Source organism: Caloenas nicobarica, chromosome 4 (genome assembly GCF_036013445.1).
Source record: "Caloenas nicobarica isolate bCalNic1 chromosome 4, bCalNic1.hap1, whole genome shotgun sequence".
Classification (NCBI taxonomy): Eukaryota; Metazoa; Chordata; class Aves; order Columbiformes; family Columbidae; genus Caloenas; species Caloenas nicobarica.
In genome coordinates this window covers 53,497,447-53,641,625 of record NC_088248.1, presented here as the reverse complement: position 1 = coordinate 53,641,625, position 144,179 = coordinate 53,497,447, and the positions used below count along the sequence as shown (strand labels likewise).

At 38.7% G+C, this 144,179-nt stretch overlaps 2 protein-coding genes and 1 long non-coding RNA gene across 4 annotated transcripts; 2 read left to right on the top strand and 1 right to left on the bottom strand.

The window, feature by feature from the left end:
* The first annotated feature begins 44,305 nt into the window (after window positions 1–44,305).
* Window positions 44,306–83,564, top strand: GRXCR1 (glutaredoxin and cysteine rich domain containing 1). The gene is made up of 5 exons (XM_065634601.1): window positions 44,306–44,701; window positions 47,275–47,277; window positions 72,652–72,891; window positions 80,317–80,382; window positions 83,385–83,564. Exons 1-5 carry the CDS (start codon window positions 44,306–44,308, stop codon window positions 83,562–83,564), a joined length of 885 nt encoding a protein of 294 aa, XP_065490673.1.
* On the bottom strand, window positions 58,017–71,005 carry LOC135988554 (uncharacterized). 2 transcript variants are annotated; one of them, XR_010606168.1, is made up of 4 exons: window positions 70,950–71,005; window positions 70,643–70,788; window positions 66,649–66,706; window positions 58,017–61,916 (listed from the first exon to the last, which is right to left on the bottom strand). It is a non-coding gene; the product is annotated as an uncharacterized LOC135988554 (long non-coding RNA). The 2 variants fall into 2 exon arrangements; XR_010606167.1 differs by lacking the exon at window positions 66,649–66,706.
* Window positions 83,565–113,756: 30,192 nt separating the features above from the next.
* Window positions 113,757–114,667, top strand: LOC135988477 (large ribosomal subunit protein uL29m-like). The gene has a single exon (XM_065634471.1). The coding sequence runs from the start codon at window positions 113,759–113,761 to the stop codon at window positions 114,509–114,511; it is 753 nt and encodes a 250-aa protein (XP_065490543.1). The 5' UTR covers window positions 113,757–113,758; the 3' UTR covers window positions 114,512–114,667.
* Window positions 114,668–144,179: the final 29,512 nt, after the last annotated feature.

Genomic DNA, 144,179 nt, shown 5'->3' with positions numbered 1-144,179 from the left:
AAGAAGCTAGTCATAAACATGTTTTGTTTTTAGTGTGTTGTTTTTTTTTTTTCCTAATTCAGACTTTAAAGCAAACTCTAATGTGATTTGGAGTGGTTTACTTTCAAAAAGTTGTGAGGAGCAGAAATTCTCCTCAGATTGCATCCTAAAGAATTGGGCTTCAGCCTCAGGCACAGGCATCCAGGCACAGCCCAGAAGCAAAGATGCACAATGAGAATTTTGCAAAACCAGCATCCCTAAGCACTGGGAGTTGTGAGTTTTCTGATGGACAAAATATAAGAGTACTGTGATGTGTTTAGTAAAAGCCTTATACACTTTTAACAGTGGCTAGGATGAGGGCATTACATTCTAATGTTACAGAAATATTAGCAAAAGTGACAAACAGAGCCTTTCCATGGTGTACTTTGAAGGTAAGGTAAATGTTGAAGGAGTTTTTATTTCCTGTTTAACCTTTTTTTTTTTCTTTTTTTTTCCCTTTTTTTAAAATATATATATACCAAAAAAGGAGGGGAAGAGGAAAACAAAAAGCTGTGATTCATTATGTTATTCATTTTCAGTAGCTGCACAGAAAAAATCATGTCACTGACTTTCAAGGAAAATCTATGATGTAGGCCAGATATTAGTATGGATATCACTAGTTCAGTACTGACAAAGATTATTTATCAAATTATATAGAAGGAAGTTTTGAATTTGTAGAACGTGGACCGCATTCAAAGAGTCTGCACCACCTCTTCTATTTCCAGTCTCAAGTGAATGATTTTCCTCCTATTTACAATGGAGATCATCTCCTTGATAAACACAAGGTATAATTAGGTGTGATAACATTAGAAAAGAATGTGTGTGTTTTTTTAAACTTAAAAAAAAGGAAGAAATTATGCTCTGTACTACCTCACACATATGCTTATTTAACTCCTTCTCTCTTTTCCTCTGCTGTGTCCTCCTATGCTTAACAGCTAAAATTAAAAGAAATTAATACCTGACTAACGAGCTCTCTGCAGCTTGGAAATCTCTGTTGTAAGGACGTACATGAAGAAAATGATCTTTTGACATTGCCTGTTAATAATTGTATAGACTATGCTTAGGAAAAAATTAATGACTGTTTGTGAAAGATTAACTTAGGTAGCTTCATTAAGTCATTATTTACATGCTGCTCACTTAGATTTCAGCAGGGCTGCCTACCATATTTGTCATTGACATGGCTAATTCAAAGGAGAGCGTTGTGTGTTGCATTACATGGTAAACCACTTCTCTGCTCCTGCTAAGCCCTCCATGACGCTCTTCAGAGCAGCACCTTGCTGCTGCTGTGCATCGCTTCAGAGGAGACCATGTTTCCCTGTGGGTTTTTAGCACCTGGAAAACACTCATGTGCATCATGCGAAGAAGGAAACATTACGCTGCTTTCTACAAAAAATACCTTTCCCGATTCACTTCTCTATTCCTTTCCAAGAGGTTTTTAGGTCAGATATTGCTATTTGAAACTGAAACCACTCTCTGACCCGTGACTCAAGCAAATGAACTGTTTGCAGGGAATCTGCTGGAAATTGCAGTGGAGGAAGAAATCTTCCTATAAAACTACAAAACAACTGCAGTCCCAGAATAACAATGAGCTCTGGGAAGCCTTTCTTAGTAACCAGAATTAATTGACTTCCTACACTAGTTTATGGCAAAACCTGTGTATGCTGTGTGCCGTCTTGTACCCAAAAGATGCTATCTGTATCATAAAAAAGAGTCCTTCCTTGGCCAGGGACAGGGATGGCTAAGCTTCACCCCAAAATAATAAAGGAAGGCAGAGGTTTTTAAATAGCTATATTCCATTCATTAAGTACCCATCATAAGGAAAGGTCTGCAGAATCCTAACAGCAGCTTATCGTGGCTCTGTGGTTTCTGATGGGAAAACAAATATATCACGTAAAGGGAATAAAGTGCTTTTCTCTGGTTATCATTCCACTCCAGGCTTTTGTGTCGCAGATTGTCTGGCAGACTCTCACAATTGTTTCCTCCTGCAGCTTCTGGAAATGATCTTCTCTGCACTAAAGAGAAATATGCCCACAGCAGAGATGGGTTTTGTTTGCGGTATTCCTTTGTATTTTTCCATTTTACCATTAACTGATTTTTAGCTCTCAATCTGTTTCATATGTATGAACATCATTTCTGTCAAGACTTGTACAGTGCTCCAGGTAATTGTTGATATGCCCTGAAATCTGTGTCTTATTAATGTATTCATATTGTTGTCAAATCTTTGATAAGCAGACTAGATCTGAGTCACCCTATGGACGGTGCATTTCAATATTGCAAATCTGGCTGCACACGAGGAGTGCATAGAGCAGGTGCTAAAGAGGTGGATCTGATGAAAAGGTACATACACAGCTGATGCTAATACTCCCTAAATGGACTTTCCTGTTTGATTTGTTGGAATTCATCTGTTCAGGATCTCATGAAATCTACTATTTGGGCTGTGTTGTGGAAGAAAAATATCTGAGATGACTGCTTTTGACTTTGAGTCTGATCATTTATCTAATGAAAGGGAACCGCAGGCATTTGGCATATGAGCGAGCTGGCTAATCTGTGCCCAGAGAGCGCTTTTCGCCCTCCCCCAGTCCTCCTCCTTGGTGGCTGAAGCAGCAGCAGCTCCTTCTCCCGAGGCTGCTCTCCCAGTGCCCGGGGCCAGCTGGCTCCTTCCTCTTGCCCAGCTACTGTGCCACCCTGGAGGCACACCGAGTGCCCACCTGCTCGAGGCCGGAGGGTTGGAATCTAGCCTGTGAATTGCAGGAAATTTGACTAGGATTCAAATAGATGCCACTAAAAACAATCCCTTTTTTTTTTTCCCCCCTACCCAATGTGACTGCAAAGCACATTTCCTTATTTCCTTGAGAGCTGGGGAAGTGCACATTGAGCCTGACATCCGATGAAGCAGTTAGTCTCTGCCTGACATCCTTTATTTGATGAAAGACATCAGAGGTGGAAGGTAGCATTGGTGACTGTTTTCCTCACAACACCTGAAATGCCTGAGAATGAACAGGTTCAGAAATGAGCATTTCTGCCTCTCTGTCGCTTCCAACCCCACCACGGAACATGGTTTTTTTTTCAGTTACTTTCTTCAGGGATTTCAGTTGCTTGCTGTGTATGCAGCATTATGTCTGTGCTTGTGATTCATGACATTGCTTACGGGTGTTTAGAGTCTGGAAGCCTCCTGTAAAACGATTTGTAAATACATTCTCTGTGTGAGAGGAGGAGGAAAAGAGGACTCTAGTACTTTACTGTCTGCTGCACTGATCAAGCATGAAGGGAGGAAGTATTAAACATGTGCCCAGGGAAATCTGTTCTCTATTGAAAGAGCTTAAAATGGAGGTATAAAATTAAGACAACAGTAAATTATGTAGATATATACATTTAACAGTAACATTACCAACTGTTTGGTTTTAAATTATAGATACAAACCAAATTCCCCCCTTACTTTTGAGAGAGCGCAAGAGCTGGAGGGACCGAGGATTCCTTAATGTTAGGAGGATTGCTCAGGCTCTTTCCCTCAGTGCTTCTGCCTGTTCTAGACCATCACTCCATGTTTCTCTCTGCTCCAAGCATGTAAGCAGAATTTGACAACTAAATGCTGTGGTAAATGAAATGGAGCAGTCCCATGTGAGGTGTGGCGGGAAATTGAGAGTCAGTTCTTAATCTAGTTTTATATAACTTTGATGTCACTGACTTTGCAACTCACCTCTATGTTTTTCCTACACATTTCCTAGATTTAACCCCTCCATGAACTGAGGAAACCAATGCTGCCATAGAAAAATCATGTTGGCTGTAACATGGCAGGGTCAGGTCAACAGTCTTGAACATTTTAGTTCCAATACACAAATCTCTTGACTATCACTGGCTGAGCTAACAGCTTGTCACTCTGTTTGCAGAGCAGCCGAATGATGAGAACAAGATGAGCTTCTGGTAGCAGTGAAAGGATGGGGAATCTGATGATCTCTGGCTCCATCAGGTTCTGAAACAGAGAGTGCTGCCTGGTGCAAGCCCAAGGCTGTGCTCCTCTCTTCCCCTTAGCCCTTTTCCTCTCTCAGATGCAGATTCTTTCTGTTTCACCCAATACTCTCTCCTTCTCTGCTTTGAGACACCAGCTTCTCTCAAAATGGTTAGAACCAACCTCTTTTTCTAGCTGGCAGTAATCTCCCTGAAACCAAAATGGAATTCTGAACCTGGCTTTACTCAAGCGTCTCTACTCCACTGCAGCTTTCAGCATCCAGGTGTTTTTTTTTTTCCATAGTCACACAGATCAAGTCATTTGATCAGCTGTAGCACCTTGAAAGTACTGGGAAAAACAATGGCAAGCAGATTCCTGTTTAGTTAACTGAGCTGTTTCAGTAATGTGGAAAAAGCAGTGCATTCCCCTCCTCCATCCGCTCTGCTCTCTGACACTGCAGAGCATTTTTTTTCCTGCAGCGCTTCCAATAAAACTCAGCCTGAGGTAGGACAACCTGGCATAGAAAATTTTAGTCCAAATAGTTAGGCAGGGATATAAACAACCAAAATAGAATCTTTCAATGGAAACTGTCAGGCAACTGGTGGTGTTACCAGCTTTATATACCCAGCCTTCCTGTGCATGCTGTGTTCACTGGGACCAGCTCAGAGGAAAGGAAGGCTTGAACAAGAGGGTTTGAGTCTTTCTCCATAAGTTGCCTGGAGCTGCTCACATGTTTTCCATTTTATCAGCATCTGTGCCAGAATGTAGCATAATGAATGCATGACTATTATTAAGCAATTAGCCAGGTGACATTTTTGGATTTTATATTGCCCTCTAGTAAATGTGTAACACTTATATAGTGATTAAATATTCTGCTGGGTCTGAGACCATCAGTAATTATGTGCCATTTTAAAGAGAGCCAAAGGAGCAATATAAAATGTTTAAATGAAAAAGGAAGCAGAGAAAAAAAAGACGAGTCTTAAGAAGACAAGAAAAAAATCATATTCATGATCTGCACTAGCTGATACTTAGAAGACACTGATGCAACATAATGCACTTAAAATTACAGCTGCTTCAATATCTGGTAGGAAAAAAAAAATATCCTTTTAGCTCAAACCAGGAAGAAAACTCTAATGCATTTACTGAAATAAAAATTCTTCTGAATGTCTTATATAAGTCTTTCAGAGGTTAATCACATAAACAGCTCTTTGTCATGTCCAAGCCTTAAGAAAAAGTAGCCTTCTGTACAGACCAAGTGGCAAATAGCCTCTCTCACCTTCTAGTCAAACACAATTTGTAATCTACTCTGTCCTACCAGCTCAGCCTTTCTCCCTTCTTAGAGAGGAACTTTATCTTAAAACACCACTTTTCCTCCCCTAAAATGCTCACAGATAGGAAAATGATACTTGTTTGCTGACTTGAGACTGAAGCAGAGCTGCCACTTGCCCCACATCAGCTGTTTGAGTCCTTTCCACGTTAGACTAAGTAGACTAAGTGTGCTACTAATAGTAATAATAGTAGCTGTAACAGTGCATTGATCCAAGAGTGAGTGCTTTTCACTATTCCCTTTTTGAAAGTGGTGGAGAGAGATGGAAGCCAGTTCCATCACAAAATCCACATGCAATTTGAAACAATAACACCACCACCACCAAAAAGAAATATAGCTGGTCTTGTTTTCTACCACCTCCTCCACTGACTCATCTCTGTTTGTCTGGTGGGTTGCATGTTCATAAGAACACCCTGCAAAATGATTGGGACTATCTAGAGGTGATCTAGGAGTCCAGGATCTTTTTCCAGTCACATAAGGCTGGCTGTCCCAAAAACAGCGCTCAGAGAGGCCAGGTGGCAACAGGAACCTCAGGAACTTAACAGTTCTGTGCAACAGCTGGACTGATACTGGAGTCCTAATGGGAGAATAAGAGCAAGGCTTCAGTGCCTGGTGGACACCATAGGAGATGTTCCTTTTTCTGGGATGTGTGGCCTGTGATGGCTCTATCATGCACATCTGTACAAAGGGAGTGAAAAGTCCCAAACCAATTTTAGCTGATACAGAACAGCCTTAGCTGAAAGTCTCAGATAAACTTCAAAGTGGAGTTCTTTTAAGCTTGACTGCAGGAGACTCTGTGTAATTGATCAGTACAACAGAATGAATCCCGAGAACATTTCGACATGGAGACAATATTTAGCCGGAAATCTAATGTTATTTTTTCAGTACTGCTGGTCAGAGGAAGATTGGCATTTGTCTTTTTGTTCTTCCTATTTGTGTCCCTTCCCACCTATGAACTACTTAAAGTAATTTTTCAAGCCACACCAACCCAGACTCCTGGAAACTAACCCTTGATGCATGATGTAATTTGAATGATGGATTCCTGTATCTCCTTCTAGAGTAAGGCACCTTAGCTGTTCCTCCTTCAAATATTTTACAACCAGTAGTAACAATAAAAGAAAGAGAGCAAAGACCTTGAAAACTATTCATGTTTTTCTTATTGCTATGGAAACTATTTTTTTTTCGCACATCAGTACATGCTATTACATTTTATTATGAAACTCTGGTAAGGCTTATCTTCTTAAAATGAAGAGCTTTATGTAACTTATGTAACCTCTCTTGAATTTTTGCAGAAGTGGTAAGTCTAGACTATGAAGTAATGCTTTACAGTACAATTTTAGCGTGAGATATTTTGCATACCAGCCTCTATGGTCACAATAACATGGGCTTCTCTGCCTGCCTGAGAGAAGCTTGCGAGGGGGAGGGTTCTTTGAAGGCATGACAAAAACAGCTACAAGTGGTGTCTCCAGGCAAGCACTGAAGGTACGAGAAAGAAATCTGAAAGACATTTCACCATATTCAGTGAAGACAATGCTACAAGTATCTCCTTAGATGCAGACATCCCTCTGGAGATCCTGTTATGTGCTGTTAATCTCACTTCTGCAATCTACTATATAGACTTTTATGCTGTGCTGGGGAGATCTCTGTTTCCTAAGACTCTTTGCCTCTGCTTTTCTCAATATCCATACCCAGACCAGTTGTGGAAAAAAAACACCTTTTTCTTAGAGGATTAAGTAGGCATTATGTCCTGTCATATACTCTATGAACAGTCAGATATTTTGGAAAAGCTGAAAATTAATTATTCTGTGCCTTTTCCGTGGTGTAAGAGTTTGTCAAAGTCCTATACAGAACATCATTGTGACAAATGCCATGTGAGGCAGCTCTGACTGTGTCTAGTGCCATCCTACAAGCTGGGCGCTGGTCAAGCCCAGGTGTATCGGGCATTGGAGAAAAGGAGTTAGTAGTGGGTGGGCTGCAGGGTGGCCTCTGAGGAGAGACTGGGGCTGCCCCATTCTGGGCACAGCTGGTTCCAACCAACAGCCCCACCACTGCAGTGCACAGCTGAGCCTGCCACCCAAGCTGGTGGTGCCTTGTTGAAAACATATTTAAGAAATGTCTTATTTTCTGTCAGAGCAGAAAAATACAGACTGAATGATGTGGCCTCCTTTTTCACTGCACAATAATCAGGAGAAGAGACACATGTGACCACCTCTATTAACCACAGCGCCTTCCAGGAGAGCTTAGGAATGTGCGTTGAGGACTTTCCTTGGGTGCCCAAGCCCGACTACTGGCTGGATGTTCAGCTGAATCCTGCTCCCTCCCCTGCCCAGGAGGAGTTTCCAACCTCACACTCAGCACTTCCCAGGAGCCTGAGAGCTGAGGGAGCAGCTGAAGAGGTCACTCCAGCCCTACCTCCCCCTGAGTCAGCTAGGTTCTCCCAGGATTTCTGTCATTTAGCCTTCTCTGTAAATGGCAAAGAGCAAGGGAAGGTTCAGGACCAGACCAAATGTTCTTGGCAAATTAGCTCTTCCTGCTGCTGTCGATCCAGCTCTCTCTTGGGGCTCATAAACTAGGAACTACTGTTGCAGGCTGGCTGCTGAGAAAGAACTATTTCTCACTTCTGGCTCTAGATTCATCTAATCTCTCTGCTGCTAGTGCCAGTCCTGCTGAGTCAGCTTGCTTGTCTGCTGGACCAGCGTCTGTACCTCCGGACTCCTGCATTATCAGTTTATCAATTTTCCAGCACCTTTGAGCACATAGTAAAGAGTGGGGTCAAAATTAGAGACAATGCCTTTATATTGCCTATCTGGAGGTCTTTTGAAAGGCTGTATACGTGAGAAAAAACCAACCAACCAACCAAAATACCCAAAACAATCCACAACAAAACAGCACAGCACTGCTTCCTGGACTTCATGCAGAAACTGCCATGCAATCCATCTCCTGTCAACTGATGCAGGTGCAAGCCAGCAGCTGGGTTTTTTTTTGCTCAGACAGTCAATATACATGCTGGAGTGGTGTTTACTGATCGTGTCATCTTTCACTGAAGTCCTTTTTTACAGGCCCGTTTGGATCCATACAGAAGCGTGCAGCAAGTTGCACTCCTTTTCCTGCCATGGAAAACCTGAGGTTCCCAAAACCTTCTCCTCCACAAGGCTCAGCCTGCTCACAGAAGAGATGCTTTCTTGACCTGTCTCTGTTGCCCCCACTTCTGTCTATCATGGGAGAAAACCATCTTGGAAACTAGCTACCTGCAATCCTGCTTGGGAGTGGGCTGTCTGTGGGTTTTTAGATACTTGGAAGAAGCCATGACTATGTGTGTCTGTCACCTGGAGTAATGTGGGTGCTGGGACCATGATTCTGGCTTGGAAACAGCATTAGAAGAGAGAAATGATAGGGTAGATTTGCCTATGTTCAGACAATCATAGAAGTGAACACCTAAGATAGTTCATATTTGGGGTGGAATTGCCAAATGCTGGCCAGTTCTGAGGTAAGGTGGGAGAGGGATATAGTGCTATGGAGGGGTAAGCGTGGTCAGGAGAACTACTGGGGAGGGCTCAATCCAGGCCAGTATTCATCACCATCAGGCTGAAATGTTAGAGGAGAAGCTTAATGGAAATTACACAAACAGTAAGGGTTTTAAGGAGTTGCCTATTTGATGTAAATTTCTGTTTAAATTTCTCTCTTTTTGTTTAATGGGGACAAGAACAAATCATTAAAACCCCTGAATAATTTCTAATAATACTTGGTGGCTAATTTTAACATATTAAAAATCTGTGGTGCTATTGAAGTAGAAAGCTTTGAACACTAACCATTTTGCTTTGTCAAAATATTGTAATTTCACTGTCTTTGATTTAAATGTAGTTCCTTAAATCTCAGCTACACATTAGAAGAAGTGAGTCATGAATTTAAATGGCACAGATTAAAGTCTAACCAAAAATATTCATCATTTTCACAGGAGATATGGATCTTCTCTGTCCTTTATATTGTAGCTATATGTAACACAACGTGTCTGTTACTGTCAATAGGGTATGTTCACATGAAAAGGAAGAGATTCTAGTAAAAATACTGTGTTTCATGTACCTACAGACCATGTTCTTTTAAAAATATCTGTGATTTTAGCTTCCATGTTTCCTCCTCTCATTTCTAGAAGGGAGAGACTTTGCATTCTTTGCCCAGTACACATAGCCTGGCCACTTGTGAAAATGCATTAAAATAAAACATATTAGGTACATAGTAGGTAGGAGCACGGAAGCAAACAAAAGTGTTTTGTTTTGTTTTGTTTTGTTTTTCTAAGTGGGAAAATGCTGAAGTTGCAAACTCTAACTCTAAACCTAAATAACTGAAAAGACATACTTATCTGGGCACACACAGTTCCTACAAATCTTCCTCTTCTGTCTCTGTACTATAAGGAGCTCTTTTTACAGACCTTCCATGGACTTCAAATTCATCAAGATCCCTGCTACCTGTGTAGCTATGTGCTCCACAGTTTTGTTCAATAATGGCAACAGTTTACAATATATGTAAATATATGTATGTTACTGGTGTACATATGTAAATGTGTGTGTGCATATATCTATATATATCTATATATATATGTATCTATGTCTTATGTTCCAGAATCCTGCCTGACGATTTCAGGAGTACACTGCCAGGATACTGGCTACTGGAAAGAGAGATTGGGGAGTGTTGTAGGGGTCCTTCCCAGCGGTTTCATACTTGCCTTTTCTCTTACATCAGCGGTGTCAAACTCATTTTCACCAGAGGCCACATCAGCTGACATAATTTATACAGTACTAAAATTACATTTGGCCCTTTGAAGGCAACTGCAAGGCCGATGTGGCCCCTGATGAAAATGAGTTTGACACCCCTGTCTTACATGGTGCAGCATGTTTCCTCCTAGGAGCTGCTCTCCAGGCCCTGCGTGTGCCCTGGGGGCGCTGAGGTGCAATAAGTGGGGTTTCAGTTACACCAGGCTATTAAGTAGACCTTGCAACACAGAAGGAAGTTGCTTGCATATTCATTCCTATACTTCCTATTTTTAAATGCTAGTTGCAGAAATGCTTATGTATAGTTCATTCTCCTTCTTCTTTCCTGATGTCCGCTTTTGCATTCGTTGTCATAGTGCTTGTAGATACAAGATTTAATGTTGAGCTCCGGCCCATTGCTTCTGCATTTCACATAGTGAATCATAAGCTTTATTTCTTTAAATAAACAGGGATTATCTCTCTTGATTTTCTGGGACTTGTTGTCTCTTTGCGTGCAAATTATCATAATGGTTTTGCCACTGATCTGCTGCCATCTCGAGATCTTTATACTGTAAAATTTTTTTCTCACACAACTTCTTTGCTGTTCCCAGAAGAGTCATGTTAGCATATGAGTGTGAGCTTTTTGGGGATTTAAATTTACTCCCATAATCTGTTTTAACTTCAGTGGGGTGTTTTTTGGGTATTGTGGATTTTTTTGTTGATGTTGGGTTTTTGTTGTTGTTGTTTGGTTGGGGTTTTTTTGCGGGTTTTTTTTGTTTTTTTGTTTTAATCTTTACTTTTTTTCTCATTTTCCTTCATCTGGATCATTTTCTCTTTAATTTGTCTTATTTCTACTCATGATTTTTGTAGTAGTTGAATCTTCACACACTGATCCTCTTCTCTTTCCTGGACCCGTTTCACCCTTGACCAGTCTTTTCTATTGGACAGGTCGTCTCTCGTTGGCCTGAGATGCCATCTACTAACATGAGAGTCTAAGAAAATAAAGAATGACTATCATTAAATGATTGGAAAAAGCCACAGTGGTGAGGAAAGAGGAGGTAAGGAGCTGACCACATGGCAAGGCAGAGAAGACTCACTGCTTCTGAAACAATCAAAACAATGTTGAAACAGGAGATGAAATCATCTGGAAAAGAGCTATAATTCTCTCTCTAAAGCAATCTCCTACTAAGTAAAGATATCAAGATGAGCAACTAAAAACATATGAACCTGCTGTGTTTTTCATTTCAAAACACAAAACACATTCTTGTAGAATATCCAAGTGTTTGGTTTGTGTTTTTTGATTTATAATTTCCTTTCCTGCTGCTCTTTTATGGCTTACATCCCCCATGCAATAGATTCGTTTGTACAGTTTTCTCTTGCCAACTTTGTAGGCAGTGAAGAAGGCCAAGAGATAATATCAGAACCGTCCCTGAGACCTGATAGAAGGTGACATTAGATGACCCCATGCTAAGCTGCAAGGAGACGGTCAGGAAGTCACTGAAGCAAGGTAGGTAGCAAAGTGCTCTAAGGAGAGGGCAATACTGAAAGCAGGGCAAGACACATACGTAGTGCTTATATGGCCTGAAGGAAGGTTTATGGTTTATGGTGGTGACATTTTATTTTTATAATAAGAGGAGAGTGAAAGCAGTAGCTTTCAGTGAAACAGGTAATTCAGTGAAGGAAAATAGCTGACCTGTAATGCCGAGACATGCCCTGTGGAATTTAAGGTGAAAGCTGGAACTGGAAAGAGGTCTAATGGAGTGGGTCATTTAGTTAGAACAGCTTAACATTTGTTTAACAGACAAAGCAAAAACAGATAAGGTGGTGAAAGTTTATTGATGGCAACAGCAGATCTGAGTTTAAGGCTGTATTTAACAGGTGACTGCTCTGTGATACATGAAATAAGTTATTCTCTTATTCTCCAGATAACATTAAGGTACAAATCACTGACCAAAATAAGAAAGAAGTAGTCACTTTCAGACGACCTGCCCTGATCTGCTGTGGCTTTTAAACTTCAAGGAAGAATGAGCTTACTCAATGAGGGCTGATGGACCTTTGGTGCTTGCATAGTCTTTGGAAGAATGACACCAAATTGGTGCTGTTTTCTGGTTTCATATAAGAGATATTAAAGCACCTTTACTAGTATTGCAAGTGTTAGATGACATGACCTTACAAAGCCTGCCTTGTCTTAAGACATGTCCCCACCCATCTCTACATTGCTCATGCTGCGTGCTATCAAGTACTTTCTCTGGCACTTGTCTAAGTGCACTCTTGTGGCAAACAGGGTGCCTTCATGGAAGACCTTTCCTGGCATGCCTGTGAGCAGAACAGCCATGCTTTAAAAGGAAAGGTATAAGCAGTTTCACTGGTGTTTTTTCACTGCTCCAGGACCCTTACCTAAGTGAGCAAAAGTTGACTGAAATGCTTTTCAGGGTAGCCACCATGTTCATGTAGTTTCATTTTCATGTGTCGCATAAGACCTGTGCTTCTCGTTTGCTTTCGATATCCTGAAAGCCAGAATCTTGAGAGCCAGGAGGCATCTGAAGACTCAATAATAGGTTTTCCTTTTTTTCAGGTAGGACCTCAGCTCCGGTTTTCCAGGTATCTGTCACATCAGAAAGGCATGAAGGGCAAGGTGAACAAGTGTATGCAAACCTTGTATGCCTCCTTGCCAAAGTGCAGTATGGACACAACTGAGGCATCTCCCATGAAGGTGCAACTGAGGTGGGTGAAAGAACATTACTAAGCCTGGGAAACTGGTAGAAAGTTGAGTGATCCTGTCAAAGGACAATATATACACACCCTATGGCTAGTTCTGGTGCCTTGTCTCTGAAGAGTTGATCTTTAACATGGCACTATCACTTGAGCTTCTAATAGAAGGCTGAACACATTCTCAAGTAAAAAATAAGTTGATAATGCTGTTGGCAAATAAAACAAAGCCAGCCTAAAAGTGCTATTAAACTTTCATGGGCTACTTGATATAAAAAAGGTGCCTTTAAGAGGATTTTGTTATTGCAGTGTTGTAGTGTGTCCCACTCTAAACTGAAGAACCTATATTAACTCTTAGAAAACAATTTATTGTAGGTCAATGCCTAGAGGAAAAGCAGCAGCAAAGACAGTAAGTTGGATGACTAGGAAACTGTTTACTTGGAGGAAAATCTTGTAGATTCCTCTTCATAGTGCTTACTGGGGGAAGCAGTAGTTAGAGAACTGATGGGTTATTGTTGTGAGAAGTCATCTTTTATCTAAATTTAGTACTCTGAGTCATCCTTGCATTCTTTTATTATTATAATAAAAGACTGTCATTAATTTGGTGGCAGGCAGAAGCTTTGTATATGCAGCTTTACATCAAGAGCCTGAAAGAAAGATCATTGCCACAATTATTTTAGAACTCAGTATTCATCTCCAGAACATCCTCCAAACAGTAACAGCAGAACAAGATAAAATAATTTTGCTCTTGATCATATCAGTACTCCAGATGGAGAACTGTCATTCATTTTGAGCTTCTACGTGGACCATCCACTTTCTCTGTGAACAGCTGCTTTCAAATTTCTTGTAGTTGAACAGACACACATCACTTACCTCTTCACCTTATTTATAATACTGTTTTCTCCTAAGTAGGGGAGACATATGCAATGATTTCAGTCTCCCAGGTCTCACCACAAGAATGAAAACAGATGAGACACTCCAGAGATCACAACTTTGCAATAAAATCAGAGTTCAGATTCTGTTAAAGGTCACAGTGCAAGCATTCTTTGTAACTGCATTTCTGTTTACATACTTTGCAAACTAGAATTATGTACCAAGAAATGGTATAGCAATCACTGTTTCGGTGTGGACATGATGAAGTGACCTTGGTACAAAACTTCAGTTTGTTCAAACCACTGTTATTGTGCTTTCATTTTTATAGTGGCTAATTCAACAACTGCAGGAAAAAACACTAAGGTGGGAGATGTACAGAATGTCTTAATGCTATAATTGCCAGGTGCTCCAGGCTGCTATTGTTTCTTATGTCCTCATCTTGTTCTCAGTAGAAGCCAAATGTATCAATTTCAAAGAACTCCAAGGATTTTAGTTAGAACTCTACTTTGATTTTGAAAAAAATATATAAATTTGGTTTTGTCACTTTTCTGAAAACAGTCCAAGATTGTCTGCTGTCCTATTAGGCAACTTAGGATATTACCTTATTGTCAAGTCTCATTTTTTAAATGAAATTTTAGCTGGACGTATGCGAGTAATAGAGTTAAGTTAGATGTATACAAAAATCCAATTGTGTACATAAGAAGCATACATCTTCATTATGGTGAAAGTGTCATAAATAGACATCTGCTATTTCTGTGAACTATTTCAATGGAGTTTAAATGTCACAGGGCACTTAGCACTGTCAGGCAGAAGTATTCCATATACAGCCCATATATATGATCTTTTATAATGTGTTTTTTCTTTTTTACATAAATGAGAAAAAAAGTCACGTAGTAAGAGAAAAACTCAGATTGCTTCATACTAATTGTATTCCGAAACATTTTGCATTTGAAGTTAACATAACTGATGAGGAGTATTTATCATAATTTCTTCATATTATATAAAACTTCTGTGTTTTATAATGTTTTAACTCTTCAGAAAAAAAAAGATCTGAAATCTGCATCAAAGATATTCAACTATGTGACCATATTTGTACTAGAGTTTCAGGTTTTATGTGTAATTTTGCACTTGGGTGTAATTTCATGCTCAGGTGATTAATCACCTGCCAGTTTAGTTAGATACTTTTACTTGCAATTATACTAACCTGCATAAAAATCCCAGTAAAGCAATAGATGACTTGCACAAACTTTTGTATAACTATAGTTTAAAACTAGATATAGTTAGTCATAACAGTAAGGGAATACAGTGAAATAAGTTCTTAATCCCTAAATACATTTTTTTCTATTTCTTTTGAGATTTTCTGGGAATTGCAAAAGTAAAGAACATCCCCAGACCTCCATTATTCATTATTGTTTGAGCCTGAATATCAGGTTAGAGGACTTCTGGTCCTCTGACTTGATGTAGCCCTTTATATGTTCTCAAAGAAGCAGTTTCAAAAAAAGGGTCCTTTTCACTTTTATGAAATACCGTATCAATTTCACTTTGCAAGGAAGTAGCCACTCTTTCAATATAGAAATACTTGGGAGGTGTAATAGTGCTCCAGTATAAAGAATGAGTTATAAGCTGCTGCTGTGAAATATCTGGGTTCATTTTATGGAGTATCTTTTGCTCTTATACAATAAAGATAATGGAGCCTGTATTCTCAGTGCAGCTGAAATACATTCATTTTCAAACTTGTGTTCAAGAGCTGCTGTATTATTACCCTGTAAATTTGACTGCAAAAGGAATGAAACCTTTTCTCATGTGTGTTGCTACTGAATTGCTTTCTCCTGATTGCAAAAATCCTGAAACATTCTCCTAATCTCTAGAGGAGTTAAAAGATTAAAGTAAAGCAATCATGCATCAAGTGCTTGAAAACTTGGCTAAGTAAAAGTAACATTGATTTATTTATTTTTTACTGTGTTGCTGATATATGTGCTGTACTAGGATTTACAACAAATAGACTACTTCTGCAGTTTTAATTAAATGTGACTGGCTTAAAATGTGAAAGTGGTAAACAGGAATTACAGATTGTTGTTTGCTCGAGGATGGGATTTAGTGTTTGTATCTTAGAAACACATTTTTTACTTCAAAGTCACATTTATATTGACTGTTTTAATACCTAGAATATAAATTAAACCCAGAAAAGATACTCAGTTGTTTAGGGACTCACAGAGCAGAACAGATATTGAAGGGCACAGTAAACAATTCCGGTAAACTTTATAATCCTATAGTCTATAAAGGTGTTGCTCAGAAAACCAGAGGTGGCCTATGTACACTGGTTTCCATTCTGCAGTCTGCCAGCCCTGACAGTGGAACATCAGCTATTGTACCAACGTTCTCAAATAGAAAGATCTACATTAGAAATGATTATATACTTCACAAACTCCGTGGTAATGAGGTTTACTTGCAAGACCAGGGATTCATCTTCTTGCTAAAATATAAGGGAGACTTTGTGCTATGGCTGGCTTGCTGCTTAGCATGATGGCAGATTCCATCTTCGTTAGCTTATTTGTTAAACACCTTATTTTTTGTCACTGCAGATATGTGAAAGTTTTAATTTATTTGTCTGCTAGACCTTCCTTCAGCATAAGAGCTGTACTCTTGTGTGGGTCTGCTCAGCATGTCTTCAGAAAGCCCTGGTGTACTTTGGAATATTAATGGGATTTTTGTGTTCCTTTTACACACTATATAAAACACCCACTGATGAGAGAAAGGCTCTTTACAGGTAGACTGCAGCTCACTTGGCTTTTACTAGTTTAGGATGCTTCATGGCCAGGTGATGAGAGTATGATCTGACTGAAATGCAATAGGACATATGCAGCATCTTCAGCTCTGTCATATTGAAATTATTCTGCCTTCTCTTAATGGAGATATTTAAAAAAAAAAAACCCTACGATGGAATCTCTCAAGGGAAAAATGATACATTTTAGCCAGTAAAGTGATGTCAAGAGAACTAAACTAGGATTAATCTGGCTTGTATTGAAGAGGTAACTCAGTTTTAATTGAATATTGAATGTATTAATAATATTCAATACACTAATATTCATTGAATCAGTGAGATGCTTTCCATTGACCACCATGGATTTGGCTCAGAGCTTTGTTATTTCTTTTTGCTGGATCATTCTACTTGGTCTCAAAACAGGCAAAACTCTTTTTATCAAGTAAATCAGAGGAAAGAATGAAAACACTGCTTTCTCCATTTTCCCTGGACTTACTTTCTGCCTCTGAGAAAATAGATGGTTTTTCAGTTTGAGAAAATATTATTGAGGAATGTGTGGACTTTCATATTTTTGTTCATATTGCTAAAACCATATCAGTATTGCTATTTTTTTTGTCAAAATGAAGGAAAATAAGAGAGTTCCACCTTGAGCTATGCCCGGGTATTGCAGATAACTGATAGCCTCCTTAATGTGGTGTGAGCACGTATGAAAATTAAAATAACTGTCTCTAAGTTTGTATTGGTGTATAACTAGACATGGCAAAGTATATACTCACTGAAAGGGAAGCAAAGAAAGGTACAATGTTTATTGCAATTTCATGCCAGGGAAGTGTGCCATACCGTTTATAATTTCTTCCAGCCGCCATATAAATGTTTTTTCTTCTACAACAATGGCAACTTTCAGCCTTGATTCTACAAAGACAGATGCAAATGTCATTTGCTTTCTTGCAGTCAGTGGGAGTCCCCATGGTGACCAGCATTATATTTCTACTTACAGGTCTGAGCAAGCAAACACTTGCATGCTATCGAGGTTTTTATTTTCTGCTCCAGATGAAAAGTTATGTTTCTGAATTCACAGTAGTGAAAACACATAACTATGGGGTGTTCAGTGTCTCCTATGACAGTGGCTACTGCAGTGCTATGAAAATACAAAATAGGCAAATATCCTGTTGGAGGAACATTGTCATAAAATCTGAGGTTTTTTTACATGTTTGCTTTTTTCATTTTACTTTTGTTCCTGCTTTTTAGTTCTGGTTTCTAGGTAGGCATATATTAAAATTCCTGTGTTTTCAATTGTTGCTATCATCAAAAACTGAAAACTCATGAAAAGTAGGAAAATTGTTGATGAAATACTTCTCCTACAGTTGCATTACCACCTTCATATATTTTGTTCTTTATGGGCATTGATTTGACATATTTTTTTCTTCACAGACTTGTCAATTTAAATTCTCTTGAGTCATCCTTAATGTTCTTGATGCATTTTTTAAAATTACTTCTTACATTGGCTGCTATTGCCTTTTGTAATTATGATTTTTCTCTAAGAAGTATATTATGTAGTCTGACATACTTTCTCCATTTTATTCACATTGGATGTAAGAGTGAAAGCCTGCTTTTATTATATCATATCCCAAGCATATTAAGACCTGGATTCTTAATTGAATTGTAAACATCTAAGCTATGCAAAAGTTGCTGTCTCTCATGTCTCGTGCTTGGCCTTGTTTACCTTCATGAGGTTTGCACAGACCCACCTCTCCAGCCTATCAACGTACCTCTGGACAGCATCCCTCCCCTACAGCATGTCAGCTGCACCACACACCTTGGTGTCATTGGCAAACTTGCTGAGGGTGCACTCAATCCCACTGTCCAAGTCAATGACAAAGATGTTAAGCAGCGCCAGTCCCAATACCGACTCCTGAGGAATGCCACTCATCAGTGGACTCCACTTGGACAATGAGTTGTTGACTGTAACTCTTTGAGTGTGACCACCCAGCCACTTGCTTATCTACTGAGTGGTCTATCCATTGAATCCATGCCTCTCCAATTTAGAGACAAGGACATAGTGCAGGACAGTGTCAAATACTTTGCACAGGTCCAGGTAGGTGACATCAGCTGCTCTTCCCCTATCCCCCAATAGCCATATTTATTACAATGATTTTGCCATTGGTTTTCAAATACGCATAATTCTTTGGAGAATTTACTAATAAAACCTGAACAATTCAGGGGTATCTGATCCCAGAATTGGGCATAATGTGCCAATTTATAAATCTAAATTTTGAGTTACATGCAGTATGTGTGATCACAGTCCACAGAACATAAGGCTCTTCAAAATAAGCTTTCTGTGTCTATTATTTTTGGCTCAGCAATTTCTAGAAAAATTTTCCTCATCACTTTTCTCAATAGAGAAAGCCAATGATATTCTGTCAATAGCCCATCTTCCTTCTTCTTTTCCTTACTATTGTTACTGTTGTACTTACTGCTTCACTCCTGTTTTTCAAGTAATGCTGCAGTGAAAATGAGCCATTGGCCAAGGGCAACTACAGCCTAATATTGCAAGAGCAAATATGGAAAACAAAGGCAGAGAAGAAATTTTCCAATTTGTTTCCTAGCAGTGACACAAATCTTTAATAATGTTTTCATTGATTACACTCTCTTGCTCAGCATTTACGCTAACAGAAAAAGTATTACTGTCTGTAATGTACAGGACTGGAGCACTGGTGAATGATTTACTGTGTCTATCAGCTACTTAATTAGAATTAATTATTCATAGGCTTCCCTGATGAAAGAGGGATTATTATTTCAATAATTGTATAATGTAGGTTGTCAGTGTTTTCTGAAATACCTTGCCTAATAGGGTTACGGAAATTGCTTATGATTTTAGTCTAGCAGAAACAAAGATTAGAGAGAAGCCTTGAAACATAGTCTGGCAGATTTTTTTCATTGCTCTACATCAAGGCAATCCAGCAGATTGCTCAGCCTGGTGTCTGGCCCAGATCAGCTCCTTCATAGGAGCACAGAGTGAGGACATGCTGTTGTCTGAGCAGGCTATGAGAGATGTAGTGTGTTCCTAGGGAGGACTTCAGCAAGCACGATGCAGGACTGAGATCTGGGTAGGACAGGAGCAGGTGAGTGGCAGTTCTGTCTGCAGGCAGGCCTGTGCAGACAGCTGAGATGCTGGGCTGGAACCTTTCAAGAAGCAAGTGCTTCTGTAGAGAACATCAGCTATTGCTAACTGGCATTAACTAATCCTAGCAGATGTTGACTTGTGGGAGGCAGTAGGAGGAGAGCAAGGGCAGCAGGTTCTCTGAGGGAGCTGGAGCACCAAGGCTGTCTCATGTAGTGGGAGAGTCCTCGAGTGAAAGCCATGAAAATTCTTAGCATTGCACACTGACCTTGCAGATCCAGATGAGATGTTGACTTTGTTAGAACACCTCTGCCTTAATCACCCCAGAATATTTTTGCTTTTCGAGATGTTCCTCAGAGTTTCCAATTAACTTTAAAGAGCACCCAGTTTTTTTGGGCTTGAGTTCCTTCTATTTCAGATGAGAAGAAATGGCAGAAACATGGTAGGACAAAAATATGCTTGCTTGAATATAATCTTTTCTCTGCCATGTGCTGCCTTTGTCATTATCAACTACATCGTAACATGGCAGCAGCCCCTGAGGAGAGGTCAGTGATTAGCAAAGGAAATGCATGGCACAGAGAAAACCAAATTGTAACAGCTACATGGCTGCATATATCATAGGAATTCCAGTTATAATCAGGTAATTTATTAGAAAAGTATTGTTCATGTAACATATTCAAGCCTTCACTCTGATTACTGGGAGGACGCTGCATTAGCAAAGCTTGTATAAATGAGGCTTGAGGGCTTTCACTTTGGCAGAGTGCCTAAACCCAAACTGGAGAGAAAATGACCTGTTTACAACTAGAAATGAAACTATTGATTTGTCATTTCTTTCTTGTTCATGGTGTAAGCTGTAGTTCTTTATATTTACTTTGTGACCAACAAAAAGCTTTCAGAATTCCTGTCTTGCATTTTTTAGATAGCATTTCCCAGTGACGTTAGCTATGGTATCTGATGTGTCGAAGGAGAGAGAAACAAACAGGATTAGTTTGTTAGTGTTTTATCTAGACCAGAAAGAGAGAGGGAGAATGAAAGCAGCCTGGGAATGTGGCATCTTCTTACACAAGTGAATTTTTGCCATGAAACAAAAGGTCTAACTATTTTTTCTTGGTGGTCTTTGGGCAGCATTATCTTTGGTGGGAGAATTCCCCCCAAAATTTGATCTGAACTCTTAGATATTCTAGATCTATTTTAAAGCTGCCTGGAAAGACATCTGAGCCAGGGCAACCAGCATCTATCCATCTATTATTGGAAATGAGGTGAAGTTTACCTTGCTAATGCTGTGAATTAACTAGAGTCAAGGAGGAAGATCTCAACCTGTCTAAGCAGTAAATGATCTAAACTACTTTCTGTATTGTGATTGATGATGGCCGTCAAGTCAAGCTGCTGAAGTATCTTGCTTAGGCTTATTAGTAGGAATGAGATCCATTGAATTGTTCAGTCTGAGTTTCACCTGGAACAAACTTTTAATGTCTGGCACTTACCCATAAATGTCTAGTAAGGACAAAACCCCGGCTGACTGCTTTGGTGATCGCTAGATTGCTGGCTCTTAGCTTAACGCTGTTGAGATTGAGAAGGTAAGAGTTACCTCTCACATGAAAATGCGAGTCACAGAAATTTGGAGAAAGAGGAAGGAAAGGGACATGGTTGGGAAAGAAGGGTAAAGGAAGGGAAATGGAGCAATCCCCTTCCCTCCTGCAAAGAACATGAGATACTTTGTGCGGTTAGTGTTGCTCATCTGACAAAAAGCTTTTAAACAATTTTGAACTTTCTATTAAGTTAATTTAAAATAGCAGTGCTTAGAATAGCACACCATTATTAATTCTGAAATTGTTTCAAAGCCCCCTTTTTCCTCCCACTCCACACATTGCATAGACACAGTTACTGTTATTTTTATGCTTAACTCCCAGTATATCTGAAAATGAACAATGAAGTATGTTCACATTATGGAATCAGGAAAAGACACATAAATTATCGAATTCTGCTTCAGTTACACAGGTCAATAGCACTTGTGAGAAAGCCTGTTCCTCAGTTCTGGGCTTTAACTGGTTCGGTTGAAGGTACCAGTAGCCCTTCAGCTTTTTCAGTGTTTGAAAATACAGAAACCAATTTAACAAATTTCTATTGACTTGCTTGCACGAAATTATTGCACTGTCATCTGCTTTTCCCAGAAGTAGATATAAAGCTATAGATTTTTGTTTGAGCCTGTCAAATAATAGCGGTCATCTTGTAAAAGATGAAAAGTTGTTTTCACCCAAGAGTTCTGGCTGTGATGTTGCTGTGTGTCCTGCTGATGCAGAGCTGGTGGGAGTGAGATATTGCTGCCCTCAGAAAATACCCCAAGCTTGTAGAGCCATCCAGTTCGTTCTGGTCAGGGAAGGTGTAAATGATGTAGTAGCTACTTCGGTGAGTTTATTTACTGGGATGCGTACCCTCGTGTGGCAGACTGCTTGTATTGCATCGACACGGGAAAAGAGAGGCTTGGAAAGCTTCAGAAGACCTTTGCCACTACCATGGCAAAATTCAGCATAAGTAGATGTTATGACATATATCTAAAGGAATGCATGGCTGTCAGAGAAGAAACTACTCAATCACTTTCCTTTTTCTTTCTGTGAGCTTTAATGGGGATGACTTCAGCAGAATTAGTCCTCATGAGGTTTTTTTGTTTTGATTTTCTTCCTCCTCCCCCACCCCGCCCCAGATATTTGGGAATGGTCATCTGGGACCATATTGAGTCAAAATAACTCTTAGCTTCCTACTGGAAAAAGTATTTGTATTCATACGCATGCCTGCGACTAAAATTAATTTCACTCTACCAGATGAGTCAAATATGAATCATGATGAATAGAAGCAGAGCTCCTGATTGTCTTGTGATTATTTGCTGTTTCTGAAAGCCCTGTATATCTGTTTGGCTAATTTTTTCTGGTGGTATGTCAATCTATTTAACCTGTCATTATATTTTTGAAACACAAATATTTTTCTTTACTGTATATGATAGTATCTTCAATATCTTTGTTCTACAGCAGTTCATAACTCACCATTTATACTGCCATAAAAGCATGCTACTTCTATTGTGAGGGACTGAGGCACAGTTTAGGCCTAAGTTAGCATGGGACTTGGAATTGTAATAATAAGGCTATAAAATATTTCAGTCACCACTTTGAATACAAGTGGATTTACTCACACTGGATTTCAGAATGTGCATTCCTTCTCAGGGAGCTGGGAAAACAGCACAGTCCTACCCATGTTACGAAAAAAAGGCAGGTCAAAACTCACATGACCAACAGGCCTGGGGAGAGGATAAAAGAAGTATAAACATGATGTTTTGTGCCAGTGTTTTACAAAATGAATATGGTTGTCACTAAGGAGAGATTTGTCTTGGCATTCTTAATGCAGAGAAATGACACTCTTATTTAACTCTCACTAAATAATGTTCTGTTGGACAAATTTCACACTTTTCCCATACAAATTTCAGAATTCTGTTTGACACTATTAAGGAATCCAGGTTTTACTGGAGCTATTTTACTGACAAATATCTGATTTAAAAATATGTCTGACTAATTAAATTCAGGCTTAATGAAAACACAATATTAACTATTTTTTTACTGTTCCAGGACTGGATGGTCACACTGCTTCTCTTCCCCAGCGTGACTGTAATGGTGGTAATCACAGACTGGGAATGGTGTGACTATGTTTTTATGAAATCATAGGTCCATCTTCACTCATTGGGGCCACATGATCATTTCTTGTAACATCCCCTATGTATCACAGGCCATTATATTCTTCCATGGTGTCTGAATGGAGCTGGACACAAACTCAGCAGAGCATTGTCATGTCTAAATAACCTGATGCTGTGCCTGATTAGAGATCCTTGGGCTAGTTTTTGAGGAAGCTGGCACGTGTTCATGATGTAGGGCAGCCTTATGCTAAAGAACTAACACAAATTCTGGAAGCAACCGAGGACGACATGACACAGGGAGCAAATAGCCCTTGCCTCTCAGCTGGGCTTGTTTGCACTGTGCTGCTGTGGCTGTGTGACTTTCCATCACTAGCTTGACAAACACTGGCTGGTATCTTGGCCAGTGCCTGTAGCATGTCCACATTTTTCTGCTCTAGAATATTTTCTCTGATCTTGAATCATTTCTTTCACCCTTGCCTGCACTGCATGCAAGCACACACCTGAACTTTATTTCCATATTTCCACTGCGTTTTTCAATGCTGGATCAACTAGCTTGTATTCTTTTTTTCAACAATCTAGATAAATTTCTGAATCTGGTATTACTCAGAGATATTCTTCAGATTCACTGCTTTTCTGATTCATTTCTTTTGGCTGCAAGGTTTGTATTCATTTTTTCTAGATGTAAAAAGCTACATTTTGCTGAGTTGAACTGTGATATTGAGGTGTGGCTTCCCCCACCCTGATTTGTTAGCCATTTCTTAATCTTTTTAACATGCAATTTATTGATACTGTGTTATACTGATTTGTAGTCATATTTTGTCATGTTGCAGTACATTAAATACCTTACAGAGCTGTGTGGATTACATCCGCTTAGTTATTTTAAATCAACAAAACTTATGCTTTTAAAGAATGCGATTACATTTGTTTGACAAAATGGATCTATTTCCCATAAAACCGTGTTGACTGACATTAGTTAGATTCCTGAAATTCTTAATCAATTAAATACTGTACCAGCTTCTCTTTGATTTTATCCAGGATTGAGCAAATTTGTGCTCTTTTTGAATCCTTTTCTTTTTCTGTTTTGCAAACACTTCTTACCAAGAAACCTATAATGGACAGTGCATTTGTATAGAGCAGCTGGACAGTTGAGGATGCATTAACTAGTATATTATAGCAGTGGCACTTATTATTTATTATACCATAATCAGAGAACACAATTAAGCTATTGTAGCGTTGCTATGGTTTCCAAAGGAGGTACAGTGCAGACTAATTACCTCAAGATGCCAGATGGTGCTGAATAATTCCTGAGTAAATGCCCCATCACCTCTGCCTCTCCTGCGTTTGTATAGTAAACAAAACATTGATAAAATGGAGGCTGAGAATGTAGTGATTTCTCTTTATAGGTCTCCACAGGTTTCTGTTTGCCTTAAGCATATTTACATTCTTCAGACTTTATTGTTTAATTTTCTCCCATCTGTGCCAAGATCCTAATGAATGAACTGCAGGCAAGCATGTAAGAAAACTCTGCTGCTGGACATCTTGACTGCAAATGCTTCATCTGCACTGTACCAGCAATTTTTGTGTTGTCTGTCATGGCTGCCCTGAGGATATGTTGGATAGAAAGATGCCTGATCCTGTCCACAGGGCAAGTAAGCTGTAAGAGACTTTAAGCACCATCTGCACTCAAGATTTCCCTTTAACCTAAAAACTCACCACTTTGCAGATCAAGAGGACATCCTACAGTGCAGTTGTGTAGATGAACATCTATTTGGACTTCAAACCTTACCTATAGGATGCCCCGCATAGCAGTGTACATGCAATCACTGGGATTTAAAAAAATTGCAAAGCGTAATGACAGTGAAGTTTGAGGCCACTCAGTCTTAGCGACAAGGCTTTCTTGTAGATCTGCGCCTGATCTTATGTGTTCTCTGGTTTCTCTTTCTTCTCTTTCAGTGGTCAATAGGTTAGTTGGGTGTAGGCAAAACCTTCTGTTATACAGCCTTCAGGTCTGCACATGTAGTAAGTACCAAACTATAACTTTACCGTCAGGGGATACAACAAAATGTGAGGCCACAAAGAATAGTCTTTGGGATAGTGTGTCACAGAGTTGCATGCTATAGTCTAAAAATTCTGGCTGTTCTGAATGTCAGTCTACAACCAGATAACCTGAAGCATCAGGTCAACACAACGAGTAGGTCAAGCTTTGGGCAAGGGCTTCTGTGCTCTACTTCTGCTACTAATACTATTTCTGGTAATTCTGCTACTGGATTGCCAACACACTGCCCTAAGAAACAGCCTTTTCATTTAGTATATGCCCCATTCAGAGTTTAAATTCAGATTTGCAGTATGTTTGGTCTAGGAAAACAGCAATGAAAAACCAGAACAGCAAATGTTTCCCCTCCAAATTCAGAGCTTGCCCATACAGAGCTTGCTTAGGCTTTTCCAGGTATTTGGGGTTATCTAATTGATATCCCATTTCTACACAATTTCATGGGGCTTGCTTATCTCTCAGCTGGTCCAAACTGGTGTGGTTACAGGTTTTTTTAGCTTCTCTGTGGGGTTTCAGTAATCTCTGTTATGAGGACTCACCTAATAGAGACAGCCACAGAAGCAGCAGTTTGTGTGTCAGTCTCCAGGTTCTAATTTGGGAGCTTCTGAACTTGCTGCGAACAAGGTCCAGGATCACTGGCAAATGCTTGGAAAACCCCTGAGAAGCTTAAGGGTGGCTGCTACTGCTGAGTAAGGATGAGGTAAGGGGAGATACAAGAGTGAGACCCCAAGGAAACTCTAGCAGCTTCTAACGAACATGATCAGCTACCCTTGACCCAGAGTGACTGAAGCCTTTGTTGCAGCTGCCACCAGTTAGGGAGGGTCAAGCAACCTTTTAGCTGGTGCTTGGAACAGGCCTATTTAAGAGCTGTGTGTTTAGTTGTGGTGGTGACATATGATAGAGCAGTTTCCTCTGGGAGGTGTTTGGGTAGCAGTCACTTCTAGGACAGAGTCTTTGGCATAGACTTGAGCTTCAGGTGGCAGATGCAGTCCTACAGCTTGTAGGAGTTGTGGGATCTAGGACCTCTCTTTGATGCAAGGAGAGGTGACCTTCTGTCCTGCAGGAGCTGTACCACCAAGTGGAAGAGTTACAGAAGGAAGAGAGCAGGTTGTGCAGCATTAGGGAAGATAAGATCTTCTCTGAGATGCAGCAGGTTAAACAGTTTTGGACCCTAACTGCAGTAGAGAAGCAGACAGTGTCCACATCTAATTTTAAGGTAAGTGCAACCCCTGGGGAGTGGTAGAAGCTGGTGACTTCTAGCACCAAGAGGAAGGATCCTGCCCATCTAAGGGCTTACAAGTACAGAATAGATTCACTACACTCACAGGTGAAAAGCAGCCGGATGTGCATTCAAGCAAAGGATCTGGTCCACCTTTAGCCCATAAGGATGACTTTGGTCAGAGGAAAGGAGTTGCAAGCGTGGCAAAAAGGTGGCTCTGGAAATAAATTGGGAGTAAGGTATAAAATCAGGTAAGGAACACAGGAGGCGATGAATCTTCTGAATCACAGAATCACAGAATCACAGAATGTTAGGGATTGGAAGGGACCTCAAAAGATCATCTAGTCCAATCCCCCTGCCAGAGCAGGAAAACTTAGGTGAGGTTACACAGGAAGGCGTCCAGGCGGGTTTTGAATGTCTCCAGAGAAGGAGAATCCACAACCCCCCTGGGCAGCCTGTTCCAGTGCTCTGTCACCCTCACTGAGAAGAAGTTTCTTCTCAAATTTAAGTGGAACCTCTTGTGTTCCAGCTTGAACCCATTACCCCTTGTCTTACTGTTGGTTGTCACTGAGAAGAGCCTAGCTCCATCCTCGTGACACCCACCCTTTATATATTTATAAACATTGATGAGGTCACCCCTCAGTCTCCTCTTCTGCAAGCTAAAGAGACCCAGCTCCCTCAGCCTTTCCTCATAAGGGAGATGCTCCACTCCCTTAATCATCTTTGTGGCCCTGCGCTGTACTCTCTCCAGCAGTTCCCTGTCCTTCTTGAACTGAGGGGCCCAGAACTGGACACAATATTCCAGATGAGGTCTCACCAGGGCAGAGTAGAGGGGAAGGAGAACCTCTCTGGACCTACTAACCACCCCACTTCTAATACACCCCAGGATGCCATTGGCCTTCTTGGCCACAAGGGCACAGTGCTGGCTCATGGTCATCCTGCTGTCCACCAGGACCCCCAGGTCTCTTTCCCCTACACTGCTCTCTAATAGGTCATTCCCCAACCTGTACTGGAACCTGGGGTTGTTCCTGCCCAGATGCAAGACTCTACATTTCCCCTTGTTATATTTCATTAAATTTTTCCCCGCCCAACTCTCTAGCCTGTCCAGATCTCGCTGGATGGCAGCACAGCCTTCTGGCGTGTCAGCCACTCCTCCCAGCTTGGTGTCATCAGCAAACTTGCTGATAGTACACTCAATTCCCTCATCCAAGTCATTGATGAATATATTGAACAGTATTGGTCCCAGAACTGACCCTTGAGGCACTCCACTAGATACAGGCCTCCAACCAGACTCCGCCCCATTGATCACAACTCTCTGGCTTCTCTCCTTCAGCCAGTTTGCAGTCCACCTCACTACCCGATCATCCAGTCCACACTTCCTCAGTTTTGCCGTGAGGATGCTGTGGGAGACGGTGTCAAATGCTTTGCTGAAGTCAAGGTAGACCACATCCACTGCTCTGCCATCGTCAATCCACCTTGTTACGTCTTCATAAAAGGCTATGAGGTTGGTCAAACACGACTTCCCCTTGGTGAAGCCATGTTGACTGTCCCTGATGACCCTCTTATCCTTGATATGTCTTAAGATGGCACCAAGGATAAGGTGTTCCATCACTTTCCCAGGGATGGAGGTGAGGCTGACCGGTCTATAGTTGCCCGGGTCCTCCTTCTTGCCCTTTTTGAAGACCGGAGTGACATTTGCTTTCCTCCAGTCCTCAGGCACCTCTCCCGTTTCCCAAGACTTGGCAAAGATGATGGAGAGCGGTCCAGCAATGACTTCAGCCAGCTCCCTCAGCACCCGCGGGTGCATCCCATCTGGACCCATGGATTTATGGATGTCCAGATTGCTTAATTGCTCCCTAACCCAGTCCTCATCAACTGAGGCAGACTCCTCCATTGCCCTGCCTTCCTCTGGGGCCTCAGGGGTACGGGGCTCCTCAGGACAGCCTCCGGCAGAGTAGACAGAGACAAAGAAGGCATTCAGTAATTCTGCCTTCTCTGTATCTTCTGTCACCAGGGCACCCACCCCGTTCATCAGTGGGCCTACATTGCCTCTGGTGTTAGTTTTATCTGCCATGTATTTGAAGAACCTCTTCCTGTTGTCCTTGACCCCTCTCGCCAGGTTTAACTCTAAGGAGGCCTTAGCTTTCCTAGTTGCCTCCCTACATCCTCTGACAACAGCCTTATATTCTTCCCAAGGAGTAGGAGTACAGATGTTTGTAAACACTAATGAAGCTGACCTGCGGAGTGGGATGTTGGCTCATCTTCTGGGGTGCTGGAGGGAGCTCTCTTAACCCACTGAACTTTCCATAAGGTCTATGTCTGAAAGACTTGGTGTGGGGTGCAGTAAAGAAACATAGACTTGCAGCCAAATATGAAGTGGTGGGGGGAGGAAAGGGTGATAGAGCTATAATTCAGTAGCATTAATAGTCGTGTGTGTTTCGTAATACTTGAGTGATAACACATTTATAATTGTATGCAATAATTATGCAAAACGATATAACTAAATAAGTAGTAGTGATATGCTTATTAATATATTATTAGGCAATTACTTTCTTACCAGTGTATTGCTTAATCAGTAAATGCTTAATCATTGTACTCTCTTACATCAGTAATATTTCAAGCCTGCAGGTTAGAAGGTCTGAGTTAGACCCATGAAGCAACAATGTTCAAAGGAGAACATACTTAAACCAATGAAGATGTATATATCAACTCTTATTTCGCAGTGTTGGACCTTAGGTGCAAAAATGGCTGCCCACCTTATCAGATTGTTTAAATATTTTAACAAGAAATTAGTTTGATCAGTAGGAATTGCAGTCGTTGCCTCAGTTCAAACTCCATTTGAAAAGATCTCTTAATTTCTCATTCCTGCATGCTTTTTGGTTCTTTTTTGATTTCAGCAAAGGAAATAATAATTGAAATGCCCAGATCAAATGAAATGCTACACTTCTCTCCTTGAAGTACTAGCTTAGAAACACTGAAGACAGATTACTTTCTCAGGTCAACAATTTGCAATGGAAAGCACTGTTAAAGCATCAGCCAGCTTACTTCAGGCATATGTATGTTTCCTGAGATAACACATTCAGCTGTACAGTTAGTTTGAGGATAATACATATAATTCTGCTATAATAAAATAACTTCATTACAGAAGCCAGAGGAGTATGAAATCACTTCTTGCATTACACCATCGATTGATCATGAAACAGTAGATTGCATAGTTTGGTAATTTGTTGGGAAATGACTTGGCCGTAGTCTATACTGTTTCAGTCAGAGGAACTATGTATTTGCTGTATATAGCGAATAAACCAGGACTTTACTGAACACAAATATTTATATAGTGGAAAGTTTACAAGCCAGAGATTCTAAAGAATAATTTTATTTTAATGAAAAAAGTAGCGTAGAGATTCAAATCCTTCAAGGCAGAATTCAAGGAGGTCAGATATAGAAAGCAGATGAAGCAGCGAGGCTGAGGGGTGGGGGAAGCAGATTGAGCAGTGGACCAGAGCAATGGGGAAAATCAAAATCAGGACTGCAGAAGCTTTGCTCTATGTGCAAATGTTTCTCCTCTGACTACTATATTTGGTGTGCATTTTGAATTTCAGAAAATTGGTCATAACAAAAAATTTGCTTGTAATGAAATCCTTATATATGAAACTAAAGGAAATTATTATTCAAATTATTCTTTCTCAATTATTATATAAATTAGTATTTTTTTCTCCTTCTGCTTTCTAGTTAATGGTGCTCGAAAGGTAGAAGAAAATGTTTCAAGTTGGCAGAAGTTTGGAAGGAGAAAGGGAGGTGCAAAGACAGAAAATATGACACTGAAACAGAAGCACAAACATACATACAAATAGTTTGTCAAATTAAACACCACATGCCAAAGAAGTTGTAATATGCCTGTTAAGTACATCAATATGTTGGGTGTTTTTTTAAAGACAACCAGAATTTTTAATTTACTTTGAGCAAAGTAAGACTCTTCTGACTTCAACTGATTACACCAAATTCACTTACTGTGCACCAAGAAAACTTACCAGCTCCTGAAATCAGTCATCTCATGTATGTTGGATAGTGCAAAGGGTTACAACTGTGCACCAACATGGAGGAAACAATTTTCTTCCAAAAAGGAAAATAAGACTCATTCAGGCATTTCATTCCAGTGAGTATGCATGTGTCACAGCTATAGACATGGACAACCAAAACTCGGACTTCGTGTTTGTTCCAATCAGGTGTTTATCAGTATAAAGAACAAGTTTTACAGTAGATATGTATTTTCAGTAATACAATCATGGCATTCTTGTAAGCTATATTATCACACTATATGCGTACTTTTACACCACAATGAACACTTTTTTCAGACCTATGAACACTATTACATGATGAGTAATGTCCTAAGTAACAGAAATATATGTAATCAAAGGTATACAAATTTCTGCTTTTTTTTTTTTTTTGTACTACCATGGAAAGGCATTCTGTGAGAATTCATTTTTGCTCCAAATTTGACAAATTAATTTCTCTTTTTAAAGCAGTATTTCAATGTTATCACTGAGTTTCCAAAGCCAAAAAAACCTGCCTTTAGTGTTCCTGATATGAACTTTATCCTGCTTGCTTGTGTGAATGATAACTCAGTTCCCTGCTGCACTCTGTGTTGCCTTCTCCTGTCAATCTGCCTGAGGGAGACAGCAGAAAAAAGCCCCACTTCACTGCTTGACCCTCTCTTGTCTCATGTGGCTTTAACCTTGTAGCTTACTGCATGCTTCTGATATTCTTAAAGGAAAGAAGGACTGAAACAACAAAAATAAAACTTGGCAGGTGTTCTAGAGTTCATTTTTTTCATCAAGAAAGACTGGGACAGCCACCTGAGCACTAACAGTGGGCCATTCAGGTCAATGCCATATGTTACCACACTTGTTGTGTAGTCTGTCTTTGAGCTGCTCAGAAACTCCAGCTCTTAATCCAAGCGTTAGGTTGGTTCAGTAGGAATGAAACACCTAAATATTATTGAGGGTCTGGGTAATGGCATATGTGGTTACTTTGAAAATCAGAGTGCTTTTTGCCATTAGCTGCTGGCGTCCATATTGTGTTTATACCAACATTCACAAGTCTCATTTGCCCTTGTAGCAGGCAACATGGGCATCCCTCTGAGGAAGGTCTATATTGACCTGGCTTCTAATGAAATATCAAAATGCTATCACTAAAATGCCAGGTAGGACAATTAAGACCATATGAACTATAGATAGAGGTATATCCAGCATCTGTAAAGAAGTTCACCTCTGAGATCACTCTAAATTGCAAATGCTCCTACAGAAAGGGATGGTGACTTGCTCTGCAGCTGTTCCCAGGTTAAGCAATGTGGATGACTGACAAAGACTTTTGCACCTCATTGTGAAGATATTCTACCAAAAGATTAGGTGCTGACATGCTGGAGTAGTAGGGACCCAGTAAGAACTGCCAGTACAAATTCATGTAAGCAGATGGTTGACGGATTAGCAGATGCCAGATTTTTGGGGTCTCTTCTCACTGAAGAGAATAACTTTTGATGTGTGACTTAATGACTAAATCTTCTACTAGCCTATAGCTTACACAATAGACAGTACTGAGGATGTTCAAGAGAGATGTAAGGTGCTGTATGCACCTTGTTGCACCTCACCCTAAGAGACTAGATTCTGCAATCCTTGCAATTTTGCTGTGAATATCACAGTAACTGGTGATCTTTAGAAAAAGAGTCAAAAATGTGGAGATATTCAAAACCTGACTGAACATGGTCCTGGGCAAATGCACAACTACTGAAATAAAAGGATTGCATAAAAATCTCGGCTTCCATGAAAAAGGAGATTGCTTTCCATATTGCTGCAGGGAAAGGATTGAAACTATCAGAGGGGTGAAACAACAGGAGCAAGATCAAAGAGAAAAGAAACATACACATGTCAAAATCATGTTTATATTTACTCATATATTTATATTTACTCAAATATTTACTCAGTCTGCAGATTTTAGGGGACTTGATTCATGATTTTTGAACATTTTGGAAATATCATTGGAGACTAAGATTCATTTGAGTCACTTCCTGGGACATCTTTAAATAATCTGATGTATATGCTAGAGCTAAACCACCAAAATGTCTCATTTTAAAGGAATCTTTACCTGCCCAGCTGATTTAGCTTTCATCTGGGTTTTTGTTGCTGAAGGTAGACAAAGCCTGCTGCAGAAAAGATGACAATCTGCCCCAGAAAATGTAAGATGCAAAAAATTTGTGAAGGAAACTTCACAAATTATTTGGCCTGGAACAGAAGTGCCAGTAGAATGGTATAAGAGAGATTTTGAGTCCAATAAATGCAAGTCTTTGGAGGCCACAATAAAATTGGATTCTAGTGACAGTGCATGTGTATGAAAATTCACTGCAGTGTCAGACATCCCAGATGCCTATTTTATCAGGAATCATTATGCTGCTCAGTGTTCCAGGAACAGTTCTGGACAATGAAATAGCTTTTGCATTCAAGGAGGTGACAGTTAGTCACCAGGCATTTAGCTGCCGGGCATAAAGGCCATGGCTTGCGAAAAAGGTTTGTTTGAAAGAAGAGAGTGCATGTCTGTGTTATTAACTGGAGACTAAGAGTAAACTTTTAAATTAAATATGCTGCAGCTCAGGCAATATCTTGGGCTCAGAATCATTGATGGTGGGGTGATGGGGTGGTCTGAGTTCCGCCTGAGCTTATTTAGAGTCAGGACTGCCACCGAATCTAGCCAAAGATTTGGTTTGAAATCTTTCATTTGTGAATACATATTTCAAATGTAAGAATCTAATAAAATGAGAGCATGCATTTGAATATGCCTGTGATGAATACATACCACAGAGGAAATAGTAATTTATATATGAGCATTCAGTTGAAGGCTGTATCCTTTGGGAACGGGTATAATTCAGCAGTCTCCTCAGCTCCAGGGAGCAAAGAAATAATAAATAACAAATGAGCAGTTGAAGTAAAACTAATCAAACCAAAACAAATCAGTACAAAATAAAAAGCCCCTCCAAAAGGTATTCTGACCCAGAAACCATTTTATAAATGATGGACTCTCACATTCATGGGAAGAATCTTGCAACTAAAAGGTGGAACTGTCATGTGGTCATTAATAATGTCATGAGGCTGGGTGCACTGAAAAGATCTGACAGGCAGGCTTGGTACACAGCTCTCCGACCTGCCTGCTGGAAACAGTGTTGAATACTGTCACTGTCCCTCAGCTATGACAAACAGCGGTAGAGCAAGAAAGGGAGAGATACAGAGAGAGAAATAATTCTCTCTTTTGTTTTGAAACAGCTTTAAGATCACTCAGGAAAAAAAGAAAGTGATTTAGCACAAAATACCGTTGGCAAGTCAGACATTATTTGTAAAGGTTTGACCAGGAAGCCAATAGAGAAATTCACATGCAATTCAATATTTACTGGAGAAAAAAGCATTACAATTTTCCTTTCATTTTCCTTGTCACTTTCTTTATGTGTTGGATCCTGTTTTGGATTGCAGGTAGGAGAAAGCAGACTGATGCTGCACCGGGAGCTCCTGGGGTTTTGAAACCCAGGGACTGTTCTGACATTGAGAATTCCTGTGGAGACACACTGTCTTCCCCTTTCATTTGCAGTCTGGTTAATGAGCCTGTAAATTGAATTAGCTCAGTCTAAGTGCTCAAAATCCAAGCTGAAATGAAAACAAGATTAGAATAGTGTATGTAGGCTACACTTGTTTTGGTGCCTTTGGTTTCCTGAGGAATGCAATAAGGCTGAAATAATAACAAAAGAATATGCGACTGAAGATATATGATTCATTATAATGTACAAACTAACCTATTAAAGAGGGTTCAAATATCAGAGTGCTGGGTACTGAGGTGGCAAGTCAGTGATTCCTGGTTTAAAAAGGTTAAGTTTGCCTAAAGAAGGTGACACCTTATTTCCACCTCCCCATTTACCCACCCACCCCCACAGTGATATGTGCATATCCTTTTGGACGATTTTTTGCATCTCTTGTTTTAAACAGCAAATGAGTGGCCCAAGGAAGTGACTGCAAATTAGAGTCAAGAATAACTGGTTTTATAACAACCATGCACTGAAGTGTGAGGAAAAAGATGGACACCACTGCGTCATTTTTTCCCAATGATTTTGAAGAAACCGGTGCTAAAAGAAGGAAGCATAATTTGTCTTCCCAAGCTTTTCCTTCCTCTATAGACCAAACCCCACATGTTTTAGCAATCAGAGAAGGAAGGTGTCTCTCCCCTGCCTCTCCGGCCCCCTCTGCACCTGCCTGGGGTTGCTGCGTGCCAGCCTTGGCCAGACACCGACTCTCACGGTACCTGACATCCCTGTGCTGATGAGTGAATCACCAGTCCAAGCTCCTCTGTTTCCACTGGCTAAACTCTGAATTTCTGTTGGTATAAGGTCAGTGATTTCACCCAGCGTCAGCGTGGTTTCATCAGTCAGTCCAGACAAGCATTTGCTGACATTATTTCCCTGCTCATAGTAAGGGTTTGTCAGATTCAAACGGAGTGAGGTGATTCCCAATTCAGTGGCTGAGATCCACAGAGGTTAACAGAGTTAATGATTCATCTCTCTTGCAATTAGCTCAGCCATTAAAAAAACCAATACCCTAACGCCCTGCCCTCCACCTGATCTTTCTCTTTTCACTTCTAGTTTTGGTTATGGGTCACTGTCCGGTGGAAAAGTCAAACTGGTTTCATCTCTTCTGTGTCCATGTATGGCTCCAGATCTCATAAAGATTCACCTTTGGGAAGTCATGGCTATTAAGCTCTCCTCAGGGGCACACAAGACAAAGCTGATATGTTTCTGTTATTCTGAAGGCTGTATGAAATGCGTTCCTCTCCATCTAGGGTTTAATACGTTTGTATATACATAAATATTTCCTTCACCAAAATGGATATCCACTCTATCTTAAATTAAAAATAGCACAGCAGTCCAGGGATTGGGTGACTTTTCTTACCAGGTAGTGGCCATATGGGAAATCACAGTGTATGCAGATCATCTTTCTTATACAAGAGTCAGTCTGCTGTTATGTACATAAACAGTAGTTGGAAAAAGCCAACTTCACAAGATTTTGGAGTCTTTCTTTTCTCAGAAATGATCTGAAGATGTGGAGAACAAACAACATATACGGATTTATCAAGTTTTGAATAAAAGAAACCCACAGAAAGAATACTAACAATAACATTAGCTACTGACAATGACACTAAATGAATGTCATTTATCTCATTTTCATCACTCTTATTCCCACGTGTGAAATGAGAGTTAAGCTGCATTATTATATCTACTGTCTACAATCACAATAGCTATGTGGTTTTCTAAGGAGAAAAAAATGATAGGAAGAAAGGGCTAAATATGATATTCTCCTGCAAAAGCCAGAGACACGAACCCAAAAATAATATTCTAAGCCACTAGTAGTCATATTTTTGAGAGAGGCATACAACATCTGTGCTTCAAGTCAGATGTAGGGTTTTGGTAGACATTTGCGTGCTCGTCAGCAGAATTTCTATACAGTCTGCAAGAAGTAACTTGTAAGTACTCCCACAGAAGTATTAATTTGACCAAAAAAGGGCTGCTTTGATCCCTGCACTGATCCCCTCAGAGTTCAAGTCCCAAAATAAATATTACCTATCCAAAAACCCAGGCTGGATTTAAACTGACCTGAAAAAAATTTTGTAGTCTAAGAATAAAATTTTAAAAACGTAAGCCTACCCATAGTACTTATAAATCCTTTCAATTTCTTTATAAGTGTCTCAGAATAATTCTAGTAAAACTATGTAATTAAATCTTTCTTGTCTCCAAGGAACATTTAAGAGATATATTTAAATAGAGTCACTCACTAATGAAGTGTTGACAACTTAGCAGTAAGACTCAGCAGCTATTTAACAGAACACAACAACTCAAGAGGGAGACGACCACACCCAAAATTTAACAATGCAGCATTTGACAATCTATTTGGATTTTGTCCAAAATATTAAAAGCAACATGTAGGCCTATGTCATACTTTAATCTCAGCCAGAAACCAAGCACCACACAGCCACTTGTTCATTTCCTCCTGGTGGGATGGAATAATTGGAGGAGATAATTGGAAAAGTAAAAGTGAGAAAACTCATGGATTGAGATAAAGGCAGTTTAATAAGTAAAGCAAAAGCCATGCATGTGAGCAAAGCAAAACAAGGGATTCATTTACTACTTCCCATCAGCAGCCAGGTGTTCAGCCATCTCCAGGAAAGCCAGATTTCATTGCACAGAACAGCTTTTTGGGAAGACAAACACCATCACTCTGAACGTCCTCTGCTTCCTTCCTCTTCCCCTAGAATATGTACTGAGTCTGACATCATATGATATCGGATATCCCTTTGGCCAGCCTGGGTCAGCTGTTCTGGCTGTGCCTCCCAGATTCTTGTGCATCTCCAGCCTTCTGGATGAAAAGTCCTTGACTTGTTATAAACATTGCTTGGTAACAACTAAGTCTTCAATGTATTATCAACATTCTTCTCATACTAAATCCGAACCACAGTGCTATACCAGCTACTAGGGAGAAAATTAACTACATCCCCCTTGAAACCAGGACAGCTAACATATAAAATTATAAAAAGGATTACAAGGATTTTGTGTCTGGTACATATATTAATATAAGAATTTATGAGTCAAAAGATGAAAGAAGTTTGATAGAATTTGTTTTAAATTTTATTTAGCTGATATTACCCAGAGATACTATCTGTGAACATGGATAGCCTGGAAAATGCGCTTGGCGTACTTAACATGAGAAAGAGCAGAAATAAATTGAATTTCACTGGAGTGTTAGTTCTTTCCCCCTATTTTATTCCAATGTAAGTGAATGCCAGATCCTTTTAATTCCTATACTTGTGTTATTTTCATTTTTCAACAACAGGCTCAACACAGAAAGATGGTCTATGTCGCTAGTGGGAGGTAAGAGAAACAGATGTATAAAGAATCTCAGGACAGGGTTCAGGTATCCCTGCTGCCACTGAGGCTGTTTCACGTGGAGCTCTGAGAATGGAAATGATTCTCCGAAGCTTTCATGTTGATTTTTTAATCTTTGTTCACAATGAAGAGGGACTGTTTGCAGTCCCTGAAAATTAACCTTGAATACTATCATGAGTCTGAGAATCATTTTTCTTTCCAAGCAAAGAATAAACCTCTTTTTAAATTTCCTGGTTGTTTCTTCATCATTGAAACAACGATATATGCAGTATGGGTACAGGAGACAATATTATTCCTAGTGAATCAATGCTTCCTGTAGTAGGTTCTTCTTCCAGATCTTTGGTAGTATTTGGATTGTGACATTTGATAGAGAAGGACTATCAGATTTTAGGCCAGATTTCAAACAAAGATGTTATAAACAGCACAAAACGATGGGAGCGCATTTTCACATTTAGGAAGCTTAAGCAGAATTTACAAGAAATGTATACAAATATTTTACTCTACTATTAATGTCTTCTAATCTCGAGTTTTTTCTTTTGCAACACAGCCTCACCTATAGTTTCCAATATTAATGTCAGTAAACCAAATCGGAGATGGGCTCAAGCAGAGCCATTGTGGAATGATCAGACAGAAAGCAGTTTTTGTCATACTTTTCTAATGGTTGCTCCACAGCCTAGCAACCTTTTAGTTGACAGTGACACCCACGTGTGTTCTTTGCTAGATTCTGGCATCTGGACCTCTTTCCCTGGGTCTTGTCTGTTGTGCTCAGCAGGGAGGTGATTTGGTGGTGAGGTGCACAGTCGGTTCTTCATTCTACGCAGAGGAGGACATGTCTGGACTGCGTATGTGGCCTGACAAATTGTGAGGTTCACAGTTGACCATGATGCTACTTGGGCAGACAGAACTTAATGTCTACCTTAATATCTAGCCATTACATTGTATGAGGGAACAGTCTGGCTGAGCAATTACCTCTTATGACGTGCTTTTTTGGTCTTTGTTGAATTAGAGATTTTTTTCCTGATGCATCACACCTATAAAACTTTTTTTTTTTTTTTCATAATGCAGTTTTCTTTCCTCTACAAATTACTGCTATAATGGAAATATTTTTCTCTCACTATTTTCATCTATTATTCTAGAACACAGAAAAAATATACCAAAGATCTTAATGTGGAGATCAGCATATAAATTCAATCCTATTCTAGACTCTCAAATTTGTGGCCACTGAAAATTCTGGTGGCCAGCTACTGGCTAAACCTTCTGAAGAGAGAGCTAACACTTACACACATCCTATGATGACCACTTACCTGACTAGAAAAAAAGGGAGCTACAAACAATGAATTTTGAGGCTGGCTGTGTAAGAGAATAAATAAACAATTACACCTGTTATTAGCCATGTGACGTGGGTCAAAGTTTGCAGCCACTATTCTTACTATTGTAGTCAGTAGGCTAGAAGTACTTGACAGGCTGTCCTGAAGAAGGAAAACAGGTCTGTGCCTCATATTACTCAGATATTTAACATATTTAAGAGCTGACCTTTTGACTTGGTTCAGAGTAAATAAACAAAATAAGTTTTCGGCAGAAACTGAACTACGTCATAAAGACAGATGCTCTTCATGGACCTCCGCTTCTGTGTTTAGCTCAGCACCTTGGCTCCTATGGAAACCTACTGAGGAAAAAGCAACAATGAAAGAACTGTGCTGAAATGGTCGTGAATTTCAGGCTACAGTCATTGACTAGCTTTTCAGATAAAATGTGGAGCGTTTCTCACTAAAGAGTTTGGAAATGGAGGCTTTCCACTACCCCTGGCAAAAAAGGTAGCATAAAGATCCCATATGTCCTCTTGCCTCCTTGTGCGCCTGTGTACATGGCCCAGATAGACGTGTTGATTTCCTCATTCAACTCCTTCATTATATAGATTGCAGAAACAATGGACCCAGCTCACTAATGTAAACAGAAACATAGACACAGAAACTTGCCACTCTATCTAACAATTGTTTAACAGAGTTTAAATGGAATCTACAAACAAAAATAAATGACAGTGTAAAGCACTTGTCATATGAATAATTAGACATTATAATAGCAACAGTATTCTCAGTCTGTTCTCATCTGTAGTGTTTCTGTTCAGCAGCTGCTATGCCTGACAAACAATTGTCAGATGCAAGAATTCCCTCATGGGTACCTGGACATGCTCTGTGTATCCTCCTGAACTTTACTGCAGTTAAAATGTTATTCTGGACCTGCAGAAAATAGATAGATGTTTTGCTAGCTTAGCAAATGGGAATATTCCTTCTCTGAGCAAGTGGGAAATGCACTAAATCTGTCTCAGCTGTAAACAATTTTAGCATTCACTGTTCAAATCATCTGCTTTTGTAATCTCTAAAGTATTAGAGCATCTTGGTCACAGATTTTACTTACTTGTAGCAGACTAAAAAACCTCAATTTTTCTCATGTGTTTTTATAAACCAAAAAAACCTTCTTCCCATCAATAGATGGGAAAGCCAGGGCTCTTGAATATCTGGGTCCTGATGATTGCTCTGCTAATTGTGCATTAATAATTAGAGATTACAGGAATATGCTTCTAATTACTACCAGTGTAATAAAGATAGAGGCAGTTGCAAACAGACTTTGTAGAGTGAAGAAAAATTAGTATCACAAGGCATATCACTGTGAATTCTTGCCATCTGTCTAATGATGAGTGACACCAGTGTGAATGGTATCAAATCAGCCTACAGATTTGCTATGTATATTTAGTAACCCACAAATACATAAGGCAAAATGGCCCCACTTACACTGTGCATCAAAACAGAGAGTATAATGCATTGTCATAAGGTAAACTGCTCTATTAAAATCGTCACATGTTCAGACATGAAGAAGGCATTTGTTGATTTCAACCTAGTTCATTTCTTATTTGGAGATCTGTTTTCTTCTAAAAGTCTCATTTTCATGATTTGAATTTCATTTCTTGGCTTTTAGTATTTTAATGCTACCAATTTTAACAGTTCTTTATACCTTGGCCTTTTATTCTCTGATCAATGGGAATGTGATGAGGTCCATTTTTACAGTAGTTGGGAATGGTACACTCTTCGTTAGCAAAATGCAAACAATCTTTGCTGCTTAATATACACAGCTAGATACTCTTTCAAGCATTTTGCTACAGTTGAATGTCATTGATTGATGGTCCTTTCCTGAGGGGAAGCTGGTAGTGCTCTAAACTTACAGAAATGGAGTGCCTAGGACAGATTCTCTACTTGTATAAGATGCTGAAATTGAAGTATGTATATATATATATATATATATATATGATAAACTCTGACAGCTAGATGTCACCTACATATTAAAGAAATTGTGTCAGGTTTATAAATGAGACAAGGGTTTCCTTCTGTTCTTTTTTCCTTCCTGATACTATTATAAGGGTCTCACATGATGTAATGTCATTGCTCCTTTAGCTTAGTTCAAAGCTTTAATCTTAAATGGTTTAAAGACTTTGCCTCACCTTACCTAATATCAGTTATTTAAAAGGTAAGTATTCAGACTAAGCTTATTAATTAGACTTTCTCTGCTTCCTCTGTTATGGAAGAAAGATGCGATGATTTGCCTTCTGCAGTCACTTTCCTGCGTGGACTCTGGAAGATTCTTAGATTTCTATCTCAGAGCAGATGTTTGCCTTTCAGGCTGCCCTGGACAGCATCTGTCCCCTGGGCTTCATCCAGTACTGTTATCTTGGCTGTGTCAGGAAGAAGCATCAAAAGTCAACAACTAGCAGAAGCATCATCTTCTTTGTTCCTTTCAATTTAGTGATAAATTTGAATGTAATAAAATGTGAGGCTTTTACTGGAAACCATATTCTTTGGCATAACATCAAAGTAATGGGCTAGTCCAGTTTCTTGAGAGATGAGGCAGAGTCAAAGAAGAGGCAATAGATGTAATACCTTCTATCCAGGTTTTAATTTGTTTATCTGTTTATTTATTTATTTATTTATTACAGGGTGCTTCTCTATTCAGGAGAAATCTCTATAGTGACATATTTTTTCTTCTTTGTGTGCTTTGACTTTATGCTTGCTGGGCCCCCTGGCCTCAAATTAATCAAAGTAGAACATTAGGACCAAACCAAGTAGAAACAAAACCTAACAGTATCCAAATGATTCAGCAAGAGTCATAATTATGGGTAAGAAATATCTCATTACTGCAAAACCCTGACAGGTTAGCTTATAATGGATACTGCTCATTAAATGAAACAACCCTTCGAATGAAAATAATTTTGTCTAGAGGAGCTAGAAAGTGACAAACACAAATATAATAGCTGGCAGGGTGCAGCATCAAAGTGGGCAAGTGGAGTTAGTGTCAGCAGTTGCTACAAATTTTATTCTACAGAGGGGACAAAGATGCTTACTCATGGTCCATCCTTTTTGCCTTTGCTGAGAACACACACCCAGCAGATGGTACAAATTTGTGCATTTCAGGTCTTTGAACTCCTAAATGTCTTATGTCATGAATAGAACTGGTTTAAAGTCTGTAATCTGTTTCCTGCTGGCTGTCTACTCTTACCCTCAAAGTCACATGTTTGCCCAGAGAAGGTCCACAGCTCAAACAGCAAGAAGAAATATTAAACATGTAAACACCTCACTCAAGGGGCACTCTTCACTGTGCTTAACTATTTTTCTGCAGAGAAAACTGTGCATACAGTTTCTCATTTCTCATAAAAAGACATAAAAATATTTCCCAGTAAATAATGGAATTGCCATGAAACTATATGATGAGGTAATTTCCTGCTAACAGGGAACAAGATGCTAACAGTATTTGGAATGTTTGTAAAATGTTGTACTGATTAATTCTGTGTTTATTCAACACTACATTAAATTTTTCAAATCACTCAGGTAGCATCAAATATTTTGCACTATAGACAATACAAGCTTTCCTGTTACTTGCAATATGCATAAAATGGTTTCTGTGTTAAAGAATATATAGCAGCAATTAGAGGAGATTAAAATATTATAAGTGTTGTGCAAAATATTTATCTTATAGAAGCTCAGATTTCTTAATCTGTGGCAATTGATTGCAAAGTATTCGGAGTTTTTGTTGATTTTTTAAAAAACAAGAATGTTAAAAAAGTTATTTACTGTTGGTTTTGAAGTCAGTTTTTATTAATAATGAACTGTATCTATTAACAAAACTCCTGTGGTCAAGTGGCTATGTTACAGTGTGATTCAACCCTCCTAAAAATGAATTTCACAAGGTGTCTTACAGCTGTGTTCAATATTGGTACAGACTTTGGTACAAACTGTTTTTCTTCTTGAAAAGATGAGTAGCAATGCATTTTAGCTCTTGTAATATTTTTACCTATTTTTTTTCCATGTGAATAATAGTAGTTGACAATACAGTGAATCACCTCATTTTAGAAAGCAGTGCAGCAACAATGAAATTATAAAATGCCGCTAATCACTTGTGTTTCTATTTTGTAGATGGAAAAGAAATAATTTTTGAGTTTAGTCACAAAAATTGTGATTTTACTTGGGCTGAAGAGCAGTATTTTCATTCCCCTTGCTCAAAAGAAATTCACAATAACTCCCACCTAATTGCTGAAAGATTTGAAATACCATTTCCAAAATCTTGGCCAGAAAGCCTCCTCAGATGCTTGAAGCTCTGCAGCTGCTCATGACCACAGGCGTTACCGTTCTGGGTTGGCTGAGCATCTAGGGACTCATTTCATGCCTACACCTGTCGAGGGGTCACAGGCTGCAGGAAGCAATTCAGTATTCATGAGTCTAGAGAGAAAATGATGCCGTAGAGAGGGCGTAGAGAATGTTTACCAGTAAAGTGAGAAGGGGATGGAGTTCTCAGTGCTGCTCTAAGAGATGCTTTGCACTTTAAATGGAGAGAAAAAACAGAAATAACACTGTAAGTAGGGATCATTGTGCAAACTCAGAGCCAGCTTGGGGGTCTAAGGTCATCCTGCATGATATTGAGTAGACATAGCCAGAAACCTCAAGTGTGGATTTGTTAATTTTACATCTAGAGCTGGGTGCCTAACACTGTGCAAACCTCTGCTTGTGATTTGCTGGGATAGGGAAGTTTGCTTCCCCTGTGGTTGAATCCACCTTACCCTACTTTTCTTTGTTTGATTCTTGTTGCCCCAATTAATTAGTTTTCTCCTATTCCTTGTTCAGATTCCCCTGGTCTAGTCACTTGAATAATTGACAAAACAGAACAGAGACTGTGGTTACTGCCTGGTACTAGCTGTGGCTCGATTTTATTTAATACCACTGTGTTGCAACAAAGTGTGACTAATTACTTTTCCACTGCTGTCTCAGTCTGTGAAAAGGACAGCATCACAAAAAAAAAAAACCTTTGGTGAATGAGGTTTGACTGGAATTAAGTGTTTTGGTGAAAGAAGTGTACCCATCATTGACTCCAGTACTGAATTTTGCAATTTTCCCTTCAGGTGTAATGTATATAAACATTTTTGACTCCGCAGACCTTGTAAAAAACTCATCCTCTTCGCCTGTCTCAGGAAACAAAAACTCCACTCATATAAACTTGTGTAATATCTATTATTGTGTTGATAATGTGTGGGTTTCAATTTTTATTTTAATCAGTTGATATAATTTCTCCCTTTCTTGCTTTCTTCCTTAGTGCTAAAAAGTACACTATGGCTTTTTAATATTTAATTGATGGGATCATTTTACGGGTTTTAGTTTAAAGGTAACCATAGCACAAATGCATCCATTATTAACTGCAGAATGGCACTGTAGCTTCTTGGGAACCCTCTTTAGTTTAATATGAGAACCCCTGTCAACAGAAAACAGCGCTGATATTGTTGTCAAGTGTGACAGACTGGCAAATGCAATGGGCACCACACTGGAACAATGCAAACTGCTTATATCAATGGAAGAGGCGATGTTTAAAAGTGAGATGAAGGCGGAGAGCGAGAGGCTCTTGAGGAAGGTGCGATTCCGCGTCGCGTCCTCACACAGCGGGAGGGTGCTGAAGGAGGTGTACACCAACGGGGAGGCTGCCGACTCGCTGGACTCCGAGTATGCCAGCAGCTCAGAGACCGACCAAACCAGCCGACTGAGTGAAGTGGACGGGCAGCAGAACGGACACGTAGGGTCCGAGTGCGATGAAAATGAGAATGAGCAAGACGACTTGCTCATTTTAGTCCGAGCTACTAAAGAGAGGGGGTTTGGTACAAAGCGAGTGAACATCCTCAGCAAAAATGGCACAGTCAGGGGAGTCAAGCATAAAGTCAGCGCTGGTCAAGCCCTCTTTGACAATTTGGCAAAAGTATTTCAGGTAGGTGATATGGTCCTGCTGGCTGTAAGCCCTGTGTCTGTCCCTTTTAACTCCCCACATTTTCTTTCCCTTTGTCCAAACCTCTCTCGTTCATGGTTTCTCAAACTCTGAATTCAATTCTGCTTCATTCCCGTTGCTGTCTGATTGCTGTTCTTGCTTACTCTTTCTGGAACACACCATCTTCACACTCCAAATCGACTGCGAAATTTTTATTTCAAATTTGACTTAAAGTTTGTTGACTAGAAATATGTATGTTGTGCTTCCCATGTATGGACCAGGAAAGAAACCTAACAGAGGAATTAACTGGAGATATGTACAGATCCACTGTACAGAGATGTATCAGGTTTCCACTCCTATTATATTAGTTCTAAGGAGTTTACGATGTTATCTGCTGTCCCCTACATGTAAATATGTATAGTTGCAAATTCCATTGTGTTTAATCTGCAAAGTAGATCAAATTAGATGCGGGATGGCAGCAATGATAGTTTTCCTATATGAAAATTTCAGGGGAATGAAACTTAGACAGAGGTCTCTTTTATTAATGTCTGTTTTCCATTTATTTTGTAGAAGGAGCAGAATATCTGTATTTGAAACAGTATATACCACACTGATGCCTTAGGCTGAGAAATACAGACCTCAGAAAAATCGAGATAAAAGTTCTAAAAAATTCAGCTTAGATATGTAATTTACCTATATGCACTATGCAAGTCTAATAAGCATTACTACCCAAAGAGAAACAGGTATGCAACCAAACTCTTTCTAAAATTTACTATAATCCAGAATTAGGATGGTTGCTTAAATTAAACAGTAATTGACCTCAAGGCATTATTTTAAAAGCATTTATGCAGTTTTACAGCATGGGGAATTTGATATTTGTAATGACTGCTGTGTATTGAAATGAAATCTTCTGAAAGTTCTTTCTTATTTTGAAGTGAAGTTATTTCATAATACATTTAGAAATGGCTATAGATTAACATTAATTGCTTTTGAATATGAATTTATCCTCTACATTGTACCTAAATTCTAACAGTCTTTCTGTCAATACTGATGTTCCTGTGCAAGATTAATATTTCAAAGATGAATTAGCTGTTCATTTTTGTTCTTTACATCACATAGCACTCCAATAGCTTGCATTCTTTCAAGGCACTCAGTGAAAAGTTTATCCTTGAGTATAAAATTTATAGATATGAGTTAGGAAGTGTTAACTAGGGCATGTCTGGATTCTTCTCCAACCTTGATTCCAAATACTGTTCCATGCTTCACTACATGGAGTACACCATTTCACCTCACCAGCCTCCTTCCCTCCTAAAAGCTTCCTTCTGCAGTGTCAGTGACACCAAGCTAAGGAATTTGAATCATCTAAATAAATGGATGTGGCCAAAGACATAGTGTCCCTGTCATCTTGCTGTTTCTATCTCTAGTTTTAGGCTGGAAGTTCTTCAGAAAAGGTTCATGGACTGAAATCAATGTACTTTGATTGCAATTAAGTTTCTTTATTCCTATCAGAGTTACAGCTAGGATCAGCACTATTTCCATGCCAGAAGACAGGAAGACTTGAGAGGAGGCACATCCATCAGATAACTTCAGAAAACTGTGTAGCCAAGTCTAGCACAAAAGTCCATAATTATAACCTGTAAAATATTAATGTTTTAAAAGGTGACAGGGATCTCATATTGACCATACTTTACAGCAGAAGAAAGTGGAAAAATGAAACTATCAGGTGAAAACAAACTATTCAGTTTTTTATACTGCACATAATTACACTTAACAACTCTCTGCTACAGTCATTGTAAAGGCTAAAAAATAGGCAGGTTTTGAAAGCACATGAGGAAAATATATGGGCAACTGAGCAGCTTCTGCTTGGGCAGATCTAGATGATTGGTTTCCAGAAATAGCTGTATATTCTTACCCTAAGCATCTACTGGATTGAAGACATATATTCAATAATACAGAGAACATAATGATTTGAGGTTTCTACACAAACAAGTTCCTGTCTGCCCAGAGATAAAGTTTGAAGTGTAGTGAAGAAGAACGGTCATTCGCGTATCATCTTTTATGTCATACTGTGAGCCAATTTTCTATGCTACATGGTGAACATGGAGTACAGCAAAGCACAAAGGTTGGCTTTGAGATTGATTTGGAACTGCTTGATCTCTGTGTGAAATATGATCAAAATCTGTCCAACTACAAATGAAATTATGACCTTTAGGATGAGATTAGAGAATGATTTCTACTTTTCTGTAAGTACATTCCAGACAATTAATTGCACAATAATACCGCTTAGAGAACAACAAGAGCTCTTCATTCAAGAATACGATAAAACAGAAATATGTCTCTATTAGAAGATACAACTCAAAATCTCTTGTTCTGGACTTTTAATAAGTTTTCCCCTTGATTATGTAAGATCATCTGCAGTTACATGTTTCACTTTTCTTAGGTGAGCAGCAGTGGATGTATAACAACAGTTAAGATGTATATGAAGTCCCTTATCCCTGAGGAGAGCCCATCTCTGCCCCTTTGATGATTCAGCACTAGGTGACCTCAATATATATTTCTCAGAGTCAGTGTCGGAGCAGGTATTTGTAATCATAGAGTACACACGTGAACTCTTCACAGTCCTAAAACCTGAGCACTGATAAATTTGTGAATGCAAACACTTCTTATTTAGTATTTAATGTATCACTTATTAATGAAAATGTGTATGCAAGAAGCCAAACACTGAGTATATGTGAATGTCCTGTGAGGCTGAAACTACGTTTTTTTTTTTAGATTTTCTGTAGTGTAAGCATTCTGATTTTTCAGACTATATTTACAAACTCCTCTACTATGCTGTTAGCAAAATCCCCACTGCTCCTTGTGACATAGAAGAGATCCTTTAAAACAAATCACTTAGCTCAGATATTCTAGGGATAAGCAGGGATTCATTAACTGGGCTTTATTAAGTCGTGCAGCCAAGACCTTTGGTATTTTCTGTTCAAATACCTGTGCTAAAAGCACTCCTGTGTATTTTAATTTTCATTGGAATATTTGGGTTTTGGAATATTTTTTCCACATTTTCTAACTACGGCCTTTCTACAGACTTGGTTCAGACAGTTTCTTCCCATAACAGATTTATCTGAAAAAAATCACACCTTCTGGAGTGTTTAGGAAATGATATAATACAGGAACTATTTCTAGATGAAAAGGTGTTTTTACTTGTTGTTGTTGTATGATACAAGCTTGGCCTGAAAATATATATCTGCTGCCAAGTAGACATACATCCGCTGCTACATCTTCCCACATCCATGCACTGAGTACGTCCATCACCAGTACAACCAGCGACCTCTGATCTCCACTGTTCCTTGAGAAGAGAAGCTAGGTCACTCGCATTAGTCTGTCCGATGACTGTCTGTGTCCCCAGACACGAGATGCTCCTGTGCTGTGACAGTAAACGGTCTCCCATCAGGTCAGCCCTGCACAGGCTGGTGAAGCTGATGCCAGTTGGGTGGGAGCTGGGGCTGGCATGGCCGTGGGGATGCTGTGGGACAGAGCAGCATGAGTCTGGCGGTTATCTCGGCTTCATGGCAAAATATTTCGGGGGCAGAAAGGCAGGGAAGAGTCCAGCCCTATTGATGCTGTAGGGGAGCACAGTTTCCATGGCAACTCCTCCAGCCTTTCCCTCCCAGGGGTAGATGCCACAAGGAGACTGTTGACATGGCAACCACATCCTGGGGGGGGGTGTGTGAGAAGGCGTTGCTGTGGTAACACCTCTCCATCCCCTGCTTTGTGGGGAAGGCAGGAGGCCGGTCCGGTAGTCATCGGTGAAGGGCAGGGATGGTGACTGGTGTCTGCCTAACCTGTGACCACAGGGGGCCCACCTACAGGGCTGGCAGTGCTGCGGTCAAACAGTCACAAATATTTTATTTGCAAGAAATTTGCACTACTGAAAAGCCTGAATAACATAAAGGATTTAAAGCTCCCAGTGTCCCTGTTCATGTACCTCCTCAGTATAAGTGAAATCATCTCCTGCTGAAAACACTAAAACTGATGATGTTGGCAGCTCTAGAGCTGGGGATCTGACGTGGTAATTGAATCAGAAGAATAATGACCTTCTCTGCATATCTAAAGTAATTGTGGCCTTATTTCTGTATGTTACTAAAATTTTTGTTTTCTAATACTTAGAACACTGTTAAAATGTGAATGGGTATGAATATTTCCTATATTTTCCCATAGAAATTAGTAGAGAAATGGTTCTTGTTTCCTTGAAATAAATGTAATTCTCTTCATGACCAATTTTTCTGACTAGGCAATCCCTATGATGGCTTCCAGGTTACACAGAACAAAAATCTTTGGATTGTCTTGCATATTACTAAGTAGTGCAATGATCATTTCATGCCAGACCAGGTTTCCATCCCAACGTGCAACAAATGGAGCTCAGCCAAAAGTTTTACACAGGTCTCCCCTCATTTCCACCATTTTAATGTGGGTTCTTTCTTCTATTTCCAAACTTACACAATCCACTGGTGTTCTGCCTCCTCTGAAAGGTCACCTTTTGCAAAATTAGCTACAGATCTCATTGTCAGGCAGGGCCTGCTGACATCTGTTACGAAAGGGCAGGTCTGGTTAACAAACCTGAATAATGCCTTTGTGAACATTGCATCAGAGGGGATACGGGTGAAGAGTCAAACATAATGTACTTGGTCTTTATGATATTTTCCAGTATGGTGTCTCAGGTAGAGCTAACATTTAAGGTTGCAAAGTGCAAGTCAATATTCAGCCTGATAAAGAATTAGTTTATTAATGTTTACAGAGAGACATGGGAAGGAGTTAAGAGTCAGGTGGAACTTTGTTAAGAGACAGAGAGCTTCTGGGATGGTTAGGTTCACTTTCATCTTTCTTTACTTGTAGGTGACCTAGAAAAGTTAATAGAGAACAGGATATGAAGAGCTTACAAACCAGTAGGGCTAGCTAATACCTTAGAGAAAATAAAATGAAAGACAGCAGCAAAAACGACTGTCTTCCAAAGAAGGCAGATGCTACAAAATGCTGTTAAGGAAAGTTTTTTGTGCAATAGTACAAGCAAAGGTTTTAGCGTGGGTGGCACGTTATATACCACTCCAGCCTCTGAAGCACATATCACTACCACCTGCAAAACTCTGGGAAAAGAGAGAGAAATCTGCACTTTCACTGGAGAAGTCGTGATGTTATCCTCCTCACTTCCTTGGTAGGTGGTCAATTGTGACACTTCAGCATCACTGGACTCTTTGAACTCAAAGGCCTCTGCTAGAACTGGATTTAGATTGTACGTGATTGCCTCAAATTCCATTTCATATTTCTCATCCGTACATACTGCCCTGTGACTCCCAAATGGGCATAGCTTGCAAAAGGAAAAGATGTGCTGGATTGCTTGTACCTCCTAGTAGCACTGTTAGGGAAACCTGTTCATAACCTAAGGCCATGGCATTTGCTGTAGTAATGCCATATATATGGATTGAGATAAATCCCAGTGAGCTGTAGGTACCTCCTCTGAGGTATGAAGTGCCAATATATGTTTCTAGTGTTAAAAAGTCTGGAAAAGTAATTATGAAAAAGTGTAGCACTGAAATCCACTGAAGAACAGGAAAAATTGTAATGACATAGAGGAACAGGTGATTATTAAAAGTAGGTTTCTGTTTGTTACAGAAAATTCAGTGTTAGAAAGACAACTGGATCACCACCGGAACGGGCATAGTGTCCCTTTGCTACTTCTTTTGTGCCTTCCTAAGTACTTTGGTCTGTAACCACAACGCATGGGACAGTGACTCAGCTCATTCAGCTGATTAAGTGGCAGTTAAAACAGGTAGTTTCCAGAGCTGGTAGCTGAATAGAGACATTGATTTAAAAAGGCAGATGTTCAGGTCTGTGAGCTTTTAACTGGACCCTGGGGTTGGTCAGTACTTAGGATATTGGTATTTATTGTTCTTATGTTCTCATATAAATCAGCTGTAAAGCACTGAGCTCAGGCAGGTCTATTATTAGACTGTTTCTGATATTTTAGGGTTTGCTGCTTTTGGATTTGAAATACATATTTGACATAGACTTGAAATGATAAGTAAATAGACTTTAAACTACCTAAACCTCTTATGTGAAATACAAGCTTTGAGTTAAGAAATATTTAGCTGTCTCATTTTTTAAAAATATAGGTAAGGAATGTCTTGACTTTTCAGTACGCTCAGCATTGGGAAGCTTAGCAACAAAACTGTGGTTACATTTATCACTTTGTGAAGATTGAATGAACAGCTGAAGAAACAACGTTGCTAGACTTTTATGCTGGCAGTCTGATTAGCATGTACTGGACATCTGTCCAACCTTTCAGAACACTGCATGGCCTCAAAATTATCCTTGCTGTGGTGTGTCTTCATCCATGTAAATGATCCATAAATGAGGACAGTGTTTTTGAGACACTTGGATGCACTCTATGGGGCTAAGCAGAGGCAAGCCCTGGGTCAACAAACATTTCTGTTCTGTGTTTACATATATTTCTACTTCAGAGGTTATAATAAGCAAGTACTTTGCTTCTTGAATCTCATCCACACCTGCAGGTGAGTGAAAATTGTTATAACACTGAATTAATGTTTCCCCACTGGCTGCAGTATTTTTATCCATTCAGCATAGGTAATGACTACATAAAATGAAAGACGGCTGAGAACTGGCCTTTACACATTTTGCAGTAGAGGTCAGGCACTGGTGGTTTTGAACCCATGCACACCAGCCTTCCCTGAGAGAGAATGAACTAACACATCTTCTAGCAAGGCTCTGTGAAACGCAGAGTCTCAAGTATAATCACACTCTCGTAGGTGCAAGATGGAAGCAGCAGTGAGGTGAGAGCACCTTCTCTCTTCTGTTGATAAACGACAGCTTCTAATGACTGACTGGTACTGAACAGAGTTGTCTCCGGCTTACCCCAGCTAGGGTCTAAGTGCCCGTGGTCCAAGCAGGTTGTGCAGCCTGTAGGAAAAGGCAGACGTGCCGCTCTGGGCTGTGAGGGAGAACAGAATTAAATTGTTCGCTCTGTGAAGTTCATGACATGTGGCTACTTTCCCAAACAGAGTGATTTATTAATAAGTTTCATCCCCTGTCCTTATCTTTTGCATGACAAAAGGCAGAGCAAAGAAGCTACGCTTAATACTGCAGTAAATATGTATATACAGAGCATGTATATGTAGTACTAGATTTAATCAAGACTTTAGGTTTGGATTCAAAAATTCCATAGGTCTCTGAAGAAGGACTTGGATATCAAGCTCCAAAACTGTGATCCTCCAAACCTCTCTTTGGTGCCACCTTGTCTCAAAGGTAGAAGAAGCCTTTTATTAATCAAAATTTGACTAAGTATCTGCCTTGACCATGTGCCTCAGCATCTCAGTGTTGACAGGACATGGTGATTACCTCCTACTCATGTCCTAAGGGAACCACAAAATAGGTGTTCCTTTGCCTGTCTCACCTGCAGGGCTTGATGCAGTAGGTGTCCTCTGAGCACACCTAGTGGATCAGATCCTACACAAACTGCACATAAGCAGATGCTGCTTTGTTACAAACCGTGTCTGCAGGAGGCAGTGGTGGGAGTTGTGCTTTGAATTAGACAATCACAAGACAGTGTGAACAAGTTGCTGGAGCAGGAGTGGAACACAGGCTTGGTGATTCTCAACTTGCCGTCCCAAACACTATGCTTCAGCATCACGCTTGACTTCTGTTTCTTACTCGCTCTCAAGCACTATGGTGATGGTATTGCTTCACCGTGTGGGTGCTCTGGAAAAGCTCATAGCCTGTGACTTACTTGTTAGGTACAAGAGGTAGAGAGGAGGCCAGATCCAGGCAGCCAAGACATGAAAGATTACAAATAACCATTTTCTGCCACCCTGTTTCATCCTCTCTCTTTAAATCTAAAAATATGCTTGCTTTATTTTTGAAAGAAAGAAAGAATGTACTTCTTCTCAGACAATAAATATGAATGCCAAATTGAAAAAGATGCCTCTTGGTTGCACTAAGTGGGATTCCTAAATCATATTGGCTTCAGGAAATTCTCTGAACTGAAAATAGTCATAAACTGAGAATTTGGGGAGGAAATACCACATATGTTTGCCATCCTCTTATTTTTAGTTATCTGTCTAGTAGATGACCTGGAAAACTATATGACCACTAGTTCTAAGCCCATGTACTGCTCTGGGACTCTTAGATAATGTCCCTTTGTGCAATTGCTCAATAAGGTGCTCACCCTTTGGATTAATACAGAAGATGCTTCATCTTACTTCAAACTGACTTGAAAAAAAGGAATGTTATGTAAACAGCCTATTAAAAACATTCTTAGAATGCTAGCCCAGGATTTTTTTTGCTTTATTCTAACAGTAGGATTTTTTTTTTCTAAATTGGCCTCTTACAACAGAGATGAAAAAGATGAATTGATTAATATTAATCATTAATTAGTTGCAATAACCCTTCACTTTTTTTCTAGCTGTGGAACTCAGTTCAGTAACTCAGCAGGACAATTATGAGAAAAAGTCTTCTGAAGTACTCTTAAAACTAGGACTATCAAGAAAAGTTTGGGCTATTCGCCTTTCTTTCATGTGGTACAACAGGCTGCCTGCTAGCCCGTTTGTTGTGTCCTCTTGCCCCTGAATGTGAGCATGCCTTTGACAGAGCATAGCAAAGTTTGTGGAACTCATAAAGCTGAAATACATTGTCATCCTATATGCTTTATTACTAGCATCATTCTTGGTCATTGACCCCTAATTTTTCTGTACAAATAAATTACTTTGCGAACAAACACTCAAGGGTTCACGTTGCACCTGAGTGTCTTAGGCTAGGTATGGTTTAGTTACATTTACAAATATGGAAGCAAATATTTGGCTACACTGGGCCAATTTGTCACCAGATTGCACAACTGTGCAGTTGTGCAATTCCAAATATATGGTAATAATGAGGATGCAACACACACACAAAAAAAAAGAAGAATGAGGAATTATCTTTACCTTGGCGGTATGGTTCTCTGGGCAGGTACTAATGTGTTTCGTTTCATGCCATAGAAGTCATTAACAAAAATGCTTTCTAATAAGTTAATTGCAATTCACTTTAGTTTACAGATCTCTGAATTGTTTTAGTTCTGCACTAGGATTTGCGAATAGTTACACTGGTATTTGCAAACACAAGCTAGACGAATATAAATGTACACATGCCATACGGGTAGTGGGTTATACTGATGCAGAAAAACTGTATTTTAGCAGTTGACCAAAACCACAGTTCAGGAGTCACCTGCTACCAATTTAATTGGCATGTAGGTGTCATTAAGGACTATTTCCTTCCCTAAGAAAGAAATGAAATCATGCTTTATTTGCAGAAAACACTTGCTAGACTGCTCTAGTCTGTCAGCAGCCTGCTCTGACATTTGTCTACTCACATTGACAGATTATTACACACTACACCAACACAAGGCACGTGATTAACAGCTTGAAGAAAGAAATGGTCAAAGAGTTACTGCTATTTTGGCTGGAGCTTTAACCTGTGACTGCAGTGTTTGGCAGCAGCATAAGTTTGTAACTGAAGAACAATAAAATATGCTTCAGAATGGAATTTGCAGCCAGAGAGAAAAGGGTATGACTTTCATGCATGAAAACCTTCCTCATTGCTGCAACATCCAGTACCAGGTAGTACAAAGTGTGACACTCGAATCTCACTGAATTTTTCCAAAACTTGGAAGATAAATAGCAATTAGGACAGCATCCCCAGCCTGTTGATTTTGTAAAGGAGTTGGAAAAGTACAGTTTCCCATCCAAACAGGCAGTCTTGTGGTTTTGCTTGACACAGTGGTTATGTTGTGGAGAGGCTGCCACATCACAACTATTTACAGCCTCCATCACACAAAGCAACAGAAATGGTCACAGATGAGCAACTGGAGTCAGTGAGAGAGAGACTCATTTCACACATGGCAAGAAAGAAGACAGAAAAAACATCATTCATTGCTAGTATGAATTGTGGAAAGCATTTTAACAACCTTAGCACAATTTTGCTTTGGAACTATATCTAGAGACACCATCCATCAGTAATGTCAGAGGCATAAGTCTTCTATACTGCAGAAATACCACACACAGACTAATTCATTCTCTGTTTATCACAAAGAACTATGGAAAAACTTACTGGCCGGTATTTGCACACATTTATAACAACCTGGCGTGTTATGTCCTGCATTGGCAAATCAGTCAATGCTCATGCAAAGGCAAAGAAATTTTTCTTTGGGATTGACTCACAGTAGCCTTGTTTGGAATACCACTGATTGCTAATTATCTATCAATTTTTTAAAATATTAAGAATCGACAGCAGTCATAGACTATAATTTAGGAAAAATCTATTTACCCATGCCATTTCCACAAGACAGTAAGCAGCCAGCTGCTCATGTCCTGTTCCTGGTTTACTACATCTAAAAGCAAAGGACTCTTCCTCCCAGCTCTACATGAAGCTGTGAAGCATTGAATTCCTGTTAGAGAATGTTGCAAGAGACAGACTGATAGAAACAGTGAAAAATGAGACCTTTAAGCATTATTGTTGGAGTTCCTTACATCCTTTGCAGGCCTTAATCTGCATCTTGAGAACTTCCCTTTCCAGGAGCTGGCTGATGCTTTCAATAAGATTCCTAAACATGCAGTGGGTAAGTCCAGTTGTTCTTCCAAATCCTTCCATGATCCAAAAATATAACTAGCTACTCAGTCCCTCCAAGTCCTTGCCAAAGAGGCAGCAGTTCCTGGATGACTTGTTCAGGAAATAAATTCTCTTCATTTAAATCTGTCTGGAAAATTTTGCCATCGCAGCTGTGGTTTTTATATCTGCTGGCTGGTCAGGCCTTTTGAAAACCTCTACTTGATGCATGATATTCTTGTGGATCCCCATGTGAGAGACTGTGGGGTAGAAAAACACTTTTGCAGGTCAAAATTTGCACTTGGATACTGTTGACTAATACTATTTTTTTTTTTCTAATGCCATTGACTGGGAGCAGCCTTGAAAAATTTAGCTCCTTGAATGAGTTAATTTTATCCTCGGCTGCTCTATCAATTCTCTTTTGAAATCACAACAGATAAGGGCAAGAGTTGTCAAAAAAGAAGAGATGTCTAGTGAACTTTCTGACCTGTCTTTCATCCTGTCTCAGTTCTCATTTGGTAGAAGATTATGCAGTTGGCAGAAATGTAATAAGTATGAGTTTTCAGCACTGTTCGAAGACATGATATTAGAATAAATGTTATTGATTTTTCTTGCTGTAGGGGATTAAGTGATATATATGCAAGAACGCTATTGAACTCTTGCTCCAAAAGAAAAGCAGATAGCCAATTCAATCATCTCAGCATCTGTATTTCTAGTCATATTCCTTCACCATAATGCATTTATTTCTATGACATGATATAGATTTTAGGCCTATTATAAGAACATTATTATATGAAAAGTATGATTATAAGAATAAAAAATTATGTTTTATTTAAAGAATATACATATCTGGGTCAAATCCTGAATCAGACTAGAGCATGAAACTGCTCAAACTGACCTTGATAAAAAATTACTTCAACCGCAGACGTGATATATACAGAATAACTACTTCAACAGCTATTTCGACTGACAGTTTTAGTAGCTGGTATAAAGTGTACAACTTGCTACATTCTGATTTTCAGACATTTTACATATTTAATTGTTTAAAAAAGTCCAAAAAAGGGCTTACGCCTTAGATTTTTTCATCAGCAAACTCTGTAACTGTGTTCCATGGATATGTGTTCTATTTTGCTCACACAGAAATAGTGGATGAGTCATCTGTCCCCTTTTGTATATCAAGGCTAGCAGCCACGCTAGAGGCTCTTCCAGGGCAGAGCTGGTTTATCTATGCTGTCTAGGAGTTGCTTCTGCTATGTCTGCATAAAAGTCTCAAGCTCTCTGCCTCTGGTTTCAAAATCTATCACATAAGAAAAGGAATGAAACACCATATGTATGCAATGCAGATGGATCTTTAATGAAATGGAGATTGAGTGTATAACTAGTAATTAACTACTCAGGGTTTGAAGATGAAGGTACCAAAGTTCTAGGTATTATTAAGTAATGAGATAGCTGAGAGCATTCTTCCAATTAGGTTAAGTAATATAGCAGGGAAATAAGGTCCTTCATCACTCAGTGCTAATAGAGAACAAAGTAGTGCAATAACTGCAAGAGTTTCATTTTCATCACTTCTGTATATTGAGTGATAAGCGTCTCTCTCATTGAGGAGTAAGGAGTGAATCAGCACTTCATCAGCACTTTGTCAGCCTAAGCATAGCTCAGCTTTGCTCTTTGCCTCATTCAAAGACTTGTGCAAAATCCATTACTGATTGCAGAGTGCTTCATGCAAGAGAATGCTCTATGTCCACCTGAAGTATTGTTGGTGTTTTCCTTGGCTGTGCAGTTCAAATGACAGCTTCAACTTTTTACAGAATAACCTATTTTTATGTCAGCCCAGATGAGTAACATTTTCAGGTAGAATTTAAATTATATAGAGCAGCAGTAAATAAAAATTGTGTCACTTGCAAGTTGTTTGGAAATGTAAACTAAACATACTGGGAGGATGCTGGTTTCCCAGTTTTGTTGAACACTCCTTGGGAGTTTTAGTATCATAGTGCATCTCATTCTAGCTTCCATTCACAGGAATACAATAAAAGATAAAATAACTTTTGACAGAAAGCTTGTTATCTACCAAACATGAAAACCCTAGGGTATATCCCAAATCAAAGTGAGCCTTCATGTAACACTTCCCTCTCATTTTATCGATTAGGAAGGTAAACTGTGAAGAATGGATTGCAATTTGAATTTTCTCTGCTATTAAATGCAATCCAGAGTTGCACTTTATTTCATTTATGCTATTATCTTCTTTGGTTGTTTTCTGAGTGACAAGTAGTTCTGTTGTGTAAAACAGAATGATGCCAGGGTGTAATTAATCCATAAAAGGCTGAACAACCTGCCAATGAATATGCAGTAAATTTTGAACTGAGCTAAGTCTAACTGATAGGAGCTTTCTTGAATACCATTTTTACTTGCTGATTGTATTTAGCACTAGAAAAATCACCATTTGCAATACTGATGCAAATAAGAAAGAAGTTATGGGTTATTTTGCTGTTTCCTATGATATTCTGGTATATTGAAGGAAAGTTTTTGGAAAACAGATCCATTTGCCACACAAAGCATAGCCTGGCAAAGAAGAAAGAGCCATGTAATATCACAAGCAGGATCTCACCAGGTAACTGTTTTATTCTCTGGTCAGAAATATGATGAATTACATTTGTAAGAAGATCAACAGACTAGAGTTCATTTTCATAGACCACTAATGCCTTTTAATTAACCAAGCTGTAGTTGACATTTGGGAACTAGAAAGGGGATCACTGCATAAATAATCTGCACCTGGCTGTGTTAAATATAAAATGACTGGGTCAGAGATCCGTGTATGTATGTATATATCATGGTTATGATTATGTTGTTAGCATCTACCAGTCTCTCTAGCAGTCTAAGGATACATAAGGAATATTTTAGAAATGAAGAGTCAGGGAGTGATGAAAGAGAGAAGAGAAAAGGATAGCAACCTTTTTTTTTTATTAAAAAAAACCCAAACACCTTCATCTGTCTGCCGAAGAGCAGTAAACAGGGTTTTCCAAAGCTCCTGCCAATTAAAAAAGAGATGGGCCAGAGTAGATGTAGTAATCTTCATGACAGTCATTGGCTGCTGATCAACAGAACTATTTCTCTGCAGTATGAAATGCTCTATCGAGTGATGCAGCAGTGATTACAGATGGGACCAGCATGCTCAAACCAGGACTCAGAGCCATGCTGTTTGGTAACTTTTCCACGTGACCTGACATATCAAACACCTTCATCTGCCAGCCCTCAGCAAATCCTGCTTTAGTTCACTTCTGGCTAAAGACATCCTTACAGAATATTCTCAAATAGGACACAAGTTGCCCGATGATCCTACTTGGATAAGCAACTAAAGATTCAAACATCTTGAACAGTGTGATAATTCATAAAGAAAAGAAAAACTTATTGTGACAAGAGACAATAGGATTTGGGCCCTACAACTAAAGGGGCTGGGTGCTGTTTGAGACTTTTTTTTTTTTTGGTAATAATTCAGTGTGACTTTACGGGAAATGGTACCTAAATGAATCGAATTACTACCAAAGTCTGAGTAAGTAGCAGGATGAAACATTCCCTCTCAAGACAATGAAACATATTTGAAAAATCCTACTCATGTTACTAAAAAGCAAGACCCAAAGAACATTAAAATGTGAATGTCATTAAGAAAAATAACTAGTCATTTATTCAGGTATTTCATACATACAATTAAATATAGACAAGTCTAGTCACGTTTAAAAGTTCTTTTGGGGCAAGTGACCAAATACCGAGTGCCAGTCAGAATTCTTTCAAGTTGATCTGCATGCTCTCTTCTCTCATTTCCAGGCCGCCTTCTTGTTTTGATTATAACCGGAAAACAGAAAGGCCCAGAAAAATTGGGTGTAAAAATTGAACAACGTATTTAAACTTGAGAAAAAGTTCCATTTTATTGAAGTTCAAATCTCATTTTACTCAGTGTATTTCTCCCGGTTTTTAGTGATAAAGAGATAGAGATGAAATAAACACTGATCAAGTGTTGAATAATATTTTTTATACTCTTACATATAACTGTTATCACCAAGTAGTAAGTCACCACTATTAAGCAATAGGAAATTAAATGGTGTAACCTAGGACACATCTTCTTCTAAGAACAGAGACTTATTCTCAGATTTCCGGGGCTAACACATTGTTTAGAATTGTGTAATTAATATTAACATTCTTTTTCATGACCCATCTGTGTTCTATTGTTTCATTTCTCTGGTCTTCCACACTACTTACAGACGTTGCTTTCGGCAGACATATGCTATGCAGCTCAAGCCATACATTTTTAATTTACCGATGGCAGCATTTCTTTAGGCAACATGCAGTAGACTTTTTTTTTTTTTTTCCCTCTCTCTTACATTAATTAGTTTCTGTACTTTGGAGAAGTAACAGTAACATTCCGATTTACCTGTTCTCTAACTTCATGTTGTCTGTTAGTAGACACAGAAAATTGGTAGGAATGATACATTGTGAAACTACCATTTTCATTTTCACATTTTGTTTGACTTTTCAATTTCCAGATGTTTAAAAATGCTTGTATCTTTCTCATGTCAAAGACACATCGCATGAACTGTTATGCTGCTGTTCTGTGGGCATAGTTCTCTGAAAACTCTCTAGGTAAACAGCTGCAAACAGCAAAAGTAGAAGTTCAGCTGTTTTCCTTTCATGTTGATGTAACACAGTCATAAACGCTCACTGGGATAATTTAAAAGCTATGGCGCCTTAGTTTTGCATAGATCAAACATGCTACTGGAGCCAAAATGAGTCTAATATGCAATGAAAGTGCAGGCAAAAATTTAATCTAAATTAAAAGACCTCCAAATGGTCACAGAATTCATGCAACAACAGTGTCGTATGTTTTTGTAAGCATCGCAACCATATTCAGGCCTGTCACAAGACACACCATATCTGCCAGAAATAATATTCTTGCAGAGGTGGGAAGTTGCAGTTTGACTACTGATATGCCACCATGCTTCATAGCTACCATGTTTTCTGGTGACTAAGTGTGAATTTTAGTGCAAATTATTTACATATAGTCATATACCTCATTAATCTAGTAAACACTTTGTATCTGATGATCTTTAAAGGAATTCAACCTACATCAAATAGTGCAGGAAGTGAGACAGAAAACTATCATGAGTGGCTACTGAGAGTAAATGAGTAAAACAGAAGAGGCTATTGGTGGGGGAAGCAAAGGTCCTTCTCTGAGATGATAAAGGTAACTTAAGTGTCTATGGATAAACCTTGCTGAGTAAAGTTGGTAGGGTGAAATTATGTAGCATCTTTGTCAAGTTATGCTGCAGAGGTATTTGAAAAGATGAAGCATTAGTGGAAAGAAGAATTAGTGGAAATCAAGATCATGGCAAATGAGACTGGCTGGGCTGTAGATACTCAAAGTAATTAGTTTGCAGAAAATCTCAGATGGTAGTTATGCAAGGTCTGTGTCGGTGAATAAATGGCATAGACTGGAGAGGAATAAAATATGAACACTGATATAGTAGAGGGAATTCAGGAGATAAATACTTGTGGAGAAAAACTGAGTTTATCCATGGGATACTGGAGAAAGCTTCCTGCTATATGGATTCACAGAGACATCTTGGAGGGAATGGAAGAGCTGCGATTGTCAATGTCTGGAAAGTTGTCTGGGAGCCTGAAAAGCTAGTGTGATGGCTGTGGAGATTCTCTGCAATGATTTTAAGTACCTCATATTTTCAGAGTGCTTGTTTGGATAATTAGGTAATGTGTTCACGTGAATTCATGGAATTCCTTAACAAATCTACCAGAGAGGGAAATGGTGCTTTGAATTCAGCACATTTCAGGCATAATCTGCAAACAATAGAAAGCTTTGAAGGCTTTTGGCTCACTGTTTTCCCGGCTTAGCTTGTGGTGCTAGTTTGCACCAGAAAGGCAGAGCTCATCTGAAATGCTGGCATTATACATGCTCCATGGAAATGCATGGTGATGATCTTCATATGAAAGAACAATATATGTGACACTTTCAGTGAGTAACACATGTCCAGAAACCTGGAAACTGTTCACCGCAAATGCTCCTAGCTTTAATGTGGGGAGGCCTATCTGCTTAGTACTGTGACTCCTCCGTGGGCCTCTGTCCCATTTTGGTTGATTAATTATACACTCAGCCCTGCTGAAAGGTAACAAGGAGGAGCTGGCTACTTCTGAGCTGGCACCGTGGAAATCTCCAGCTCCCAGCCATTCTTGCAGCCTGTCTGCAGCACAGGCTTGTAATTTTGACCTTTTGTAAACCTTATGAAAAGATGAGGACTGCACTTAAATCAGTCCCTCAGTAGCTGCCAGAAATGTCAAGAGTGGCGGCGAAGTACTCTGTCTTGAGAGAATAAAGCAGAAAGTGAGAAGCAGAAGAAAGGCTTCTGCATGCTGGCAGTGTTGCAGTAAGTACAAATCTCTCCTGGAGGCCTGGGGAAAACTGAGTGTTAAAGTCCCCAGAGATGACTTTGACCTGGAAGAGAGATGAAGAGCAATCGGGCTTGCTGGAGGCGAAGGGAAGCTTCTTGCACTAGTCTGCAATCTGGTCAGTTCTCTGAAGTCAAGAGAAAGGAAAAAGGATTAGGGAAACACGACTTTTCAATAATAGCTTGAATTCAGAAGGTTTGGCTAAGCCAGATGAATGGAAGGAAACAGTTATTTTAATACTGTACTGCAAAAACACCTGCTCATGACCAACATTAAGAATAATCCTTTTGTTCATTCTTTATTACAACTTAATTACAAATACCTATATTTTAACCATATCTGTGGTGATTTTTCTTCCAAACCTTGTTTTACCCAGAAGAACATACTCTAGCATAATTTTCCACCAGAACTTCAGTCCTGACTACAAAGGAATTTCAAGTTTTGCAAAATTTTGGTGGTTTTTACCATTGAATTTTCCTGAATTCATCTTCTCATCTGTATCTGACAGGCATAGCCTACTTCTTAAGAAGTGGCTTTAAAAATTAATAAGCATTTGTAATTAGCATTTGTTTTATGGAGCTGAAGAGCCAAGAAGCAAATCAGAGAGCTTACATCTCCTGTAACACTGTAACACAATTTTGTAGAAGTATAGGTTTCAATTTCCTGATCCAGCGATTACATCAAACAAAGAGTAATTGTTTATATAGCCACTGGGATTGTTCAGCTGAAAGCCATTTATCAAACATAGCAGATAATCAAACATTTCCTTTCTGTATTGTAGTCTAGGAAATATTGCAGTTTCATTCACTTTATATAGTGAATGCCTTTTGAATGGCAGAGCATTCCCTCCACCATGCTTACTTTTATATGGCTGAATCTTAGTTATCAATTTGGATTGGCTAAAAAACTCCAAATGCGTCTGGATGATTAGTCAAACTAATTGATTTAAAATAATCATGCTAGAGTAATGCTTTCCATGTCTTATAATGATTGATGTACTCAAAGAAACTAAAACAATGGGACAACACCCAAATTCTGATTTTAAGTGCTACTTAATCCAGGAGATATTTGCGTCCAGAGTCACATTTTTTAGGTGAGATCATATTATAATAAGGCTAAAAGATAGTATATTATGTTTCAACTGCCTATTTTGGTGTAAGTTCCAAGAGCAGAATTTGCAAATGAAGGAGAAAGTTATCATGTGCCTTGCTAAAACTTGGTTTGGATGTTTCCTGACTGCTGCCTTAAAATCACACTGAGAGTTTTCTGCTGTAAATAGCAAAGAGCTGTATCTATCTGTCCTAAAAAGTAAACGCATATTATATCTGCATGATGATTGCACTGGTTGATGAAAATTTTCTGAAATCGGTTTCTTTAGCTAGCACTGTTTAGAAAACTGCACTGACCTGAATTATGTGTCAGATTTTTGTGATATGGACAGTGTCATAAAGATTGTCTTTGTACTGGTAGTGGAAGTTTCAAAGTTATTGGCAGTCCAAATTCTATACAAGCCAACTTTAAAAAGATTACCCATGGGACTGGCTCTAGTAGTTTATTGCTACTTGCTTTGTGCTTCCTAACATTGTATTTTTCTTGGTGTCTTTAGAAGGATGATGAGAGTGGAGGATGCTAGCAAATTGAATCACAGAGATCTCTGCAACAATGAAGGCTTTTTAAATAATGAAAAAAAAAAGAAATAAAGTCAATTAAATAAGAAATAGTCATGATTTTTTTCTTGCTACAACCACTGGATTATCTGTGAAAGGCTTTTCAACAACATTATAAGGACAATGCAACAGCATTTTGTTAATTAACACTGTAATTATATTTCACTTAAAAGGAACATTTCAGGTAGTTACATTAATAGATACAAACCCAGTATTTGATGAGGAGTGCATCATATGAATGCTTTTCACAATACACCAGCATTATGTTTGAGGGTTTGAAAAAGAGAAACCACATTTGGGCAATTTCATGACATCTATTGTTTCTGGGACAATATTTTGGCCATTATTACTCCTTGCTCTAATAATTTCTTCTAATACTTTCTATGAATAGATGCAATTGGCTGCTCAAAAAAAGGGATATGAGAGATAATACTTTGCTGAGATGTTGTTTGATCCCCTAAATGCTTACATTTTATCAGCTATAAAATACATTATTGTGCTGACTGTGGAGCATAAGATACTTCAAGGATCAAAAATACCTTAAAATTTCTTTGAAGCCACTATATTTCCTTTGGAAAGAAAAAGAGGAGATGTACTAATTTAATGAGGACTGTAAGGTACACAAGATAGAAAGACTCAACTACTGTAAACAGCTCAGCTGTTACCTATCCTGACTTATGCCATGTATGCCAGACTACCAAAAGTAGCTTTATTGATGTTACGGGACAAGTCTTGGTGCAACTTGTCCAGCTTTGGGTCTCTTCTGCTGAACACAGAGAATAGTTCAAAGAACCACATGATGTGAGAGGAGATTGCTGGGCACTCATTTTTCAAACAACTTCTACAGCCTCCTGTGAACTGCTGAGGACAAAACTATTTTTGGTAGCTCTTGCTACTTCCCCTTCAGTCTTTGTGATCAGTGTCCTTGTGCAACAAAGAAATGCTTCTCCTTCACAAAGCTATGTAACATTGCCAAGAGTCTTCCCAGAGACTCTCTCTCTTTTTCTCTGGGAAGAATTTCTTGGAGATGTTGAACTGATAAGTATGAAGAGAGAGAAATAAGGATTGAGCAAGCAAAAGATAGAAACAAGCATTATATCATGATGTTGTTTGTCCCTGAGAGAATTGCAGACCAGGCTAGAATTCCAGGATTATCTTTTGCTTCTGATTTTTTAAGGTTTCATTTATTCCTATCATATACAGAATGGCATAAATAAACTAATAAGAAAATACTGATACACCTTCAAACACTTGATAAATAAAATCTAATTAGATGTGGACAGATATGGAACTTCTTTCAACTAGTTTGAACACCATAATAAATGCCCTGGCATCATTCCACAGCATCGCTGTGCCTTGAACAGGAGCTGCTTTTTTCCCCAGTCAGTGCCACCCCTGTAGCAGGCACTTTGACTTTAGAAAGTCTACTCAAGCGGAGGGATCGGGGTCTAGCAGAGACCATGAACCCTAGGGAGATAACCTGTTCTCTTATCTGAGCCCGGGTCACCTGAGAGCAGGCTGTAGCCTGGTTGTATGGGTGTGTGCTGGATGAATGGTACTGAGGACATTGGGAGGTGAGCTTAATTGTGGTCTTTGTACCTTCTGAACCTGCCGACAGCTCAAGCACTACAAAGAGCAGGGAGAGGCAGGGTCATGCCCTGCACTCCTTTGCTATGGCATTGTAAGTATTTTTTCTGCTTTGAAATGAAAACACTTTGACATTCCTTGAAGAGCAATCTGTGCCAGAGGATATATGGGAAAGCCTGCAGCAGCAGAAAAAAAGGTAAGATGTTATATTGTGTTATTTGAGGAACAGAAAGGGTCACAACACACATATACATGGTGTTAGAGGATGGAAAGGCATCCTTCTATTTTTCTTTTTTCACTATTCAGTCAAGTGATTTGAATGCTGATAATAATGTTATCAAAACCCCATATATTTTTGCATAAAATGGCTTTGGATTCTTTAAGATGAAAGGAACAATATAAATCTCATATGCAATATTATGATTAGTTTCGTTATTTTCATCTGACACCCCTAAAATTGATACACTACCTGAAAAATTACAAATGAATTAGAGACATATATAAATATACCAATATCTTAGGTATAATGAAATCCTACATGTACTTTATGCTGCAGTTGAACAATTTTGAGTATGCCAGCCTTAAGAAGGTAAAACAGTGCTATTTAACAATCAGCAGTATGTGGTGTGTCTGTAGATGAGATGATAGTTTCCCAGGAGTAAGAAGAGAAAAGAGTTCAGGTTCTTGCTGGATCATAGCCCTTCTCTATAACTGTTAACAGCCCCTCAGAGCTGAAAAGGAAACAGGAAAAAATGAGATGTTTCATGCTCTGTGTTGGGACACTCAATCAGCCAGAGGAGCCTGCGCTCCTGTACAGCTTTTGGAAATGGATATATTCCTATGGCTGCTGATTGTGGGGAAGGTGAGTGCCAGAATACAGGCAGATAAAACGAACACAAGTATTTGTGCTATTTTAAAAGCTGAGGAAAAACAGTGACCTGATAACTTTCTTGGGGAAAGCAAAACTAGTATCTATATTGGGTACTGTACCAGACTCACTGGCTACCTTGTTTAGAAGTGCAGCTCTTAATGCCCTCACTTGCAAACTGATATTTGTAGCCTTCCCAGCTTGCTGATGGTTATGAGGATGATAACTGGTGATATCATACCACTGTCCCAGGGGGTTGCAGACTCCAAGTCCTACAGTTATAGTCCCTGTAATTACCAAAACTGGATAAGAAAAAATGTAGTGGTTTTGAAGTAATGTATTTGAGAAATGGTCACTACATCCTTGACTTGAGTGTATGACTTGCACAGTTGCAGATATTTTGTCCTTATTCTACTGAGCTCCACTAAAATGCACAGTTTTCTGAATTTAATGAAGTCCGAGTTCTGAATTTTCCTGAAAATCAATATAGCACCAGGTCCTTGAAGACAATGCAAACAGGATTACAGCCTTAACTTAGTAAAGCACTTATGGGAGTGCTTAAACTTAAGTGCACACTGTGCTTTGCTGTGTGAGAGCCCACGGAGGGTTGGAAGTGCAAACAGTGAAGTGGAAGGGAATGTGATTTCGTACCAAGAGTGCACACTGCAGCTGAGGATCACTTGCAATTCCTCCTGTATGTGTAAATAGATTTTATCTGCCAAAGAAAAGCATTTTACCTTGGTCCATGAGGTCTGTAGGTTGGAAGAGGTTGTCTGGCCAGTGAATCAATTCTTGCTGAAAAATGTCATTAAACCTTTAATTTAAACCAGGCAACTGACAGTGACAGACAGAAGGGACTGGTTTACAACTCCATTAGCATTATACTATGTTGTTGTGATGGCAAATATTGCAGTTTTCACTGGAACACAGACCTGCAATCTCCGGCCATCTCATTCAAAGAATGTTGCATGTTTTCATCTAAAAAGTGACATGATGAAAAGTATGCTTTTCATTAAAAGCTATAAAATTTGGAAAATATGTCTGTTCTGATTAAGTGGTGTGTAGAAAAAAACTTGAAACATTTTGGTGATAGCTTTTAATTTAAAATAATATTTCAGAAAGTATTCATTACTTTCGTATACATTTTGAAAGCCTTTTAAAACTCAAAAGCTAGTAAAAGCTTTTCAATCTTGTAGAAATGAAATGTTTAAATTGATTTTATTTTTTCTGCAGATTTTCTTCAACAAGAAAGTTGTAGCTGTTCTCTTCTGTTTCTGAGTGGAAAATAAAGTAAAAAAGTCCAACACAAAATGTAGTCAGAAAATTAGTGTGAGACCATAATTCTTCTTGCCATTTAATTACTGATCCTAATTCAAGGTATTAGCTGTGCAAAATCAATTATTAAGTGAACAGCTTAATTCAAATCTTGTAGAAATGCAAGCGCATATAAAACCATATACATGTATGCACATATATGCATACATTCATATGCCTGAGTATATGCATTTTCTCTTGCCTAACATTTTCTTTAGGTCATTTAGTCACTGAAGAATCTCTGGTGCAGGGTTTGTGGCATGCTCTAGATTCCTGCCTCAGCTGACCTAGTGGACAGCAGATACTCCTGCCAGTCTGATAGTATCTAATTACAAAGTCAAGGGGTGCGTATTTCAGTAGCACATTCTGAGACACTGAAAGATGATATTCAGAGACAGAGAAGGGCATATCAGCCATTGATTTAGGTCACTGAAGCAATTCACTACCGTATGAATAACATTAGTTGAATGCTATGTCTGGACATAGTAAAACCCCTTAAAAATCTCATATGATTATGATCATGATAAAGGTTGACATTAACGTTTCAGCTTTTGCCAAAGTACTGTACCAGCCCACTAATCTTAGCAGAAAAATATTCTGGTTTTGTTAGAATATACTTCCTCACTTAAAGCAAAATACAGAGCTACGTTTTGGGGTTTTGTTTGCGTTTGTTATTGGAAATGAGCACAGGAAAAAGATGAGTACTTCTGTCACCATTGAAACAGATTATATATGGATATTAATGTAAATAGCTATTCTTTCCATGCCAATGAGATTAAAACACACGTTTGTACTTTCTATCCAGAGGGAGGATTAAAAAAAAAAAATCTCATGCCTACTTTTGTAGTGTTGCTGTCATAGCTTTCATTTGCAACCAAAAAAAAAATGAAGTTAAAAACCTAATTATTTTGCTGCTGGGCTTATCTGTTTACCTGCTTACAAACATGGTCATATGCATAGGTTTCAAAAAAGAAAATCTCACCAGTTTTACCAGCAATCACTTTATGCCCCAAGGTCCAGCATTGGTCCTTACACCACAAGTAGAAAAGCGTTGGCTTGGACCATGTCCTCTGCTCTGAATTTGCACCACAAAAATATCCACGTTATGAACTTTGGTGCAAAGATAAAGAGCCACTCATAGTCCTCAAGGCAGACAGAGAAATGTCATTAAAAATTATTTAAGAAAATCTATAGCCTTGGGAAAGCCATTCATGACAAATATGCTGAAGAAAAAACCTAGTATTATTATGCAGTAATTCACTTTACAAATCACCCTCACGAATAGGAGTGTGAGTGATGTCAGCTCAGACTATGGGGACTGGTCAGGGCCAGGGTAGCAATGGGGCCAGCAGAGAAACATGGACTGTTTTTGCTGCTGCGTCTGTTGCAGCTGGATCCAGAGGCCAGGGATAAGAAACAGCACAGGTCTGAGCCCCGAGATGTCTCAGGGAGTTTTATGACACACATATTTAAATGGCTTTCAGAAGCACCATGGAAACACCTGACTGTTATACAATATTTTCAGAGCTACTGAGAAGTCTGTGATTATTGTCATGAAAGCTGTTAAACAGAAAAGGTAAATTCTCAAACACATATTTTACGAGTCTGATTCCCAAATATTTCATATTTCTGTGGCTCCAGTAATGCACAGTTTTTTAAAAAAGTACCTCAAAAACCAAATTGGAGATTCATCTATTCTGTAATATATTTGTTGCTGTACACTTACACTGGCTACCAGGATTTCTTTTAAAAAAAGATTCAGGATGTCATGTTTCAGTGACCTTCTCTCTGTTTTATAATTTACTTCATTTACTATCTCTTTTCTGTCATATTTTCCACCTTTTTGTTTCTACATTTAGTTTGTACTCCTCTTCCTTTGTCAGTATCCTGACATTTTGGGTTTTGGTATAATCTATTTTTGGTTATTTCTCTCTTTTCAACCCTTTTTCAGGCTCCTGCGTCCCTCTCTTTTGTTGCTTATCTGCTTGCTCTATTAAGCCTCCTCTTTTTTATCAGCAATTTCTTCCTTTGTTTTGTGGTCTCTCTTGATTCTAAACTCACGTATTTAACCTCATGGGATGACATCCCTCATACTGTTAACAGAAGACTTGCTCAGTTAATTATTATATTTTGTTGAAACCATGTCAGATGGATGCTGGTGGAATGGCAGAAGGATAGGTTTCCCCTAGTTGGACACCAAAGTGTAACTAACTCCTCATTTGGGAAAACCCTGATCCACCTAGTGGAGAAGTCTGGGAAAAGACTGAGTAAGGTACAAAATAAGAAAGATATTTAGGTTTTCTCATGTTCAACCATGAACAGGATTGAACTGGTTCAACAAATGCCTTTTCTCTCTAGATTGAGAAAAAAAGGGGCAGCAGTTCCTGAGTCCCTGGGAAGGCATCTGTGCCAGGCAGTGACGCAGGTCATGCTGCTGCTGGTGCTGCCTACTTGAAACTCCCAAACAAAATGCAAGTTCTTCAGGCTGATGCAGTAAGACAGATACTGCCTTTGGACCCCTTGGGAGATGACAGCACTGTGCTGTTAAATTAATCCTTGTAAATAATTTCCCTCTGAAATCTTAAATCCCTTCCTCGGCACTCTTTCTACATGGACACCTTCTTTGAAGCACACTCTTGCTCCATGTGCATAGGGTTTTCTGAATCTGACACAAAAGTTGCCACCTCAGACCAAAGATTTCCATAAGCTTCACGTAAAAATGAGAATCCCACTTACAGAAAGTGAAAGAAAGTTGTCAATGTAATTGCTCCAGATATTTTGGTTTGTTCATCAGTCCAACTTCCACAGCTTGAGTAAAGTTTTGTCTTGCCCATTAACCAGAGATTTACCTTCTGTTAAATTTCAGCTAAAATTTTATGTGAGCTTATGATTCTAATTTGAAGTTTGTTATGCAAAATTGTAGAAGTTCATTTTCTAAAATGTCTTTCTATCTATTCATTTATATTGCCTGTCATTTATTATGTTTTTGCCACAGTTCCAACTTAGGAAGGAAAAGCACAGTGTTCAAACATTATTCTGCTGATTTACTTCAGTAAGGTATTCTACTCAGTAAATATTACAGGCTGTAGCCATTGAGTTGGATAGCAAAATAAGAATTAGCATAGATTCTCATTAAGAAAAACTCTGGACATCTCTCTGTCTTGACTCCTATTCTTAATCACCAATGTGGTCCCAGGCAAGTGACAGGAAGGATTTTCTTGGTATAACAAAGTTCTGCCAAGGACAATTTCTGTTTGATGGTAATGCAGAAAACAAGGTGTTTACTAAAATTTCCCTAAAGAGTTATTTAGTTAATGCTCTTGATACTTCATTGCAGGGCAAAGAAGGGTATTCCTTCACTGCCACAGTAGGAAAAAAAATAAAGGAATAAACATAAAAGTAACTCTGCATACTCACCTTCTACTTGATATCTTTCCAGATCACTTTACAACTTTCCATTTTTCCGTCTCTTCAGCTGCTTATTTGTATGCTGTAGGGACACCACAGTCCTGATGCTTCACTAGATAATGACTGTCTGTATCTGTGCTGCCAGCCTCTGGTGTCTGGGAACAAAGAGCATTAGAGATTAGAGCTATGAAGGAACAAGAATTTCCATCCTATTGAATAGTTTTCCACTTCAAAATGTATTGTCACTCCAAAGAGGAGAAAACAATAAGTATGTGAAGTTATCTTTTGAAGGAATGTTTTAAGAACTCTTGGTTACATCTGAAAATGATGAACTCCTGTTCCTTCCAGCAACCCATGTGTGATTACTAAAATATTTGGCAGTGTTTATGTAGAGTACTTGTCCTTTAAATAGAAGATGAGCAAATCCTCTCACTTGGAATGTGTGAACAATATACTGGAGAGGAGTCAATGCTGCAGTAGCAGTATAACTGATTTTCAACACAGGTGGGAGAAAAGTAGCCCAATTTTTATAACATTTGTTCCTAAAATTGAATTTCTGACATCCATTCACAGACAAATAAAAATGGTGTATCACGACGTGCTTCCTTGCCAGAATGGGAGACGGAAAACTGTTACATTCCAGATGTTTGCAATTACATTTGAAGTGATCTATAAGTGATCTGTCACATGCAAGTGTTTTTCCTGAGAACTCTTCACTGCACATTTAGCCTTTGAAATACCTTTCTAAGCAGAATATGCTTTTTGCAATGACTTCTTTTTTCCTTTCCTTTCTTTCTTTTTTTTTTTTTTTTTTTTTGGTGCATTTATGTAGTAAGATAAGTCATTACTTTGTTATTTGGCAAAATCTGCAACGGCAACTGCCAAATTTTACAATTGAGTCTTAATAGTTATTGCATGAAATAGTTCAAAACTTATCTATTCACCCATCGAAGTTCATTTTCCATAGGTTACTATGGTGTGTTACAGATATCCTTGCTTTTTACATTCTAACTTGTGTTTTTACTCCTGGAATACTGCTGAAATAATTAAATATCATTTGCTGAATATAATGGATAATTGAAAAAGTTTAGAAATGCCTTACCACCATTTTAAAAAGCTAGTATTTATAGCTATTTATCTGAACATAATATCTTTACTTAGAGCAATGATTCTCAGGCTTTTTGAAAATGTAGCACTCTCTACTGAGCAAACTAATCCATGTGGTATTTACATGTCCCTAATAGTTTTTGTCCCAGCAAGGAAAGATGCAGCATAAACTTTTACATACAAAGAACTGGGGTAAAAAGTCAAAGCTGAATTGTGGTATGAAACTTTTACAGTCAAGGGAACTGCCTCCCTCAGCTGCAGTGGGCTTTGAATTGGACACTGACTATGCACAAAATGTACTGTTTCATTGTTGGTTGGATGTTATGACTAATTTGACATGTATCCACACTAAAAATTAGGGGTACATCTGTCCCCTCTGCAATCAGAATCTAGATCAACATGGAGAGACATAAAGGATTCTGAGTTAACATTGGTTCACGGACGATGAAGCTGAGCTTTGGCTCCTGTCCTTGACTAAAGGAGACTGTCAGCAACACCTCAGCTAGCAAGTTTAGACGTAGTTTGGGTACTACCAGAATGTGTTTGTGCAAACTTGAGCCACTGTTATAAAAAAATCAGACATCAACAAAATGGTGATGATTTATTAATGTTTGGAAGTCCATCAGGATCTAAAATACATCTGTTTCTTGAAAATGTTTAACTTGGTTCACCATCTTTAAAACTTTCCAAAAAAAGTAAAGTTGCACCTTACTTAGAGAAACAGCTTAAATTGCCTTAAGTTGATGATTGCAAGAACCTAATTCCTCCCCTTCCAACTTTCAATTTGAAAAAAGTATAATGTTGCATTGTATTTTCAAGATACAAAGATTTGGCTTAAGTAATATTTTTCATGAAATTACTGAATAATTGGAAGCTATTAATGCCTTACTGGTAACTATTTTTTTTTCCAGGTATCTACGGTGCTAGAGTTTGGCCGCATAGTAATTTATACTACCAGCCTTCGTGTGGTGAGGACCACTTTTGAAAGATGCGAACTGGTTAGAAAGATCTTTCAAAATCACAGAGTTAAATTTGAAGAAAAAAACATTGCTCTGAACAGTGATTATGGAAAAGAACTAGATGAAAGGTGCAGGAGGGTCTGTGAAGTTCCTTCACTCCCTGTTGTGTTTATCGATGGCCATTATCTTGGGGTAAGTAAAGCATAAGCCTATGTTTTGTTCTGCAATCTGGAAGAACAGATTAAAATCTTGATGAATGAGAAGAAGGGTTTTTAGAAAATTGTTTGCAATGCTGGAATGATGGGAACAATCAAAGACAGAGATCCCTCTGTGATATCTGCAGCACAGATCCACACTGATAGGTTTGATCTGAAGATGCAAAAGATAACTGGGCAGAGGCTATGAAGAAGGAAATAGGGTGCAGTAATACAATCTAAGCCACCGTATGTTTCTTAAAATATATTTTATCTTTGTAGCTGAAATGATGAAAATCTAGAGAAAATGATTTTTTTTCCCTCATGGGAACCTGTATGCATACCCAGGAAGACAAACACGTGTAGCGTAAACCTGTCATTTAGTAATATCTGTGTTGAATATGAAGCTAACAGCTTGGAGTGTCAGACCTTAAACATGCATTGAATTTTGTAGGATGTAGTCTGTATCAGGCATTTGTAAACACCTGAACATTGTTTAGGGACAGAATTGATCAATACTTTATTTTAGAAAAGTCTAGCAGTAAAAGAGAGACAAAGCCAGCCCAACTCTGGCCTGTTGCAAGACATAAACTTCAAATGGAAAACTGCAACTTTATACTCTGGTACTCAGAATCTAAAAGCCTGTTGATATTTGAAATCACCTTTTCATTAAGAGCAGCCTGTACTTTTGAAATGTATTTCTCAGAAACTGAAAAAATCAGAGTTTACAAGAAAAAGATTCTGGAAAGTGGCAAAAAGAAAACAGCTTGAGAGCTCAGAGAAGGTATTTGTACCCAGCAGTAAAGAGCCAGCAATTAACACCAACAGCGAGACTGTGATTTGTGAAGGCAAACTATATTTACACACAGCAGGGTTATTGTGTTTGTATTGCTTAACACTTTCATTTTCACAAAAGATTTAAGTAATGAAATGAAATGTAATTAGCAATCAGGGCATAATTGATATTGGGCCTGTATAAACGCTCGAATACCCTTTCTCCCCTTTCTCCTCATCCCTTTAGCTCTCAGCGGCCTCTGCTCGAGGCAGGCGTCCCTGAGCACTCTAACAAATGCATGTGCTGGCCCAGGGCTCGCCAGACCACTGCAGCAGCTGCAAAATTGCCACTGTGCAGAATATTAGCAGGCAGCGAATTTTAATTCCTAGTAGAGGATGCTTTTATCAAAAGCCTGAGTTGGAGAGTTCTCCAGCCAGCCATGAACTGAAGTGCTTTGTTCAAAAGCAGCCTAAAATACAACAGGATTCAGGCTAAGTTTCGCTCACATAATTATCAGGTTAAAAATAAAATAGTGAGTTATAACCCACTCCAAGAAAAACTCAGTCTGTGTGTGACCAGTTAAAATGCTGAAAGGTATTGAATAAATTATTTGCTCAGCTCTAGATGAAGCCTGGCTACAGTCATTTTGGTATGATGGATGGCCCATTAATTCACCCTTTTTTTTTTTTTTTTTCAAGATCATGGGGCATTTTTCTTTTAACAGAGGAGCAACAGTGCAACAAGCAATACAATCTCATTAAAATTATTTAAGTATTGTGCGAGATATTCTGAAGAGGTATAGAAAGGAAGATGAGTTAGGAAGCTAGCTCTCTGTGGGAGAGATAAATCTAGATGTCCAGCTACCTGCTGACAGGTACTTAACAGGTTTTACCTCCTGTAGGTAAAAAAAAATGAAGAAAGAATTTGATGTTCCAGTCTACAAACATCTATTACAGCACAGCAACTCCATTCACATCATTTAACAGAAGAAAACAAAAAGTATTGATCTGCTAAAAAACAGAACAAAATCAGACTTAGGGGTTGTTTTTGTTTTGTTTTGGTCTTTTTTATTAAATTGGTGAGGCACGCTGTGGTTAAATGGAGCAGACTTTAGGAGAGGATTAGGGTTATTCCACATAACAGCAATATTATTTGTGAATCTGGTCTGCGGGCAGGGCGCAGACCAGAAGACACCTGCTCTGCCCGTGGCCGGCCAGGACGGTCAGCCCTTTGCTCAGCGATGTGCGAGCCTTCACCTCTGCTCACAGACGACGCTTCGTCTCTCTGCTGCTCTCCACTAATTATCATCATTCTGGGGAGCATTGCTGCTTTGGATCTGCTGTTACAGCATCACTCTCTCATCTGCTTTAGTTGAGATGAACCAGGATGGGAAAAACAAGGTCAATGTCAGCAGAGTTGGCTTGGGCTGCCAACAGGAGCACCACAGCTGGTGGGGTGATGGGAGGGGAGAGCCCCAAGGTGAACCTGTCACTTGCCCTGGCAAGGGATCTGTGTCTACACACTCTGCTGAGTGTGGCAAACTCCATTATTTTATGGCAGTTTTTATTTCTCCGTGCATGTCAAGGAGGTTACAAATGTTTAACCAGCCTTCCAGGGTCTGGCCACGGCTATGTCAATGCCTGGTGGATGTGGCACCTTCAGACAACAGTGTGTCAGTGACTCCAAAGGTAATAAGTTGGCTGGAGCCTCTGCTGGGCTTGTGTTTCATTAAAATGAGGTTGAGAACTAATTACAGAATTTGGTCTCATTGGTAACAGTGGACATTTCTATAATGCCTTTCATGATAATTATCTTCAGATGCAAATGCAATACAGAAATCCAGAAGCCTGATGTGTCAGTAAATTAATCATGCAATATTTTTTTTCTCTCTCTTTTTTTTAAAAATCTGGAATAGTTATTTCCTGGCAAATCCCTCCCTACAGGAAATTTCATGTGGCAATACAAAGGAGAATCCTTATTGAGCCAGGCACCTTTCGATGAGTCATGTGGAGAAATAACAACAACCCCTAATTAAAATATGAACTGTTTTGAAAGGGGACAAGACTATTTTTAATGAGATAAATGTAAGAAAACCAGCAGAACCCAGCACATATGCATCTGATAGAGTATATGATATCTGAGCCATTCAGAAGCACAGACAAGGTTGTTAAAGCACCATGGGCTCTGTGGATAAATCTTCACAGTGTTGGGGAATTTATCATTGCCTGCACAGGGGGAATAAAACAAACATGCCACTTGGGCAGAAGCAATAGAAAAATTATATTTAACCCCTGTCAAGCAAAGTCCTGCATGCTGCAATGCAGCAGATTTTTAATCTTCTCATTTTTTTCAGGATCAAATCATTATATTTCTTGACACACACTGTCTAAATATCAGTCTTTCAGGAAATTACAGGTTCTTTCTGCAGCATGCTTTTTACCAGCTGATCTAATCCCTCCTTTTCACCTGAGGCTGTCTCCATCTGAAATGGAATTATGCCATCTGCTGGGATGCTGAAGCAGAATAAAAAATTACTTCCAAAAACCAGAAAGCAAGACAGAAAAAAAAAAAAAAAAAAGATAGAGCATTCATTTGCGCTTTTACAATGGTATTCAGGACTGTTAGAGGTTTATGCTATATAAAGACCCGCTCTGCTAGAAAGGGATGCACATAAAAAAAGGCAAATAGAGTCATCTTTAGTAAACATGTAAGCTCACTGCATAATAGTTTTAAAATACATTTATTTTATTTTTCACTTTAAATATGAGACTGAGTTCAGTATTCACCAGCCAGATAAACCTACTTGTATCTTTTTCAAATATGTGAATTTATTTTTTTTCTGAAGAAACTGTTTCTTATTTACTTTTCCCAGCTGTAAATGAGATTTACAGTAAAAGTATTTTATTTGACTCATTGGTTATGATTTTTTCCTAAGAATGATGAGGCCTTTTTGTAACTGACTTTTAGAAAATATCTGTGTAACATATTTTTTGTAATACAAGTAGTAATAGTTCCCTTTTTGTTTCTTTCCAGTGGCCATATATGATTGGTAGCTCTCAATTGTCTCTATGTTTTGTTAAACATGTTCTCCTGGAGTTCACTTGATGGGGTGGATATGAGTGGCTCTGTGGCAGTAAAACTATGATGTAAGTGTCGCATTGAGTCACCTAGCATTTTCCCACTTGCTTCCTACATTTTGCAGGAATAGTGGGGTTCAATTAATCTGATAGCTCTTTGCATATCAAATCCAACATTTCTGGTGCCGGTACTATACTGCAGTGTCAGTTTTCTCAGTTTATGGGCAGTTCTCCAGGCATTCGATCACAAACAATGCATGTCTGCTGCCAAGGGGCCCCTCCTTGTGGGAGGTGTAGTGTTAGAGGCTGAAGAGCATATGGGCTCTGGGTAAAGATGGGGTATATATAGCCTGTCTCCTTGCTAAGCTGTGGTGAAAAACACGGCAGGTCCAGCTGGGGTGGGGTGTGTGATTGCATTCTGCTGCCTTTAGCAAGTGCTCTCACCTGTAAACTTTGCAAAAGTTTGTTTCTGAAGAAATAAGGCATGCACTTTACCTGCACAGCAAATGTGTCCACAAGAGAGGTGTTTCAGCGGTGAGCTAATTTTTCTCTGTGTACAAGGAAGAGTGGGGAAGAGAGGCTGCTTACCAAAATCAGCAGGTATTCTAGCAGACACGCACAGCCATATAACTATGTGTATTCCTTGATGAAGAATTACATTGTGAAAATGGTAATGGGCTACATACAAAACAGGTGAGCAACAGATTGATTTAGTGACAGGACAGAGTCGGAGCAGTAGGAAACTTGGTAGACCATGGATTTGTCCTAGTTCTGCAGTTAATGGGACAACACCTGAAATACAATGCTAATTTCCGGACACTTTCAAGAGAAAATTGAGAAAATATTTTGAAGGATGAAAATGGTCTAGAAAACATGTTGAGTGATTTAGCCGAGTCTGTGGAATTTCCTTGCCAAAAGAAGGGAAAAGACCTGACCGCAGCCCCTGGTCTCCTCCACGATGGTAGAGGGCAATTGAAGTTAATAGACAAAGGATTCACAGGATGGTGCTTTGAAATTTAACTGGTTAATAAAAGTGAAAACTCACTTCTCCCTGCTGCTTCTCTAAACATTATGGCCCCTGTCCCTTGTGCTCCTTATGTGACTCTTGGCAGGGACAGACTCTTAAATGTTTCACATCCTTTTGTGGGTAATTGCGGACTGAGCACAATCTAGGAAGAAAAAGAAAGTCATCACTTTCTGGTCAGAAAGCAGCTATTGGACTTACTTAATAGCTGCTTTAATTACTCTATTAATTATAGACTCTGTGTGTTAAGATTCACAGATCCAAAGGGAAGGTTAACCTCTGCAAAGTATCTTTTTCTCAAATATCACTTGAGGCAGCCAGTAATCAGAAAAGACATGCTGAAACACTTAAAAATATTGATAGTCATTTGGACATTTGGTTTTTAATTTTAAACCCATAGTAATTAGGCTTTCCACTTTGAAAGTAATACAGGTGGCTGACTGAATGTCATGTGAAATATAAATCCTTTACAATATGAATCTATAATAGAAAACCTGTCAGGCTTTTAATTATACTGCTGTAAAAGCCAGTCAGCATTATCATACAGCATCACTGTAACACGGAGCAGAAGTCACAGAAATGCCTTTGCCAACTGTTGCCACAGAGAAGAGATCCTTCCCTAAATGAGGGCAAATTTGGGCTTGTCTAGCTTAGGGAACTTGCAGTGCTGCAATGACATCAATAAAGCTGCAAATCCATAATGTCACTGCATCAGATGGGCAGCGCAAGCTTTGTCTTAAGCCCCTGTAGTGTATTCAGGCCCTGAGCTAATACTCCATGGGCCGCCTTGGCAAACCCTCACTTTGTTGTGCTAGTCATTCCCGTTGCCTGTTCTGTGTGAAAGCAGAGAAAGACTAGAGGGCAAGCTTGAAAGGGGCCAACAGGCTGCTAAAAGCTGCTCTGCTGGGGACAGAGAGCCCTAATGCATATGTCAAAGCTGGTACACTCTGTGCTCATGATCTGTAGCAGATTTCTATAGCAGTCACCACACGTAAGGCTAGCTGATCTGTCTCCTGTCATCTTCTGTGACTAATTAACCACAACTAATTACCTTGTAGATTCTTGTCTAAAAAAAATCTCTTTGAAAGTGTAGCACTGTAAGAGTAGTGTACACTGAAAAAGTGGCATTCACATCCACTAAAATATTAATATTTTGCTTTTTAACTGAAATGAATATCATCAAACACAGAGTCAAGGCTGCTTTCTTTTTGTACAAAGCCAGAGCAAAAAGACTTTGCACACGGAAACTAACCTTGGTAGGGTGGTATACAAAATGTTTTGCAATGTTTTCGTGGCCCTTAGTGGGCTTTTGGGCTACACAGTTGTAGCCTCTGGAGTCCCCAGGGAGGCACTATGAACGGTTGGGCACTAACAGGCACAATAGTGACCAATATGTGTTCCCTGTGCTCCCCATCAGCCCTTCCTGTGCCTGCCAGTAACCAGGAGAGCGATACTGATGGGGAGCTGGAGCTAAGAACCCCTTTACCTGACTGTGGGCAGCTCAAAGTAATGGCCAGTCTCAGTGTCCCCCGGCATCTCAGCCCTGTGCCAGCGGCCCCCCACACCTCCCAGCTCACGCCAGAAGTGAACCCAAAGGTGAAATTTTACAGTCTGGGCATGCAGGGACCAGCAAACTGGGGCATCGCGGTGGCATGAACCCACCACCTGGTCTAGGTGTAGCCAATCACCCTTAGCAGTGAGAAAGGGCTGTGCAGTTCCCTCCGTCTGTGCCTCAGTTTCCTTACCTTCTGTTGGTTTCTTGTGATCTACTGATTAAAAGTGTCTTTAAGTGTTTGGCAATACTTAGTATTCAGTGAGTTTGGCTATATAAGTGAAGTGTAAGCATTCAATTGTAGGCCTCTAATTAGAAGGAAAAAAAAGTTTTACATCATCTTTGACATTTTCATTTTGTCTGCAATAATTTCTTAGCATTTACTTTCAGGAGGAAAAAAGAAAAACCACTTCAGTACCACCTCAGTTCAGATCACAGAACCCTTCAGAGACCTAATGTACTCAGACTAAATTATTGTTATTCATTGTTGTGTCTGACTTTAATGTTGTTACAGTATTTTCATTACCCTTTTTCTCCTTGTGTTATAGATTAGGCATATTATGTCTTAATTCAGTGCTCAGCTGCCAGAATATTTGAAATGCAATTTCCTCCTCTCATTTTGCTGCATTCTCTGATGTGTTGTATATTTATATAATGGTAATTTTTGACACAGTAACTAGACATATTATTTATTCTGTCAGGAAGCATATAATGTAAAATAAAGTGAGTCCAATCAGAATTTCCAAGCTGTGTCATCTTTTACAAAAAGGCAGTGCAATACGACACCTGGTAATGAACCTCAGACACTTCTATCAGAACTGCAATTAGATTGTCCTTGTCCTTCTAGCTTTCCTGAGGTTGACCTAATTACAAAATACTTAATGTGAGTCAAATTTGTACTCAGCATGTTTAAATTTTCAAGACCACATCTTCTAATCATCTCTCTTTTTTCATGCTGCAGTGGCTGAACTTTTTCTTCTCCTCCTTATTAATAGGGTGCTGAGAAAATTTTGCTGATGAATGAATCTGGAGAACTGCAGGATCTCTTAACCAAAATTGAGGTAATTGTATTTCTGCAAATAATCATACAGAACACACATTGAGTATTTGCAATTGAGAACTTTTTTTTTAATCGGTTCCTTTTCTTCTGTTATAAACTGATAATCCCAATAGTGGGGGTTTTTTGTTGTTTTTGGTTTTTTTCCTTTCCTTTTGAATGAATTATAGCATGGTATCACAGCCCATTAAGTTTAAGAAAACATGATTGTCAATAACATCAAACCAAAATGTCCATCTCTTTTTTCTCTTGGTTTTGCCACAGCAGGAAATGCAAGTCATTTTCCTTTTCCTATAACTTTTGGCATCTTCTTTGGTGTTTAACCTTCACCATGCACTGGAGGAGTCAGGTCTCTTGTGTGGCTGCTGCATTGCTTCTCTGTGCACTGCAGTGAACGCACTTGGAACCTGCAGTTCTGGATTCTGGTTAGACCTCAAGCTGGACATCTACAAAATCTGGGCAAATACCAGAAGTTTCCAGTTACACCAATTTGCCTTTCTGCAGCTGTTAGTTTGCCTTATCTGTTCAAGTTCTCAGGGTTATATGAAGAGCTGTGTCTGTAGAAAAGGAATGTGTTGCTATTAATTATCTTGTTATTTTGAAATCACCCCTAACCAAACTAAGATAACACAAACTTCAGAAGTATGTAACATCAACATTGAAAATAGATAACCAGAATATATTCGTAAAAGACACCGATGAAAGAGCAAAATAAAGCTGCATCTAGTTGATTTAGCCCCAAGGTTTTTCTTTCCCTGCATTTAGCCAAACTACAGTGTATGTTTTCCTAACATGCTTTCGGTAAGTCTTTGTATACCAAACATCTTTGAATTTATCACAGAACAAGTATCTCTTTTCATGAAGCATGTTGGTTTCTTATAGCCAATCTCCCTCCTGAACTCCTCCAGAAGTTCCAATCAGGCTGAACCCAAAGGTTGTTCATCTCTGCCTTATTCAGGAGGTAGATTTAACACAATCTGGTAAAATGTGAACCGCCTCATCCCTTTGCAGTGTAGGTGGTACCTTCTGCATTTGTCTGGCCTGTTCCTTAACTCAGCAAAGCTTCCCTTGCCTCATGACTCAGTGTATGTATTTCTGTATAAAATGCAGAAGAACCTGCTGGCCATATTGAACCACACTGAATATCCAACTGGAAGTTATTAAACAAACGTATGCATACGAATAAAGCAGGCAGCACCCTTGTTGTCTGACTAGAAAAGTTAGCTAATACAGCTCCTTAACGTTTTTCATCACTTTGGAATGAAATGTCCCCAGACCCTGCTTTGGGAGGGGTCCTACAACATTACCGCTTAGCCCAATGTGTGTCCTAATCTTGGGACAGAAAGTATATCTAAAAGAAAAACAATGCCGGACGACAGCAGACTATGATAACTGCTTACTGAACACAAACACTACTCCAAACACTTTTTTTTTTTTTTTTAATTGCAAAAATGGCTTTGCTACAATTGCAAGGAGCAGTCAGGCTTCTTCAGTACTGAAGATGCAAAAACTGGTTACACAAACTGTCATCTGCTCAAGAAGGAAACAGCCATTGTTGTTCAAGGAACTGAGATAAAGAAATTTTGCATTTGGTTTTTATTAGTTTCCTTAACTACATGGCTATTTACAAGCCTAACCAACAATAATGAATGGAAAGATTAAAAATATTATTCTCTTATAATTTTGAGATTTTTGCAATAGTGTCGATGGAGTAAACCACCATCATAAATTATGATAGCTGTGGGCACTCCTGAGATAAAAAGAATGCCAATTTTACATTGAATAGTTCTAAACGTTGTCACTGGAGGAGCTAACAGTAATAGGAAGAAATGTTTGCCCAGTAAGGAAGAATGGCAAGTTTATGAGCTACAGGACAAAAACCAAAAAAGCCTTTTTTTTGCATGTTCGAGTTGTCAACAGATAAATGCTATTATTAATGGTTTTGCACAAATGTCTCCAGTTTTCTTGAGACAGATACAGGAAGGACTACATTATCTTTACATATTTTAGTACACCCTGGTAATAATTTGTGACTAATTTTTTAGTGGTGCTTAATTCCTCAGTCTAATACTAGCAGCAACTATATGGATTTTTGTTCTTCCTTTGTAACTAAATCTGTAAAGTCTTTACTCAACAGTGCAATGTTAAAGTCACATATCTATGCTGTGGTAGGTACCCAACATGATGTACCTTTCATTTCTCTGATATAGAACTTTAAGGCAATCATTAACCAAGTAGCAACATTTTCAACAAGTGAAACTTAAAAACATCTTTGAAATATCTTCTTGTGTTTTCTGTTGTCTTTAATCCAATACAAAATAGAGTAAAATTATTGTTTTATTCAGGAATTAGAACAATTGGGGGAGCCTAAGCCTTACTTGCAGCAATTTTCTCTAGGTATAGTGTTGAATATTGATGATCTTGCTTCTTTATACTTAAAGCTTTAGCATTCTACACCCATAAATATGAATACACCACTTAGTTCCTCAAGCACTACTTGTCAGAAACAATGAATTGCTTTTTTATATGATCAAGTCTAACTGTAATAGGAGCAATATGTACAGCATGAGCATGCAAATGCTAAAAGTCAATAATATCTTAACACACAGCATAGAAAATATAACATCAACATAAACTGCCCGGAGTTTAGATTCAGTCAACTGCAACACCTCCTAGAATTGATCTAGACCTAAACTACACCAGAGTAATGTGTGCAAGCTTTCCTTTAGCTAGCTGTTTTGGCAAATATAAACACAGGCTGCTAAGGGATAATGTGGCTGGTGAATCTGCAGTGAGCCTCTCTGACCATTGCATGCAGATCTGACCAAAGGAAAAGGGAGATGTACTGGTCTCCCAAGCTGGATACTTTGGGATGAGGGGGTGGATATTGCTCAAGATGGGAATCAGAATGTGCATTCTCAGCTGTCCTGAAGCCCTTATTGTCCTAGAGCTTATGGTGGTTGATGAGGTAACATTTTTGCCTTTCTCACTTTCTTTTTTGAGCAGAGAGTTCAGCATCCTCACGAGTGCCTCTCTTGTGGGGGCTTTGGGTTCCTGCCGTGCTCAGCGTGCCATGGGAGCAAGATGTCTGTGTTTCGGAACTGCTTTACGGACTCATTCAAAGCCCTGAAGTGTACCGCTTGCAATGAGAATGGGCTACAGCGCTGCAGGAGCTGTGCAGGCTAAGAATGGCATCTCCACATGTACAAACCGATTTTATGGCACTGCACCAGTTTGTAATATGATTTTTTAAAATTAACCTGTTTATCCAATTCAGTCAATAAAAATCCATTTGTAGTATACTTCTGCTGGTATGATCATTTGAGCTGTTTAAACTTAGGTCACAACCTGTAATGTGTACTCTGAAATATATTTGTCTACATTCTTTATAGAGACATTTGTAGTCTGCAAATCTTATAATATTGTCAACCTTTTGGATATGAAGTTTTTCATTTTTCTATAGGGTATCATCAGCAATAGTATGTGTTTCTAAATCATGCCCTCCATATTACAGCAAAATGATTGGACTAGATGATCTGGGGGATTGAACTAGATGATCTTTCGAGGTCCCTTCCAGTCTCTAACACTCTGTGATTCTGTGATTCTGTGTGAAACTTAACGTTCAGATTATTGAGTAGCTCCTGCTTTCAGGATCAGTGAGAATAAGTATTTTGTGATGTGGACTAGCCCAAGACCATTCTACTCAGTACTTCCCTGAAAAGTCTCCATGGCTAAATTATGGTCTGAATTCTAAGTGGCAACCAAAATATTTCTTAAAAGTCTTTTAAATCAGCTTTCTCTTTTAGTACTGCTTTGCATTTGGTACTAAATTAATGTTGTCAGAAAAAGTTACATAAACAGTTAACATAGTAGATATTGATAAACACCGTTGTTCTATCTCAGAGCTTTATGATCCTACATATGTCAATAGGTCTTATAGTGATCAAGAAAGAACATAATTGAGGATGAAATTTCTACTTTTTCATCTTAGTAACTGCTGTGGTTTGACAGCTAGCCTGGTGTGAGTCTTTTAGGGCAGCTCTTCTCTCCAGGAGGGCCACTGGTCTATGCCCAGACAACTCCAGCACTGTATATACCTTTGTCATATTCGGTAGGTTTCCCCAACACGAGCACAGTGATTAGTCTGACTGAACTCTGGGCTCTCCATATTGAACATATTTCAGTTTGGAGGTGTATTAGCATTCATGCACTCCAACAGAGTACTTTTTAACAGAGTACTTTTGTGGATCACCACCTTCTGATATTGACATTCTTACATTGACATTGCACATCTTTCTCCTGTTCATGCTGTGTGTCTGTACTGGCACGAGCAATACAGAGGTTTAGCAGCTTGTTGACACAGGTAGTGGCTAGAAAAGGCTTGCATGGTAGGCATTGCATCCCACCTGATCTACTTTAACAAATGTTAATCCATGTCCATTTTTACTCTGCCTCATTCCTTGTAAAACTGAGCTGACTGGGGTTTGTGTAAGCGCAGCTTTACTAGAGGCTGCTTACTCTGGTGGGGGACCCCATTTCCCTTCCCTCTTCCCCATATAACCTTGCTTAATTTGTCTGTGATTGGAAACTCAGCTTTCCTTCACATCATTCTAGGCACAGCACAGCTATGCTAAAGAGCAGGATAGCTACAGCTGCACAGAGCATAGCTTGTGAAAAAGCTGCTTCTGATAATATTTGTGTTTCCTGATAACTCATTTCCCTTACTTGAATCAACAGAAAACAACCTTTCCTCCACCTCCATTCCACTTGCTATATCTAGAGGTGGTAGTTGGTGCTGAAAAGTTGGACAAGTTGGGCTAACTTCTCTTTCTGAACATTTGAATTTAAAGGACTTATGCATATTCTATGGGATATTGAATGTGCAGGCTCAAACGTGCTTGTAAGGTCCTGCTGCTCCTACAGCTGCTAAAGTGAGGCTCAGAGGGAGCGTCTGGATCTTCTGCATAACATGAGAGACATTAAATTTTCTACAGAGGCCATCCACAACACTCAGCAGCATCTCAGCTATAAAACTCTGCATTGCAGATATGCCTAACTTATTCCTGCATGAGTATGAAGAAAAGAAAAAAAATACAGTTCCCTTTTTTATTTTAATACCATTTTAATGTATCCTCCATTTCTGGCTAATATTGCAGTCCATGTTGGTATGACAGGGAATGAAATGTAGCATAAAGTAGAATACTGATGCTTAGAATGTAATCATTTCTGATGCATGGAAACTTACTTTTTTGGTTGTTAATATGCTATGGATCTAGGGGGTGAACACATTCGCAGTAGTGAATACCACACTTAAGATGGCATGAGCAAACTTGCCCTTGATGGAAATTACTATTGAAAAAAGTGCCAGTGTATTTGTGATACTGTAATTCCCCAGTCTTCACCCCTCAAAAGACATTTCTCATGATGAAATAGTCCATATCACTATCCTTCCACTGAAGCACTGTGTGGTCAAATTACTATAACTCGTCAAAGTAAGTTAAACATTTTCAGTGATGCGGAATAAGGGTTTGAAGCTGGTTTTCCCACCTCTCAATCAGAAAATGACTTCTCTTCAGAGTGAGACAACACTAAATCCAGTTTCTTTCCTGATTTATTTCTGTGGCCATGCAAGAAACCCAGAGAGACTGTTTCAGTCCAGGCACTACCCTTCTAACAGAGCCACATAACTCCTACAAGAAAAGGTGTGGCAAAACATCCTTAGTTTACTTTTTAGAAGGGAAATTATGAAAGAAAAAGGTCACATTTTGTAGAATAATTTTTCAAATGGTGTTTATGTGAGCCTAGAAGATAATAAAATAAAACACAGGACACATAATGCTCACAAATAAAACATTCTTCAGGCACTATATATTTTTCAAGAATGTATGACAAATTTCCAGTACTAGAAGAGTTCGATTTTCCCTCTGTCATCAACTGAATTATCAGCTTTTTCTCTTCAGCTATATTTTCCTTGTCGCAACCTGCACGAGAAACAAAATCAAAACCTTTTTTTTTTTTTTTTCCCAAGAACATGTTTTTACCTCATTATTTATCGTCTTTGCCAGAGTTTTGGGTCTGGCTTCTCAACTCTCTCCAGCCAACTTAGGAGCACTGAAGGTGACAGAATGACAACTTTACTAAGGCAAACTCGGGAGCCAGTTCAGGGATATGATGCTTTCTCATATAAGAGATGTATCAGGCAGCTAGTAATACAACTTCTAAGCCAGCCTGAGAACAGACAAGGGATGCAGCTCTGTTCTGATCTCCATCAGCATTGCATCTTTACTTCCAAGGAGTTAGCACTGATCTCCTCTGATATGAAAAATAAAACTCATCCAGCTGCATCTTTGTACAGGAAATCTTCTATTTCTACATGCATCAAGCTCTGCTCCATTTGTTTCTGGCCCTCGTTGCTATGCTGAGGTAACAATCCAAGTAGATGTTCTCTGTCTGACAGCTCAGTATATTAATATATATGAGAGCAAGTAAAAGAGACCAAGGTAATCCTTAGGCTGTCTGCTTTGCAAAATAATAATTTTGATCCTGAGAAAGAGAATGGTTTGGAATTCTCAGGCCTGTAGCTGGTAGCATGCTGTTCAGTGGGCTACATATTCCCCCATACTAATATGCTCCAGCCATCAGGTGGTTTGGCTTCACCAGGATTCACATCTTGGGACATGACATGATGCAACTCATTCTCTGACTTTTCTATAAATTTAATTTTTCATTTCCCTTTTTCATGGGCTCTAGCTACGGGTTACTTTCATGGAAAAAACTCTGAAAAGTAGAAACTGAAATGCTGCAGGGAACTGGGTCTCACACCAGGACCAACTAGGGTCTTGGATACTTGAAACCTCATGGATAAAGACAGGCCCTCCCATGGCAAAGGCTCATACTGACTGACAAATAAAGGTATTGTTTTGGGTATAAGCAACAAAGACTCTCTGACTATTGCTCCAGATATTGTATATATCACTTTAACTAACTGGGTAGACAAATGTGATGTTGCAATATATAATGACCTGCAGAATACACATGCTTTGGTGCCTTCATGACACTTTTGAAGGAGGAAACTTTTGAACAAACTCTGCCTAACTAGAGAAATTTAAAAAGAAATTTAAAAAGCATTCAGAGCAGAGGGGAAAATAAAACAGAGCAAACCACAAACCACTGGACTGTTATGGATAACATTTTCTGGGTAATTTCTGTAGAAGAAACAACTGCCCATTGTGAGGCAGAGAAGGAAGTACATGAGCATTTTATAAATCAAAATCAAATGCCAATGCAGTAGGGACTAGCAACTGACTGAATTAATATCTGGCATGAGTTGTCTGCAGAGGTTGGATGCCTGTTCAGCATCTACACACATTCACCCTTGTGATTTCAGACCCATCTGAGATGAACAAGTGCACTGAGAAGTTGTGTATGTGAATTTTCAGTAATCAGACAGTGATTAGGAGTTTCTTTCATACTTCCCTACTTGCTTGAAGTTTGGCTCCAAGGCTGCAATAGCAGGTTTTTCTCCACAAGTTTTGACCTAAAGCATTCTTCCTCTCTTCCTTTTATTAATATCCATCTGATGAATTTTAAGAAAGGGATGAATGTCCTTAAAGCTTTGGAACTTCTTTCCAAGTAAGAAGCCGTGTAATACTGAAGAAACTAGTCAACTTTTAAATTTTGACAGATGATCACGTATTGACTAACCTACATGTACTTTCATTTTACATAGTTACAGGCTGGAATCCACGCACACACAGGTCTTCTACTCTGTAGAGGATTCTACTGCTCGTAAAAATAGACTGTAAGTAAATTTGTTACTCTAAATAGAGAGGACCACTGTAAGCCGAATTTTTATTGTCTTAGTTTTCTTTGTAATAACACAGAAGTATTTCAGAGGAACACATTTCTTACCTGCACTGTTTAAGAGCCTAGGAATTATGAATTTTATTTAATCTTACATTATTTAATAAACATTTTGGGTTTTACTCTGTTGGGGAGCAGCTTACTTTTTTAACACATCAATGTGTCTTCTTTCACTGGGGGAAAAATCTAGCCATTTTTAATAAGAAATAGTGAACCTGTGAGTTGATTTCCATTCAATCTCTAGTTATTTCCTTGCTGTAGTATTTCTAAAGATACCTACAAACGGATAGACTACCTTAGCTTCAGCAGCCTACCTTAATAAAATATTTTATAACTGTTTGGAATAATGAGAGTTTCTGCAGGCAATGTTGCATAAACAAGCTTTGCCTTTTAATTAATATCTAAAAAGTATATAAAACATAGAGCTTACTAACCTCCATACCCAACTTTAACGTTTGCTGGTCTCAAACAAAGTCCTCTCAAATCAATGAGAATTGTTCTAGTAATATAAATACTTGTTTGATTTGATCTAGACCATCTTCCCTTTACAAGTGAAGTACTGTGAAAGACAGTTACTGAATTAATGCTAGGTAGTGTATAGTATCAATGTCTCTTTTAAAACAAGAATGTGGTGTGTCTTGAAATTCTCCAGGTTGTTCGTTCACTCACTCACTCACTCACTCACTCACTCACTCACTCACTCACTCACTCACTCACTCACTCACTGTATGAGTTAATTTGCCACACCTGGGAACTCATAATTACGAATGAAAAGAACCTGATAAGTCTTGAAACAAGAGAAGTTAATTCTACTGTAAGTAAACATGTACTGGAAGAAAACTTGCTACTTTTGATTTCAGTGTTACTTCGCGTGAAAAAAATAACACAAAATTCTAGAGAGTTTTGGTTTTTTATTAATGAAAAAAAAAGAAATTTACTGAGCTGAGTTTTACAATTTTCCTAAGTAGATACATAACGAAAGACACTTCAGGTAGTTTCCTAACTATTGCCTTTCTATTATTATATTAAAATTAATTTTATTCTCTTAGCCTGAGATACATTATTTGACCACAAAAACATTCAACAGGAAACATTTATGACCTAAATAATTTAGTATGGAGAAGAATTTAGATTTGTTAGCTTACTTTAAATAATTTAGAGATGATAGTAAAGGATATTTTAATCCAACAATAATTTGAAAATTAAAAGCTGGTAGAAATAAATTTTTATGTTTAATCCTATTTTTCTTTCTTCTTGCATTAATTTGCTTAGGGATGATGAATCAGAAACTAATTGTATTAGAAAGGAATGTCTGTGAAAAACCTTGCAGTTTAAGCTTCTTCTAGCTAATCAGCTCTACTTTGAAAAATTGGTTTCAAATGAGTTAAAAGATTTATGAAATCCATTAAGTTTTCCACTCAAGAAAAGCCATACTGCAATAAGACATATACTGCCTGTCTCTCTTTGAGGCTTCGTATTTTTTCCACTGATGAAAGGATCATCTTATTGAAAACAAAGGTTTATTTGAAAGAAAAAAAAAAACAGAAGTCAGACATTAAGTACAACAAAAATCGTTATCCTTTAGTGAACTGAAATTTGAAAGTATATAAAAGAAATATACTGTGGAGTAATGTCCTGTGGTAGCTTACAGAGAGTTATATTTTGATCTGGAGAAAAAAAAATGTTGTGACTACACAAAACAAGCAAGGATTATATGACCAGTCAGAAAGGCTTGCTACAGGTTGGTGTTTTTATTATTGATCAAGATCTGTTCAAAATAGACAAATAACGATCAATACAAATCATCAAAGTCATAATTTAAATTTGAACACTCATGAAATTACCACTTAAAAGTTGCTATTTTACTTTCTAGAATTAGATCTGATGGATGCATTCTTGTCTGTCACATATGGGAAAAATAATTTTCTGATCTCAACTCAGGTAAATTGTACATGAGTGAGGGTGACAAATCTACAAAGCATCATCTAAATCTGAGTACTCTCTGAGGTAGCTCCCAGTACTGTCTTTATACTATTTCCACTTGGAGCTTTGCCCCTGGTTTGGGACAATGTCTGAGACTTTGAAGAATATCTAGACTCCGTTTCACCCCCAAAGTTCATTTGCACATTAATTTTCCTCATCATCTGACAAGTGGGAATAGCACACAGTAGGACAGAGGCAATGTACTCCAGCAAAAAGTCACCAGACTTGTGGCATGACGTATTTATCTTAAACCTGATGCATCAATAGAGCTGCACTGGCAAGGAGTAATTTACACTGCCTCAGGGATCTAATCAGACAGACGGGATGTAAGATCGATAGCTCAGTCTGCAAAATTAAAGAACCCAGTAAAAACTTGTGTTTTTTTGTTAATGTAAGCACAAAAATAAAGACATCATTACTCATATATTTGAGATATTACAATCATTGCTTATAGTATTACAGGAGAATCATGTTGTCTCTTGTTACAGCTTGATGGCAAGAGTTGATACTGATAAGTTTTTTTTTCAGCACAACACTGAATAAAATTTACTAGAATACTATCAAACAACAGAACTGTATTTTAAACGTATATGGAATACTATTATCATTATTATTGCCTCCATCAGTTAGGATCTCAGGAGTAGCAAGAATAACTAAAGCACAGTTAATGGACAAATGTATTAGAAAGTTTAGTCCATAATCTTCTTCCACAGTGTTTTAGAGACAACCATTAGTGAGCTTTGGTCAGGATGCAGAGTTTCATGACAGGGCTTCTTGCTGTTTGATGTCATATTCTTGCAATACCCCTGGCAGTGCAGATAGCACTGACTGGTGCTGCTGTGCCTTTTTCCATGTCCCACATTCTTTTGCCAGCTTGGGACACAATGATCCTAAATTTGTTAGTCTTTTCTCACATTCTCAGTCAAATGTTCACAACCTATATCAAAGAATATTTAACAATCAAATCCTCTCCTCTTTTTATAGCCACCATTTCTGATCTTCCAGGACATACTTCATGGGCAATATGGTTCCAAAAAACCTATAATATTTTTCCGCATTTATTCTCCACTACTTTATCAGGTCTATGATGGCAATAAGTCTTTCTTATTGCAGCCTATACTTCTTGTGGAGCACCTGATGCTCAATAATGCCAAATATGTCATGTCGCACTTTACGCCTACCTTCAGCCAACTTGGTATATCTACTTATTGTAGGATTTATAGCCTCGGGGCCTAGCCACAAATCCTATTGTCCTATCTTGGAGCTTTTCTACCATCTGTCTTTGCTGCATTATAACTTATGGTCCAGAATACCTTGCTATACCATAGCCTGGTTTTAGAATTTGATCCCAGATTCACTCATTTCATCTTCTCTCCCTCAAACAGTTTATCTGTCTTGCTTGATAGAGGTAGTTTATTCCACCCTGTTCTCCTAAATCCTCAGCCTTTGTCCTCTACTCCTCCTGACAGCCACCTTGGGTGGGGCTATTAACCTCCTGTAACCAACTGTCTTCATCTAATGACCACCTGCAGAGAAACAGCATATTTCCAAAGTAGTGAATATCTTTCAGATCAGCACAGCAATTCTGAATTAACATCCCTGGTTCATGTAGATGTTATCAGGCAGAAACTTGAATACACTGTCTTTTCCCCCTAAAAATAATTCTTTGAAATATTCCTCCTCCACCTTTTTTTTTTAAGTATGAAGTTTTTCCAAAAGGTTTATATCTGAAAAAAATTATATTTTCTGACTTTTCTTCTTTCCTTCCTCAGCTGATGTTATTAGATACCTAGAAATAATTAAATAGATAAAGCTATGACATGCCTATTCTAACTTTTGAAGTCTGACTGTGTATAAAAATCAAGTATGTTGTGAAGTAAATTGAAAACTTGAGCTTTCTGTCATAAATTTACTACCTAATACTGAGCAGGAGATTCACTATGTCATCACTGTTTATTAGAGACAGATGTCAAGAGTGACATGCTGGTAGCAAGCTTAGTAACATTTTATTATCTTTATTAGTATTCAATGCTTTGACTTACTATAATACTGGGTTTTTTTTCAGAAGTCTTTACATTCTGAGTGGTTTTTTACACGATAGCTCAGAACGATCAGATAATGCCTGCAGAAGCAAGGGTTTGTGTTTCATACTAAGAGAAGTTCTCACAAGTTTTTGGAAAACTTTTTCGGCTTGGTGAATTTGTGCTTAGTGATACCTTTTTCTCCTGTAAGCTGCAATTGAAACTGGCTGCAAATATTTTGTCATTTCACAGAGAGATATAAGAATTTTTAAGTGTTTTTTTCTGTTGACCAGATAGTAGAAAATGTCTTATCCATGGAGGACTGTTATTGCCTTAGTAGCAAGAGAAAGACCTTAATGATGACATGTGCATTAGCTGGATACTTTGTCTACTAGAAGAAAAAATAACAACCACCCTTTATGGATGAAAAAATTTATATATTTTGCAATTAAATTAAATCAATCAAGTTAAGATTATTAACTAACTACATTTTACCTTTCTACTCTTATTCACTTTTGTTCTAGAGCTTGATATGTGTGCAATCTGTTCAGAATGTTTTCTTTCATTTGAAGAGAGATTATGAAAAAAACAGAAGTATTATTTACTGCAAGTGACATCAGCTATTGGCTAAAAAGCCTCATAGTTAAACCAAAGCTTCGGATAATAAAGCCCCATTTTCCTTCCTTTGTTTCTGAATAATACAAACCCTTGTCCCATTGTCCTCAGCAATTTGCTTTGCTAATCTCAATGTGCCATGTGGCATACTTACTTTTGTTGCAAAATTCTCGGAGGTGGGCCCAAAGCTGTGTTTGGAAGAACCCTTTCTTGGCACAATACTTACAACTCTCTCTAGACTCTACTGGACCAGACCAGTTCACATTCTGCATTAGCACTTTCAGTCCTGCATGAGACATGATGAGAGACTGCAGCAGTTCAGCAGAGGCTTTGGATTCTGTGTTCTGCTTCACGTTCAACCATGACTTCTCCAGCCTGCTTGCGGGATGATGCAGCCAGTGAGTGCCTTGGATGCTGTAGCAAATCTGGCTACCACTCCTAATACGGCTTCACGACTTGACCAAAATCTGTGCCAAAACTAGGAAAACACATCAGATCTTAGAAAATGCTTCTGTGTTTCACAAAATAAACTTAACTACCTGTCATGTTACTCAACCTAAACATGATTACTATGACTTTTTGTTACAGTTTTGAAATAATTTCTTCTTTTACCATTTTACTCTATATGATCTGTTTTTAAGCTTAGAAATTCTTACTGGTGTGTATACAGTACAGTTAATATACCTACAGCTAATACAAAGTATTTCAAATAAGATACAAACATTTATGTTCACACCTAAAAATATGAAGTAAATTTTAAAACTATCTTAAGCGTTCTGTTTAGAATGAGAGACTCAATGTCTTCAGTTACATTTTCTCAGTAACAACTTCATTTCAGAAAAACTGTGTAGAATAACATTGTCTATACAAAATATACAGTTAATCTGTAGCAGTGTTTATATTTAGTAATTAACAAATGTCTAATAATGACATTATATTCTGGAGAGAGAAGTCTACTCTGTCAGTATAGTTCAGTGTGAAAAAAGCTAAGGTGAATTTGTTTAAGATATTCTAGTACCTAAACGATCCCTAGCATAGTGAGTGCAGATAAATTAATTCTAGTAATTTAGGTCATATAGTATTCATATATATTCTAGTATTCATACCTCTATAGACATGTGTGTATACATCTATATCTTTAATTTTATTCAAATAACAGTTATGTTCTTCTCTGAGTCCTGCTCCAGGAAAATTCCTCTACTTCAGACCCCAGATCCCAGTAGAGCAGCTGGATAAAACTCAGATTTTCTTATTCTTTTGTTCTCCTATGCTAAAAGATGCTCAGGGACTGCTGATTTTTAGTGACTGGTCTACTTATTGAAAGATGCTGAGAACCTTCTCACATTCTGTTCAGTAAAGATGCACACGGCAGAAGATTATGCGCATGTCCAGCCTGACTTTTGGGGATTTCTCCAAAGCTGTCCTCAACATCAGATGCAAGATCTGTCCTAACAGTGGTCTGAAAATGTGACGCCATGCAGGTGTGGAGACTGCCCTCTAAGACATAGCTTTTCATATGTCTGACACACACGTGTTGTCAGTATAGCCTTAGTGTAATGAACACATGTGAAGGAGTGGAAATAGGAAAGGGTAGGATGGTAAAGGTAGTTTATCTCTCAGGGGAGAAAGACAAGTAGTACATAGCCTGCTCTAGACAGACAGGAACAAGGGAAAATGTCATGTAATGTAGCATGAAAACAATATTACTTTTGACTTGATAGTTTTGGTGTCCAGTAGAGCTGTGAATTTTAAATTACAAGTTTGTCTTCATAAGGTGTTTCACAGACCACTCAGTCTCCATTGCAATTGAATTGATTATCTCCTCTTTTTCTCTCAAAAAGCAAGGAGGTAAACTGGAAAACTTGTATACTTGCAGTGCTTGAATTCAGCAGGCACAGTCAGGGGGATTTATCCTGGACCATATGCATTCACAGAGCTTGTAGGACAACCCTTCCTACAAGGTCCCATGTTCAGCCACTTACGCACCTCTAGTGCTCTCCAATAACACTCCGCCTAACAATGGTCTTAATTTCAAGTTTTACACATGAGAAAGATTATAACAATTCAGCACTTAAATTAGTGAAATTTAGCATATCAAGTAAAATTTTAACAGGAAAGAGTTCTTGACCATAACAGGCAGAAGCTGTGCATTCAGTCAATATCTTTAAAATAACCACAAATAAAAATTCCTCCGCAAATGCATATGCTTGCAGCAGTCATTCAATTTTACCTTTTTTGCAACATCCAAGGCAAATTTGGAAGAACCAATAAATTATTGTCCTAAAATCATGCTGTTTCAAACATTTCCCATATATTTGGCAGGGTGCTTTATAGCCTTTAAGTTATTGCACAAAGGACAGATTCTTCACCACTTTTACCCATATTTATCTCATCTCAAGGACAAAGAGAATTTGCAAACTCTTTTCTCTTCCAGTGTGTTCTCAGAGGCATAATCTCTCTGCAGCTGTAGAAGGCTCTTCGCTACATTTTACTGTGACTCCTAACTTTTTTTCTATTGTGGAAATTTGCCATTTCCTCTATACCAAAGAACCCTGAGTTGTTCACAGAGATCTGCATTTTCACTTCTTCAAAGAAAATAAAAAGAAACAGCTACCTTGCTGGACTGACCCAGGGGAAAAAAAATTCACACAGACCCATTATTCCTTGGCTAGAGAATTACATGGGGTTTTAAGATCATGTTTAATTTGTTGTTTGATGGACATTTTTGTATTCTGGCAGGCAACTGCTCATCTTGTTGCTCTGGAGATTCCCCCATGAAGTAGACTATGAGAGTTAAATCTTATCCCTTGCCTTTCTGGCTGGTTCCTTTTAGATATCCTTGATTCATCTCTAATTTCTACTGTGTCAGTAATCCAGCTAAGATAATGAAATAAGCAAAATTCACGTGCCCTGTATAAAAGTTATATTATGCAACAGTTAAATTCCTAATGATTAGAAACAGTGAAAAGGTATTTTAGTACAAAGCATTATTGGAATCACAGTCTCCTAGTGTGAGGAGAGTTTTTTTCCTTCCATTATTATTTTTTTTTAATAGCAGGAAAAATTAAATTTATCTGACCCTTATAACAAATGGAAATTACTGTCTGAGTAGGAAGTCAAAGATAATATTAAATGCACAGTGAAACTGATAGCAATCTCAAAAATGGTATTTAAGTAGTGCTGATGTGTAACTTCACTAAAGAAGTCAGACAGATCTCTCATGACACTGTGGTCTCTTGTTGCTACTTGGAACATTCCACCATTCAGTACGAAAAAATTCATAATAGCTACGCTAAAAGGCATGCGCTTTCTTCTTATAACTTATGCATAGATTTTATTTCTGGGGAGCAAAAGGACTGCACAGAATAGCCCTAATCCAGAAGTAGTCTGTCAGGTAAACCAGAGTAGACAGTGAAACTGTGTGACCTGCAGTGTGAAAAATAATTACACATAATGATGTAGTTTCCTTTACTGATGCCACGTGGTCTTTTTGCAGCTTCTAGTGAGTTTAGGGTTTTTAGCACTGTACCTTCTGCTGCAAAATCTCCTTTGTATTACCAAAGGAGCTCCTCTACAACAATTGAACTCATAAAAGCATTTTTAGGATAGATTTTAGTAGTACTAACTTCTTTTTAAAAAGCATTTTTGACCGTACACAGTAGTAGCTGTAGATAAGACAGAGACTGGGTAGAAATGTTGCCTACATGTGTTAAAAGTTATTTGATCTGGAGATAGTAATTTGTGGTTCTATTTTTACTTCGTTGTGAAAGGTCATGAAATCCTGAAAAATATTGCTGGAAAATGGCAGAGCACGCATAGTGATCATGCAAAGGGGACATGTCTCCCTGATTGAATGCAACAGAAATTGTGACACAGTAAAAAGGATGTTGGAGGGCTTTTAGAGCAATCCTAAAGATAGTATTGGAGGGGAGGAAGGGTTATTTAGTTCTAGGGAAAGTACCTTTGAGCAACAAAGAACAGTCAAGAGATGTCACTGCTTCTCTCTAACCCTGCTTAATGATAGATCTATATAAATGATGTAAATGAAGATCATTGTAAATGAGATGTATGGTGAGCAGGACTGAACAGGCAGAAAAACCATCCCTGATTTGAATGAGATGTTGGTTTCCTTTGGATTTTAGGTTGCTGCTGAAAAGTAGATTCAGACTGTTAACATACCTCTCTTCCTTCAGGAGTTTACTCACTCTAATTTAAGCTGCTCTACCCTCATGACTTAAGTGCATATCATATATCACAAGAGATCAGTTAGATGAGTTGGCTGAATTTTAATGATGTGGTGGAAGAAATCTCCTTTGTGAGTGTTCCTGGTGACCCAGTGCAATAGCTCAGATGCCAAAGGTGTAGAAATATTTCTTAATATCACTTGGCCCCAAATATATATATTTTTCTTGAAAGAAAATATTTTCTGCACCTAATGTCACATGTGCCCATAGTATCTGTCCTGACAACAGGCCCTGGCCTATTATGTTACCGAATATATCAATCTGAAATTTGACACAAGGGAACGATGTAGCCTCTGCAATATGACACACATTGGAACTATTATCTCAGCAACTCATGATCTTTGTGGGAGGTAAATAAAATATTGACTGTCAAAAAAAAAATGCTGACGCTGGTCTCAGCCTGGAAGGTACTTTGACAACTTTGACACACACTCGTTATAGTCAACAAGGACGTTTTAGAATATACTGGGGATCTGGCTAGTTTTCCATCCTCAGAGAGAAGATGGTACCAAATAGGGAAGGAAGACAAATAATTTGTCTATAATGCTATATCCTTGAAAAAGTGTGAAAGAATCAGATTTTAAAAGTAAAGTCTACTTCTTCCTAACTAGAAGAATAATAATGTACAAATAGATAGGAAATTATTAGTAGGGGAATACAAGAGACTGGCTGCTCACAGGAAAACTGAGAGCATGCACATATATTCTGCCATTAATTCCAAAAGATCAGATTTCTTTTCAGAATTAAAATGAGACTTTGCAACACACTGCATTAGTTAACAAGCTTGAAGAAAGTTAAAAATAATAATAAAAAAATCGAAGACACTCCAAACACCCAGAGCACAGGCTGCTATTGCCTTATCACTTCTTTAGTCTTGTTTGACAAATCCAGGCTGAATGGCAGAGCTGCTGAGTGCCTTTAGCTTGAGTTTCTCTTGAAGGACCTCTTGAGGCACCTCCTAGAAGAGGTCTTGTTTGAGAATGCAAGAGAGCTCACTGCTTTCCTTTTCTTTCTTACCACTGAACTGAATCATGATGAAGGTGAGAAAAAGACAGGAAAAAAACCTGCCTGTGGCAGTGTGGAGCCTACTGCCTCCTTTAGGTCTGCAGCATTCCTTATGAGTGCTGTGTGGTTGCTGTTCCACCCTGAGAAAGGTTGCAGTCATGTATAGGTGGAGTTACAGCCAAAATCTGCTATGTATGGTTTGTACTCTGAAATTTCACATCATGATGACGGCTCTTTCTGGAAGTATGAAGCACACTGTTTGTAATATTGGCAATGAACCACAGAGATTAGAAGAAATATCACCAACAATATGCTAGAAAAGATTGATATCACAGCTTTAATGAAAAAGATGGAAACAGCATCTGGAGTGCAGCAGAGAAAAATGTTCTTCCTAATATCATTGTAAATGAGAACCCAGCAGAGTAGATAGAAGTTCCTGTGTGATTTGCTGGATATTATCAGTGAACTTTTGTCCTGAAAGCATTTTATTGTCAGCAGTTTTACAAGATACCAGAAAAAATTCAAAACAGTTAGGAAGCTCCTTAATGACCACGTTGTTCACGCTGGGCAAAATTTGTAGTCACACTGAGACAACTAGTGATACCATGGATGTGTCATTACACAGTGTTACAATACACTTTTGTCATATTCTTGCCTTTTCTGATAATGAAAAATGCACAAGAACAACAAAAACAAAACAACCAACCAACCAACCACCTCCCCCCAAACAAACAAACAAACAGACAAAAACAAACCACAAAAAAACTCCAACAACCAAGAAGCTGGCTGAACTTGCTGGTTGTTAGGGAGTGTTTTCAGCTGTCACAGTTGTTGCTGTCCAAAGCAATGCAGCTCTGCAAGCTCAGCCTCAAGCTCTCTTTTATCACAATGGCAAAAGTGTCATTACTTTTCCCAGAGCTGCTCTTGCTTCTTGATGCTGTGCACCATGGTGTAAGAAGGAAAGATCTGTTTACTTGCCTGCTGCTTTCTCTGCTGGCAGCACAACTCCCTGTTTCCCTAGTCTGTTGCTCACAAAGCTTGTGTCACTTTGATTAAAAATGGATCATAAGAAAAAAGCACAGTAGCATGAGAGAAACAATTTCTGTTTGAATAAGAAACAGAATCACTACAGTTCCCAAAATCTTCAGGACAGCATAAGGTTAAAAATGGAGGACAAAGCCTCCAGCTCTGGAACAGTGGGTTTACGTTGTCATGAGAATAATTAGTTGCCTGTGGAAAAGGGCTGTTCTTTTTCATAGAAATATATTGCACAGAGACAATCCAGACCACGCTCCTGGTAGACAAGGAGATGTCTAGTGAGCATCAGCAGAAGCTGAGGACCTTTGTTCACAAGTGTTTACACCACAGGAAGAGAGGCATCCTGGAGTGAGATTAAAAAGACAAATAAAGAACTAACACAAGAGAGAGCCACTTATTTTGCTCCAATGTCTCTAAACCATGGCTTAAAAGAATCTTCTTCAAAGAAACCATCTTTTCAGCAAGTCAGTCTTTTCCAGCCCAGAGGAAAGATCAAAAAGATTATTGGTGTGATATTTTCTCTTATGACCCATGCAAACACTATTGCATTTAAGGTAGCCAAAATAAATTAAAATACATTTTAAAAATGCTTGTGATTATTTAGATGATATAAACAGGTTTGAAAACTTAAATGTGGATCCATACTGTTCGGACCACTGTAAATATATGCAGATAACCTCTTCTGAAATGAAACCATGCCTCAAAATATCTTAAGTAGGTCATGAGCATGTTAATTATACACATACATGTATATATATACAATGTACATACTATAGATATAGGATCTGTATTTATACACACATATATAAACAATAATATTTGAACCATAACCAGTCATATGGGCCTCTTTAAGCCTTCCCTTTCATGCTTTGATATGCATCATCAACTATTCATCATGCCTTTGTTTAGAGTGCCTTGCTTTTTAGGACACTGAATCATAACTTATGCTTTCTGTGAAACACATTTATTTGGGAAAATGCAATAAATAACAGGAATATTTACAAATAATATTATTTTTATACGAGCTTATCATTTTTCTGAGGTCTTCCAGCACCTCTCAAAAGTTCAATAAGCAAGACTGATCATGGTTTAGTAAGACAGACATTATTTTCCCTCCAGACTTGGCTCTGAAACAGAACCAAACCAAAACATTATCTTTTCAGGGCATTTCTGCATTCTGGCAAGAGATGGCAAGATTATAAAGATGTTGATGAGTTCGTGTAGGAAGATATCAAGGTAGAGCTGTCTCAACATAAAAAATAATTCTTGTCACACAGAGAAAGCACGGAAATAAGTTGATTACTGATTATATGAACTGCAGTTGAAAAGGTAAAATAAAATGTGCTCATACGGTATAAAAAAACTTACAGTAATTTATATTTTTCCCCTGTAACAACAAATCTTGCTATTACAGTTTTTGTTTGGCAATGATGGTAAATTCGTATCAGATAAATGTTTTAATAATAATTACTCAGCTTGAGATTTGTAAAGATTTTAGTGTTGTACGGAGAAAAAAGCTGCTTCAGTTCCTAATTTCAAAACTATGTTGTTTCTCGTGTTCCTTTTCTTTCCTTCCTCCAACCCCTAACCCCACACTCACTAGGCACAGCACTTCAAATGTGAGATAAAAATTGCTGTAAGACATATTGGGTTCCTATAATTCCCACTGAAACACCCTTAAGTAAGGAAAAACCATCAGGTATAAAACCTGCTGATCCTTAGGGATGACTTAGAGGACATTTTGCTTTTAATAGCTTCATCTCTTGCCAGGCTATAATTCACTTACATTTCCGTCAACAGACTCATCAGTGTATGACTATGACTTTCATGAAAATTACTGTACTATAAAACTTTCTTTACTGTGTGATCTTAATTGATAGATTGATACGCAGGAGCAGAAAGACAACAAAATCATGATACAATATTATTTTGCCCTCTGTTCTCAATAAGTCTGTCTGCTAGGAAATAAAATGATAGGCAGCACCTCTGGAAATGATTTTTACATTCTTTTGAAAAGACAGGAAGCCAAAGGGCAAGTGACCTTAAGCAGCAGAAAGCTACAAAGATTTCTTAGGATGTGTTGTTTGGGCTGGGGTCACTCCAAACCTTGCTCTCATGAGTAGGAGGGTTCATATTCCAGGGACTGCTTTGAAAAATAAGGCTTTGCGGGATCTGAGCACTGGGAAAGAACTTACAGCCCAGGATTTACTGGGGGATGCCAACCATCGATTTGACAACCATGATTGCAACACAGGAAGAGCCAGGTGGTTTTGGCTGTGTACCTTATGTTATCTGGATCACATTTTAAAACACAGACTTTGGCCTTACGCTGAAGACAATAGCATTTTGGTGAAGGAAATACATGGGAGGAAGACTGGGGCTGCAGTACACAAGATGTGCAAGCGAGGTGGAAACGGAAGCTGCCTTGCCCCGGCGTGGAAAGCTCAGCTTGCATTGACTGAGTCAGTGTGTGGTCACATTGGGACCAGCTGGTTATGAGGGAATTTAATTGGCTTTGGCAAAATTTAGGAAAAGACAGATGTTGCAGGGCTGACTGTGTCCCTGCAATGTGATTGTCATAGTGTAATTTCCTGCTGGTGTGTTTCTCGTCCTCAGAAGCCCAATTAACTAACTAAGCTTTGCTTGCGGCAAGCAGAACTAGGAATGCACTAGTTTTCCCTGGGGCTGCTACTTTCTTGTTTTCTGCATGCAAGGAAAAACAAAAAGTTGTCTTTTTCAGTTAACTGAACCAGAGCACCAGCACTTTATACTAGCAAGACATTAAAAAGAGGCTATTCTGTATATTCACAATGTGTTACATCTCCAGTGCACTCTAAGGCTTTCTTTAAAAATGACACAGTCAGGATTTTTTTTCCCTTTTGCTGGGCAGCACATAGCTTTGTATCTGACTCAAATCCTCCCCAGCCATTTCCAAAACACACTGTTTCTTTAGCTGTACAGCTCTATGATCACTCTCTTTAGGACCTTAGACCTCTCACCTAGGTGATCCTGCTTACTTTTCTTCCCTGGATTCCCCTGCTCCCCTTATATCTAGCAAAACCAGCTATACTACAGCCAACTCCACATATGCAGCACCCTTTCAATTATTCAAAATTTTCAGGGAAGGTACAAGAGGTGCTCTGCCCTTTGCAAGCCTGTCTGTGTACTCTACCTCTTCCACAAAAAAAATGTGTTGAACACTGCATCTGCTAAAGAACAAATCTGACAGTGGAAAATTTAGGTTCTTTCTCTTATTGTTAGAGGAGGTCTCCTAGTTTTCTCCTACCTTTCTCTAAGACAAGATGGGTAGTTGAATTTCTTGCTAATGGTGATCTGAAGGAAGATGATTGTTCTCATTTGTATCAGCTGCATCATATTTAGTCCAGCCATTGGCATATATTTTCGCGTAAATCTTATGTGTTGCCCAAGATACCACAAAGAGACTCTTTATTCACCCATGGTAGAGAAGATGGGCTCAGTGACTGGAGTGTTTTAGAGAATGCTATCCATTTACACAAGATCCATACTTATTATGTGGAAACGAGATGTGAAGATCAGCATTTGAAGACTGATTATTAACAGTCAACATCAAGAGGAGGTTTGGATGACTTGAAAATGCATATGAATAGCACCAACTTCTTGATCTGCGGAATCCAGAGGTCTTAAGAGAGCAGAATGGTTCCTGGTCTTTGTGATATTCCTAGAGCAAGAGTCCACCGTGAAACAGAAGGCAGTGCACACACAAAAAGTGCAAACACTTCAAAATGAAAGTTATAAGGGAGAGTTGCTAATTCTCCATAAAATTCACATAAACAGCAAAGAAGACATTTTCTTTTTGATGATCCACCTCTATCTGTCGAGGTTCAAAGCTTACTAAAACTCCAAACAGAAAGTTTATTACATATTAACTTACAAAATTGTTCTGTTCTGATAAGCAGTGAGAGTTGGAGGCTTACAAATGGGAAAAGGGACCTCATACTAACATGAGAACTGACATTGGTACTGCCTGTATATGTGAATTGTTAACATTGCCAGGTGTTCTTGGACATCCCCAAAGAAGCAGGAGTGTAGCCATATATGTTCTTCTGTGTCAGTTGATAGGTTCAGAGGAGAAAACTACTAGTTTTGCAATGCATAAAGGAGTCTGCGCCTTAAAGACATTGCACAGGTCTTGTCCTGGTATAGATCTGCAGGATTTATGGACGTTATGGGCTCTTGAATAATTTTCTCTCACCTAGTTAACACCAAACAGGTTGTATTTAACAAGTATGTATCTCCAGGAGAGACATTTAATCTCGATACAAAAAGATGAAACAATTACAAATTCACTATTTCCCTTAGGATTGCCCTGTAATAATTAATCAGCTTCATTGCTGGAAAAATGTCATGCCAGAAATGTCTGGCATTACTTCCTGTCCACATGTTCTTATTATGACTCTACTATATTAAATATCCCCTTAATACATTATTTATTGTTGTGAAGACCCTTGCAATCAGTAATGAAGCAACTTCTCAAACTCCTGGTTTTGGGCTGAACAGATTGGGCTCTCAAACTCTCACTGCAAGGCAATTTCTACAGCCTTTACGTCGTTTATGTGGCTTTCATCTAGAGATTTCCTAGTAAACTTTTTACTATGCAGACACTTAACTGTACACAGTTTTGTAACATTAGTGTCAGTCTTCGTGTAACTAAAAAGAAATGAATTTATTTTCTCATGCACCTATTACTAATTTAAGTATCATGTGACTGCCAACCTTTTTTAGTGTTGCATTATATGGGAGCTTATGTGGAATTGTTTTTTTATTAGGAATATGATGCCAAGTCCTTTATTCCTTCAAAGCCTACACTTGGTTTACAACATTAAAACCTTGCATAGATGTTTTATTTGAATAGTCACTCAAATACTGATGTAGTTCACTCATCCTGCCAATCTGTTAACCTCTTTTGCCATTGTCTCTGCGTTTCCCATAGTTTTACTTATCTATTTTACTTACTGTGGGTAAATATTTTTAACACTTTCTCTGATTGTTAATGGTCAAAAGCACTCTGTGATGCTTGGAGTAGAAGCATAAAATACTATCATGGGAAAAAAAAAATTAAAGAAACAAACCAGATTACTTGTGAACGTGCTTGCACTTCCCACATCTTGTCTGGCTGTGCTGTCTTTTTAATACATTTTTAGTGTATTATTTTTGTTGTTCTTAGTACAATTTTAGGCTCATTTTTATAAACCTCAGTTCCCTTTGGGATAGAGATGGATTTTTTTCCATCATGATCTTTAGCTTTGTTTATTTATTTGTAGCAAATTGATTGCTCATAAGCTACATTGATTCCATGTGTATTTCGCCCTCCCACATGCATTTGCCAGGTACTGCTTTCCCACCCCTTCCAAACTGCTGTCTTGACCTCAGTATTGATCCAAGTCATCTTCTAAATAAGATTTTCCTCTTTCTTGGAAATATAATTCTTAAAATAGATCCATTTTTATGGCTTTTTAACAACATCATAAGAAAAGAGTCATAATGTTTTTTCCTGCAGAATTCTTTTTTCTCTCAGTCACAATTTTCATCACTTTTGGGAGACAGAGGCAGACTGACTGGAGTTTGCCTGACCTTATTTAAAAAGCTGTATCTTTAGGTGTTGTTACTGCAGAAGTTTCACCAATTGTACAAAAAAGAAAATCTTCAACAACCTTCACATGAATGCTTAGCAAGGCCTCAGATATAAAAGTGCACAATAGAGAAGAATAAAAGAAAGCTGAAGGTAAATCACAAAATGAACAACTAGACTACACTGCTTGGACACGTTTATTTTTACCTGACTAAAAGCTTGTTCTATTTAAATAAGCAGACAAAACAAACCAGTTACAGCCTGGTAACCTACATATAGCATTATTGAAAACCAGCAGAAGCAAAATAAATCACTCCTCTGCCTTAACAGAGCTAATACTCTACTACCTCTCCCTCCCATCTTCTTCCTCCCACCTTTTCTTTTTTTTCTTTTTTTTTTTTTTCCTTTTCTCTTTCTCCCTCCTTTGAATGTGTATCCCAGGCTTTTATTTAAAAAGGCTTTGAGCTTAATATATTCAGCTGCAACCAGTTACTTCCCAGCTGGGATACCGCCAAGCCTAAATAGTGATTTAACTCATTAGGTACCTGCTCACAGTCTAGCAAAAGAAGGTCATTCCCCTTGGAGAAGGGTTGTGTTGCTGAGAGCTGTTAATCTCATGTGTATCTTCCCAGAAATGGTACAGAAATAAAGGTGCCTTCTCACCCCTTAGCTTGCTGCTATACTGGTTTGTGGTGCTGTGGGCTGAATGCAACTTCTGCACTCTGTGGATTATGGCAGAGTAAGTTAATTGTGCCTTTGCAACACCTTAAAGCTCAGAACTAATTTCTGGTGTTACTTTTGTAGTCACAGAAGATGGGATAGACTTTGGACTTCATATGTGCACATAATAAAATTCTAGTTGTAGAAGAAATATTGAAAACATTTGCTATACTGTATTATTTTCTATGTCTTTTTTTTTTTTCTTTTTGTTTCCTTTTTCTTTGTGTCCCCTTCCTTCCACTGAGGTCTGGAGGACCTGTATTGTGTTTTCAGGAGAGGCTGTCTCTCCTGCTGTGTGGAGTCATGTTCTGTCTTAAATAGAAGATATTCATGAAAGGAAACACCCAGAGGTTACTGAGAAGCTTCACTACCACCTCAGATGAAGCTTCCTTGGTATTAGAATTAGCATAATGGCTAAGTAAAATATGCTAAGTAACTGTGTAATTGAATGCCCTAGATTTTCCACCAGATTAACAGCTGTGGTGTGACAAGTACACATATATTCCCAAAGATGATGAAGTCAGTATCTGTGAAAAGTCTTTGTCTTCACAGAATAGTAAACATTTCACTAGAATAAACTTGAGAAAAGAAAAAAAAAAATCTTGTCTTACAAACTGATACTTAACACTTCGTTGAGAAGACAAAGCACAGGAGAAAGTTACTCATCACCCCTTTGGGACACAACCCTAACAGCAAACAGAAGACTTGGAGCAGGGATGTTGATAATTAGAAGCCTGAGAAAGTACAGGATGAGATAATAAGCCAACCTACTAGATGTAGGGTGTATTTAATATTAATGGCCTCTGTGAGTTTGCAGATGCACCAGTGGATGATACTGGAACAGAGCACTTCATGTACCCTTAGCTATGGCAAAGCCTTGGGAGCCTGCATGAAAAGAGCCTGTTGTTAAGAGTGTTTTGCGCAGAAGTAGTGCAAGACAGTATTATTCAATTTTTGTGGATGTGCTGTTTCCTATGTGTTTATGGTTGTCACATTTATTTTTTCTCTAGAAGTCTAAACCCTTTTTGATCTTTCTTGCTGCCCTTGGGAGCAACAGCCAGCCAGGACTTGGGTAGAGGACACCCAGTGCAAGGACTAGGACTGATTTGCCCTGTCCACTAACCTCTTGGTCTGGACAGCTGCAAACTCTCCCACATCTGAAATAGATCTTGGGGCCTTCTGTTAAAGTTAAGCTTGGTAGAAGGAGTAGCATAAAATTCATTTCATTAACAATTGCTTGTAAAAACAATATGTTGGTAGGGTTGTTTTATTTTACCTGACAAAGGTATCTTCCAGTTGATTCATGCAATGATTTAGAGGCACTTAGAAGCCTTACTTTGGGAATAAATCTATTCTCTTTTTCAGTCTGGCCTCTTAAATTTTGACAGTGGAGAAATAATCATTTTTTAACTTATCTGCGAAGTGTCAGGATTATCAGTCAGAAAAATACTTGCCCCATTTCTGGCGTTCTAGCTCTTGAACTGGGTTCAGTGTTGGTGGCTATGTACCAGTCTGAGATCTCCTAAGAATTAAGTCTGTCATATGTTGTGTTTACTTTGCATTTTTCTTTAATTTCTTGGGATTATTATTATTATTATTATTTAAATTTTCTTCCTAAGTGCTGTAAAATATAGGTTTCAGTGATTTCTGTGCAAAAGTCCCATCCTAACAGTACTTCAGGTCATTTTCTTTGGTGAGAGTAGGAGGTGAAAAATTGTCGATTACTTTTCCTTGATGATCAATTGACAGATGCTTCATGAGCAACAAGGAAATATTCACTTTGACATAAAATCTGTTTTACATAGAAAAGACACAATCTTCTGAATTAAAAGTTTAATTCAACATTCATTAGCTGCCTTTACATAATCTTCTTAGCTTTAGAGCAGGGGTGTCAAACTCATTTTCACTGGGGGACCACATCAGCCTTGCGGTTGCCTTCAAAAGGCCTAATGTAATTTTAGGACTATATAAATTTATACAGCTTTAGAGCTACCAAAATGTAGAGGTTATATTTGTGATAAAATCTAAATCTGTTAACAAAAAATGCACACTAATTGTGTTGGTATATACAGAGATCAGCAAAAGTAGGAAATACTTAGAAAGATTGATTCTTTTTTTGTAATAAAGCTGTTTATCCTTACTGTGGATGACAATTTATTTTTACAAAGTAGATTTTGAGAGAATGTTTTTAGTATATTTGTTTTTATTGAGTCAGCTTTGACAAAGGGACTTTCATTGCAATCTTCTCTGCTTTCAATACTCATATCTCGATATCAATTGACTGAAGAAAATAAATCTCTTATCTAAACCTGGGATTTAGGTAAAGCTCTGCAGAAGCAGTTTCAGCAGATGGAGCTGGTGTGCTTCCAATATCTTGACAGCTGTGCTCTCTGTGGAAAAAGATGAGCACAAAAGTATATAGGACTACGCTTAGGGATATGTCATGGTCAGTGGTAAAGATTTTCTTTTGGCTTAGTGGAAATGTAGCAAACATAAATGGGAATTAATTATCCTTTGTCAAGCACTGGTGGATAAGAGGAGAGCAGCTCTGTTGTTCAGATACTGGTGATGTGCCATAACATGGAAAAAAAAAACCTGAGAAGCATATTAAATACTGCAGTTGTCTCCAAAATTTTTATATCTTGCTACTTTGCACTGTTACTGTCACACTAATATATCGTGTTAATAAAGTGCCATTAAATATTATTCAGAAAATGTATAGCACATCGTTTAGGTCTTATGAGACATGTTGGTCATATTGGATTACAGTAAACAAGGAGATGCCTGTGTGGAGCTGCAGACACTTAATTCAAGCCTGCACTGACCTGAAGAAGGAACTTCAGTTTTGTTCAGTGACAAGGGCCTTGTGCAGCCGCTGATGTTTACTGAGATTTTTAAAGTCCGGAGATGCTAGAAGCACCTCTTTTCACAGCAGAGTACTCATAAGATGCCTGCCAAATAGTAAAAATTATGCTTGTTGTTCTCCACTTTGTAAACTAGGAATTTCCACACTGAAGTCCATTTCCTAGCTCCAGAGGTATCTCCAGCCTCACCAACAGTCAAGGTACAGATTGCAGTGAGAGCTCGTCAACTGTTCACATTCATACCAAGGTTTTTTCCTTTTTTTCCTCTAAGCTCATTTAAAGGGTCCTTTCCTGCAGAGGCTGTTCCTACAAGAGTAGCTATTATTGCATGAAGGCTCTTGATTGTCCAAAGGTCAAAAGTTTGGGAGAAAAGGACAGGTTCTTGGATATAATGCACAGGTACGTAGCACCTATAAACCATATAGAACTCTCTGGCTGTACCTGCCACTGCTTCTCGTGCAGAAGGCCATGAACTACACAAAGGAGTCTATGTGAGGGAGACAAAGAGACCTTGTACCTACACCAGCAAACCTGTCTTTCTTGTGGCAATTTTGCTGGGTTCAGTTCTCAAGTTCAGTCATTACCATTCGCTATACTAGCAAATGCAGAAGTTGGGAGCTTCTTGCAAAACTCTGCTTCAATACAGTGCTGGAGGCTAACAGCAGATTAAAAAAAAATGATCAGAGCTGTTTGCCAATTTTTGCAGTTGTCTTGCCTTGGGTACAACACCTGAGTGACTTCGAATTCAATTTGTATACCCATAGATGCAGGCAGAGAAGAGGTAGGAAGGTAAGAAAGCAGAACAGTTCAGGAAACTTTCCAGTCTGCACAAAACTTCAGGATTTTCTGTTTGTGATATTAACTTTCTAATAGTGAAACGTGCAGATGGTGGTGACAGCAAGTGCCTGTGGTCTGTCCTCATGGGGTGCAAGGGTTCACTCTGTTCATGCTCCTGACAACTTTATTTCAGTGTGCTGAGGAGAGTTATGTTCTATTTCAGAAGTTTATATGCGGCATCGGTGCTATCGCGTTGTACCTTTGCAGTTCTTCAGTTCTTACATTGTGATTTAGTGTAGCACATTATAAGAGCAGTGTGTGAAAGTTTCAAAGCCACCATTGGTCATTGTTACAGCAGCATAACACTGACAAGCAACTGATGGAAAGAAAGGTTTTATTGCTGTACTGTTCTTTTCTTCTTGCCTGTTTAGGTCTTCAGCTTCTGTACTTTAGTGATTCCATATGCTGCTGAATTCTCAAAAAAAGTTTTAATGGGTATAAAGTAAGGCATTATTTTGTTATCTGCGTGTCTGATGCTGAAAAGACAATTTTACTTTACTGTAAATTGGCTACTGCAGCAACAAACTAAGACATGACTTTGCACATGCATATATAAAATTGTTGTTCTGGTTTTGAATTTGCATTGTTTTTATTTAATGATCTAATTTGAATTTAGTTTACTTTAAAAGATTCTCTTGTGCAGTTTGTCATCCATTGTTAGTATTTCAAGACTTCGCTCCAGAAATCTGTAAGATCTTGCCAGTCCTGAACCCTTACTAGGGATTACTGCACTAAGATACCGGGAATGTAGTATAAAAATGTAGGCAAAGGAATTAATCATATAACAGAATGTCCTCTGGATTTCATATGGTTGATGTTAATTACATAGAGCATACATGCATCACTAATTATACTTGGAATGTATTTTCCTCTAAAGGAGTGAACACTGCAAACTGTTGCTTAATTTTCCTTGTTACAATGAGTCAGCTGAATAATAACAATAAATCTCAACTGGAAACCCAGAGCTTTGGGGGTTGTCCCAGGTCTCTGACAGAATTTCTGAATGGCTTGTATCACTTGTGCTTGTGTGCTTGTATCACTTGTTGTCTCAGTTTCTAAAACAGCACTTGTGCTAATCTGTTTTTTGTAAATTCCTTGAAATCAGTGGATGAAAAGTGTTGTACGGAAGTTGGGTTTAACATTGCATCATTGTCTACAAAAGAACATGTCCACAATTTTCTTTTCTGCCATAAATGACTTGTCTATGTGGAAAGCTGGTGCACAATAAATTACAGTGTGAATTTACCGTATGTGATTTACTCTGCACTGACTCCAGGTGAGGGCATTCTCAGCTTAACTATCCATCTCACCTAGCTGCAGGTGTCTCCAGGCTTCTGCCCTACTGATGGAGAGTGTCCTGCAAAGGGAGCATGGAAGTTAGACATGTGCCATGATCTTCAGTCCAGAGGAACCTGTCTCTCTCTTCACAGCAACTATAAAGAAAGTCTAGGGAGATTAGCTTCCACTTCAAGTGATGTGATACCTTTCCCTCTCACCTGCTTTGGTTCTTACCACTCTTTGTAAGACAAATTCTTCTGCATTTAGTTTGGAATTAATTGTACATGCTCTAAGGGCTATGGTGACAAGGCCCAGGCTCCCTGTACAACCAGCAGAAAAAAAAGATAAGTTTATTTAGAGATTGATTCAGAGCAGGAGACTGACATAGGTATAGTAGAGATACCTCTGTTTCTCTATCTTTCTCATTTCCTATTAGAAGTGGTAGTAGACTATCCTCCCAATCGTAAAGTTAACCTTTGTGATGAGCAATAAGGAGCTGGCAGGAAGGAAATAATAATTTGCACCCTCCCTAATTCACAGCATTTGTTAACTTTTTCTTGTTGCCAAGCCAAAGTGGCAGCTTAATAACAAAATGCTGTCTGTATAGGAACACCTAGAAAGTGAATCATGGTCCCAGGGGCAAAGATTCTGCATCCACTGCTGGGAGTTGCTAGTACTCCAGGTATTGCCAGTGGAATACCTAAAGAAGCAACTTATGGTATAATTTTCCCAGTGGTAATACTTAGTGAAACCAAAAGTACCTTTGGTTCTCTGCTACTGTGAAATTAGGTTCTGTGAATTTACAAATAATATGACTATTGCAATGAAATATCATCATCTTGTTGATGCCACAGTGACCCATCCAAGCCAATGTGACCAACCCAAACTGCATTATGCAGAAAAATAAAGGAAAAGAGGTCATACAGCAAGACCAACAACAACACATGAGAGGCAGAGCTGTGCAAGGACTGGTGTAGGAATTGTGGACTTTGCTAATAAATGCTTTGTCAGGTTCTTGGCAGGAAGCGGATAGAAAAGCTGTAAATCTATTGCAGAGGCAAGTAGAGATGCTGTCTTTCTGAACACCAGATAAAGTCTGGCTGCCTACTGAAGAGATCTGAATTCTGGGCTGACAAAGAAATGTCACCTCTTGACAGTGTTGGTAAAGCGCTCATCAAGGACTGGAGTACTGAAATAGGTATGTGAAGGGAAAGAGCTTTTATATTGCATCAGCTGTGGGTAAAGAACACGTAAATTAATTATTATTTAACAAAATTTCATGTAATAACATTTGCCTTTAAATTATTGCTGCACACAAGTCCATGAATGATCACAGTGATGAATGAGGTCTTAAATAGTTCTGTTAAATAACAGGAAAGAGATTCACAGTAACTGGAGAAGGCTTTCCAAAAGCAGTGTGTTGGAGGAAAGTTGAGTGCACCCTCAGCAAATTTGCCAATGACACCAAGTTGTGTGGTGCAGTTGACACACTGGAGGGAAAGGATGCCACCCAGAGGGACCTTGACAGGCTTGAGAGGTGGGCCCATGCAAACCTCACGAAGTTCAACAAGGCCAAGTGCAAGGTCCTGCACATGAGTCAGGGCAATCCCAAGCACAAATATGGGTGGGGCAGAGAAGGGATTGAGAGCAGCCCTGAGGAGAACTGGCAGGTGTTGATTGGTGAGAAGCTCAACACAACCTGTCAACGTGCACCTGTAGCCCAGAAGGCCAACTGTATCCCAGACTGCATCAAAAGAAGTGTGACCATCAGGTCACGGAAGGTGATTCAGCCCCTCTATTCTGCTCTCTTGAGACCCCATCTGGAGTACTGCATCCAGCTTTGGGGCCCCCAACATAAGAAAGACATAGACCAGTTGGAGTGAATTCAGAGGAATGTCACAAAGACGATCAGAGTGCTGGAGCACCTCTCCTATGAGGACAGGCTGAGATGTTTGGGCTTGTTCAGTCTGGAGAGGAGAAGGCTCCAGGGACACCTTATAGCAGCCTTCCAGTACCTAAAGGGGACTTAAAAAAACTGGAGAGGGACTTTTTAAAAGGGAATGTAGTGATAGGACAAGGGGTAATGGCTTTAAACTGAAAGAGGGTAGGTTTAGATTGAATATAAGGAAGAAATTCTTCATCATGAGGGTGGGGAGGCACTGGAACAGGCTGCCCAGAGGAGCTGTGGATGCCCCATCCCTGGAAGTGTTCAAGGCCAAGTTGGATGGTGCTTTGAGTAACCTGGTCTAGCAGAAGGTGTCCCAGCCCATGGCAGGGGGCTTGGAACTACATGATCTCTACGGTCATTTCCAATCCAAACCATTCTATGATTCTATTTAACAAAAAAATTAAAAAAAAAAGAGAGAGATTCTGTGGTTGAAATAATTTTGGTTCTTCCTTAATAAGGAAATCATCTTAACTTTTTTAGGTACTCTAATAATTGTGAATGACAAAGATTGATTGTTACAATGTGAAAGGATCCTTTTCTATCCAGTGTATTCCAGGATCTAGTAAAGTATGACTTTGGTGTTAATTAGCTGTTTTAATATAAACGATTATTAATAATGGAACTGAGAGATCAATCTGTAGCATGATAAATCCCCTCAACCAAATAAAATCTGAATTTGATGAATTGTTTCTGTTGAAGTTAGCTGGAAACTTTTCTGCAGTAATTTTTTAAACTTTTATCCCCAGTGCTGATGCTTTCATTTTTTAATTTTTTTTTTTCCTTTGCATACACTTGATTTCTAATCATTCTCCCCTTATCTTCACTGATGTGAAAACAGACAGGAGAAATGCTTTCTAACTTTTTCCTTTTATGCATAACACAACAACTGTGTGTGGAATCTGGAGATTTATTTGGATTAACACATATTTTTTCTTAGGTCAAGACTCAGAATGCAAATCACAGGTCATTTGAGACCCATTAAGCCTTTATGTGTGGTTCACAAGTGACTTCTTCCATCCACCCTTAACAGAACCAAATCATAGAATCACAGAAAGCCTGGGTTTGGAAGGGACCTGTGGAAGTCATCTGGTCCAACCTCCTCGCTCAAGCAGGGTCACCTAGAACAGGGTGCCCAGGAACCAGGACTGTGTCCAGATGACTTTTGGATGTCTCCAAAGATGGAAACACTATGGGCAACCTGTGCCAGTGCTTAGTCACCCTTACAGTTAAAAAAGCATTTCCTGATGTTCAGAGGAAACCTCCTGTGTTTTGGTTTGTGCCCGTTGTCTCATGTCCTGTCACTGGCACCACTGAAAAGAGACTGGCTTCATCTTGGGGAGAGGCGGCGGGGTCATGGCGGCCGCCGTGGGGATGGCCGCGCTGTGCCGGCGCCTCACGGCCGCGCTGCGGCTGTCGGGAGCGCGGCCGGGCCCGACGGCTGCCGGGCTCCCCGGATTGACACTGAATCCACTCCACAAGAACCTGGTGAAAGTTGAGCCCGTCCATCAGCTGAAGTTTCTGCACACTTCTCTGTCTCGGAGAGGTCTGGAGGAGTTTTTTGATGATCCAAAAAACTGGGGAGAAAAAACTGTGAAGTCTGGGGATGCGTGGAATATAAAGCAGCTAAGGGCCAAGAGTAGTGAAGACCTGCACAAACTTTGGTATGTCCTACTGAAGGAAAAAAACATGCTTTTAACTTTAGAGCAAGAATCAAAACGACAACTCAAGCCTATGCCAAGTCCAGAGAGATTAGAAAAGGTAGAAAAATCGATGAAAAATATAGACTTGGTTGTCAAAGAAAGAGAAATTGCTTTGAGGCTTTTACAAACGGGCCATGAAAAACCAGTACCTGGCGAGTGGAGACATGACTTCTTAGGACGCACCTACTGGTACACTTACAAGGAATGGCCAATACCATGGTACTTGAACAAAAAACACAAAAAGAGGAGATTCTATTACTTACGTCATGTGAATCACTTCATCAGACTCAGACTTGAAAAATTTTTACGTAGAAAAGCAAGAAAGCAAAACCTAGAGAGGACGAGGCGGAAGGTCTTGGAAAGGAAGTTCCCTCACCTTGCTGCAAAATCCCAGAGCCAGCAGTAACATGCTGGAAGAGAACTGCAAGCAATTGGTCGAGTATCTTTGTGACTGAAACATGAAACGAGTTCTGAAAGCACCAAACAACTCAACTGAGCAGTCCTGAGGCTCCATCTTTTTTTATTTTTTAATCCCATATTTGACCTAAATTAAAATTCTGATCTGGAATTGAAAAAAAATTTTTTTCTCCCTTATGAGGAAAGGCTGAGGGAGCTGGGTCTCTTTAGCTTGGAGAAGAGGAGACTGAGGGGTGACCTCATTAATGTTTATAAATATATAAAGGGTGGGTGTCACGAGGATGGAGCCAGGCTCTTCTCGGTGACAACCAACAGTAAGACAAGGGGTAATGGGTTCAAGCTGGAACACAAGAGGTTCCACTTAAATGTGAGAAGAAACTTCTTCTCAGTGAGGGTGACAGAACACTGGAACAGGCTGCCCAGGGGGGTTGTGGATTCTCCTTCTCTGGAGACATTCAAAACCCGCCTGGACGCCTTCCTGTGTAACCTCACCTAGGGGTTCCTGCTCTGGCAGGGGGATTGGACTAGATGATCTTTCGAGGTCCCTTCCAATCCCTAACATTCTGTGATTCTGTGATTCTGTGATCTTCTTTGCACCCCACATTCAGGTATTTCTGTCCATTGATAAGATTCCCCCTTGCACCTTTTCTTTTCTAAGCTGAACAGGGATGTTTCGTGGTACACATTTGAAAGTAAGGCAATGCCTATGGCATTAAATAAGCCAGAGCCAAGGAAATAGTTTTGACCATTACACTATGATCACATGCACTGTTTAGCTGTTAACATGGTTCATGACTTTCTTATGGCTTACTAGGTCGTCCAGACAATGCCTGGGCGAGATTTCAGACACATTGCATCGAGGACTATACCCAAAAGGCAGGATGGATAAGACTAAACCAGGTTTGGCTCATTTCCCTCTCTGCGGTCCCCCAGATCTGTGACAGGAGGCATCCCTCATGCTCTACTCTAGAGCCATTTCACATACCTTCAGTCTTATATTGTGAAAATGCCTCTTCAGTTGTAGGGACCTATATAATGTACAGAAACTCAACATCCCTCCCCATCTGGTTAGTATTACAGGACAGGGATGGAGACTTATAGGACCAGCCAGCTAGATAGGGAACACAGAAAATAAAAGCCTCTCAAGTGGAAACACAGGGCCATCCTTGCTACCTTACATTTCAGAAAGTCAACCTTACAAAAATATCATGCTGGATAGAGGACATCACCAATAATGTAGAAAGGCGTGTTCAACTGGAGAAAAGGAAGCATGTTAAGCTTTCCACAGCACAGAAGACTGTACTGATGACAGGAATGCTGTTTTCATATGTGGAGTGACAGAAAAAGTCTCAGAGGTCCTTGTTGCTCTTTAGAGTCTCAAAACCAGTGTTGATTAAAAAAATAGCTGTTCTGAGTGACACACCATTGATGAAAACAACACATGGAAAGCTCATCTCTCACTTCTGTCACAACAGATGTTGCCTCCTTTATGATGTGGAAAGGGGTGCTGCAGCACTTATGAACAAAGAAAGTTGTAGAGTCGGGAGATGAAGACACTGTTTTATTCATTAGAAAGCTCTCATTGCACACCTCCTTGAAATGGAGCATGCCATAAAGATTGATGTTAAATATATAAAAGTTTCCATACACAAAAGTCTAGTTCTCAGTGGAAGATCATGAGGCTCAGCTTAGAGATGATGAGTGTTCACAGCTATTCAGTGGTCATTAGCAGTGCAGACCTAAACCACATTTGGCTTTTTTGTTTTGTGGGAGGACATAGATGTGTTTCTGCTCAAGATGAATAAGGCTAACAATATCTGTGAGGTACTGGCTGGGAGTACATGAGCCATTTCAGTGTTTTCCATATTTAAGTGAAGCGAATCAAAGACGTGCAGTGGCAGAAATTCCTATGTCCCTTAATTGACACTATGAAATCTTTGAAAGGAGATCTCAAAGAGCTGCAGCAACATCAGAAGCACAGTGACACTGCCAGCAAAGGAGGAACTAGTGGGGAAAAAGCTTTTTCCTTCAGGATCCGGGAACCAGCCATGCTCTTTATCCAAGTCTTTAGAGATCCCAGAGCTCTTCCAGGAGCAGCTCCTAGATCTACAGGCAGGCATTTGTTCCTTTCTCCTGTGACCCAAAAAGCACTCCAGAAGATGTGCAGGTACCTATTTTTCACCTGAAACAGACTGTGAAATCAAAGATAACATAATATGAATTATATGTGGCTGTTTTCCACAAAAACTTAAATTATGAGACTTCCTAGTGATTGCTGGCACTCCTACAAGATTACACTTTCTCTTCAAAGCATACCCAGATGTGAGCAAGTATTCTTAAATACAAGTATTAACAAATGTATTTTGTGATCATTGCAGACCAATGTCCACTTTAGATCAGTCCTCTTCATTACATCAAATCTTAAGCTCATGTCACCACTAATAATCAACAATAAAAATCTGCTGTGTAAGTCCCAGTCATCATAAATTGACTAATGACTCTTAATTCCCCTTATAGAAACTTTGTGTATGTATTGCACTACATCTGTGAAACTTTCTGAAGTCATGTATTGCAGGTGGGATATTTTTCTGAGTCAGAGCCTCATGCCCATTCGATAGATTTCTTTGGAATAAATTTCAGGGAGGAACACCTGAAATAGATGCTTCCAGGGTTACAGTCAGATTTTGTATATGACCAATGATTCTAGATCCTTCCTATTTTTTTGAGTGTTCTAAATAGGAGGGAGGGGGCGGGGGGGAAAGGATCTGATTAACAGAGTGTGAGCTATCATCAGGAATTCACCTCATCTTCCCCTGGAACCTATTTCTCACAGCAGTGATTCTACAATCGATTAGATACTCTAAGGACAAAGTAATGGGTATTAAAATAGGAAAAACCTGTCAGAATTTCCCTAACAACATCCTTGAGGTAAGCCTTGGAATTTTTAGCACACAGAGTTATCTCTAGAATGACTCTGTAGTTTGTATTAAGGGCAAAAATTAATGACTGCTACAAACAACACCTTTTCTACATATAAATGAATGCAGCTGGTCCTACAAAAGCAATAGTACATGTTATTCAGGAGTACTGGCACTTTAATCATTAATTATCTCCATGTACAAGCAGAAAAAGTGTACCAATATCTTGTGTCATATTAGGATCTGATATTGATTAACTCAATCTCTGAACTTAATTGATTGTATTAGAAAACTTTATTTCAGTCCTCTCCTACTTTGATTACTAATGCTGATATGGAGTGCAGGACTTTCTGAAATCACCCATTTCAGACCTGAAGACTTGTCTACAGAGCATTTTTTCTCAGCTCCTGACAGCGTGTCTCCTCTACCTGTATGTGGCCTTTGCTTAAGTCAGGTCTTGAGAAAAATTTTCCCTTTATTTTTCTCAGATAATACATTAAGGAAGAAACTTGTCCTTTCTCTTCCACCATTCAATGCTGCTCTTTGTTTACATGGCATTTCCCTTCTCTTCTGTCAATGTGGAGTGACAGCTTTCTGCCTAGCTTCTATATCTGGAGTTCAAGGAGCTTTTTAGCTTGCCTGCTGTGGTTTCAGTTGGCTCAGTTAGGATATATACATCTTCCTTTCATGTTTTCAGAATTGCTGGCTTCACAGTTTATTTCCTTCAGCCAGCAGAGTTGTGGTGGACTGCCGTCCACACCGTGGTTGTGGTGTTTGTTTGTTTGTGGTTGTGTGGTGTTTTTTTGTTTGTTTGTTTGTTTTGGTTTTTTGTGTGTGTGTGTGTGGTTTGTTGTCTGGGGGCAGGGGTTGTATGAGATCCATTTGCTTTCCTAAAAATGTCTTTCCACCTTGTGGTTTCATTTTGCTTTGCCGTTAGTTAAGATATAAAACAGACAAATCTGAATTTTGCAGGTTTTGCAAACTTCAGGTTCCTTAATAGCGAAGAAAATGCACTGTCTGTAAACGCAGTCTCTGGAAGGCTGTGTCAGGGAAGCTGAAATGTGCAGGTTGTGGAGAGCAGGTACCATTTGATGTCTAGGACATTTTTTTGCAAGTCATCCCAACAGTCGTGACCAAACACAAGTTTTTCCTTATATATGTAGAGAAAAATGTGTGTATGTGTGTATATATGGAGATATTACATTTGCTTACCATCTATATACATATATACATCTAGATTACTCAGGTATCTTACCCACTGAATCAAGACTAGATCCCTCTATCAGTTTGATAGATAGACAGCTAACTGTTTTTAGGTTAAGGATTCAAGAACCTCACCACTAACATTTGCTCTGTAAAGAGCATAATGGGTCTTGGTTGTACCTCCATCCTGGAAAATACTAAAAGCAGCAACAACTCTAAGTCAAATATATCCAGTAGTTCTTCATGAAAAATAAATTAACAATGGAACACCTCCAAGTTGTGATGTTAGTTTTGGCTCTAGGAAAAGTCTTTACAACAGTTTATTATATATGTATATCTGAATAAGTCCTCAGAAAATATTTCTTTAGGTATTATTATCCTAAAGGGTTGCTTAAAAGTCAGTTTATTTTTTTTCCTTTTTTTGTCTGTTTCTTTCAGAAATGGCATCTTGTCTTTCTTTTCATTTCAATAATGATATTTTTTGAAGCCTGACTTTTTCTCAAAAGTAGGAAGAGCAAGCAGGTAGCACTTAAAACTGCAGTATGCAGTACCTGTTGTTTTGTGTGAATGTGGCTGCAGGGCCAAGAATATCTTTGGACTGAAGAGACAACTAATTAAAGCGCACAGCAAGTTCCAGCTCCCCTACCTTAGAGTTATGTACCTTTTAGAGTAAACAATGTATTTGCTAAAAACAACCTGTTACTGCTTTACTGGAGTTTGTAACATACTGATGCAAAAGCTAGAGGGGAAGTGGAATGAAATGGCACTTGTTTGGTCCTTGGATATCATGAGTGTACATACTTTTGGAGAATAACAGGGAATAGTGTACTTGCAGGATTTTGCCTGAGTTCCTGTTGTGTTGGCAAATTAAAGGAGTTGAGCTCCAGGTTTCTCAAGGCTACTCCTGTTTCACACGGTCCTTGTTGGAAAATTCACAACTACTTTATCTCGGCTTTGGTCCAAACAAACTTTGAGAGACACTGGAATAAAGTCAGAGGTCCATTCATGACCTGATGTCAAATATTCACATCTGTCACTGAGTCAAGTGTCTCATAAGGAGAAGGTGAGCTACCCTTACTTGAACATTAACTGTGTCTGAAGCAAATACAAAAATCCAGTAATTAAATGAAAAAAACAAACAAAAAACCAAACCAAAACCATACCAAAACCAAAGCAAAGAGCCACAAACAAAAAACACCACAAAAACCCCAAAATCCAAACCAAACAAAGCCCCCAACAAAGATACCTGGAAAATTGAAGTTTAAATATATGGAATGGCTGCAGTGTTTTTCATACATTTCTACAAAACAACAGGATACTGTCTCTGTGGGGCCAGGTTAGTGCTAGTTTCTGGAGCTAGAGAGGGGACAGACTGGTGCCACATTGCTCGTGCCAATTGTGTGACCCAGAGGGATTGTGTCAGCAGCATGTTTGTCCAAGGAGAGATGCAGAAGAAAGAGTGGGGCTGGTTGCCTTCAGGCTCTTCACCACATGTCAAGAGAGTCCTCTAAGATGCAGTGACTCTTCCCTCCGAGAGTCTGGTAGGAGTATACCTCTCCAAGGACAGAGATAGTGATGCTCAACATTAAGGAGTAAAACTTTCAGCTCAGTCAATGTAAAAATATTGTTATCTGACAAATCATGCTTCTTGCAAAATGATGCGGATCTGAAAGACTTTAAAGCGCTTTGTTCTGTATTTATTTATTAAATATTCACAAGACAGAAACATTGTTATTAACTTATGATATTCTGTATATCCATTTTTTCAGACCTCTAATTTACAGCTTCAACCACCTCGGTTCTACTTTCGACTGTTGCAGAAACAAAGTAACAAGGTAATTGAAAACAAATGGACACAGTTTTAAAAGCTTTAAAATACTTTAAAACTTTTTTTTTCTTTTTTTTTTTTTTTCTCATTGAGTCAGATGACAAACCCTTGCTTGATAACTTAGACTCTTTAGCTCTCTAATTTATCTTTTAAATCTCATTAAGCATTATCAGATCCTTGAAAGATTCAGTATCTCACTTCTCACTCTTTTCTGTGATTAGGGAGATTACCAGCTCCTTCACAACCCAAAAACGAGCCCTTCTCTTTCACAGTAATTAATACTTGACTAAATTTTTTCTCTCGTCTGTTTTCTTTGCTAACCTCTTCTTTTTTTTTTTTTTCTTTTTCATTTACATCATCTCTGTATAGAGATTCATACAGAGATTTAAAATTCTATATAGAGACATCCAAATGCTTTCAAAATTGAGGACTTAGAAGTCCCCAGAATGAAGAAGGATTTTTTTTTCATATTTAATGCAAACTGAGATTACAAGTAATACCATGATTCTGATATCTGAGAGAAGTACCTAAGGTGAAACTTGCTGAAGAGCTGGATATATTGGAATTAATGTGATAGGAGCAAAGCAGAAGAAATGGCTAAGCAGCTTCCTGCATACTATTTTTTTGTTGAAATGGGCTGCTGTTATTTTGGTTCTTGCTTTAAATGTGGTAGAAAGGTTGGAATAAAGTAGCAGGGTAAAAGCTGGTAATAGAAATAAATTAAGTTATCTAATGTTTTATACATCTGCATTAGAGTTTCCTGTAGTACTTATTTATATAATGCCTAAACATTACTTAAGTAATTTAGGACTATTCTCTGGAGGCATTAATGCACTTCAGTTGAATCATCTGCTCTTCGTCTTTTCCCAGTAGAAAGCCAATGCTCAGGATGACTGTTCTCTTCATTTTTCTTCCTTGCTAGGTCTTCCTCATGCTGTTTATTGTGGGAAAGCTTTATTGGAGAATATAATTACATAGGCATTCTGATGGTAGTCAGATATTTCTGAAAGCTGATCCAATTACCACCCTTTCTAACTCCTAATGTGTTTTCTTTCTGGCCTTCATGCACTTCATCCTTCGTGAACTCCCAAGCTGCGGCATAGCCGGGCATTGCCAGAGGTGCATTCATTTGGGGTCCCAGGTGACTTGTCAGAGTAGAACTTATGTTCGAAAAAGTAACAGAAACATCCTGGAACTGAGGGAAATGGAGCACAAGTGTCTGCTGTTTTCAGCCACGACACTGCTAAGGAGGCAGCACTTGACAGCTAGCAGAAGCCTCTCAAATCTCTGGCGCAGTGACTGTCTGTAAAACTCTGTGGAATCATATAAGAAAAGGCTAATCCTGCAAGACCTAGCCCAACCAGTTATTTAATTTGCTTTACTACAAACTGTGTGTATAGACTACGAGGACTTTCCATCATACTTTTGCTATGTTAGTACCTAGAAAGGCTGCAAAAGGAGACTTGGTGCCTAACTGCCAGTCAAGTGCAATACTTTGGAAAATCTCATATGGCATCTGCCTACGCCTCCTAATCCATAATTACTTCTGTGTATCCTCTTATTAAAAGGCTGTGCTTTCTCAGCAGTGCATTTCTCTGCTCATCCTAATATGGCAGTCTTTAGTCTAGTCTTTCAACATAACTGTCCAGGAATGACATTTCCTGTAGTTAGTACTGTTCCTAAACAGTAAAAATATTTGCAGAGTATTGCTTAGAAGACATGTACATGTGCACTTCTTTCTTCAGTATTTTTTACATGTTACAGTGATAAATATTACTTGGTTCTACCTCACTAAAACTCACTTTTTAAATAAGGTATATGAAAAACCACCAGTGAGTGGTAATATATGTTTTCCTGTCTACAAGATAATGGGAAGATGTGTAAAACAAAATGTATTTGATTGCACTCCTTTCCTTCTGCCTTTTATATTAACTTTCTTCTTAGGTCAAAAGTTCTCAACCTTTGACAAACTGAGACCTTAAGCTGAAAGCATACAAGCTGTAATGCATATTCCTCTCAGCCATAATGAAGTTGAAGGGGTTAATATCTTTTTGAAATTTGCCTTTGGTTTGCTGAGATATGACCCTATGGCTGAGGTGACATGCTTTCAATTAGGAGTGATACACATATACATGTATTCATAGAACTTCTAATGCCATGGATATTTACCTCTGGACAGCAGAGATACTTGTCTTTGGAATATATGTTCATAAAAAGAATACACAGTAACCATTATTATCTACTAGAGTTTCTTCCTACACACTCTTCCTTTCCATTTTTCTGTATTCAAGACTGTTGTGTTTGGGAAGGTTTTGTTAATTTTTATTTATCTAACAAAAATGCAAAAGCCAAAGGCAGTGATGGGCTTTTGTAAGTTGTTAAACCATTACTCTGACTCTTTCCTTAGGTCATTTAATGTTGATACTTCTGTCTTCAAGATTGTGCGAGACTCATTTAATGAAAAGCATTATTTGGAAGATTCTTAAAAACTGTTGTGAGCGGATGGCATAAGAACTTGCCTTGCCTGGAGAGACTTTAATATAGTTCAGGACTATTTCAGAAGAAAGTTTAAGTGTGATTTCTAGACCTGACAGACATCACCATCTTCATGTCTTCAAATTTTGTTTTGAGGAGCCTAATTATTGACAAATCTACAAGACAGACCTGCCTGTAATACCATGAACATATTCCGCTGCTGATCTGGGATAAAACACCTGAAAAGTTAGGATGACATTTGATGTTCTGAATGATGTGGGTTCCAGTCTAATCCTGTCACCAGACCTGAAATCTTCAGCTCAATCCAGAGCTGTGAGACCTTTAGTGGTTTTCTAGCTCAGAAGCTGGTAGTGGAAGATGAAACAGTGGAAAATAGCCCTGTTTGAATAGAGTCTCTGTAGCTCCAGTAGTTACCTTCATGAGCTCTTCTGAAATCTGATTTTCCGCTCTGCAAACAATGTGCAAGAATACTAGACAACATTCAAAATTTGCCTTATAGTAAGATTCTGTATTTCTGGGACATGCATTAGCTGCTATTTGTACCAGAAATCTTTGTATACAGAAAGCAGAAAACACCACTGGAGCTGCTGGAGAATAAAACTTGTCAGCAGTATTTAGTTTTTGCAAGAAGACACTAGAGATAAACTATGGGAATTTGTTGCTGTGCTAAGCAACACAGTAAGTCTGAGGAGCTCAATTTCAGTCCACTAGAGGTCCGTGAAATAATTTCCCAGGAATGTTTTTATTCTTGTTTTGAAGAAATCTTGCTGAGTCTGATACAGTTAAAATAAGATAAACTTTTGATCCAGTTTGTATTGTTCTCAGACAAAAGACTACCACCACACAGATATCTATTTAATAGACACAACATTCTAGCATGGCTGGCTAAAAAGCAGTCCTAGCTGATTCTTTTTTCTTGGATCAGCACAGGGAATTGCACTAACCACTGATTGACTAATATTTTAGGTAAAAAAATTGCCTTTCCTTACAAACAGTCATTTTTTTCTGATAGGAAGAGAGTACCATGTGGTGCAGAGTGTTCATTATCATGAAATACCCACCCCGTTGTGTTTCGTTATAGTGCTAAATTTACTTGAGTGGAAAAGTAGCCAAGATCCATAGCCTCACATGGCTAATGAGGCCTTTCAGAGCACTGGAAGGACACAGGTGGCTATCTATTAGCATCTAGCTCAGACTGTTTGACTTGCTTTCAAATTGCTTGTTAAGCCTCAAAGCTTAAGGTTCTGTATATATCTGGGGTAATAGTTTTATTATTTTTATTTTTTGTGCTATACTAACTCATTTCTTTTAACTTCTATCCTAATTACAGTTAGATTAGACCACAATTTATACTTACCTTTATGCTGCATGTGTAGGCAGTTCAATTCAGCACATAAAACCCAGCTGAAATAATGTTCTAAAATGCATTAGTAAATTTGTGATTTTCATAATAAAACCAATGCCTGGTGTTAGCATTCAACAGTAGGAGCACAGCATTACAAATCATCAGATAATTGTGGCTATTCAGAAAGATTCAGGTAGGCTTCATACATCCTAATCTTTAATCCCAGTTGCTGTAGTTCAAAGAGAATGATTGCTGAGAGCATAAACTCTAGTAAAAATGATGGTATTCAAAATTGCCTGAATTAATTTAAATGCATTATTTTAATTTCTGCTCCAGATTCAATATTGCACTTGGTTTCAGTTAAATTCTTTGTATTTGCTTCATATTCAGTACGTGGTTCATTTGTGCATCAATAAAGAGTGCTACTGCACAAAGACTTTTTTATGTGCCTTGAAATATAATTAATGTAAAGCTGAATATCATTGATAAATGAAGGCTACTTATCAGTATTTAGCACATAGGGATATATGAAAGGGAATAATGTAATTTGTCTGAAGCAATTAGTTGTCTAAATTAGAGATAAGGGATTAAGGATGAGATGTTTAAAGAACCAAACAGAATAAATATATTGAATGTTCAAAAGTACAAACATGACACTTTCAAGTTGGTAGTGCCTTGTAAAATGATGAATGTCTTTGTACTTTCTATGGACAAACACAGAGTGCACAGTATTAAATGATGCCCAGCTGTGATATGCATAATCACCTTGGAAAGCAGGAGATAGGAAAGGCTGCAGTGCATTGGAGTCCTGAAATGTGTTCATTGTGGTGTGTTTCCATTCAAATGGGTGGGGACCACTGGTGTAATGAAGTGATGGAGAGCCAAATCCTTCACCTGAAGTGAGAGAAAATAATTAGCATATTTAACAGCTTACAACAACGATATTTTTGTTGTCTGAAATACACTGTACTTCCTGTTAGACTAGCTTACACTTCAGTTGCCAGGAATCTGAATTACTGGGCTTTTTGGAGGACTTTATCTTGCAGTCTGACCACTAACACGTTGGGCTTTGTCTTTTCACCTGGATGTGAGTAAAAGCAAATATCAAATGGAGCAGCAAACTATGCCAAATGTCTTTAGGCATTAATGACATTTAAAGTATATGTATTAAAAATGTAAACTCCCTTTTCCTTCTCTCCCATATTTCCAAAGGTGATCCAACACAGATCCATAGCTTCCCTTGTAAGCTTAGCTTATCATCACTTGTACCATAAACCAGAAAGACAAATTTTTCTGTGGCTTTTTTTCCTCAAGGGGCAGGAAAGGAGAAACTTACAAGAGAGCCTGGGATGTTTAGAGGTTTGTAAGAAAACTCGCATCCTGTTTAGTGGGTGTTCCACAAGAGACAGAGAAGACAACAAGCTTTGTGTGGTTGTTCAAATGTGGGTCTATCTGCCTAAAAGAAGCTCCAGCGTTGCCAATAAAGAGTTCCTGCAGGGAAGGAAATCTCCTCCTGGGCTTTTAATTTATGTCAAGGGTTTCAGTATTTGGTTAACAGAGCAAAGGTGACCTTAATTTGAATAAAAGATACCTGTCTGTTACAGACCTTGAGAAGCAAATTCAAGAGAATGACCCTGCTCTACAGAGCAGAATCACTTAGAAAACAAGGACCTTAATTGAAACAAGAATCCAACACATTTTCCTCATTTCCATGAAACACAGGATGGTATAGCCATCATCACTACTATCATGAATAGGCTGTGGTATGGTAATGAAATGAAAGTACCTCCAAAATAATTATATGTGTATAATTTTTAGAATAGAACATAGAAGATGTTGGAATGACTTTATAAATTTATTTTGTAGGCAATTTCACAGCCTCTCTCTCCTGTTGAGAATTTGATAATTGATATTGATTGTCTCCAAAGTGAGTGCAGGAATGTGTGTAATGGTATTGCTATGGTCTATTTGCTTTACATGCATTGTAGTTGAGAAAATAAATAAGAGTCCCCATGTTAACAATTATGTTACAGAGAAGATCACTTTTGCATTTCTGGATCATGGGAATATGTTACTAGGCAGAGATGAATCCTCAGTGCAACGTACAAAAGTGTCTACCCCCACTTGAATGTCTGCTTTCAGACTCAAAGAGTACAAGACCTCAGATGGAGCTATTCTAGTGCATAATTCTGAAAGGTAAAAAACTAAACTATAACACCCCTGTAACTGCCTTTAGAGGTGTCACGGCGGAGTAATTTAAGGTTCTGCTTGCTGCAGAACAACACTTAGATTTCTTAAAGAGAAGCACGATTTAAGAGTTCAGTGATGGGTTTACTCTATTATTTACTGCATGGAGGAGATATACCAAGCCTGATACTGCTTACCTTCTTTCCAGGCATGTGTATCCATTCATGAAGCAAACCTTCGGGCGTCTTCCCTCCCTGATAACCATTCGCTCTGGGGGCTGTGTCTTGGAGCTCCGGAGGCAAACTCTCAGGTGAGGCCTGTATCCATCATGGTGCAAACTTACAGCATTCTTCTCTCCCTGATAACAGTTTGCTTTGGAGCCTGTATTTAGAGCTCCAGTGGCAAACTTTCAGGTGAGGCCCGTAACTGTACGCAAAGCAGACTTTCAGGAAACAAAATTCTCAGAAAATAAAAAATTTAATGGAGTAGAATAGCAGAAGGGCTGGCTCAAGCTGGGTACCTGCACAGAGGTCCGCCTAAGCATAGAAAACCACAAACTTTTATATCCTTACAGACCATTCACACCAAGATTCAGTCCAATAGCAAAATTTCACCACCAGGTCCTTTGCTCCCCATTGGACCCTTTTTCTCTGACTCCACATGGGCCTTTGTTTTGTTCAGTTGTACACTTTGCTTTTGGTCCATGTCCTTGAAGGTGCCATTTTGTCTGGATAAATCCTTTCTTCTCAGCAAAGTGCAAAATCAGCCCCACTTTGCAGATGTCTGTAATGTCTCTGCGTTAGCCTTGGATCGTTGTTTTCCCAGTCAGTTCCATTTTTCCCAGCAAAATGCAAGCTAGACTTTATCTTGCAAGCGTTTAGTGTAGTCTGCAGTTGCTTTTGGTAAATACAAGCAGGACTTTACAGCTTAAAATTTTAGCAAGTCTAGTCTACCAAGTAATATGAATCAAAGAGCATATTAAAAGTCATACAACCTCATATCTCTAAATAATCCATTACATTTGGTGTGCATCTACTTAAGGTAAATGATTAATACTGAACTTGAGTTGGGCTCATCCACTGACCTCTGAGTAGTAAAACCATTGCCATACAGCTCACTTATTTAGCAGGGAGAGCTCAAAGTGGGCTCATCCAGGCTGTCTTATTTATAGAATGAAGTGGTTGACTTGTAGTCAAATTGCATACAGTAGGAAAAGTATGCATGAGACTCCCTGCACCCACAAGCCACTGGTGTTCAGTTGCCGTTCTGCTTCCCTGTGGGTCTCCTGGAAGGAGTTCTTGGCCTTTACCCCCTCTGGAGCCTGGACCAAACTGCTGCTGGTTTGGCTGGGGGGTGGGGGGGGCGGGTCGAGTGCATCCGCCACAAGAGGAAATCTTGACCCCTTTTGTAACAGGAAATAAACACACCGTATTTAGTGCAGACCTACTGTACTGCATGCTATCAGCATGTTTTGGGTGACTACTATGGCTATCAACCCACTGAAATGGAAGAGAATCTGAGTGAAGAGTTATTTTCTTCTGTCCTGCAAGTACAGGATATGAAAGTCAGCAAAAGATCAGGGATGACTTCCTGTCACTTTGTTTGCAGTGTGGAGATTCAATGCCAATGGGTTGAAAGAGCAGATACACCTTCAACCAGCAGTACACTATGACTTGTATGTGGAAGTACAGTGGTTTTCAGCTGAGTGCTAGTTTTATGGGAATGTGGGCAGATCAGTCCTGAATTCACCCTTGTGTGTGTGTGAAAAATAGATAGGACTTGCAACCAGGGCAGAAGCATGTTCCTATCGTATTGCATATGAAAATTCAGCACATTAACTACAGCTAATCTGTTCTGTTTAAGTTACACTTCTTGCTTCTGATTGTATTAGAAGGTGGAAAACTGAGAATAAAAGACTTTGAAGACCTTTTCCAGTGTTTTATTAGGTAGTGTTATTAACATTAGCATCTACAAATCCTATATACTTGATTTTTTATTTTTTTAAAAATTTTTTATTTTTTTTAAGCTTTAGAGGACTGAAACCATTCCACAAGCTGATATGCAGCATTATCAGAGTGTAATACTCTGACCAGGTTCTTTTGGATATTCCATACATGGAGGGTGTAATGTTTAATATCAGATTTACTTATTTGAAGATATTTGATGTTGCACGAGAATTCTGATTTAGTAGAATGATACAAAATACACTGAAAACACAATACACATGTAAGTCATCCCTAGTCACCAGGAAGGAATATGTGGATTGAAGCTAGCTCAGGCTCATTGCTCCCTTCATATTACTTTTGCTGCTTGTCTAGTTTTCATACTCTATGTTGGGCTGAGCCACTTATTCACTCCCCTACACCCATGCTGGTCTAGCTCAGAGAGATATTCATACTCTCAGTAACTAAGGGAGAAATATTTACATCACCAGTTGATCCACTCACCTGCTGGTAGCTGTTTAGCTTAAACAAAGGCCACCCTTCTGTCCTCTTTGCATTGAGATACAGTCAGCTGCTTTGCTTTGGTTAGCCACACTCTGCATCTTCCCTGAGCTTCGCAGGAACATTGCTCTTGCCCAACTGCTGAGCCTTCTTCCACTGTGAGGGTTTATTGATCAGTCACAAGTAGGCAAAGCAATACGTTTGCATCTTTTTCCAAAAACTGAAATTACATGGTGCATTTTAAAAAGTGTACCAGGTACTAAAGATAGAAGTGCAATTCTCCAGGTTCTTCAAAGTACCCTTGGCTTTTCTATACCTGAATTTTTTTTAGAGGATGAACATGTGTAGTGTTCTAGCAGAATGTCTGAACAAATTTCTCTGTATGTTGATACAGAGTTCCCAATAGTCTACCTCTAGTTGTGTCCTCGAAGAAACACCTATTTAACAAAGGCATGTAGCAGCTCACCACTGCAATGATCCCTCAAGAGGAATTTAATTTTTAATTAAGTGAAGCAGTGTGTTTACTCTTGCTCTACAGCTGATTAATCAGGGCTTTGTTAGCTCTGTAGAGGAAAGAGGCAAAATTAAATACACTTTTAATGATATGATAGGGAATTGACCTTTGCTGTCACCTGGAGGGCAATATATAACCGCAACCATTGAGGGGATTGTTCCAGAGAGGTTAGATACTATGTTAAAAGGCAGTTTAAGTAGTGACAGATTGGTGGCAAGAAACCTAACCCACATGACTGAATGAGTTTTATGGAAATTGTTGAAGCTACCTTTAGATTATTAATGCTCAGGTCTGATAAATAATCCAGTGTAGCACAATTTACCTCTTCAGAAATATTAAATGATCTTCAGGTCTCCTGATGTTAAAGTCCTTAGTAAAATATATGATTTATTGAAAGATCACTATTATTTTCCTGAATATCTTAGTCAGGAGTTTGGGCAATGAAGGAAAGTGACTTACTAGAAATAGCTCTATGAAATTTCTAGTATAATTTCACTGAAGTGAAGTACTGGTAGCAAATCTACCAGTTATTTCTGCAGAAGAGAAATTTCAGACAAGATCTTCCTACTCCATCTCTACTAGAGTATAATCTTTATGTCAGTGCTTCATTCAGACAGGTAAAAATTATTATTTTGTCAGTAAAGTCCTTTTACTGGGATAAACAGATCTGAGCATACATGTCTTGGCAAGTAAGTGGCTAGGGAATGAATTGACTCTATCAATGTACAGGTGACTCAAGCCAGGATGTATCTTGGCACATCATTCCAGCAATAAAATTATAACCTGACATGAATTTTTGACTCCCTTCATCTCTGAAAAAGTACTTTGTGGGATGGCTATTACTTATTATACTTTAATGAGGTATTGTATTTTATTATATGAAGTTATATTGCTAAAAATGCTTTTGAAAAGTATTCAGCTGCTAAGAACTAGGCAAGATATGGAGTTTACTAATCAAGAGAAAATAATTTCTGTGCTTTTCTTTCTTGAAGAACATATTGCATAAAGCAATATTTATAAATTCTTCCTCTACCATTCAATCAACAGAAAAAATATTACTTCAGCCTTTATATTATCTTTTCTCTCCTCTGGCTATTTTGTTTAAATAGGTATGTGATCTCTGTTCTTGGGACACCAAGGGGAATTAACCTCAGTGTTTTTTTCAGGTGGCTCTGCTCTCATTTATGCCTTAGGCACCACTCCAGGGATATAAATAGAAGGTAATTATCTAGACACTAGGGAAGGGAAGTTAATGAATTGGAAAGCAGTATTGAAATGTAGCCTTTACTAACTAACATACGCATTTACCATCTCTATGAAATAATGTCCTTGGAATGGCAGCTGCAATTATGGCGGAGTTTCAAAGGGAAGCCCTTTAGATATTTCCCTAGGTCTTTTAAATATGCAGTTGTATATTCAGCTACAGATGTGGACTCATGAAATCATACAAAGTGATATTCCAAACCAACCTTCCAATACTCCTTATAAGGCTGAAAGTCAAATTGGTTTTAAGGTGGATCATATTTAGTTTATGAAAGAGCATGTGTGTTTGATAAGTAGTGATTGGACTTGACTGGACTTGACTGGATCAGTCTCATATTGCTTTGACTTTCTATGCTACCTTGAGCGTGATCACCAAGCCTTTCAGGTTCCGGTATCTTTCGAGGATATTTTTGTTTATTTTTTTTTTCTTCCTAAGGGAATCAAAGACCTTTCAGAACCACAACAGATAGTTTGAGGGAGAATACGAGAATACGAGATAGCTTTCTGCCTGATGCCCATAGCTAGATTGCTCTCCTCTATTTTCTGCTAAGAAGTGTATCTAGCACGTTGGATAGAGATGGAGGTGAGTAACTCATTCTTTGCATGCATGATGTATGAAGTAGTCATGGTTCTCTGGAGGAATTCCAAAAGATGCAAATCACGCAGGCACGCAGCTGCAGGAGCTGAACCTGTTTCACCATTCCCAGTGTAAAGAGGAGGATTTTCCTCTGTTGCTTCCTCTTCCAGGCGCTACCTGCCTAGAGGCTGAGGATGTACTCGGTTAGTGAGGCCTCTCTGGTCTATGTCTACTGTCAGAAATGAGCAGCTTATTCTTTCCTGCTGGAAGGAGGACTTAATTCCTGAGTAAGATGTCTCCCTTTCCTCTTGTTGGAGAAAGTTGCTGTGAACTTTGCCTTCCTTCGTACCAGCTCATAGCCGTATGCGTTCTGTCATCAGTTTGCCCTTGTAAGTCTCTGTTGTGGTCTTGCATGGTAACTCAGGGAATGTAAATCTCTGAGCAAAGAGAGGCTTATTTCTTGTGCTTTATTTCTTATATTTCCTTTATTTTCCCTTCCACCCTCCACAAGCATAGGCATAATTTGATCTAAAGAAAATCCACATTGCAAGCAATTACATATTTTTGAGCCATTATTAGTGTACTGTAATGAGTGCACCTCATGGACAAGCAGAATTTCTGAGTTTGCTTTAGTAACTGCATCCTGCCAACAGATTGGTTCATATTCTGAGAACTGTTTTCCCTCTTTAGTTCCTTCTATTTACAGATTTTCATAGATAACTTAGGATGTGATTTATTACGTCTAAGGATTGTCTCTACCATAACAACTAAATAAATACACTTTAAACATAATGATAATTGGCTGATGTTCCTCAGGGTTCACTCACTGGCCTTCTGTTCTGTGCAGTTCACACAATTCATGTCTGCAGATGATAATGATGAACAATCAGGGTTGTAGAAGAAATATATTTTGCTTACTACCAACATTTTTCAGCTTCTCTTAGTGACAATGTTTTGCTGAACTGAAAAACTAAATGCCCATAAACCACCTGTGCTTTAGCAGAGTTTGGATTTAGCATGGGAAATGGTTAGCTGAGTAACTACTGTCAAGTACTCTGTCTTTGATTGACACACTTTATGGTAAAGGCACTATTTGTCATTCACATAGCAGAAGGTAAATATTTATTTCTCTTTTTGTTTTGAAGACAAATGATGAAAAAGAAATGAAAAGCTCTTGCAAGCTTTTCAATCAATGTTGATAGCAAAATGAATTTTTTACATGTTTCTTACTATTGGGCACTAATAACAGAAATTCTAATTAGTGTAATGGATGGCTTGTATATTCCACTCTTTTAAACTGATTGTATTTTACACATTTTTTATTAAAGCGCAATAATACTTTGAGAAGTTACTGCTAAAGTGACTCAGAGGGGATAACTGCAATTATTGTTTTTATTTTATTTCCTGGCCTCTTAATGAATTCTGTATAAACTATATCGGGAAAATTAATTTTAAAAATATCCAACTATGCAAATTTAATCAGATATAGAAGTCAACAGGAGAACATTTTACAATTTTCAACATATCTGCAGTAATTTTTTGGAAGATTTTGTGAATAAATCCATTGATGCTGCATGAGCCAGAAGATAATCAACATCTCTTTTACATTTGTGTGTTATTTTTGTTTTACCTGTTGTGATTAAAAAGGGGTATTTTTTTTTTTCACACAGATTCATAGGGGTTAAAAATACAGTTCACAAATGCACAAAAATGTACTCCACAACAAACAATTTCATGAGTTTGCCAGGCTGTACCTTTGTGTTCTTGTTCTACTACAGATGTTTGCCTTTTTTGCCATGAGTGACAGTGTTGGCTCATGTTTCTCTAGCAATCCATTATAAACTGCATATCTTTTCTGCAGAACTGCTGTCTAGGCAATCATTCCTGATCCTGTGTCATGCAATTGATTATTCTTGGCTCTATATGTGCACTCTTTCCTGCTGAACTACATTACTTTTTTCAGTCTGTTTCTCTATTTGTCAAGATGGTATTGAATTGTAATGCTGCTTTCCAACATAGTAGTGGTATATTCAAGGGTGATATCACCTGCTGATTTAGTGAGAATAATCTCACTTCTACCATTCAGATCTTTAATAAATGCATTAACTAATAACAATATAAAAAGCCCTGTGAAACCACATACTAAATATTTCTTTCTGTTTTGATTATGAATGAGCGATAGTCAGTCTCCGCCAGGAGTTTTCCAACCAGTTTTGCAATCTATAATAGCTTTTATGTAATAGCTTTGTCTGGACCAGGCTTTCCTAGCCTGTGAGAAAGTGTCAAAATCTTTGTAGTGTTGGAAAAGAGCAGATTGACTACCAGGAAAAAGGTTCATGGTTACTGGGAAAATTTATTTGACATGTTTCATCTTTGAAAAACTGGTCCGCACTCTTCTTCCTCTTTTTGTGCTCTTCTAGACTCTTTCACGTGGTTTGGCTGTCCATTCCTGCGCTGGGCTGGGGTTATACTGGTTGGAGGTTGCTCAGCTCGCACCCCACACCTCTGTGCAGATATGTCTGTGCCATCTGGTACCTTACTTCCCCTCTTTAAGCTCTGCAAAATAACTGTTAATGGAGATGAGATTGGTAATCCTTTAAGTTTATATTATGAAATTCTTCAGGTTTAGCTATTCAAAAATGACTAAGCTATATAAATATCCTGTGGCCTGTTGCTACCCTACATTTTTTTTTCTCCCTACTGCTACCCTTTTTTTTTCTCTTCAAGAAAAATACCCCAAAACAATACATGGAAATGCATATACAGTTAGAGGAAAAAGAAGACCAGATATTCCATATATTGCATTTCTATTGTTCTGTGAAACTTGGAGCTTTTACTGTTGCTAGGCTATTTTAGAAATTTAAGATAATTTCCAGATATAAAACAAGAGGCAAAATAGCTGTAAAACGATGACCTCTCCTGTGAAATTGTTTCATTTCACACTCTGGAATGCATTCATCTTATCAAGACAAGAGGGCAGCGTTGCTGAGCTGAAATATTGTTTTAGTGTTGATACGGTTCAGCCTTATCCTATTAATCCATTTCCAGTTATCTTGTAGAAAGAAGGTATTACACAGCAGCCACAAAGATGGACGGAAAGCAATATTATTGCCACACACTTGCCAAGAAAAAACTGCAAAAGGCTTTGAATATTTAAAGGACTGTAGAAATGTTAAGGGTTATCACTGTAATCTAATTATAGGATCTGTGTAAATTGATGGTGTTGGAGGGGCTAATAGGATACAGTCTTTCACGATTGCTGAGAGCCTAGTACTTAACTTTCATCTTGTTTGAAAGATGATTTCAGGGTCAGGACTTGTATTCGGACATTCAGGATCAGCATTATTTCTGCAAAAACTTGGGTATTCTTACAGCATTACTTTCCAATCTCAGAAACTTTTTAGACAATGTCAAAGAAGACATTTGCAATGCTGATATACAGTATCAGGAACATTTTATTAAGATACCAGGATTTTTATTAAGACCAGGATCATCCATTTACTATTTCATTTAAAATGTGAAACTTTGCAATTGTCATAATATAAATGTGTTGCATTACTCCATTGTTTACGTTGTAAAGCAATAGAGTGTGAGGTTGGTTTTGCCCTGGAAAACTCCCACAAACTCAAACTTTCTGTTTGCCACCTTGACTGCGTTCTTAGCCTTTTTTCCAAAGAAAAGGTGTTTATAGAACTGTGGTATCACTTTGCCTCTGCATCCTTTAGTCTGGTGGACAAACTTAATCCCCTTGGAAAGAGGGCTGGAGGGCTTGGAGGTTCATGTTTCACACTCTAAATGTTCACCTTGAACATCTGTTCTCCTGCAGGGTGCCAGCAGGTGCTGGGTAACGTTGCAGGGGGGAGGAGGCGGCTGGCAGGCTGACAGGACACCTACAGCCATGGGCTGTGTGGGTTTTCTGCCCTCTCAAGGAGAGAGAAAGTCCGGGGACACAGGTGGAAGCTTAGAACAACAGCGGTGTAAATCTGATGGTACTGAGATCCATCCACCTGTGGATGGTAAAGATATAGGCTTTGCTAGCTTTTCTATGCACAGGATTTGTTGTTGGAATAGTATTTTATCATCTTTATTAATGACACGGAATTACAACAGAGGATTAAACTGTTGGTTTTGCCCTATCGGATGTTTGACCTGCTAGTTATTTCTACATATGCATTAAACCAGTGATCTCTGAGAGGTTACAAGTTTCTGTCAAGAGAAAAAGCACTGTTTTTGTTTTTCTGAATAAAAGAATAATTTAAGTGTTTCTTTTTTTACCCTTTTCCCTTCTTTCGGTCTCAGCTGTTTGTTAATCTGAAGGAATATAGGGGTTATCTTCTCCATATTACTGCTGTGCTGATTCTGTTGTGTCTAGAGGCAACATTTGAGTGACATAGTTGAAGTTGGTGCTGAAACTGTTTTAATTACATTAATTTTAATTATATACAGCACATTTTAATTACATAGACTGAGACATAGGGGCTCCCATCTATTAAGATCCTCTGCAGTGCATTTGCATAATGGACCCTGTTTCTGTGTGCAGTGCACTTCTTGATGGCTTCATTATTGGTGGAAGGTAGATATATATTTTTTTCAAATTTCAGTTTCATTTGTCTTTAACAAGCACATTTGAGAGCCACCTGACAGCCTTCATTCCCCTGCACCAAAAAAGATGGACTTTAAGGCAAATATTAAAATTAGTGGAAAAATTAAAGCAGCTTCTTATTTTTGTATTACTCAGTTTTTGTGCCAGACAGGACTTTCAAGGACTCAACTGGGAAACCAATTTAGTAGTGTGTATAACAGTTGAGGAGCACTCATGTGTAATAGATGAATAATGCCCTAACTGATGAATAATGTCCTACCTCTCTGTTCACCACAGAAAACTGCATGGCTATGGTCAAATGTGTGTTGACAAGGGACATATATTATTTACCAGTATATATTTCCCAACGGGACTTTTCATCTCTGCTACCCTTCTTAGACCCCATTTTTATGTCCCTGCTGGGGCCCAGGCCACACATACCTTCTTGTGTGAAATGTGGTAGCTTCCCTTGAGTCCCTGAAAGGTCTAAGTGTGTGACCATGTCCTGTCTCATCCTTTCTCCTGGCACCCAAACCACGCAGGGTAATTAATTTCCCTTTGTAGAAGAATTATGGTGAGCCCTTGGCACAGGACTTGCCTTGTTCTCCCATTCACCCTGAGGCTATGGGTGACCCCAAATACTGGGCTCAAAATCATGGGTGTCAAACACAAGAGAGATGCTTTTAAGATAGCAACATTATTTGGTTACAGTGACCCTGTTCCTTTTTATTTTGTGGAGTGCTCTGGGTACAGATAGTGGTTTTAATTTTGGAAAATGTTAGCAAGTTTGCAGTCTGCTGTCTGATACACTCACAGCTGTCATTTACTTCTGCTGTCTTTAAGTATTTCCTAAATGCCAGTCACTCTGATATTACATTAATTCACTGAGCCTAATCTTAACGCCTTTTTCACTCACAGCACAGTATTTCTTTACTTGCAATTCCTTTCTTATGGGATTTGGGGATTTTTTTCTTCTCTTTTTTACTGAAAGAGTTTCATTCTCAGGTCAAACGCAACAATAAATACAGCAAAGAACAAATTATAATTTGTTCGGGAATAGCAATCCCTACCCTAAATTGATGTTTAACTCTGGGGGTTATTTTTCAATGCCTGTAATGAGCAGTCTAGAATTTGGACCATAAGTACACATCAAAATATACCTGTGTGATTAAGTCATTTATGTTTGGTCTTTGAAAAGGAATGCAGCACCTGACGAGGTCTGGGGCACAAACAGATGAACTAACCCATCTAATCTGATTAACTACCCCCATACGTCATGACCTTTTATATTTTCTCCTTTCAAGCGGACATTTCTCCCTCCCGGTTCAGATGACTGCTTCCTCCATCTATCTTTGACCTAAATCATTCTGTACAACTCAATAAGACAGTAGTCATCCAGGTAAGCTAGCATGTGTAGGGGGAAAGAGGCACAATTTTCAGTATAGGGATAGTGATATGAAGCTGGAGATAGTAACGGTTAACCTTGAATAAGAAATAGATAGTGTAGTTTAGCCTGTAAATTCTCAGAATACTAAACTGCTTTTGTTAGCACACCAAATTATGAGAGCTGGTCAGATGTTTTCTACTGGTATTTTATTGACAGTAAATGATTAATGGAAAAATCAGTTCTTTGCCTCTCTGGAAAATCTTAATTTTGGCACTTCCTAATATTTAAAAATTAATTAAATATTCAATAAATTTAATATTTATTTTAATTCAGTATTTAATTAGAAAATGTACACTGGGTCTGGTCCAGTCGGAAGCAAACCAAATCTTTTAACTGAAACAAAATAAAATACTTGAATTCAAATAGGTTTCAGAAAATATTCATAGGCAATTTTCTTTAGTTCATTGCTGACTTAGTTGTAGTTTGGGGCCCTTTCTCCCTTATCAGCCACACTCCCTACATTATGCAGTTTGTTTTTGCTCTGACCAGACTATGCATTATGAATCATAAGACTCGCATTACTATCTATGCATTTCAGGAGAGAAAATTTCACCATATAGCCTGGCCCAGATAGAAAACAGTCCCTTTAAGACACCCAGACAAAGGCATCCCCATATTGGAAATAGAGCTCATGCTTCCTTCTTTAAAAAACCTGCTTGTAGAAATCCTGAATTGAATTTAATTTTGGAACTTCCACCCTGTACAATGTATTTGTATTCCAAAGTGTTGTCACAATTTGGGACAGTCAAGCTGTTGATGTGACACAACTTTCTTTGCAATAGAATCAATCATAAATTAACAGAATATGCTATAAAAATGTTGCGTTCATTAGTTATTCTTTTGGATCTAATACTGAACAACTCCTCCAGCAGCGAACAGTTCCAACACTGGTTTTAGGGCAATATTTGTCTTTTTGCTGTGATCATTAATTAATACTACTAACACTAAATTTCATCTTCTACCTTCGTCACTCAGCCACTCAATAACATGCATTAATTTTGCATGGCCTGAACACATTACTGTGGTGGGTTTGCCATGGCTAGAACCTAGGCTCTCACTCAGCTGCTCACTCACTCCTCCCCACTTGGTGGGGGGCACTGCGGAGGGATAGTAAACAGGAAAAAAGCAGGAGCAAGATAAAGACAAGGAGATCTTTTACCAATTATCATCATGTGCAAAACAGATTGATTTGGGGAAAGTTAGCTTTTTTTTTTCCAATTAAAATAAATATTTGATTACTGGTTTGGACAGTGAGAAACAAAAAGGTAAACATTAAAAACAACACCTCTCTTCCCCCTTTCCCAGGCTAAAATCCATTCTTTCACTCCAGACATCTCTTCTTTCCCCTTCCTATCACCACAGGTCACATTCAGCCTCTTCAGTGAGGCAAGGAGTGGCACAGGGTGGTGGTCCATCAGGACGCGGTGGTCCATCAGGACATGGTGGTTCCTCTCTGCTACTCTTTCCTCCTCATGCTTTTCTTCTGTTTCATTGTGGGCTCTCCATGGGCTGCAGAGTACCTGCTTTACCATGCAAGGCATGGCTTCATGTTATCAGTTCATGTTGTTTTTTCGGGGTGTTTTACGCGTGCGTTCAGCTCAAAGTGTGCACTTTAATCATCTGTACAGCAATGCCTCTCATGCATTCTGCATCCGAAAATTGTTCTGGCACACCTGGCAAAATTTAGTACAATTATCAAATAGAGCATAGATTTTTATAAAGTGAAACCATTAGACTGTCTCGTGAATTTAAACTTAGCTGGTGGATCTGTAGAGATATAAGTGCGTGTAACATATTTGTTATAAGAAAATGCTCTATAATGTCCTTCATGCATGCTGTCGTTGAACACAGTGTTGCAGCTCTGTCTTAAATCCCATAGGATGTTTCTTTGCTCAGTGTTTATGAGTGTACTTCCCAAACCATACGAAGTCAAGAGGAATTTTCTTTCACCATCAACAGGTGCTGATCACTAGTCGAGAGCATGATTTGATTCAGGCTGTGGAAAGCAGTTGACACAACATGCAAAATAGTGTGCAAAAAACCTCACACAATAGAAATGGGATACATAGGGAGAAAGGAAAAATTGTACGGAGGACGAGGAGGGCAGGATGGACTGAGAGCCAAAGTGCACACAAAAAAACACAGAAAATCAGAAGCAGAGTGAATTGGGGTCAAGAAGAATGAAAGAAATTTGTTAAAAAGGAAAGACTCCTTTGTCTTTGTCTGAGGAGGTTCAAACCCAGACTGAGGCATGACAAAAACATTTTTTTTCAGATAAAGTCTGTTGTTTCAGAAGACTGGGGAACTGGGCCTTCCCTCTTTCAGGAGATGTCACAAGCTCTGACTGCACATTCATCCCTCTCGCCAGACAAAACAGGTATGCCAGAGTGGGTGATATTACATACTATCTTACAAAAGGGAAGTAAATCTTTATTGTTACCTATTTTATTAATATTTGAACTGCTTTCACGATTATACTCTTGGCTCAAAAGAAGACAAAACTGTTTATCCATTTACTGCCATCCTCAAGAGATGAGAGAGACTTTGGAACAACTGTTTATACCAGCACAAGGGCTAATAAAGGCTAACACTCCCTGCTGCCTACCTCTTGCTGAATAGATGTTTCTATAACATTTCCACCAAATTCTATCCACATATTCCTGTGTTGGAGTCTGAAAATAAATTCTAACTCAATTTCAGAATGTCAGTCCTTGCTTATACTGTGGCAGTTTTTAATGTGCTGCTCTCTTAAGGATGATTTGCCACCTCAGAAATAAAGTTGAAAAGATTTTGGTTTTACATTGACTTCATTTCATTTTGTTTTCTTCCAGATCCATTTTACTCTGGCCTGTATTACAGCCTGAATAGGAAGTAAGCACGAGTTATCTCATTCTGAAGCACTGTGAATTTGTTTTTTTTCTTTGTTGTTTTGCATTTGCTTATACCATTTATAAGACTGATAGCTCTGATCACTCAAGTGCTCTGAACTCTGAGCAGACAATCAAATCTGCAACTTTCATTTTAGAATCTTAATTAGAACTCAGTATTATCAATCAATTAAAGAATAAATAGAGATGTGCTGACTCATTTGGAAAATTAATGGTGTTGGCAGTAAAGGAGAGTGGACAGAGCAGGTGTTTGATGTCTACCATTGAGTAACTAAACCAATAAAGCTGGGATTGGATTCAAGACTAGGTATAATGTCTGAAACAAAAACATTTTCTGGTACACTGGCTCACATCAGTCATATTCCACTATTCACTCTGTTTCAAGCCATAGTTCCATAACAATATTTTTCCAGGTGGGGAATACTTGAGCTGATTATTTTGGAAAACAGTTTGCCTGAGGATATTTTCTCATTGGTTGCATACAATGAGGAACATTACGTATGATTTATGTAATAAAAAAGGATACTTGCCCAGGCATAAATGGATGTAAAAAAGAATGGTTCTGTTCAGCAATACTTTTTTTCAAATATCAAAATAGTGATGTTTTTCTGATAGACGGCCAAATTCTCAGGCCGTGCTTTGATTAATCCTATTGGAAATTGGCTCAGTAAGATTAGACAAGATCAAGGCAGAAAATGACTGTTTGTCCCATGACATGAAACATAAGAATTAAAAACAAACAAACAACAACAACGAAAACCCACAACAAAACAAACACTCCCCTCCAACAGTTCTGAATTGAGGTAAGAGAGTGTTTTTCATATATTTCTCTAAAACAGGTAGGAACCAGAAACATTTTGCTGTACAACCAAAGACCTTGAAGGTGAAGACAGTCCTCAAGTTATAGGAGACCTGAAGTAGAGTTCCAGATCCAGCAGTTATTGTGGGTACTTAAAAAAAGTGAAATATTTCTAGAGTTATAAAATCTTTGCAACCCAGAGATAAGGATGTTTCCCTATTGCATCCTAGGAAGTGTCCACAGCTACTCGCTTGCTCTGGCCCAGGACTGATTTTCAAGAGCTGAAAGCCCTCAGATGTGGAGGATTTGGAAAGATCCTTCTGCTGCTGGGTACCGACTCACCTGGGCCATGAGAGAGAGGCTCAATTCTGGTCACTAATTCAGGCAAAGCAGGCGGTGACCATGCACTCCCCACATTTTGGAGGCACCTGGCCTCCAGGTATTGATGTGGTGCTTAGGGACATGGTTTAGTGGTGGACTTGGCAGTGTTAGGTTAATAGTTTGACTTGATGATCTTAAGGGTCTTTTCCAAGCCAAATGATTCTATGATTCTATTTTGAGGTGCCTTGCTGTCAGTTTATTGTGGAGGAGAGCAAGCTGTCCTAAAAGAAGAGTCTTGAAAACCAGTGCTATGACAGCACAACATTTTGGAAATTGAAACATTTATCAAAGTTTTTGGTGGGGATATGTGCTGAGACACATCTGCAGATACCTTCTCTATCAGTTCAGTAGCAAGGACTCATTATGTGGATACACTAGGTAGCAGCACCTATAGATGCACTGGCTGGGTGATGTCCTCCCTCCAAAAAACAGAGGTGCTCCCTGAGCAGTGACGCCAAATTCCTGCAAACTGCATTATGCGTTGAGTCACCAGCACTGCTCTAAACGGAGAAAGGGCAAAGAAATCTTTATATATCCCTTGCTGAAGCGCCACTGCACTCTTCTGCTGTATCTGGAGCCCTTTGCACAAGCTTAAGTGAGGACAAGATTTGCCTTTTAGCACATCCGGGTGGCTTGCGCACAGGGAAATGAGAGAGAGAAGTGGAAATAGGAGCAGATAAGGGTCACAGAAGCACTTTAAAGTACTTAGGGTTTATTCACCACACATGCACATAATTAAACAACGAAGGTAGCCTTGGAAAGGAAACAGTCTGTGGGGTCATAGCAAAGAACACATGAGACTGTAAAAAATACAGTGCAGTTGTATGTGCTTGGTGTAACTACTTTCTCCCTTTGATATGCCAGTGGTCTACAAAATACCTCTTATAACCCAATCCAATCATGCTTTTTAATATAAGGATGGTTACATCTCCTAGCAACTAATAATAGAGATGTTGAGAGACATCAGTAGCTTAATTTTATTTTATTTTGTTAACTTTTCTGAAGTGAATGAAACTGGCATCTAGTAGCAAGCCTCTCCAGAGGGAACCAGAACTATCCATTAGGAAATGGCACCACATTGCCCTTTCATATTGCTTTCCATACAATAGGCTCTATCCTCAGTGAGCCATCAAAGTACATGATCCGAGCTCCACCTGCAATGTCTCATGAGAAACATAGTCTGGTTGAGAGGTCCAATCAATATGAGAAAAGAAGAAATGTGGGCATTTAAGCGTTATCTGTGATAAAATACTACAGCAACATTTTCCACTACAAATCTTGGTGGTATGGATTACTTTTCTAACCACTGAAAAACATATTTTCCTTGGAAAAAACCCACATTTTCCTGTGAAATTCTAATTTCAAACAAATACATTTCATCAACTGTAGCGGCAAGTCATCACTGTTTGGCAGAACTCCTTGTTGGTTGGCTGATACTCTGCATATCTGTATTACTGTGATTCCAAATAAGAACTAAATGTTTTGCTTGGGCAGAGGCTTCCAACAAAAAAAGGTTAATCAAGTATGGGGGAACAGATTACAGGAAAACAGAATGGATACATCAGCCACACGTTACTAAATTCTGCTTTAGAGTTTACTAGGACTACTGACAGCAGTGCCCCATTCTTATTCAGCTGTAACTCAGCAGATGCAGGTTGTTAGTCCATCAGTGCCACAGATGCTTGTGTAAAAATCTCATTAAATTTAGGGTGTTTAAGGTAACTTTTGGTGTATGGAAAAGCCTCCTAATGTGTTTCAAAGGGATACTGAAATATTGTATTTTGAAAAAAGACACCTCAGAAATGGAAGTTATGAACACGTCATCCGAAAATTATGTGACTTTCTTGCTCATAAAGAAACCTCATCTCTATATACTGAATTTAAAACAAGAAATCAGTCTACAGTGCCTTGCGTCTAGTTTGCGAATAAAAGAAAACAATTTCCCTCAGTACATTTATTTAATAAACCAAACTGTATAAAAAGAGCTGCTAATGGAGATCCCCAGGCCTGAAGAAATCACAAGCAGTGAGCTGAACATAGAAAATGGTTTGAAAGTGACTTTTTTTCCCTGAAAAACATTAGGTGAGAAACACCAACGTCATTCACCATTAGTCAGAAGTTCTAAACAACGTGGAGATAAGGACGGTTGCCTTCCAAGCTCCTGCCCGCTTGGAGACAAACTTCTCAGGATGCGTGAACCAATTATTAAATCTCTTACATGGATTTCTACAATTTTTATGCAATTGTATCATATCTACATCTTGCAAAACCAAATTCACCCAGAACTAGATGGTGCAGAGCAATGAATGGAATAAAATCCAGTGCTTTTTCAAGCAGCCTGAGTAGTTAAGAGATTCCTGAATAACTTTAAGCAGATTCCTCATTGTCATTTTGCATTTTATGGGGCTTTGAATACTATGGATATGTCATTTTAGGGATAGTTCTTATATTTATGTATGGAAGCAGGTAACAGTCTGTCTCTTTTTATAGCATGTAAAAGTAAAATGTATGTCACTGACACTGATGCAGCTACACTTTTCTATTTATAGACACATTTATTTAAATCCTACTGTTTTCATCATGCCTTCATCACTATTCTTAAACTGATCATAAGCCTAAGCCCTGGACTTAAGCAATGCAATCAGATGAGGAAGCAATCCATTATAAACATCTAAGAATTAAGAAATTCCAAAGCTCTAGTCAAATTAGAAAAAATGGAAATATTATAGAAAGGAAAGCAGTCTTACTTTGCATTCTGAATAATAAGTGTATGTGAGAAATTATC

What these genes read in the sequence shown, in the direction of transcription:
- GRXCR1 (XM_065634601.1), top strand. Translation starts at nt 44,306, where the DNA reads ATGTTTAAAAGTGAGATGAAGGCGGAGAGCGAGAGGCTCTTGAGGAAG. An exon ending in TCGATGGCCATTATCTTGGG is followed by an intron (nt 72,892 to 80,316) that starts GTAAGTAAAGCA and finishes CCTTATTAATAG; the next exon opens with GGTGCTGAGAAAATTTTGCT. An exon ending in ATCTCTTAACCAAAATTGAG is followed by an intron (nt 80,383 to 83,384) that starts GTAATTGTATTT and finishes TTTTTTGAGCAG; the next exon opens with AGAGTTCAGCATCCTCACGA.
- LOC135988477 (XM_065634471.1), top strand. Translation starts at nt 113,759, where the DNA reads ATGGCGGCCGCCGTGGGGATGGCCGCGCTGTGCCGGCGCCTCACGGCC.